The 144,179-nt window shown below is 39.4% G+C and overlaps 6 protein-coding genes across 6 annotated transcripts; 3 read left to right on the top strand and 3 right to left on the bottom strand.

Annotated features, from left to right (window-relative positions):
• Window positions 1-43,689: 43,689 nt before the first annotated feature.
• Window positions 43,690-44,511, bottom strand: LOC149394976 (uncharacterized). Its single transcript, XM_089614169.1, has one exon. The coding sequence runs from the start codon at window positions 44,509-44,511 to the stop codon at window positions 43,690-43,692; it is 822 nt and encodes a 273-aa protein (XP_089470295.1).
• An 8,810-nt stretch (window positions 44,512-53,321) lies between these two features.
• LOC149394975 (protein DETOXIFICATION 16-like) lies at window positions 53,322-66,783 on the top strand. The gene is made up of 7 exons (XM_089615066.1): window positions 53,322-53,667; window positions 64,195-64,739; window positions 65,339-65,425; window positions 65,520-65,576; window positions 65,994-66,351; window positions 66,438-66,524; window positions 66,614-66,783. Exons 1-7 carry the CDS (start codon window positions 53,425-53,427, stop codon window positions 66,641-66,643), a joined length of 1,407 nt encoding a protein of 468 aa, XP_089471192.1. The 5' UTR covers window positions 53,322-53,424; the 3' UTR covers window positions 66,644-66,783.
• A 2,668-nt stretch (window positions 66,784-69,451) lies between these two features.
• On the bottom strand, window positions 69,452-70,993 carry LOC149394974 (uncharacterized). Its single transcript, XM_089614168.1, has 2 exons — window positions 69,764-70,993; window positions 69,452-69,697 (listed from the first exon to the last, which is right to left on the bottom strand). Exons 1-2 carry the CDS (start codon window positions 70,991-70,993, stop codon window positions 69,452-69,454), a joined length of 1,476 nt encoding a protein of 491 aa, XP_089470294.1.
• Window positions 70,994-78,552: 7,559 nt separating this feature from the next.
• On the top strand, window positions 78,553-95,022 carry LOC149394973 (protein DETOXIFICATION 16-like). Its single transcript, XM_089615065.1, has 7 exons — window positions 78,553-78,937; window positions 84,138-84,682; window positions 87,323-87,409; window positions 87,500-87,556; window positions 94,169-94,526; window positions 94,630-94,716; window positions 94,815-95,022. Exons 1-7 carry the CDS (start codon window positions 78,680-78,682, stop codon window positions 94,842-94,844), a joined length of 1,422 nt encoding a protein of 473 aa, XP_089471191.1. The 5' UTR covers window positions 78,553-78,679; the 3' UTR covers window positions 94,845-95,022.
• Window positions 95,023-115,349: 20,327 nt separating this feature from the next.
• Window positions 115,350-134,390, top strand: LOC149394971 (protein DETOXIFICATION 16-like). Its single transcript, XM_089615111.1, has 8 exons — window positions 115,350-115,732; window positions 117,930-118,474; window positions 125,129-125,215; window positions 125,322-125,378; window positions 126,063-126,301; window positions 133,218-133,336; window positions 133,490-133,576; window positions 134,008-134,390. The coding sequence occupies exons 1-8, from the start codon at window positions 115,475-115,477 to the stop codon at window positions 134,050-134,052; spliced, it is 1,437 nt and encodes a 478-aa protein (XP_089471237.1). The 5' UTR covers window positions 115,350-115,474; the 3' UTR covers window positions 134,053-134,390.
• On the bottom strand, window positions 130,527-131,572 carry LOC149394972 (uncharacterized). The gene is made up of 2 exons (XM_089615246.1): window positions 130,844-131,572; window positions 130,527-130,541 (listed from the first exon to the last, which is right to left on the bottom strand). Exons 1-2 carry the CDS (start codon window positions 131,570-131,572, stop codon window positions 130,527-130,529), a joined length of 744 nt encoding a protein of 247 aa, XP_089471372.1.
• Window positions 134,391-144,179: the final 9,789 nt, after the last annotated feature.

The raw sequence follows: 144,179 nt of genomic DNA, 5'->3' as shown, positions 1-144,179 counted from the left end.
ACTGGCCAGTTCATTTATTCACACTCCAAGGAACAAAGCATGAGGTGACATACATTGCATTTCAGCAATCTTGTACATGAATTCCATATCTATGAGAACTTCACAAAGTTACTCATGACATTCTCACAACTTAGTACTTCACCAATACGCCCTGTTCAGAATCACATAGTGAGTCCGAAATCTGACTTTCTCAAATGAGAATACTAAGATGTGAAATGGCATGTCTCATTTCAGGATTAAGGTAAGCATGATGCAATTCATACGTAGTGACTTCGAGACATAAGAGGTTAAATGGTTTGTTCTTATCTTGTCTCTAGAAGTGCACTGGTCAATTCAGTACCTTCGGAAGATACCTAGAAGAACTATAGAGTCTCCAACTCTCAATGCCTCATAACCAGACATCATAGATTCTTCTAACAATCATACTGAGGTCAATAGTCCTTTGACCCTAAGATTGCGAATATATCGTTTTAAGCAAACTACGAAGAGTTTGTTCATGCAAATCTACATTTGTCTCTTCGTAAGTTGTTAAGTTTGTTTATGGACTAAAAGACTAAGGTTTTATCATAAAGCTTCAAACAAAGAAAGAATGAACGAACATTTAAACTTTATTATTAAATGAATAGGCAATTACAAGCAAGAGTCTTCATGAGACTTTATTACATCAAATGTACAAAATAAATACTACAACTCTTCTTGTGGGCACTATTGACAACACTGTCTTCGTTGATGCCAGATCCGAGGCGAGCAAGTGTGTCGGCCTCTGAATTTTGTTCTCTCGGGATTTGGTGAATCTCGAACCAAGAGAAGGCATCGAGTTTGGAGTTTGTCTTAGCCAGGTACGCAACCATATTAGGTTCCTTGGCGGTGTAATCTCTTTTTACTTGGTTTACGATCAACTGCGAGTCGCAGTGTATTTGCAAGTTATGGGAGCCGAGCTTCTGAGCTAGCTCTATCCCTACAATGAGCGCCTCGTATTCGGCTTCATTGTTGGAGGCTTGGAAGCCGTAGTGGAGGGCGTATCGCAGCCTTTCCCCGTCGGTGTTAATCAAGACTATTCCGGCGCCAGCCCCCCGAGCATTAGATGCTCCGTCTACGTATAACTCCCAAATGGGACCCGTCGGGTCTACCTTCCTTTTCCGAGTTAACGCATCATCGTTTAGGTCAGTTTCTGCTCTTCCCATGTCGGGAGTATAAGAGAATTCTGCCACGAAGTCGGCTAGGGCCTGCCCCTTTATAGCCGTTCTTGGGTGGAACTCAATCCCGTACTCGCTCAATTCTTGGGACCAGATCGCCATGCGAGTTGATGTTCCCTTTTGAAGAGCTTTACCGATCGGATGCTCGATTCGCACCGCGATTGGGTGAGCTTAGAAGTACGGCCGTAGCTTCTTAGCTGCCGTTACGAGAGCCAGAGAAAGTTTCTCTATCTCGGTGTAGCGCGTTTCCGCGTCGAGTAAGGCTTTGCTCACGTAGTAGACCGGCCATTGGACCTTGTCTTCTTCGCGGACAAGAACAACACTTCAGCTCTTTCTGAGACGGTGAGATATACGTATAACATCTCGCCCTCTCTTGGTTTAGAGAGGAATGGTGGGGACCAAAAGTAAGCCTTCATTTCCTGGAAGGCACTTTCGCATTCGTCCGTCCACTCATAGCCGTCCGTCTTCTTTAGAGCTTTAAAGAACGGTTGACACTTGTTGGTGGCTTTAGACACGAAGCGTGTCAGAGCGGCAATCCGACCGGTCAGGCTTTGCACCTCTTTGACTCGTCTTGACAACTTCATTTCAAGGAGTTCCTTGATTTTTTCGGGATTCGCTTCTACCCCTCGTCGGCTGACGATGTATCCGAGGAATTTCCCGGATTCAACCCGAAAAACGCATTTGTTGGGATTGAGCTTCATTTTATATCAGCGGAGGATCACGAACATCTCCCTTAGGTCGTGTACATGATTGGTTGCCAGTAGGCTTTTAACGAGCATGTCGTCCACGTACACTTCCATTGTCTTGCCGATTTGATCGGTGAAGATCCGATTTACCAAGCGTTGGTACGTTGCTCTCGCGTTCTTAAGGCCGAAAGGCATGACCTTGTAACAATAGAGACCTCGATCGGTGACAAAGGTCGTCTTAATTTGATCGGGCTCGTGCATTCGAATTTGGTTGTAGCCCGAATAGGCGTCCATGAAGCTTAGAAGTTCATGGCCGGCCGTGGCGTCCACCAGTTGTTCGATACGCGGGAGTGGAAAGCAGTCCTTAGGGCAGGCTTTGTTAAGATCTTTGTAGTCTATACAGATTCGCCACTTCCCATTGGGCTTTTTCACCATTACCACGTTGGCGACCCACTTGGGGTACTTAGCCTCTCGAATGAAGTTTGCGGTGAGGAGTTTCTCGACCTCTTCATTTATGGTCAGGTATCGTTCTGGGTTGAACGTTCGTCTAGCCTGCACTTTTTCGGCGACCTTTGGGTCGTCGTTCAATCGGTGCACTATTACCTCGGGATCAATTCCGGGCATGTCCGCATGAGTCCATGCAAAAACATCCTTGAACTCCCTGAGGAAGGCAGTAAGCTAAGTTTTGATGGCGAGTGGAAGTCGGGTGCCGACCTTTACAACCTGATCAGGCTTAGATTCGTCCAGGACGATTGGCACAAGATCATCAGAGGTTTCCACCTTGAGTCTTTCAACTTCATCCCGGGGGTCAAGTTCTCCGAACTTCCTTGCGTCCCTTGGGTCGCATGGGTAATCGTCTTCCAGTTGGAAGATTGTGTTGACTGTTTTTCCCGCGGATTTACCATCAACTCCTTGCACGTAGCATATTCTGGCTTGGGATTGGTCTTCGGCCATAATGCCAATTCCCTCTTCGGTCGGGAATTTCACCAGCAAGTGATACGTGGAAGTGATCGCCCTTAGCCGGTTCAACGTGGGTCGCCCGATGATTAAGTTATAGGGCGACTCCTGATCGACCACTAGGAATGGGACCATGTGAACAACCTCAATTCCTCCAGGGGTCCCAAAGGTGACCGGTAGGTCGATGATGCCCTCGGTCATAACCTTTTCCCCAGCGAACCCAAACAGAGGTGTTTGGGTCGGAGTCGGGCGCAGCCCCCCGAGCTTCATGCGCTCTAGGGTGGACTTGAAAATTATGTCGGCAGCGCTGCCGTTATCGATAAGAACCCTTTTTACCAAGTTATTGGCCACTTGGGCCTTGAGCACGATTGCGTCATTGTGTGGGTGCACAACTCGCTTGGCCTCCTCATTAGTGAAATACATCGTTTCGTGAGGTACGGACGAAGGTTCTTCATACGTGAAGTTAACGTGCATAGCAGCGTCTTCCTGAGTTACGGCCCTAAGGAATTTCTTCCGTTGTCGGGCCGAATCTCCATCTTGTGGCCCTCCCAATATGGTGGTCACCACGTGGAGCTGTGGATTGCCGTTGGCAGTAGCCGTCCGTGGTTCGGTCGGCAGAAGCGGCTGTTCCTCCTCCCTGACCAGACTGTTGTCTGTTCGTGGTGGGGCCCGCAGCGCTAATCATGCGTAACACGAACTCTTTCAGCTCACCCCGTTGAATCAAAGCCTCGATTTGCTTTTTGAGGTTGTAGCATTTCGAGGTCAAATGACCGTATTCCCGATGGAACTCACAATATCTGGATCGATCGCGAGTTGCGGGATCCTTTTTCATTGGAGCCGGGGGCGTGAACTTGTCACGTGCCAGAGCCAGGATCCGTTCCGGCGCCGTGTTCAATGGCGTGAACGACGAGTACCCTTTGAAGTTTTCCGCAAGTCGCGGCTTCTGGGGTACAGGGGGTTGGTTATTAGAAACCTGATTTCCCTTGTTTCGCCTTTTACGAGGCTCGCCTTGCTCGTGGCTAGGTTCTTCCCGACGACGAGAGCTTTGATTGTTGCTCTTGCGGCCGTCGAGGTAATCTTCAACTCCCATGAAGGTCTTAGCTCGAGTCATTAACTCGGCCATGGTAGAAGGGACACGGCTGACGACTGACTTGAGGAAGTCACTTGTGCGTAGGCCTTCTGTGATAGCGGCAATTGCGTCACCGTCGTCAAAGCGGTCGACCTTGTTCGACTCTTCAGTGAATCGGGCGAGGTAACGTCTAAGAGACTCGCCACTCTCTTGCCTGATTGACCACAGGTACATCTTGGTCTTCTTTTGGACCATAGACGTAGCGAATCGTGCCAGGAACATGTCCTTCAGGTCTTTGAATGAATGGATGCTTCCTGGCCTTAAGTTTTTGAACCACTCAAAACCGGGTCCGGCGAGGGTTAAACTAAAAGCTTGGCACATGGCGTCAGGAGAAACACCTTGCATTGTCATCCACTTTTCATACTGCTGGATGTGGTAAGCATGGTCTGCTTTCCTATCATAGGGAGTGAGGTTCGGGAGTTTGAAATTCCCCGTACAAACCTCAGCCAGTATCTGAGCCGTGAAAGGCGATGAATTCTCCTCAGCGACCCCATAGGCGCTTCCACCTATTTCGTATTCTCAGAGATCTCGTACCTCATTTCGAAGGTTGTGGATCATAGTGACCACATCGAGACCGGTCATTGGAGTAACCCCTTGTTTGGGATGAGTCACCTGTAGCCTCTCGTTAGACCCTTGACCTGCGCGGCGGTTCCCGTTAGTTGGGGCTGCCAGCGGGATGTTGGGTCTAGAGCTTAGCCGTTCTCTCAGATCATTGCCACGCCCAATGCGCTGAGCAGTGAGGCGGTCCCTAAGGTCAGGGCTGGTCGTATAGAGGCGCAGACTTCGTCTGCGATGGCGCGCTCTCCGCGTGCCCTAACTTTCCGCAACATTCTCCCTCGGACCTAGCCGGTCGAGGGCTGAACGTCGGGAATTCCCCTCTTGAGAAGCTGCCAGCGCGTCGCCTGTTCGGGGTAAGGGATTCGATAGACCGGCTTCAAACACGGCGGGGAGTCCCCCGTCCTTCGTGAGAGAAGTCTCGATATCCTCCGACTCACCAGTACCCTCGTAATCAGGGTCGCGGTCGCGGCTTTCCTCGTTGAGGTTCTCAGGATCCCCGTTGGGGATCACCGTGTCACGCACAGGTTGCTTCGCAGCCAGTCGGCTGTGGTACCTTGCGTTCCTCGCCTTTAGTCGGCGGATACTCTCCTCCAACTCCATGATGACTCGACGAGCGAGGCTCGACTCGAGGAACCGACTCAAGTCTCAACTCGAGGGGCTAAGCTCGACTCAAGGAGTCAAGAGTTTGGACGAGGGTTTGGAGGCTTGCCGCTCTTCAGGATCTCCGGCCTGACCATCGGCCCATTGAGCGACGTACCTTCTCGGTATCTCGGGTTTTCCGAAAACGACCGACAACAGGCGGCTCGAGACAGATGGCAAAGTTGACTCGGCGGTGAAGATCTTGTAGGGGTATAAAAAATAAATAATTTTTTTTATTATTTGAGTTCGCTGGTCGAACTGAGAACGAAAAATAGCCGAAGTCTAAACAAATTCAAAGAACTTAGAGAGAGAACTCGAGTTCGAAGTAGGTGAGAAAAAGAAAGAATTACCTTTTTTTTTACTACAAATGACGAGAATATAAATGAAAGGAAGTGTCTCTTCGGCGCACTTATTTATACACCTTTATATTTAACCGAATTCTGTGAAAATCTAATGATTTCGAATGAAATCAAATCAAATCGAGAATATTCTCTCGATATCTTCAAAGATATCAATAGACACTCGTGACTCTTCGACTCCGACTTCTTAAATACGATCAGATCGCGCCACGTGTTACGGAACGCGTCTTCACGGGAAGCCACGTGTCAAAAAATATTCAAGTTTCCTCTTTAAATTTGAGACAGTTCGAATTCTTCACGCTAAATATTTTCAAATTATTTAAAATATTTTGGAAATATTTGGGGGCTAATTATCGGGGTATAAAAAATAAATAATTTTTTTTTATTATTGACTGGGCTTTAGTTCGATAAAAGCCCAATAAGTGATTCGGCCAGGCTCTAAGCAAGAAGTTAAAGCCCAACTCACTGAGGAGAACAGATCGCCCGCGTTGACCCGATCAAGGAGCGAAGTTGTGGTCAAGCTGGAACCTCGCCGAGAAGACCGGATCTAAGACTTGGCAAACCTGCGACGTGGCGAGGACGAGCTGATTAACACGTGTCCAAGAGATGATTCTTTCTTCGCCTATAAATAACGAATGTTGTATTCATTTTCGTATACATAAGCTTCAACTCAGTCTTTCATTTTAATTCAAATTCTCTCAGTCTTTGTTGAGTTCGCCCTCTTGATCTCGGCACTTCGCCCCTTCTGTAAACGCTTATTATTAATAAAGCTCACTCCTTTCATATTTTGTATCAGTATTTCTCTTAAATTAAATCGGGATTTTATTATTGATTCTTATACGAAGTCTTCTGAGACCTATTTATAAATAAAACAAATATATCGCATATTTATTTGTGATTGTTGACGATCCCGAAATCGACATCAACAATTTGACGCCGTCTGTGGGAAACTTCAGAAAGACCAACATCGAAAGAAACAACTCTCCAAAAAAAAGAAATATCATGTCTTCTACTCTGACTCATTATGAATCAGGAGAGGAAATCCCTCTGGGGATCAGGGCGATCCTGGATATGCTGAACAAAAAGTTGGAAAATCAAGAAGAAACCAACCGAGCTCTTAATGCTAGGTTGGACTCCCTCATGACCCCTCTAAACACTCCGGATCCGCGATCTAGATCTGGCGAAATGACTGCCTCTGAGTCGGCTCGAAATGCGGCGTCAGCTACACAGACGGGCCGAACTCTCCCTCCAGGCATCCAACTGGATTACCGAAATTCAGGTCTCCCGAGGATTAGACCAGACCCCCTTTCCAAGCTTCCAGATCGACAGGACTTCAGATGAGGCCATTCCGAAGGCTCGAAATGATCTGATCGGGCTGCCCCCGACCCCGCCGGTAGGAGCGCCCTTCTGGTCCTTCCTAGCGAACTCCGAACCTCCACCGTCGGTGACGTCGCAAACATTCGCAGCCCAAATCTCGGGCGAACTAAATCAGACCATAACTACTTCGGTCGAAGGCACAACCATCACGCCACTGCGCACATGACTTCGTTGTTCTCAGAATGACGAACCCAGCATGACAGATTTTGAAAAATTCAAAGAGTCTATGGCAACCGAACAGAGCGCTGTCTATTCGAAGTTCCATAGTGCGACCAGTTCGGCCCCTAAAATAGACCGATTTGACGCCGAAACAGGAAGGACTCCGTTCGCTAAAAACATAACCGATGTGTTCATTGGCGACGCCGAAAAAGTTCGCCCCCCGCGCTACAATGGCACCTCGAACCCGAACTCATATATTCTATCTTTTAGAATAGCTATGGGATGAGCCATGCTGACAGAGAGAGAGAGAGAGAGCGAGAAGCAGGTTACTGCCAATTGTTCGCAGAAAGCCTATATGGATCCGTTCTAGAGTGGTTTTTCAGACTAGAGCCCAACTCTATTGATAGTTTCTCGAAGCTATCTGCAGCATTCCAGAAACATTACTGGATGTTCGTCGAGGAAAAACTAACGATGGCAAATCTATGGGGGGGTCCAAAAAAACACAAATGAACCTTTGAAGTACTTTACGGTCCATTACAAGGAGGTAGTGTAAAAATATTAAACGTAGACCATGAATCTTCCATGACCGCTCTTAAGAACGGACTATGGCACGAATTGAGATTCAGACTAGAGATGACCATCAACCGACCCCCCAGTTTAGAAGATGTCATCCATATGGTCGCAAACTATGCTAGAGCAGAAGAGGAAATCGCCTCTTTGGCCAAACAGCATACGGTCGAAAAGAAACTACACTCGAACACCTGGGTATGACCTGGAAACGGTGGAAATAACCCTCGAAAGGTCAGTCCCCAAGACGACACACCGTAAGCTAGGAAGCAACACGCTCCTCCTGATTTCGCTTTCAACATCAGAGATGAAAGCAACGAGCCAAACAAAAAAATGGATGAGGGATCTTAATGCGTATTGTGAATTCCATCAAACTATTTTCCATGCGACGGTATATTGTGAGAATATGCGTAAAGTCTTGGCCGGAAAATACGCAAAATGGGAACTAAAGAATGTCGACTTCGGTCCCCTACCTAAAAAGAAGGTCTTTAACAATATTGGGAGAGGTAATCCCTGGCCTAAAAGGTCAAGGCCAATAGTAGAAGGGGAACCTGACTCCCCGCCAATCGTAGTAAAACATCGAGTAGACTTCATAATGAGTGGCTCAAAATTTTGATGCACCTTCGTAAACTCGATCAAAGCTCATCAGTGATGGCTGATGAATAAGATCACCCGGCTTGGAGTAGACCAGGATGCCTAAATCTCATTCTCAGAAAGCGAAGCCTCCGAGACAACAGACCCACACGATGACGCGCTCGTTATCACGATCGACGTGTCCAACTGTGAAGTCGCCAGAGTCCTGATCGACGGAAGAAGTTCTGTGGATCCTATCTTCAAGGTCATCCTAATGAGAATGGGGATAAAAGAGTCGGAGATTGAAAGGGAACGAACCCAACTCACAGGCTTCAACGGGGTAACCACTCATTCGATAGAAACCATTAAGCTATCCGTAAAGAGGAATGAATAAACAAAATAATAGAGTTCTAGGTTCTGGAATGTCCCTCTCCCTGCAACATTATACTGGGAAGACCATGGATACACATGATGAGGGCAGTGCCTTCAACATTCCATCAGTGCATTCGTTTTCCTACACCTGGAGGGGTAAAAGAGATCAGAGGGAACCAAGCAACCGCTCGTAGTTTCTACCTCACAAGCCACAAGATAAAAACTGAGACACTGGTGAGAAACAATAGCAATTAATGAACATTGAGCTGACTCACGGAGAAGACCCAAAAATCGAAGAGTCGGACTCCAACGACAGTGCAAGTGCAGCTCGATGGCCTCAATCCCGCCAAGTGTGCAGGGATCAGAGCCAAGCTCAAAGGGAATATATGGCGGGAGTTGATTTTTTTTTAAAATGAAATAGATCCACATTCACCTGGACGACGGAAGATATGCCAGGAATTAGCATCGACGTTATATCTCACCAGCTCAACGTTGATCTAATTTTCAAGCCCGTAAAACAAAAAAGATGCAAGCTCGGCTCCGATAGGGCGCGAGTAGTCAATGACGAGGTAGACAGGCTCCTAGCCGCAGGCTTCATCCGTGAAGTAAAATATCTGGATTGGTTGGCCAACACCGTCGTCGTCAAAAAGAAAAACGGAAAATTGAGGATATGCATCGATTTCACCGATCTAAACAAGGCATGCCAGTTTCCTCCTGCCACACATCGACAGACTAGTAAAGGCAACAACATGACATAAAATCTTCTCGTTCATGGACGCGTTCTCAGGATATAACCAAATTTTGATGCATCCCGACAACCAAGAAAAAACGGCATTTATAATAGACCGAGACATACACTGCTACAAGGTCATGCCATTTGGGCTAAAAAACACTGGAGTCACTTATCAAATGCTAGTCAATGAAATGTTTACCAAAAAAACAGGAAAACTATGGAAGTGTATATCGATGATATGCTCGTAAAATCCCTAAGGGAAAATGACCACATCGAGCATCTGGAAGAATGTTTCAAAGTACTGAACAAGTATCACATGAACCTTAACCCAACCAAATGTTCATTCGGAGTCTCATCCGGCAAGTTCCTCGGGTACTTAGTAACCCAGTGAGGAATCGAGGCAAATCTGGATCAATTGCATGCCCTAAGAGAAATGCCCTTACTTCGCAACAGGTGCGAGGTCCAAATATTGACAAGCCGGATCGCCGCTCTCAATCGCTTCATTTCTCGATCTACGGACAAATGCTTCCCATTCTATCAACTCCTTAAAGGATATAAAAAGCTCGAATGGGATGAAAAATGTGAAGAAGCATTTAAAGAATTGAAAACATACTTGTCGACACCCATATTCTCACAAAACCCATTGAGGGAGAACCACTCTACCTATACGTCGCCGTATCCCAAGTAGCAGTTATCGGAGTGCTCGTCAGAGAAGAGCAAGGGGACCAACGACCAATATTTTACGTAAGTAAATCGTTAGTCGACGCAGAAACACGATACCCTAGTATGGAAAAATTGGCATTGGCCGTTGTTTCCGCTACACGGAAACTCCGACCATACTTCCAATACCACACCATAATGGTAATGACAACCCAACCGCTTAGAAGCTTTTTGCATAGTAACCAATCGGGGAGACTGACCAAATGGATCGTCGAACTAAACGAATACAACATCGAGTATCGAATTAGGACATGCGCCGAATCACAAATTTTGGAAAATTTCCTAGTCAAACTCCCTAGAGAAAATCCCACCGATACAGAAGTTGACGGCGCTTGGATACTGAAGGTAGACGGGGCGTCATCAAAACAAGGGGTAGGGGTAGGAATCCACCTAACATCCCCCCACGGCGAAATAATTGAACAATCATTTAGACTCGACTTCGTCACGTCTAACAACGAAGCCGAGTACGAAGCGCTAATAGCTGCGATACGATTAGTCACACCCGTCGGAGCAAAGCAAGTCCAAGATTTTTGCGATTCGCAACTCGTAGCTAATCCATATTCCGGTGGATACGAAACGCGAGACAAGCGAATTGAAGCCTATCTGAAGGTCGTAAAAGACCTCACGGCGCAGTTCAAACAATTCACTCTGACACAAATCCCTCAGAGAGAAAATACCTCCGCAGACGCTTTAGCCACATTGGCATCCACTTCGGATCCAGATCTGAAAAGAGTTATACCAGTCGAAACAATCAAACGACCTTCTATAGCTACTACCGTTACGGCAATAATAACTATAGAAGTGGGGATTGGGGATATGATATCATACACTACATAACCACTGGTACAACCCCGACTTAAAAATGGCCAAACGCAAACTCGTACTACGAAGTGCAAGATTTTGCATTATAAGCAAAAGCTTGTTCAAAAGAAGCTTCGCAGGATCATACCTCAGATGTGTCGGATTGGCCGAATCTAAAAGAATCCTCGAAAAACGTACATGAGGGGAAATGCGGAAACCATGCAGGCGGGATAACACTCACCATAAAAATAAAACGACAATGCTATTTTTGGCCCATAATGTTAGCCGATTGTGAGGCACACTCACGTCACTGTGACCGATGTCAACGACACGCCCCTAACATAAAACGACCTTCCGAAGAGATGTCCTCTATTTCGGCTCCATACCCATTCATGAAGTTGCCTATGGACATTCTGGGACCAATGCTAGCCGCCCCAGGCGGACTAAGATTTCTCTTAATCTTGACAGATTATTTTTCCAAATGGGTGGAAGCAGGCGCCTTCGTCTTAGTGAAACACGTCGAAATGGAGGCCTTCATCTGGCAACATATAATTTGTCGGCATGGGACACCTCTCGAAATCGCGGTAGACAATGGCTCATAGTTCATATCCAAGAGACTAAGGAAGTTTTGCTACAACACCAACGTTGAACTGAGGATGTCTACACCACGATATCCTCAGGGAAACGGACACGCTGAAGCAACAAATAAGACTATCGTGAACTCCATCAAGAAAAAGGCTGACAGCTAAAAAAGGATGATGGGCGTAAGAATTACCAGGCGTGCTCTGGGCCTATCGGACTAGCCCACGGAGGCTAACCGGGGAAACTCCGTTTCCCTAACACATGGAGTCGAATCAGTCATCCCGATCGAACACCAGGTGCAGACTCTTAGAACGATGTACACCCATGAAAATGAACAAAAGAACGAACGATCATTATGTGACGCGTTGGATTTCGTACACAAAAAATGGGAGCTAGCATTAACACGACTATCCCAGTACAAACAGTATATCCCTAGGTTTTATAACAAGAACGTCAATCCAAGAAAGTTCGAGGTAGGAGACCTAGTTCTCCGAAAACTCTTCCAAAACACTATCGAGGCAAACACTGGAAAACTAGGTGCGAACTGGAAAGGCCCTTATAAGGTCACCAAAGTAGAAAACCCTGAGGTCTACGAACTCGAAACGCTCAATGGAGTCCCCGTTCCGAGATCATGGAATGTGATAAACTTAAAAAAATACTACTGCTAACCCAGTAATAATTGAACTACGTCCGACTTGATCCCTACATAAAGGTACGTAGGCAGCCTTTCTTTACAAAGGCACAGTCTCCAACCTCTTAGAATTCCTAACCCTCCTTTTTGACGAGAAAAGTCGAAAGCAAATAAAAATCAGAGCTTCGGAGCTCGCACCTCGGCCAACAGTCTCGATCTCGGACTAGGCCAGCAGTGCAAATACCTCACGATGCATGTGGCAAGATTCGACATCTCACAGCGTCATCTCTATAAAACATATGAATTAGAGGTCCCGACAAGCTCGACCTCGTCCAAGAGCCTTAAGAGAAACTTTTTAGGTCCCCAACGATCTAAATAACTTAGCAAAATCTTGGTAACATTCATTTGTTAATTTCCGCTTTAAATATTAAGGGAAACGTTTCGGTTCACCGGCGATCCGAAAGACTTGACAGATTTTGAATAAAATTTAAGCCACTCAAAGACTTTGCGAATTCAGAAATATCTCTAAGACTTCGGCCTAAGGGAAACATTTTAGATTTTCGACAATCTAAACGACTTAGCGAATTTTTTTCTTAAAAAAAAAGTTTCACACAACTTCAACATAAAATCTTAAGGGAAACATTTTGGATCTCGGCGATCTAAAAGACTTAACAGATTTTGCAAGTCTAAGTTGTTAAAAACTCCGATTAAAAAATTCTCAGATCGATTGGACGACCTTAATGACTTAGACAAATCCATAAATATTCATGCATTCATAAAAGAGTTTGGTGAGCTAAAAGACTTTGCAAAAATTTAGAAATAAATAGCATACAATAATAATAACAAGAATTCAAATAAAATAAGGGTACCAAAGCCCCCTCTGGGAACGAGTTAAGGACCTCGTTATTTCGATCGAGCATTGAGCCGTGCTCATCGATGACTGTGGTCTCAACTTCGGCCGCGGGGGTGTCGACAGGAGAACGATCAGAATAGGAAGTGAATGGGATGTCCTTGACCTCAGGGATGGCGATGGACGCGTAATCGGCCTCATACTGAGCGATGTCATCCTCAGTGTCCTTCATTTTATCCGCCCAATCCGAGATCTCGCCCTTCATGGCCTCTGAGATCAATTCCTTGTTCCCTCGGCATTATTCAAGCTTTTTCAGGACGAGGATAGCCTCGTCCGTCTTCTCTTTCTACGCACGATACCTAAGTATCTACTCCCAATATCGCAGCGAAGTCAACTTCTTCGCCGCATGCACAGCCCGGTCCCGGTCCGCCTTTGCCGCCCTCTTCGTATGGGCAAGCTCCTCCAGAGCATCTTTTAGCTCTTTGTCTCGAGCCGCCAGGTCGACTGCCAGCTTCTCTTTCTCCCTTCGCAGGCCATCAGCATGAGCCCCTGACCCTTTTATTTTCTCCTTCTTGTCAATTAGGTCGACGGATAGAAATTGAACCTTGCCGGCGAGGTCTTCAATCGTATCATTCAACCTCTCCAAGAGTGCGTCCCTGGCGAGGAGGTTATATTGAAGGATGACGAACTTGTCGTTCATCTCCTTAATCTCGACCTGAAGGGACTCCGTCCCCTTCTGAACCTCGGCCAGCTGGTCCCGCTCGACTTTAGCATAGCGGATGCGTTTCTCATAACGAAACACACCCCGGTTCAGTTAGGTAGAAAGCTGAAACACAATAAAACTTCTGTTAGCTCGACTACTAGACAATCCCAAAGTTTAAATTTCACCAAGTATCAGAGTTCGACAACATAAAAAAAATCCAGTTCGACCTCGACAAATTTCTTAAATTTTTTTACAAGTATAACAGATCGACTATTCAAAAATAATATACAAAAATATGCTTACTCCGGTGATGGCCGAAGCCATCATCGTGTACCAGTCCGCTTCGGCGAGCTCCGGTACCTTCGGGAGGCCCATATCAGGGCAGGTCAGCTGACGAAGGAATCCTGCCGAAGAATAAATATCACGCACAACATGTGATCATGCGCGTAGTGAAAGTTGATGATATATTTCTTCTTCCGGGATGAAGACGTGGCGGAGTCAGCTCGGCCTCCAGACCTCAACTTCGACGAAGCCCTGCTCCCTTTGCCAACTGCCTCTCCTTTGTTGGCCCGAGCCACTGCGGCCGCGGGGGCTTTGTTGGTGGGCTCGTCGTCCTTTTCGACGGGATCCGGGACTTGGTCCTTCTTTTTCTTCTTCCTCTTCTTCTTGTTCCCTTCATCGGGTACTCCGCCCTCAGCAATTTGGTCCGCCGGTGTCTTCCTTTTTTTAGGTACCGCCACGACCTCGGCATCCTCAGCGGCGCACCCCTCCTCGACCTCGCGGGCTTCGGCTCCCTAGACGGCCACCTGCGTAGTCTCGGCCGCTTCGGGCACCTCGTCCGAAGGCACCGGGATGATCAAGATCGAGGATGTCAGCCGGACCCTGGTCACTTTGACCTCGGGGTCAGTAGCGGGTGCTGACGGAGCCGGAGTCGAAGTCGAGGCAGCATCCCACTTCTTGTTCTTCCTCTTCTCGCAAGCGCTGATCGAGGTGTTCATATTGTCCCCTACGTCTAAAAAAGAGGGGGAGACTTAGCAAAAAAAAAGAAAAAAAATATATATATATATATATATATATGACAGTAAGAAAAAGGAAGGACGAACTCGATCTATGTTGAACTAATCTTCTTCGAGGTCTCCGAAAACGGGTGGATATGGTCAAAGTTTGGCCGAGATGAACCTGTACGGGTTGAAGCTCGACCACTCACCAGAACCTTCCTGAAGCTTAGAAATTTTCTAGGCGAACTCGTCTTCTGGAGAGGGTGCCCTGATCTTTCTTGAGAAATAAATAAAATGAAAACTTAGTACATTTTCGCTAACTACATTAAAAACATGACGTCTAATCTAAGCATACTCGGTAAGCTTGTCCATTTACATAAGAAAGATCGAGCTCGGCTTCCGAGAGAATATAGTTAACGGCGAAGTTAAAGTATCGCCTCCCCCAATACTTATCCTTCGAAGGGATGCCCGAGATCACTCCCTTGTGCGCAACCTTCGAAACATAGAAACACTTAGGATCGTGTTTCGAGTTCTCCTTGACAACACAAAGACGGACTAAATCCATCACTGTGAGCTCGACCTTTTGTTCTTGGGCCACAACGATCAGACCCAGTACCATCCTTACGAAGTTCGAACACATCTTAGGTAGGGTCAGCCCGAGAGCCTCGATGAAGTCGCACAAAAATGGATGTATCGGAAACCTTAGCCCACACTTCTCTAACCAAATCTCGTATATACAACAGAAACCCTCTACAATGGTGTCGGCAGTAGCTCTAGGATGGGGAAGAAGGGTTTTGATTTCTTAGGGTATTTGGTATCTCTCATGAATTCCCCTCAAATCGAGAGAGGTCACAATAGAAGGTAAAAGAATATCATCATTCCCTAGAGGTTGAGACCCCGACGGACAAACTCCTGAAAGTGTGAACTTGTTTGAGTTCGCTGGTCGAACTGAGAACGAAAAATAGCCGAAGTCTAAACAAATTGAAAGAACTTAGAGAGAGAACTCGAGTTCGAAGTAGGTGAGAAAAATAAAGAATTACCTTTTTACTGCAAATGACGAGAATATAAATGAAAGGAAGTGTCTCTTCGGCGTACTTATTTATACACCTTTATATTTAACCGAGTTCCGTGAAAATCTAATGATTTCGAATGAAATCAAATCAAATCGAGAATATATCTCGATATCTTCAAAGATATTAACAGACGCTCGCGACTCTTCGACTCCGACTTCTTAAATACGATCAGATCGCGCCACGTGTTAAAGAACGCATCTTCACGCAAAGCCACATGTCAAAAAATATTTAAATTCCCTCTTTAAATTCGAGACAGTTCGAATTCTTCGCGCTAAATATTTTCAAAATATTCGAAATATTTTGGAAATATTTGGGGGCTAATTGTGGGGGTATAAAAAATAAATAATTTTTTTATTATTATTTATTAGGCTTTAGTTCGATAAAAGCCCAATACGTGATTCAGCCCGGCTCTAAGCAAGAAGCACAAGCCCAGCTCAGTGAGGAGAACAGATCGCCCGTGTTGACCCGATCAAGGAGCTAAGTCGTGGTCAAACTGGAACCTCGCCGAGAAGACCGGATCTAAGACTTGGCAAACCTGCGACGTGGGCGGATGAGCTGATCAACACGTGTCCAAGAGATGATTCTTTCTTCGCCTATAAATAACGATTGTTGTATTCATTTTCGTATACATAAGCTTCGACTCAGTCTTTCATTTTAATTCAAATTCTCTCGGTCTTTATTAAGTTGGCCCTCTTGATCTCGGTACTTCGCCCCCGTTGTAAACGCTTAATATTAATAAAGCTCATTCCTTTCATATTTCGTATCAGTATTTCTCTTAAATTAAATCGGGATTTTATATTTGTGTCTTATACGAAATCTTCTGAGACCTATTATTAAATAAAACAAATATATCGCACATTTATTTGTGATTGTTGACGATCCCGAAATCGACATCAACAGATCTCGTAATATTTTTAGAGAATTTTTTAATATATTAATAAAAGAGTTGTTTATTGCAATGTTTTTCATTTATTTATTTTAGTTTTCTTAATTAATTTATATTTGATAACCCTTTATTTTAATGAAGAGTATTTTTGTCCGAATCAGTTTGTCAATGTGATTTATTGGTTATGTCGCAAAATAAACTAAACATTGACTATTTTGAAAATTTTGTGTTTTTGATTTAGCTAGTCATCTCAAGCTCCCTATTAAATTTTTTTTTTCTTAGTTTTTAAAAATAATGTGTAATTTTTTTAACATAATTTTAAATTTTTTAAAAGTTGAAAGTAAATTATACACATATTACTCTTATTTGTGTCCCCGCTGGATCAAATCTCTGGATCCCTCCATTCATTTATGGTTTCGGTAATTTTATCACTACTTACAGTTACGTCAATTGTTTTATTTAGCGCGGTATTGAATTGTCGTAACATGCAGATTTATAAAATTCATTTACTAATCATGACTGATTTTTCTTTCGGTTACACATCATTATCTCTTTTAGTGAGAGAGAATCATTGGTACACGATTCTTCATTTCGAAAGTGAAATTATTAAACACGTTTTAACGTGATTGTTCAAATAGTGGGTGCAATAACTTGTTGAATAACTGATTGTTGTTTAGGACGATTAAATAAATCAACAATCAAACAAGAAATCAAACAAAGCAATAAATAGCACAAAGATTTGGTAACGATATTAAGTGATAAACCACTTACTCAGAGGAACTGACACGTTTGGTGGTGAAAAGAAATTCATTATCTCAATAATTAAAGGTACAAGATTTAAGTTTTTGCACACTTGTTTTCAAACACCTTCTTCTTTGATTTCTCCAATTGATAACAATCTAAGATCCCCTTAGATCATAGACACCCTATCTCTTTCACTCAATGAATGCAAAATGAGAGAAGCAAAATGAGGGACATGAGATTTTCCTAAATCAGAAGCCAAAAACCATGTAACAACAAATGCAAAACACGCACTCACAAATTATGGACAAATAAAATACAGAAGTAGCAAGTACCGAGAACCACTTGTCGATTATGATCTCCAAAGCAGAGAGATTGGTTCAAGGCTAAGATCGACGTGAATTGACCAAACATAAAAAGTAGTTAACCTAATTCGACCCATAAGGAGCTTTATTACGTTAATACTAAATATCTCAAGAATCTGTTATTCTCAGAAACCAAATATCCGAGAATATCTCCCCATAATATTCAAAACTGAAAACAAGATATTTTCAATTATATTCGCGCTTGAGGACATGTAACTTTAAGTAACTCAGGTCTTGAACAACTTCTTGTAGCTTGTCTTGAACAACTTTATCAAAATTGTTTTGACAAACTAAATTATGCCACATAGGATCCAACATAAAGCAATTTTTTCATGCACGTGTATATATATATATATATATATATATATATATGTTAAAATTACAGAGAGTGATCAACATCATTTCTGTTCTTTTTTGAGGAATCCTTCCTTTTTTTTGTGTCGTAAAATTGGAGTTATTTATAAGTTGACGAATCTAATCATGTCTTAAAAGACATAAATATTTAAATGTGGATGATAAAAATTGAACCATCTTCCTAAGCTCTTCTCACCCTAAGATCGTGTTGACTGAGTAAGTCTAGGGACTCCATTATTATTTTGTACTTATAGTCCCATAGACATCAATAAAAAAATATAATATTATAATGATTATTTCAATAACACAAGTATTTGAGATCATTTCCAAACAAAATTGCCATCTCTAATCATCCATAAATGAGTCATATATATAGTAAAGATTGACAATAAAAAATTCTTAGTTTATTTAGTCAGGTGGAGTACGAAAGTCTTTGAAGTGAGTATATTATTGAGTAATAGATAATATAATAATACACTACTACAAAATTGGTTTTCTGATGCAACTAGTCACATCTAAATAACTTTAGATGCGACTAGTCCCATCGGATAGTCAATCAGAAGCCGAAAAAATTCGCTCAAATTGTCTTTTGATTTTGACAATCTGATGCGACTTTGTAGCACCTGAAAATATGTTGAAACTTTCAGGTGCGACTTTGTCGCATCAGATAGTTTTAAATTTTTAGGCGGGCCTCATCTCCCCCTCTTTTATTTCATTAATCTGACGTGGCGAATGAAATTTTTATTTTTTTTAATTATAATCTGGTGCGACTAGTCGCATCGGTAGAGGTATCAGGTGCGACTAGTCGCACCTGAAGATTTATCAGGTGCGATAAAGTCGCACTTGATTATTAGGGGTTGTTTAAAAACGCAGGTCGACCCTTTCTTCTCAGCAGCCGCTCAAACCCAGTCTTTTTCTCTATCCCTCTCTGCTAACTTCCTTTCTCCGGTTTCAAACCGACTCCGACCACCCTCTCCTCCGTCCCTCTCTTCTCGGCCTCTTCCTTCGCCGACCACCACAAGCTACCGCGCGTCTCAGGTCCTCCGCCTCGTACCCGGCCACCGGACCTCCGCCTCATCCGGCCACCGGACCTCGCCTCAGGTCCGACATCCTCAGTCACCACTGCCACCGTCCCTGCTCCGGCCACCAGGTTATCTCTTTATCTCTTTCTCTCACTCTATCTCTGGCTCTCTCTTTCTCTCACTGCTATTTTTCTCTATTTCGTCCAGCTCCGCCACGACCTCACCATCTCCGCCGTCCCTGCTCCATCTCCGACAGCGCCTCAGCCACCGGACCTCACCATCTCCGCCGTCCCTGCTGAATCTCCGACGCAAGGTTAGTGTTTTTATTTTTTTTCCTGCTTCAGTATATATATGTATATATGTTACTAATATATGTATATATGTGTAATAATATATGTATATATATATATATATATATATATATATATGTGTGTGTGTGTGTTTGTATATTGCATATATGTTTAGTTTATATGTGTTACTAATTATAGTATTGTATATTGTGTTAAGTAATTTTAACTGGATTAGTTTAATTTAATGTGTAACTTAATTAGTATTAATTTGATAATTTAACATGTTTAGTAATTTGGTTAAGTTTAATAATTCTATTAGTTTAGGTTAAAAGTTTAAATTGATTGTAAATTAGTTAGTATTAATATGATAATTTCACATGTTTAATAATGTGATTAATTTATATTAGGTTAAAATTAAGTTTTAATTGTTTTTTGACATGTTTTGATATATAGTTTGTGACATTTTTAAATTTTTTGCTTTTAATTAATTTAGATTAATTGTAAGTAAATTATGACCTAGAAATTGTAATTAGTTTAATAATTACATTTATGTTGCTTAGTTTATAATTAGTTAATTAATTTGTGATAAGTTTGTGTAGTTGATTTAACATGTAATGAAATTGTAATTTAAATAAGAAAAATAGTTTTGTGACATGCTTTGATAGTTTGTGACATGTTTTGATAGTTTGTGATATTTTGTTTATTTCGGTTTTTCATTTATAAATGTTGTGACCGAACCACGGAGGTTCGGTTTAGGGCTGAGCTAATTTGTAGGATAGTTCTGGATGGTTTGTATATGTTTTTAAATAATTTTACAGGTTTTTGGTTTGTCAGTATAATAGGGGAAACTCTGCCGAAATTTCGGTAGAGTTTCGAATCAATTAGTCTAAAAACTCCCAACTTATTCAATCCGACTTCAAAATAACATACAATTCATAATCTCTCTTTCATTTTGTTCTCCGTAGTCCTTTATCAATAACTCTTCAAAACTTTCATTTCTCGCTCTCATTCAGCGAAATATCCAATCCAAGTAGAGATTGGATCACGGAGACTAATCGGGTGACATTTCAGTACAAAACCGGTGTTAACGCGTTTATTCGCGCTGCAAGAAGATTCACTAACGAAAATGACAAATATCGGTGTCCTTGCAAACCTTGCAACAACGTGAGATGGAACGACATCGGGGTTGTCAGGAATCATTTGCTGAACAAGGGGTTTACCCCAGGCTACACAAAATAGTATCATCACGGCGAGCTCGAGCGTGTCGTCCTTCCTCATGAAGAAGATTCCATCGGAGGAACAGATCATAGAGGAATAGGAGGATTGCACGGTGCTGTGGAGGATATTAGGGATCACGAGGATTTAGACGATGCTACGGAGCTGACCCAGAGCGAGGTGCGTACAGAGGAGCAAGTGGAAGACCTCTTCGCCGAGTTGGAAGCAGAATTGTACCCTGGATGCAAAGAGTTTTCTTCTTTGTCCTTCTTGGTTTTGTTGATGCACCTCAAAGTCACGAACCATTGGACGAACAAGTCGTTCACAGAACTCTTGCAGCTCTTGAAGAAGTCTCATCCAGCTGGTAATCGAATTCCGGAGAAGCATTACGAGGCAAAGGCGAAGCTGAAGCGTTTTGGCATGGGATACGATATGATCGATGCATGTATTAACGACTGTGTCCTATTTCAAAAAGATCTCGCGGAAGCCGACGTGTGCCCAGTATGCAACGAGAGCAGATGAAAGCCAACTGGGAAAATGATACCGCAAAAGATTTTGCGATATTTTACCCTGAAAGATCGATCGAAGCAGTTGTACGCGTCTCGAGACACGTCGCTTCTGATGCAGTGGCACGAAAGAGATCGCGTCAGGGAAGTTGGTGTTCTACGACATCCTGCGGATGGTACGACGTGGAAAAACCTGGATGAGAGATACCTGAACAACCGTGTCGGGGCTTTGGTGAAAGTCCATATCCCGGTCACAGTTCGTGATTGGAACGAAGTGACGCCCCAAATGTTGGGCAATATTCTGAGCGCACTTCATTCCGAGTACACTTTCGTGTACAAGGATGATGAGACCGAGGAGCTACTTTCGGCGGATTGCTTTCGTCATCAGATTGACCAGACTATCATTCGCGATGCAAAGCGAATGAGGCGCAACCAAAAGTCTAGATTATCAGGGACTTTCTTAGGCAAATGTTGCGGGCAAATAAATGTCGCCAAGAAAGAAATCCCAAAATGATATCAAAAAGACGATTGGGAGAAGGTGATAGAGGAGTTCGCAACTGAGGATTGGAAGGTAATGTATAATTCAAAAAAATTATGTTATCTTCTATGAAATCGAATTATAACGCAATTTAATATGTGCAGAAAAAGTCTAATCGCAACAGGGACAATTCAAAGAACAAGAAAACGAAGTCCACACAAGGGTCGATTTCTTTATTGGCTCATCGACATTTGAACGTAAGTTTATTCTAATTTTGTAATATTTTTTTTGCAATAAATACATTACTCATATTTTCATAAGAACTACAAAGTAGGGAAGATGGGACTTTGGCCTCGGCGTTAAACACGTGGGAGAAAAAACATCAAGATGATCAAGGCAACTGGACGACAGATTGGGCGAAACAAGCATTTGTAAGTTACTTTTATTAATTACTTAATAATCAATATTCGATAATCTTAATAATTTTTTTAACATATGTTTGAAGGCGCGAATTATGACTCAAGTCGAGGATATTCAGCGACAAGCAGCGGAGTCAGGCCAAACGTTTGACATAGACCAGGCAGAGCTGTACGCGATGGATACTGTTCTCGGGCAACGTCGAGATTGGTATGTCGGGATAGGTCCCTCGATCCCTCGATCCTCGTATCTCTTGGCTCAGGCTCAGGACGACAGCTCGTCATCAGGTTCTTCATCGAGGTGCGTTCGAGATCCAGTGGTTAGCGAGCTACAAGCAACGTTGGCCGTACAACAGGTCGCAATAGAAGAGATGAGGCGTGAGCAACGAGCTCAGATGGAGGCCTTTCAGCGACAGTTCTTTGCCTACACACAACAGCATCCGTCTCCCATGCAGACATCCCTTGCGATGCTGCACCCTGGGACGACGCCGCCATCAGCTTCAATGCCGAATGTTCAGACGCCGCCATCCGCTTCAATGCCGAATGCTCAGACGCCGCCACCAGCTTCAATGCCGAATGCTCAGACGCCAGGTTCGGTAGAATTTCAGCGACATCGTTCGAGCGGCAGCGCACCAGGATGCCAAGGCGCATGAGGAAGATCTGGCGGAAGAGGAGGCCGTGCATTCAAGAATTGGAACACTTCGAGTGAAAAAGGGAAACAAAAGGAATAGATTGTAATTTTTTTAATTTATTGAACGTAAATTATCAAATTTTATGAATTTAATATTAGAATTTCTATTAAATTATTTATATAACTATTCTAATTAATATTATATAATAATTATTATTAAAATTATTTAATTAATTTATCAAAAAATATTGATTCTAATAGAATTTTTTATATGCTGATTCTATTAGAATCGGCATTTAAAAAAAACTACAGATAATCAGATGCGACTAGTCGCATCTGATACTATATATCCCACTTTAATATATTGTTTTGGAGTATATTTAGGTGCGACTTTTGGTGCGAGAAGTCGCACCTAAAAAGTCGCACCTGATATTGATGACTTCAGTTGCGAAAAGTCGCACCTAAAATCATCAGGTGCGAACTTTCCGATGCGACTTTGTCGCATCTAAAGTCGCACCGGAAAAAGTCATCAGGTGCGAAAAAAGTCGCACCTGATGCTATATTTTGTACTAGTGATAATAATAATCATAATTATAATAATAATACACAAGACATTACAAAGACAGATTTATTCCATACACGTACCCGCAATAGAGTGAAAGACAGAAAAAATTGCGCAGAAGATAGCAAGCATATAGAAACATACATGTTTATTTAACATCGACATATTATAGAGGAGAAAATTTCTTTAAGTGGGCTTAAAAATTGATTAAATATCAAGATTAGACCCTAACCTTTTAAAATATCTAGAAATGGACTTTTGGACCTAAAACGGACAAATATACCCCTTAAACATTTTGAATAAGCTTTCCCTCCTCCTGTCTCACTCGATATCTCTCTCTCTCTCTCTTTCTCTCAACAAAAAAAATCAAAAAAATTCCGGTCCGATTCAGTACGACCTTGTACGACCGTGTACGACGTGATACCATCTGGTACTAGTGAATACGATGGCGTACGATGGAAAAGGTTCGATCTCGTGCGGCGGTGGAGATCAGAAATCCCGAGCTTCAAAACCAAGTAAAAAGGTAGGTTTTCATGTAATTTCTTGTTAAACTTCATTGAAAATAGTTATAATAGGGTTTAGGACTTAGTTATTCTCTGATTTGAGTTAATTTGAGGTGATTTGGGTCGGATTTAGTATATTAGGGTTTGAAATTAGGGCCAGTGTACGATGAGATTGATGCATCGTACGATGTCGTACGATGTTGTACGATGTCGTACGATGAAATTCATAGAGCTGTACGATGCGATACGATGGTGTACGATAGGTTTATGTTTTCTCAAAAAATTGTCGTACGATTCTGTACGATGTCGTACGATTCGGTACGATGCTATACGATGATTTTTTTAAAAAAATTACTTTCTTGTTTTACGATGATATACGATTCTGTACGATGCTATACGATGATTTTTTAAAAAAAATTAATTTCTCATTTTACGATGATATACGATGCTGTACGATGCTATACGATGAGTTTTTTAAAAAATTTAATTTCTTGTTTTACGATGATATACGATGCTGTACGATGCTATACGATGAGTTTTTAAAAAAAATTAATTTCTTGTTTTACGATGATATACGATGCTGTACGATACTATACGATGATGTTTTTAAAAAATTTAATTTCTTGAATTGTGATTTTGATTTAATTTTGTTGTTTTTTTAGGACAATTTGAAGTACATGTACAACGTCTCATTCCCGGGGCGTATCACCTACGGTGGGACCGGGATCTTGAAGCTTGTACGGAGTAGATTCGATGAGCTCGGGATAAAAGAACGAATCCTCGGGACTCCGTTCGAGCAATTTTTTACGGAGAGCGAGCTTGGTTTCTCACCGGTGCTCGTACATACTCTCCTTCAGAAGAAGATCGAGGCGACGGTACGGGGGGAAATACATTTTGGTATCGGAGGCAAACGAGTACGATTTGGACGCCTCGAGTACGCACTCGTCTCGGGGATGACCTATGAAGACGGTCCGACCAAAGCCGAACAAGACGAGCGAAACAATGATGGATTGATCACGGATCACTTGAACGGCGTTGCCGGAAGCAAGTTGAGCGCGTTGATCAACGCGTTCACCATATGTCGAAGCCCTGACGCTGCGTTCAAGCTCGGGCTGCTCGTATTCGTCTATGGGTATCTTCTGGGGCAGCCGGCCAACAAAGCCATCGAAGAAAGGTGGCAGAAATTTCTATACATCGTTCAAGACCTCCCCTTCTTCTTTAAGATGCCTTGGGGAAATTTGAGTTGGGCAGAGACGTATTCCAGCCTGTCGGTGAACCTACGGCGTTATCACGAGACGCTGCAAAAGAAGTTGAAGGACAAGCCGGATGTGGCACAGAAAGAGGCCAAGTACACATTGACGGGTAATCTCCATACCCTTCATTACTGGGCGTACGAGGCTATCCCAGAGATCGGGATGAGGTTCGGGTCGAACCAGGGGATTCGGGTGCCCAGGATGCACTCGTGGTCTAGTAATGTGCTCATAATGGGCAAAGACATCGAGGCGGTCTTGAATAAAAAACGGTAACTTTTTATTATTTATCGTTTATTAATGTATTTTACATTATTTTGGAATATTGGTAACGTTTATTAATGTATTGTAGGTGGGTGTTCTTCAAATGCTAAGACCAAGGGCACCAGAGAAAGAAATGTTCACTCTCCTCGAGACACAGATGAGCAAATGTCTGTATCCCATAGACGTCGAGGGAGAAGATGCGACAGAGCCGCGAAACATCGAAGAAGAAATAGATCGAGTCGCGACTGTTGCAGAAGATGCCATCGTCGGAGACTCCGACGACGAACACGTGTCAGACACTCCACGTGTTCGTCTTGCTAGTCCGACCACTCCCGCAATGGGATCGAGGCCCACAGCGACCTCTCGCGCCGACATTCCCGAGGCCTTTGTCATAGCACGGGAAATGTGGGAAGAAATGCGAGCTTCCCAAGAACAACTGCGAGCATCTCAAGAACAACTGCTAGCATCCCAAAAACGAATGATTCAGTCACAAGGGATAGTCTTCGTCGTTGTCGGGTCTCCTCTTGTTGTTCACGTTGTCGAGGTCGTGAAACTTGACTTCGAGGTTGAGGTGGTGGTGGTGGTGGTGGTAGGTCTTCTTCTTCTTCTTCCTCCTCCTCCTCCTCCTCCTCCTCCTCCTCTTCTTGATTTGGATTTTGGGTTTCATCGTCATCTTCTTCTTCATTTGGATTTTGGGATTCACGATAATGTTGCTCGAATACTTGAAATTCTTGAAAAGCCACTTCGGATGGCGGAATTTGAGCTTGATAGGCTTGCTCGGGATCCATTTGAGGGTAGTATGGCACTTGGGTTTTTGGAATTTCGGTAAATTCCGAATGGTTGAAAGTATGAGCAACATAATTTGGATCGAAGGAGTATTGGGTGTTTGGGTCGGGGGCGTTTTGAGATAAGTACAACCAATTTTATTCAAAACGGTGCATTTGTTGACCTCGGGAAGCTCTTCCCCTTCGACCTCCTCGGTTGTGGGATGAGGATGCCATGAAAAATTGAAAGCGTTAGAGAGAATTTGAGATTAAAATCGAGAGAGATTGAGAGTATTTGAGATTGAAATTGAGAGAGTTTGAGAGAGAGTGAATGAAAGGTGTGAAGAAAATGAATGAATTGGGGGGGTATTTATAGATTTTAGAAATAAATGGGTAAAAAAAAAAATTAAAATTTCGGCCGAAATGTCCAACGGCTATAAAAACAAACGGGAAAAAAATTCAACGACTCTTTTTTTTGGGCCGATCAACGGCCGAGATTTAAAAAAAAAAAAAAAAAAAAAAAACGGGACTACCGGGACTCCCGTTACCGTTCGCCAACTTAACAGGACGGGAGTCCCGTCCGTCAACAGTAACGGGAGTCCCGCTCCCGTTACTGTGCCTAACGGTAGCGGGGATTCCGTCCCGTCCCGCTACCGTTAAGCCAGGATTAACCGTGACATTATCTATCGTGAAACATAGCTTTTTAAGTATATTATATAGCTGACTCACTTAAGCTTTATTTCCAGACTTCTTAATAACATTTCGCAAGATCGGATCTACGACGAATTACGTAGCATGGTTTTGGTAATGATTAAGCTTCGGACGCATTAGCTAGAGGCAAGGGAACCAAGTTACGATATTCACCTAGAGCCCAAATAGGAAATATATTTCTATAAGCTGCATAGTGCAACTTGCAGTTTCTGAAGAAAACGCCCACAATTTCCTGCATTAAATAACCCAGAATATTAGTATACATGACTCTATATATTTGATTTCTCACATTGATTTTTCTTTCCTATATTATTTTACAAAAATTACATATTAACTTCCTATAAAAAAACACTATATTTGAAATACGACACGACTTAAATATTTTTAATGTTTGAGACTTCTTTTTGGTTTAATTTAACGTATTTTACTTGTTTTTTTATATACATAATTTTGTAATTTTGTTATATCATACTTTGTATGTAGGTAGGGAAACAACCGTATTAAATACTTTTTTATTTTAAAAAATATTATCATTTTATTATAGTTTATTTGTATGATTTAGAATATCTACTTTGATCATACAAGTTAAAACTCGATGATAAATTTGACTTTCCGAATAAAATAAGAGATAAACGAATAAGTATCGAATTGATACTAAGTATAATGCACACATTATTTACTTAATTAATAATAAGCATACACTTAATAAATAATAAAAAAATAATAATCATACGACATGATTATTATGATCAACGTAAAAAGATATAATTATAGACAATATCTGCATCTGTTTCATGTTTTATTGTTATGTATTTCAGATTGGATATTGCGAAAGTAAAATGAAAGCCACTAAATCATAAAAGGCTAGATAGATGAAACTATAAAATAAGAGAAATTGCCATCAATAATCATTTCCTTGGCAATTACCAAAAATCAACCAAAACCCAAATATTAATATATCTAGTACTAAATCGATCAAGAACGGGTTGATTTCGTGACACATTTGATATTAGATGTGTCAATATTTGAGTTTTGGTTCATTTTTGGTAAGTGACAAACGATTGGTATTATTGCTGTCAATTTCACATAAAATAACTGAATATAATTAAATATAGGTGAAAGTCCAGATCTACTATATAACATGTATTGTTAGATGTTGTTAAGAACAATTGCAAGAACAACAAGCAACAAATAATAAAAGCAAGTAAATGACACCCAAAGTGGTAACCCAATTCGGCCTCAAATGCCTACTTTGGGGGATATGTATCCCGATGAAAAGAGTAACTCCACTAAACAATAAAATGAGTAACGACGGAATACAATGGATGATCACCTTCCACTATTCCTAACTCCAAGTTGTTCTATGGTGTTACTAACCTAGGCTCCCCCTAGATTTAAGCTCCCCTCAGTTTTCACTCTTACAATATCCCAGTGTATCAGTGTATAACAATAACAACAATAACAGCTACAACTGAAGTGGAGGATGTTGGAATTGATAGGGTTTAAGAAAATATTTAACGCTTCGGGTAAGCGGCGGAATATTAAAAATTTTCTTTTTGACAAGTAAAACGATTTTACTAACCTAGACATAAAGCAAGTACACGTAAATAAAAACTATTATGAGCATAAACAATTTACTAACCTTTTTAGAAGCTTGAACGTTGATGAGCCTTCGGAAGGTTGAAACGTTCGTCTCCCCTCGCAGCACGTCTCTCTTCTTTCCTCGGGAACTCGAGCTACCACGAAAGTTTCTATCACAAGAATCACTCGAGAAAGAAAGGAATTAGTGAGTGGGCACTTTTAAACACGACGACTCAAGAACAAGTCTTAGAGTCGAAGAGCTAAAACACTAGGTCAAATGTGGACCTAAGTGCCAAAACAAAAACGTAAAGAACTTAGAGAGAGAGGAGTGGGCGGCCACAATGTCTAGAGAGAGAGAGTCTCTCAATCTCTAACTTATGTGGGATGAATCAAATGAGAGGAATGAGGTGGGGTATTTATAGGAGGAGGATTACCTTCAAAAAGTAGTTTCCTCTTTTCTATAGAATATCACATATTCATGAGCAAATCTTATTTCCTCTTTTCTACCCTCTTTGGACGTCCAACATGAGCTTCTAGAAGCCCTTGGATTTGTTTCCTCATTTTTTTCTCTCTTAGTTGGCCGAAAATGCACTTTCCTTCTAGAGAAAATTGGTTTCCTTTTTTTCTTTTGACAAGTATCTTCATACATCAATGCACAAAATAAACCCTCTTTCACACTATGGCATGAACGAAATTCAGCCTTCTTTTCCTAGGGTTGGACGTGCAAGGCTTCTAGAATGGGTTTCTAGATTTTTCTTCATTTGTTCATGACAACATAAGAAAAGCCCATTAAGAATTTTCAAGTAAAATTCCATGAAATGAAATTAATCCTCAAGGCCCAATAAACTCTTTATGGCCGAGTGTTTTAAATTTCATTTGTCATCATATGACAATGATAAAAAATTTATTGACATTCATTTCGTCCTATGTCTAAAAAGACAAAAATACCCTTTAGACAATTTTCGTAAAACTTGTCTCGTTCTTGTTTTGACTTAGCTTCAAGTTTAACTATTCCTACTCGATATAATTTGTGACACTGACCTCATGGATGAAAATGAACAAAGCTTGAGCTAAATACTTGGACTCAAAAGTTCACAAACCTTTTCCAAGTTTATCTTAATGTCAACTGATTCCACTAAAGACTTGACACTGAAAATCTCTCAGTTCAAATGAATTTATTTTCTACTCAAGAATTCAACCTAATTGTGATGAGTGGATCCACTGAATATTATCTATGTTTACCCTTCATGAATATCATCAACGAGTCGGGATTTACAAAATTACCATTTTACCATTCTAGTTGTTATTTCCTCAACTCCTTTGTCGTTTGTGAATAAGTTAGAAACAATGTATTGACGAGGAGCTAACAAGTCACATTGTTTCATGAAAAAGAGTCAAGACTCAATTTGGACACTGGCCAGTTCATTTATTCACATTCCAAGGAACAAATCATGAAGTGATATACGTTGAATGTCAGCAATCTTGTACATGAATTCCATATCTATGAGAACTTTACAAAGTTACTCATGACATCTTCATAACTTAGTACTTCACCAATAGGTCCTGTTCGGAATCACATAGTGAGTCCGAACTCTGACTTTCTCAAATGAGAATACGTAAGCTATGAAATGGCATGTCTCATTTCAGGATTGAGGTAAGCATGATGCAATTCATACGTAGTGACTTCGAGACATAAGAGGTTAAATAGTTTGTTCTAATTTTGTCTCTAGAAGTGCACTGGTCAATTCAGTACCTTCAGAAGATACCTAGAAGAACTATAGAGTCTCTAACTCTCAATGTCCCATTACAAGAAAGAGTCTTTGTGAGACTTTATTACATCAAATGTACAAAAGTAAAGACAGCAACTCTTCTTGTGGGCACCATTGACAACATTGGCCTCAAGTATATATTATTTTCGAAATGAAAATGGTTGCGAACATGCCATGAAACCCAGAACCGTTTTTATAAAATGTGGTGGAACTTCAACTCGGGATATCCGAGTATGAAGTTGAGAATATTTTTGATATTATACATATATCCCGTATTTACGAAAGAAAAGTTTTGTATATCCTTGATAAGCCGGTTTCACACACACATATATACGGTGCGGAGAGTGCACCTTGCCCTGATCAGGGGACTACCACGGGTTAAGTTGGTAGGACGGCTCAGGAGATAATACACGTTTAGATGTATCTAGAGATACAATTTAAATTTCTGTGATTTAAATTTTTGCAATTTACATTTCTGCTAGGTATACTTGTACGTGTATGATGATTTACACGTGACAAGAATATCATTATTATGAAATAAGTATTAATTTTGAAAATCTTTTAAAAAAATCAAACCATTACTATAGCACATACTGGGCCTCAGGTTCACCCTTATTTTCCTCTGTGGTCGAGAGTTTGAAGGTTTTCGCTGGATAGACTATCAAGTGTCGAAGGTTTGTTTTATTTTCGTTTTATTTCTTTTATCTTTGGATTTGTGAAGTAAATAATTGAATATGCACCGTGGGATAGTTATGTAAAGTTTATTAGTGTTTAATCTTATTCAATAATCACACCCCATTTCTCCGGGGCATGACAAAAGCACTTTTGACGTCCATCTGGAATAATTTAAAGTGAAGTTGACATTAAATACCAGGATGTAATTTGATGGCTTCAAGACGAGCCACATGAGTAAATGTTTCATCAGAATGCACTCCTTCTACTGAGTATATTACCATGTTCATCTGACTTGTTTTTGAAGATCCATTTTATTCCAATAACATTCACATTATCTGGCCTCGGAACCAGTTTCCAAACCTCATTTCTTTCGAATTGAACAAGTTCCACTTCCGTGGCATTAGTCCAGAACTCATCATCAATGGCTTCACTAACATTCTTAGGCTCAATCTTAGATGTAAAGTAGATGTTACCAATCATCTTTCTGTAGTTGATAGGCTCTTTGTTCCGCGTTCGAAAACCTTCTTCAACATCACCAATAACTTCCTTTACATGGTGGTTTTTCTGAACTCTTCTGGAGGGAACACTGATTTTAGGAATATCCTCATCAGTTGTGTCTGAACTGGGTTGATTAGAAGGGGATCCATCTTTAGTGTTGATGTCGTAAGTATTGTCAGAGACATCTTTCATGCCATTTGTAGTCCCAGGAACACTATCATCCTCATCAACAGAGAAGTCTCAAGAACATAAGGATTATCATCAATCACGACATTTATAGACTCCATCGTAGATTCAGTTCGCTTATTAAAAACACGATATGCCCGACTATTTCTGGAATAACCAAGAAAAATAAGTTTATCACTCTTGGGATCAAATTTTTTGCGTTGTTCACGATCAGTGAGAATATAGCATACCGAGCCAAAAATATGAAAGTATTTAACATTGGGCTTTCTCCCCCTCCAGATTTCATAATGAGTTATAGTAGTAACCGGTCGAACTGTGACTCGATTATGAATAAGACAAGCAGTGTTTAACTCTTCAACCCAAAAATACATAGGAATAATTTTAGCAAGCATCATTACCCGTGCCATTCCTTGAAGAGTTCGATTCTTTCTTTCGACAATTCCATTTTGTTAGGGTGTGATGGGAGCAGAAAATTCGTGAGAGATGCCTTCTGCAATGCAAAAGTTAGAGAAACTAGTTTGAAACTCTTTTCCATGATCACTTCTTATTCTGATAACTTTCCCAATGCTATCACCTTTTTCTCTTTCCACTTTGTTGCATAAGGCTTCAAAAACAGCAAAGGTGTTAGATTTTTCATGAATAAACTCAACCCAAGTGTACCTTGAGAAATCATCTACACAGACAAACACATATTTCTTCCCACCAAGACTTTCATCTTGCATAGGGCCCATAAGATCCATGTGTAGGAGTTCCAGAACACGAGATGTGGTAACATGTTGTACCATCTTCTGCGATGACTTGACCTGTTTGCCGACCAAAGACATCCTTCTCATAAGTAATCTTCTGCATGCTTCTTAGATTTAAATGCCCAAGCTTTTGGTGTTACAACTTGGTTTCTTCAACTTGAGAGATGAGACAAGTTTGTGCTTATGTATCTTTGCTGGGGGACTACATATAGCAGTTGTCTGAAGACCTGGTTCCTCTCATAAGCCTGTCCTGTTTCTCATTAGTTACACTACACTCATCACGAGTAAAGCTGACAACTAAGTTTGATCACATAGTTGATTGATGCTTATAAGATTAGTAGTAAGAACTTCTAATAATAAAGCTTCTTTCATGCAAGGAAGACGTATAATTTAGCTGACCTTTACCGATAATTTTGGCTTTAACCCCATCATTTTAACATGACAGTTTGAGTAAGGTTTAAGGTTGGAGAGGTAGCTCTTTACAAATGTCATGTGACGAGAACATCCACTATTGAAATACTAGTCCTCAGTAGTAGAAGCACGAAGAAAAGTGTAGGCTATGTTGGCTCTATAATTGGATTTGACTCTCTAGACTTTGAGAGGATTAGGAGCCTGATAATTTTGAGACTGACGAGGGGACTGATGTAGGCGGAGATCCCTTCCATAAAGACGATAGCAAAAAGGACCAATATGACCACGACGACCACAGTAATGATGGATCCAACGAGGACAGTTGACAAGAGACTTCGCGGGTTTCAAAATATTTGTGATGATTGTCTGATCCAGATGTCAGAGACATCTTCTGATTCATCTTGACATATTTCTTCTTTGACATCTTCTGATTCATCTTGACATCTTTCTTCTTTGAAACGAAAAAGTTTTTAATATGGATTCGCCATGAGTATAACCAAGACCCTTCATATTTTTGACAAGTTTTCCAATAGTGAGAATCTTGTCCAGACTATCAGTCCCAGAATTCAGCTTTCTAACAGATTTTGTCATCTTCTCAAGTTCACCATTCAGACGATTCACTTCATGCTTTAGCTCGACAATAGTCTCTAGAATTCTGGTTTTGTCTCCTATGAGAGCAAGAGTCATATTATTCTACTTGTCCAACATCTGCGATTCCTCAACCCACTTAGTATGAAGAACATTATAGGTATCATTAACAACATGATCAGGCAGCTCATCATCATTATCAATGGAGTGATGATCAACTTTAGAAGATGAAGAGCTAGAGGCACCAATATGAATATCATAATTAAAGTTAGTAACAGAAGCAGTAAATGCGGCAAAGTTACCTATCTATTCGGAGTCATCCTTATCTGTATCGTCATCGGAGAATGTGGCATGATATCTTTTCTTCTGCTTCTTTTAGAAGTTAGGACATTCCTTCTAAATATTCCTGAACCCTTCTGATATCATTGTTGGAGTTGAATCTGTCACCCGTCCTGCTATTCCTTTGATTACTTACACCTTTCTGATATCTTTGTTGAGGAAAGTTGTCCTTAACATCTTATGCGACATTCTCCCAAGTCATCTGGTTGAATCTCTTCATGACCTTGTTGTAGTTCTTGGCAAGCATAACAATGGCTTCATCTATATTATCATCAGATTCAGAAAGTACCTGCTCTCTTTGATCAGAGACGGAGCTTTTGAGAGCCACTCCCTTATTTCTTTTCTCAGTCTTGGGGAGAGACAACTAATAGGAATTTAGAGAGATCGTGAACTTCTTCAATAGCAGTAATCTTCATCTTGAATTTAGGAGTAAGCACCCTTAGAATTTTTCTAACAAGCATCTCATCACTCATGGGAGCTCCAAGAGAAATAGATTCATTGGTAAGATCACAGATGCGAACATTGACTTCAGTGATAGACTCATTTTCATGCATAGATAACGCTTCAAAATTTGTAGTTATCAGCTGGATCTTTTTATCGCGAACTTTAGCAGTCCATTCATGAGCAACATCAAGAATCTCCCAAGCTTCGCACTCGTGAATGTGTTTATTATCTTGAATTTTTTTTGTTAAAACCATGAAAATAGCACTAAGAGCACGAGAGTTACCCAGTGCGGCTTCATGCTTAGTGGGATCCCAATCCTTCTCGGGTTTAATGCAAATAATAACACCTTTATCATCCTAGATTGTGAGTGGAGACCAACCATTTATAACAGCTTTCCAAGTCTTGTTGTCCAGGGGTTTCATGAAAGCGCACATCCGTGCTTTTAATATCCATAGTTTGTGTAGTCGAGCATATGAGGACGGTTGATGGACCCTCATTCCTTGGAACTATCCATCTCAAATAGAATTGATTAAAAACAGGAAAAATCACCCTAAGATTTAGGTGCCTGATCTGATACCGATTGAAATTATGTTTAGGTAGAAGAAAGATGTCGCACATAATGTAGAATCAATGTGTTCGAAAACTTGATTTGACACAGGCAATGGATAATAAAAAATGGTGCGATAAAGAAATGACGCAAGCATTGGTAACCCAATTCTGTGCAACGTCACCTACTCTGGGGGGCTCTCAGGTTAGTGGAAAGGGTTTCACTAAAGCAATAAGTAGTCAATAATATAATCAAGGACTTACATGAACAACATCAGACTCAAAGACTATTTCCTATTACTACATGGGAATAACTAAAGAGGACTCCCCCTTAATATGAGACCACTCTCAATTCCACTCTTCAAACATACTCTCAATGTTTGGTCACCTTGAATGTTAATTTTCGTGAGGACTTCAATCACGCAATCTTAAACCCAAACTCTCTCAAACACTCAAATATCTGGAAAAGTGTTTAGAGATTTACACCACACGAATCAAACAATTAACATCTTAGTCCGTCAGTCTTGCACGTCTAAGAACCCTAAAAGTTTGATGTGTGCGTCAAGAGCTACTATAGAGAAGTGCACGGCTTTTGTAGTAGTCAAACAAGGCCAGAGAATAATCTAGGGTTTCCTTGCCCATACACGCATGAAGATCCATTGAGTAAAGATTCCCGCAAATTATTCCGATAAACCAAGAAACTTTCCTGAAATAAAAACTGCGTGTTTAGTGAGCAAGATGTCTCAACATATCTAAAAGCATGTTGACGATATCTTTCCGAAACAACTTGCATAAGAAAATAATTCCAACACAAAAGTAACAACAGCTTACATGGGTGAAGTGGAATGATGGAAGGGTAAAACCAAAATTTCGGAGGCATATGATTGCATCCATCCCAATCGTACACTCCAAGTATCGCCATCCAAACCTTTCCCCAAGAAGCAGAGTAAGTCGCGCCACCATTTTGGTGAATCCATTTGCGAGCTCTGGCACACGTATTGTCAAGGCCTCCATCGGGGCCTTCCCCGAGAATGCGCATTGCAAGGTAGTTGAAAACCGTGCACATCATCATACTAGAACCTTCGATTTGTAATCCCCATCCATCATCTTCATTTTGATGGCAATACATCTGCCTCAACATTTCTTTCTTGTGATGGTTTTTGAATACCAGATCGTGTACCAGTTATATACATACAAAACACCTGAAGAATTCTTTGTTAGTCGATTGAATTAATCACATATTTGGATCTTAATATCATAACAAGGTTCAAAATGTGCACCATCATTGGAGTGAAGAACATAACACCAGAATTTTCAGCAGGCCAATGGCCATGAGGTGATTGCAAGGCCGACCAAAAGCTTATTGATAGTCTAATTGCACCATCAGCCTTTTCGTATGTGCAAGCTTCGTCTTTTTCTAATCTTACAAGTGGAAGTTTTTTGTTTGTAATTTTTCTCTCTTAGCATCTGTAATGTACATAGAAGTGTAAGAACTTTCTTACACAATACCAGAAGGGAGGAAATATAAATTAGAATCCTCAATTTTACCCACGTTTGGCTTGAACAAACTAGGAATGATTTGTAATGTCATCTCAAGAATTGTTAAATAGAAAGAAATATGCAAGGTTTAAGAATAATTTTTTTTAATTAAAAGAAAATGCGAACAAAGATTATTCCCATACGTTTGTTTGAATACGTGTATTTGATTGATTGTTTGTCTATGTTTTAATGTATTGGACAAAAATTTCCTAATGACGGTGAAAATCTTAGATCTAATATTGAATTTGCTTCCCCTCTAACATTGAAAATTTTAGAAAAAAATTAATCGTTTTGGCCTCTAAATGACGCCTTTTCGTTTTTGAGAGTTTAGTATTTCCCGTATTTATATTTTAGTTTTTTTTGTAAGCGATATATTTTAGTTTTAGTATTTATACTAGTTTTCCTTATAAAAGGACTATATAAAAGTCTGATTTCAAGAGGTGTATTTAATATGAATTGTGTACCTGAAGACGCCATATGAGGTCACTGCATGGCTTCATGTTGTTGCAGTTCTTGTAAACGCTTTGCCTAGCCTCTTCCACCTCTGCTCATTCTTCCCCGCGCTCGGATCGAACTCGAATGTATGTCTTACCAATAACTTGTTTGTGCTGAACAAGTACGGATCTTCCTCACCCTTTCCAAACGTAATCTTCCAAATATTTTTTTTGGGTCAAAGTTATCTAGTTTGAACTGTCAATCGTTGGTATGCGTAGGTACATTCGTTAAGGGCCAAAAGAAGAACTAGAAATCGGAAAGGCGAACTCATATTGAATAAGAGATATAAATATCCCAACCACAACCGCTTTTATTTCCCTGCTAAAGCTTATGATTGTATTAAACTCGAAAACTCCGATGAAAGTGATGTTTTTGTTTCATAATTAAATAATATAAATTATCAGAAACATATACAACTTACTTTATTGAGTGGAGTTCGAATTTTTTTTCGGACGAAGGCTTATTAAATAGTTGTAGCTACTACTCTGTTGATATACTTATTGTTAACCTGAAAAATTGGTTACACCTATCTAACGAAGTAATCTGTGTTCCGAGTACGTAGCCTCGGGGGTTCTCAGGGTCTAGGCAAGAATTTCTCTAAATAAAGACGAATCTATTACAAGAGAGCAATGTAAATGAGAGTAATCTTCAGAGCTATATCTAGTTCTTCCTCTTTCCAGAAATGTGAGTCCTCTTTGGTCTTGTCGAAGTCCCTATTTATAGAAGCCCGGGGGCTTTTGTATTTGTTAGTGGGTGTCGTGAGAGGGTGCTAAGAATCGTGGGGTGATCAGCCTCACATTCTCTGGTAGTTATTTGATCCCCACTCTCTTTTATGAAGATTGGGTGGTTATTTGTGCTATCCTCGGTGTTAACTGTTGAAGTGAGTGTTTCGATTAAATATTACACATGTTTTATTGTGCGACTAGCCTTTTTAGACCTATTGTCTTCTCTTCTCTTCGAAGTTCTGAGTAATAGGGTCCGTTCTTTGTTAGTATGAATGTTTGCTCCTTAACTATCATGAGTACTCGGACCTTTGGGTATGACCTCTGGATATCTCTATTTTTGGAATGCCGACTAGATCGTTTGATCTCGGCAAATTCTATGAGTAACAGCAGCCTTCCAGTTTCTTAGTATTTAGTAAAAATGGTAAGGAACTTGAATAAGTCTAATCTTCGACTGAATTAAACCGTTACACTTTTACAAACTTTTCTTCTGTTCGGATTTATGTCGACTAGAAGTTCGACTTATCTTTGTTGAGCGTGTTTTCATTTCTAAACGCGGTCGTTTTGCTATGGGGGTCGCGACCGTTCGCATCTATTGTTGGATCGTTGTGGCTTCCTTGACACGCTTGATCCTAACCATTCTTTCGACCGATCGGCGCCATGTATAAAAGGAGGAGAATTTGTCGGTCCTGTTCATTTTCTTCTTCGATTTTGAAGTTTTCTCCTTCCTTTTCTTTCACTCCGTGCTTCAAGACATTTTGGTGACATTTTTGGCGAGGATATCTGTTTTGATCATCTGTTTTTCAACGTCTTTGTCATTATAAATCTTTGGGTAAGTCTTCCCTTACTTGTTTCCTTTGTTTTACTGCAATGGGTGTTAATTTTTTTTATTGATTTGCAAATATTTGGGCGCCGAGATTTCTTGATTATTCGGAGTTTCGAGGTGTGCACTCATTTTGCCTTAGGATGTTTAGTTTTCCCTTATTTATAGGATATGGGAAGGTCATTTCGACCTGATTTGAGGATTGACCGCCGAATAGTCAGAAGGACCGAGCCCGATCCTAAGGAAGTGATTCTTATTTCTAGGTCGAGTATTCCATTTTTCCGGGATCGTGAGTGGTACTACATTCTTGAAGTCGGTTGGGACCTGGCTATTTTACTATAGAGTTCTCCTGGGTGTTCTACCGTCCACCCTTTCATCATGCGCTCATGGGTCGGGAACTAAAAGATCTGATTTTTTTTATCCTTCCCAGTTTGATTGCAGGAAAGAAATGTCTTTGGAGACGACCGTGTCGGAGTCTCGCAAATGGGACAAGAGACTTGAGAACGACTCTGACCGAGCACGTTTTCCCGAGCTCGAGGCAATGAGTACTAGCCCTCCGCTGGAAAGTGATTCTCCTGGTCTGAGCAGCCGGATCCCTAAGGACGAGGAGGAAGATGGGATGTCCAAGGCCCGTGAACGGACAGAGGGGCAGTTTTCTACCGAACAATGAACTTCTCGGGTCAGCGATAGTTATATCAATGGCCTTTATGAAGAATTTAAGATCCCTAAGGGGATTAGGATTTCTGTTCCTCGGGACGACGAGCATGCGTGTAGCCCTCCTCCGGGAAAGGTGGCCTTCAATGCTTCGATTCTGAGGGCGATCGAAGGTCTGCCAGTTCACCCCATGGTGGCGGAGCTTTTATCGGAGATAGGACTGGCTCCTACTCATCTCCTGCCATCCGTCTACAAAATCTTTGTAGGCCTTATCGCCATTTGGTCGAAGCATTACAAGTGCACTCCTCTCCTAGAGGATTTTACTCAATTTTACAGTTTCAAGACTTCCCCGAGCCAGTATGGATTCTATTATGCTCGTGCTCGAAAAAATTCTGAAAAAATTGTTACCTTCCTTCCGACCAGCCAGACGAACTAGAAGGATTATTTTTTTTCTGGGTGGGGGGGGGGGGGATTTTTTTTAGGGGACAAGGTTGTCCCTACCATGTTTTCTGAGCTCGGTGCGGCTTTGATTAGAAAACATTTTGCTTATAGCTACATACATCCATAGCTCTACTAATTCGTCCTTGTATGTATTTCAGGTAAGCTACCCGTATACGGTCCAAACGAGCTCGAGGATCGTTCTACTATTTTTGATCTATCCGAGCAGGACCGCTCTCAATTTACCGTTCTCGATCCCGATTTCCTAGACAAGTTTTATGGCCGCCCTTACCGGCGTAAGTAACCTTGTATTTTATGCGTTTTTATTACTATTTCCTTATTAGTGAGGTTTCTCGGTCTCTTTCAGAAATAGGAAGGCGGGCTGCTCCCGAGGAGGTTACGACGAACCCCAAAAGAAAAATTCTTCCTTCAAGGGTAGGGAACTTCCCGAGAAAAAGACGAGGATTCTTGCTTCCAGCCCCTCAAAGCCCTCTGAGCCTCCCGTGGTAGTCATCTCGCCCGACGTCCCGGAGCCTTCCGGCGCCCAAATGCACCTGGCCCCAGCTTTCTCGTTCCTTCAGGAGTGAATTCATGCCGAGGAGGTGGAATCTCAGCGCGAGAAGACCACTGAGGAGGCTATGACCCTCTACGCTGAGCTCTCCGCCAAGGTAAATGAACTTTGTTTTTATTAAATTGTTGTGCATTTTTCTAATTGCCTTTCTCTTATTGCAAGCTTTTGTCAGTATGGTTCGGCTAGCCGGCACGGTCGGATCCGAGCTTGCTTCCATCCGTTCTCGCAATGAGCTGCATCTTAAAGAAAAAGAGGCAGCCAAGGCAGAGGCGAGGAAGGTTAAGGCTGAGCTTCGGTCCAAGAGCGCCGAGCTTGAGTCCATCCGAGCAGAGGTCCAAAGAATCCAAGACGCTGCGGCTTCCGAGGCTGTGGAGGCTTATAAAGCCTCCCGTGAGTACAAGGATGTGAGGGATGACCTCTATTCGGCCGGGATGGACTATGGGCTGGAGCTCATTCGGAAGCGGAATCCTAATCTGGTTACCACAGATTTTGATGCCGACATGGAGTCGACCGAGACTGCTCCGGAGGAGGCGGCAAAGGATACAGAGGTAGGGTCGCAACTATGAAGATATTGATGTTCTATTTCTTTTTTTTCTTTTTTTTTATCTAGCCCAAATGGCTTTTGAACTGATAGTCCGTGGTCGGACTGGTTTGTAATATATTTTGAATGGCCTGGTCGGGCCTTATTTTAACTTGTTGCTATCTTTAGAGAATTCTAAATGATTTTTGTATTCGCCATCTGTATTGATTTATGAAATTATCTAATTTTCTTAATCGGCCAAGAGCCGACTACAAATTAATAAACTTTGTGAAATATGGAGATGTTTGTGTACCTGGTTTGGGATGCCTTGTCTAAAATAAATTAGACTGGGATTTCGAATTATTCTGCTCTTCCCTTGTTTTACTTTTGTTAGTAAATAGTAAAAGAACTAATATGATTGGAAATACATTTTCATTAATCTAGGCGGCCAAGCCGCTTTTCGGAATTACAAGCATTACGGCCAAGCCATTTTTTTAATGTTTAATTGCATGTAGTGCGACCAAGCCGCTTTTTGAAATAAAAATTAAACATAAAATCTTCTTAGGTGCTCGGAGTTCCAGGGATTTTTTTCCATCTTCCCGTCTAGCTTCTCGATCTTGTATGCCCTGTTTTCGCAATCTTCTTTGAGCAAATACGGTCCTTCCCTGTTAGCTCCGAGAACTCTATCTTGCAGGTTCTTCGTGTGGAGGAAAACGTTTTTGAGGAATTTATCACCGATGTTGAAGTTTCGGGGTCGGACTTTCCTGTTAAAATGTCGAGCAACCCTTTGCTGATTAGTTAAGTTTTTGAGTCGTGCCCTTTTCTCGTCTATCTTCTAATTGATTGAGACTTAGGTTTAGATTCGAAGTGTTTACCTCCGTGGAGAAGTGTTTCCCCTTTATTGTTGTCCAGCTTTGTCTTCAGACCATGTTTGATGGTTTTGTTGACTGCTTCTACTAATCCGTTGGACTGTGGTCGGATTGGAGTAGAGAATACTTTGTTAATTTCATATTTCTCACAAAAATCTCGGAAATTCTCGTTGTCAAATTGTGTTCCATGGTCGGAAATTATATTTGACCGGGATTCTGAATCTTGTGATGATATTTTTCCGAATGAATTTTTCAATATTTTAGGTAGTTATTTTATTTAATGTTTCAACTTCAATCCATTTTGAAAAATAATCTATAGCTACGACTGCGTACCTACATCCGCCCTTCTCTGTTGGTAATGCTCCGATTAGGTCGATTCCTCATTCTGCGAATAGTATCGGGCATTTAAATGTGGTGAGGATGTTCGGAGGGAGTCGTGGGATGTTTGAGAACTTCTGACACTTTACGCATTTTCGAACTTTATCTTGGGCATCGTTTTTTAAATTCGACCAAATTGTCCGATTATTTTTTGAGCCAGGGCGTCTGCCTCTATGTGACTTCCGCATATTCCCTCGTGGATTTCCTGAAGCGTACTCGGCTTCATCTTCATCTAAACATCTCAGCAATGGGCTGGTGAAGCCTCTTTTGTACAAATTTTCTCTGTCTATGAAGTAGCATGTTGCTCGGGACTTTAAGTTCTGAGCTTCTGCTCTGTCCTGTGGGAGAATTCCATGTTTCAGGAAGAGTCGGATTGGCGTTTGCCATGATTTTGACTTCGTACTTGGAAGATAAAACTACCTTCTGCGATGCTTTACTGTTAGACTTGTATCACCGGTATGCGCTCGGAGGCTGATCCTTGAGTGGTCAGCTTCACCAATGCATCTGCTACTTCATTTAAGCTTCTCGGAATCTGCTTGATTTCGCAGAGCTCAAACTCGTTCGCGAGATTTTTAGCTTTCTCGGCATAGAGCGACATCTTTTTGCCTTTAACCTAAAATTCATTTTTCATTTGATTGATTATTAATTGAGAACCCAAATAGACTTTTAGCTTTTTTTTCAAAATCCCTGGCCATTTGTAGGCAATGTATCATGGCTTCGTACTCGGCCTCATTGTTTGAAGTGCGAAATAAGAATTTTAAAGCTATCTTTACCTTGTAGCCATCGGGCCCTGTGAGTTCTATTCCGACTCCAGCCCCTTTGTCGTTTACCGCTCTGTCTACATGCATGTCCCATATGAGATGTTCTATTGGTCGGTCGGTGAACTCATCAATGAAATCCACCACAGCCTGGCCTTTGACAGCTGTTCGGGGTTTAAATTGGATATCATACTGAGTGAGCTCGATTGACCACTTCATGAGCCTTCCGGACACGTCTAGCTTCTGCAGGACTTTTCGGAGAAGGAAGTTGGTTAAGATCGTGATCGGGTGTGTCAGGAAGTAGTGCTTCATCTTCCTGGAGGCTGTCACCAACGCGTATGCCAGCTTCTCTAACTCTGGATATCTTCCTTCGGCATCGTTCAGACTCCAAGAAGTATATTAGACGGGGAGTTGATGATTTCCCTCATTTTTTTGTGAGAGCCGAGCTGACCGCGTGTTCCGATACCGCTAAGTAGATATCTAGGGCCTCTCCATCTTCTACTTTTCTTAAATTTGGAGGCCATGCGAGGTGCTCCTTCAAGGATTCAAAGTCTTTGTTGCATTGTTCTGTCAATTCGAACTCATTAGATCCTCTCACTGCATTGAAAAAGTTTACGCTTCTATCTGTGGACCTTGAGATAAAGCGGCTTAGGGCCGCGATGCATCCGGTGAGCTTTTGTACTTCTTTGATATTCTTGGGCGGCTTCATCTCGAGTAGTGCCGTGATTTTCTCAGGATTTACTTCAATTCCTCTTTTGTGGACGATATATCCGAGAAATTTCCATGCAGAAACACCAAAAGTTCATTTCAAAGGGTTAAGCTTCATGCGGTATTTTCTTAAAATCTTGAAGGATTCGTTTAGATCTTCGGTGTATTCGCTTGTTTTACAACTTTATACTAGCAGATCGTCGATGTACACCTCCATCGTACTACCGAGTAGGTCTGCGAACATGCTATTTACCAATCTTTGGTACGTAGCACCCGTATTTTTTAGACCAAAGGGCATTACTGTATAACAGTAGAGTCCTCGATCAGTAATGAAGCCAGTATGATCCTAGTCTGAATCATACACTGGGATTTGGTTGTAGCCTGAATACGTATCCATGAAATTTAAATTTCATGTCTTGCTGTTGCATCGACATTAACTTGGTCTCTCTAATCGTTTTGTTCGAGATTAACTTGTCTACTTCTTCTTTAAAAGCAGTGTATCTCTCGTTATTTAGAGCCCTTCTATTTTGTCTAATCGGTCTTTCTTTGAGATCTATATTCAGCTTATGACATGCTAGCTCGGGATCTATTCATATCATATCGGCTTGAGACCATGCAAAAATATCCAAGTTTTTAGACAACAGATTAGAAAGTTTGGATTTCGTACCTGACTCGAGATATTTCCCGATTCTGAGCTTCTTCAGTGGCTGATTTTGGATCAGGTGTGATTTCTTCAATCTCGTCTCCGGGTTTAATCGCGTCTAGGCTCGGCAGACGTTGATCGAAATCAGAGACGATTGTCATCACCTTCTATGTGGCTTTGTTCTCGTTGTTCTTTAGATATTCCGCGTAGCAACTCCTTGCTAACGCTTGGGTTCCCTGAACCTCACCAATTCCCTCGCTAATGGGGAATTTCATTTTTAGGTATTCCACGGATGTTATGGCTCCGAGTGCCTGTAATGTGGGCCTACCGATGATCGCATTGAAGGAGGACGAACTGGGGACTACTACCCATAATGGATTGGTAATCTTAGATTTCGGGACCTCTCCCACAGTTATTGGGACTGGGATAATACCCCGGGGCCGAATAGAATCACCAATGAATCCGTATAGATTTTTCGGAGAAGGGGCTAATGAGTCTTCCTTGAGTCCTATCCTTATGAAGATCTCTTCATAGAGGACGTCCACCGCACTTCCTGTATCGACTAGGATCCTGTGAACAAGTCGGTTACCTATTAGGGCCGAGATTAGCAGTGGGTCGTTGTGCGGGTACATCACATTCCGAGCATCTTCGATCGTGAAAGTGATAGGTTCCACGCTCGACTTGATGATCTTGTTCAGCCTTTGAGTGGTAGCGAAAAGGATTTGTCGATGGCTGGCTTGGGCTTCGCGGACGTAATTCTTTTGGGCATTTCGTGTATTACCTCCTACGTGGGGTCCTCCGACTATTAGAGAGATTTCTACATAGACTTCTCTTTTTTCTTGATCTTCAGGTTGATCCGATCTGAATTTCTTTAACGATCCTCTTCGGATCAAAGCTTCTATAGCTTCTTTCAGGTTGAAACAGTTGGTTGTCTGGTGTCGCACGTCGTTGTGAAACGCATTACTTGGTTTTATCTCTTTTTGAGACATCCTTCCTAATCCGACTAGGTTTCCCAAAATCCTCTTTTTTCTCGAGTAAGTGCAAATATTTCCTCTATTGGATTATTAAGAGGGTGATATCTATCAAAATTACTTGCGAAAGACTTTTTGGGGCCGGCTTCCGACTTGCTCTTCTTTGATGGATGGGAGTCTTATGTACATCGTCCTCGATGTTCCTCATGCCGAGGCCTTGGGGCCTCAGACTTCTGTGCTACCCGCTTGGCCTCCTCGGCATTGATGTATATCTAAGCGTTTTTCAAAAAATCATTATAGTCTTTAGGACTAGTTTTTTGAAGTTACCACCAGAATTCTGATTCTAATCGGATTTCCGATGTGATCCCAAAGAGTTTGAAATCTTCGTTGAGCAAGTACCACGTGCTAGGTTCACTGTTGTCGAACCGTACATGTTAGACACTCGGTAGTTTGATTCTCCAGCCAAATACGCAATATTCTATGCGTTCATAACCTTATTTTTCTTGTCGGAGATAAAGGTCCAATGCTGGCCATTGTTTATGTTGACATCATCTTTCAGTAAATTCAAGAACCACATCAACGATGACTTTCCTTAAGTCTAACTATAGCGTAGGCAATAAGGAACATGGAGTTTTTCATGTTGATTTTGATTGCCTAACAACCGTTAGAAGTTGATCGAGGTGGTGTCCTTTGATATGACAACCATCCATGCCAATAACTGGCCTACAATGTACAAACCTGACTTGCAACCGTGAAAGCATATATAAATACGTTTGAATACTAGCTTAGCATCAAGGCCTGCCTAATTTTCTATTTCAACTGTTGATTTGGGGTTCGATCTTTTTAGCTAAAGCAGTATAATTCCATAATGCACCATATTGTTCTTTGAACGACCCTCCAATTGTAATGTTAGCAAGCTTCCTCGCCCGGTATGCCTTGATCCGATCACATTCAAGGAAAAAATCCTTCTAGATGCGATTCATAAAGTCAGCTACGCTCCACAAGTCATTATCTTTAAACTGTTTCAGATACGTCTTCGTCGACAACTTTAATGTAGCGAACCTGTTCTTGCTGACCCGGGCCCAGCTCAAAATCTGTGTGGCCTACCCTAGTGGGTTAGGCCTTGCGTTGAGGCTCATGGGATCCGCTCGGAGCTCGGGTGACATGGTCTGTTCATTCGGGCCTCGTTGGAAACCTGCCTCGTGCAAGCTAGGCATTGCGTATGGCTCGCAAAGTCCATTGGTGTCGTGTCTTGGGTCCTGCCAGACTGGGGATAGGATTCGTAGTAATGATGTCTTTTTTCGGGAGTCGATTTCGACACTATAATAGGCATATTGAGGTCAAACCCTCGAGTTACCCCATCCATGAACTTCTTATCAAGTGTATCTTTCATCACATGAGAAATCAATCGTGTGGTGTCTGTGCGCTTTGTGGTGAGCACATAAGGCCATTTGGTCTTTTTCCCACACATCACTTCTCTTAGGAAAGTTTTTCCCTTGCTTCCAGCCTTTTCCTCTATCGTTGACGTTAAAAGTGAATTGAGGAGTGGGTAGCGGGTCATTGTCTTGCTTGTTTGGCCTTGGCTTTTTTTATTGAATGTTTATTTTCCTCTTTGGTAGGGCGTCAAATTTCTTTTGTACGAGATGTTTTGATTCCGAAAAGTCAAGGTCGGCTTTCTTGACTCCTTCGTGTTTCTTCCTCGGCTTTCGCAAATTTTGTTGCACGGTGCAGTGCATCCTCAATCGTTGTAGAATTTTTAACCACTAGCTGTTTTAACACCAGGAATCATGCCAAAGTCCGTACTTAAGTGTCGCTAAAGTCATGGAATTACTAACTCTAGCTGCTATAGACAAGATAGTTTTGAGTCTCATTATATACGCGCTAATAGGTTTTTTAAACTATTGGCCACAAGTCCCTAGGTTTGCATCTGACACTTCAGCTTTGATGAACATCGAATAATGTTTCAGAAAAGCTGCAAAAAACATGTTGAAGTTATCTAGTGAACCTTCAGCCAGCTTTGAAAACCATTCGAGGGCGAGACTTGCTAGGTTCTCGGAAATAGAAGAAAGTGACCGGTCGCGTTCATCTAAATATGCCCGACCATCAACAATCTTTAATGTCGTAATATGGGAATATGGATCTCTGAGACCATTATACGTTGAGAGTCGTATTTTGTTAGCGTCCTGTATTCGGACGTTGGAGATTCATTGAGTGAACAGAGTTCTCCTCGTCTCCTCAATCAAATGATCGATCTTTGGCACTGCACTCGTTACATAATGCACACGAGAGGTCATCGCGCGGAGTCCGGCTTTGGTCGTCAGGAGGTAGCTCGGATCTGCTCCAATTTGTAATTTCTCTCGCGAACCTTAGCCTGAACCGACCTGTTAGCGATTTTACCGAACTAGGCTAAGCATTCCCTTTACCTGACATGCTCAGGTACCATGCAGTTACGAACCTCGAACGGTGGTCCAGAATCCAAAGATCCTAGACCTCGCATCCTATCTTGGGGAGTTGGTTGCACTACCTATCCACGGAGATCGGTGTAGTGGGAACTTCATTGAAATCCAAGCGGATTCCTCCATGGACGTTTCTTTCCCCAGGGGTAGGTAATCCTAGGTGGGTTCTCGTCGACCCTGTGGAACTAATTCCCATCGCAATGAGGCAGTAATCAAGCTCGTTCTGTCATGAAGTCACCTTGTCCAATTTCTCCGAAATGATTCGGTTGGTTTGGGCCTGCTTTTTTATTTTAACCGAGAACGCTCGGTTCGATTTATCTTTCTCAGATTATCTCATAATGAAGACGTCCAACATGATCTTAAGTTCAGAGGAGGCTTCCGAAGTCATCTCGGGCGAAGCTTTGTTTATTCGTCATTACTAATATGCTCGATTTGTCGGATATAATAAAAATTGAAATCCTAAACATCAAAGATTCGATTGACTGTTCCCATAGACGACACCAAACTGATGAAGCGGGATGCACTTCACTAGTCAAGGGGTTAAAATCGTAATTTATGTCCTATTTATATTTGTTGGTGGAGAAAAAGTGCGGGTCTCGAGTCTCGTCAATGTATTTGAATAAAACGACTTGTGAGAAGAAAGAATAGACAAAAAAAAAGCGCGGAGCTTTATTTATAATAATGAAAAAAATACAAAAAGAACGTATGGACTAACAAGGGAAACATGAAGGAACAAGTAATTGAGAATCAGATAGTGAGCTAATAAGTTTCTTGGAAAAATTTTGCATGCGATTTCTAGAAGTTGAGGCTCTATGTATTGCCTTTTTCACATCTCATGTTCCCCCCAATCAGTGGTGCCACGTCTCCACGATCGCAGTGGCCCTTGTTCGACTATTCTAACTAAACATTATGGAGCCGATCAAGGATTGGTATAAAGTAAAATTGGTTGCCGTAAACGGCTTTCATACATTCCCGTACTTCTTCTTCTTTCAGAAGTAGTAGAAATCGATGTCCATATGCTACGGAAATGAAAATAAACCTACTAAACTTTGTTTAAAGCTAACACTTTTAGTGACTAACATTACTGATTGAAGTTACACTATTTCGTGACAACAATGTCCTGAATTCACAGAAATCAGTGACAATGTTGTCAAGATTCCAATGGTGTGACAATGTGCTCAAGAAATTAGTTATTTTCTGACATTATTGACACAAAATTTAAGAGTTGAGAGTATAAATAACAAACAACAAACACCAAACACAGTTTTACATTCACTTCAAAAATCCAAGTCAATTCGGAAAACCAAGGAGCCATTGTCATGAAATACATAAATTTAATAAAAGCATGGATATTATTTTCTTACATCGAGTTCATAAAATCAAGGAACCATTGTCATGAAATAACAATGACATGAAACGTAGTCACGAAAAAACAAGTTTTTTTTTCTCTCATTATTTTATATACACAAAGATTATTTTATATACACAAAGAACATAAAACATGGAGAAATCGGTGTTTGTCATCCTTGGCGCAAAAAAAACTAGGTCTTGTGGACATATCTTTCCACCAGCCACTCAACCGGGGTCCATAACGTGTAAAACCAGGTTTTTCCAGTAATTTATGCCCCCGTAAAATTGAACGAGGGAGATAATTCCTCTTCGCCTTTCTCTCCACCCTGTAAAAAAAATTAGGTATGGAAATTAAATTTAAAAAGAACAATATTTAAGTTAATTTATTGTCAAGATATTACGTTAACGTCATAAAATCTAGTCATTACATTACAAACAAGAAATATATGAATTTTGTGATTTCATTGTCACGAAAACACTGTATTTCGTGATGATCATGATATCGCTTAATATTGTGATAACATAGTCACAAAACGCTATAATGTATTGACGACATTGTTACATAACTATTGGATTTAGTGGAATTATTGTACGATGGAGAAAGATAGAGAGAGATAGATACTTACGCAGTTTTGTAAGAACTTTTAAGCCCAAGTTTAATCCATTTTGCATGGGGTTCAAGTCACCCTCGGAGGCCTCGTCCATTGAGTCGGATAGTGGATCGGCCGATGGCTCCCGAAGTGGTCTTGTGAACCTCATAAACACAACCGGCATATGTGTCGGCATGTAAACCATTTGAGGCCTCATTGGAAGAGAAAGCTTTTCAGGTGAACAAGAAATCATAATGACTCGTTCAATTATCGCAGTAGTCATAAAAAGGGAACTGACATCATCAACCACCTCGGGTCGTGAATTGGGTGTTTTAGATTCCTTGGTGGCTTTGGCTCGTGTCTAGTCTTCACAATCTTCATCTCAAGTCTGGTCCTCGGCTTCTTTTGCCCCTTCATCTTCAGGACTTCTGCCACCATCTTCATCATATTCATTATCATCTTTATTCCTTTTTAGATCGTCCTCTTTAAATTTTCCTTTTTTTTATTTCTTCTCTTCTTCCTCCATGTTCTCATATTTGTGTTCCTTGTTCTCCACTTCATTGGACTCCTCTTTCTTTTCTTTAGATTTTGACTTGTTCTCCACTTCATTGCACTCCTTGTTCTCTACTTCATCTGACTTGTTCTCGTCTACTTGTTCGTTCTTTTTCTCGACCTTCTCGTCGTTCTCGTCCTCTTTTGCCTTATTCTCCTATTCTATTTTGTTCCTTCTTCTTCTTTGTCCTATTATACTTTCTTGCCATGTTCTTCCTTATTCTGGTCATCTTCGCATGCTCTTTAATATTTTTCTTTCTCCTTCACCTCTTCTTGAGGGATCTAGTTGCTGTTAATTGATGGATCTGGTCCTGAAACTGGTGGTTGTTGATTGAGGGATCTTTCTTGAGAATCTCTCTCAGGACTCTCCTAAAACTTCAACTACTTAACCTGACTGTCCATAACATCTTTTAAGTTCTCTGACATGGCTCGCATTTCCTTGACAACTCCTTCCTCCACTTGAAAAACTCAAATCTAAAATCATTCAGATCTGTTTCTACGGAAGACATCTGAATCTGCAATGCATGTACACAAATAGGAGAGAATTAGATTTAGGAGACAAATAGATCAATTCAACTCAGAGACAACAAAATCATGAAATCAATTGGCTTAGTGACAACAAAGTCACGTAACCGATTGATTTCGTGACTTTATTGTCACAAATTATTTCCTAAGTGAGAAAAAGTCACGATAACAAGTGGTTTCGTGACAACAAAGTCACGTAACCACTGGATTCTGTGACTTTGTTGTCACAAAATTATTTCAACTAAGTGAGAATAAAGTTTATTCAATTTTTTTGTATCAAGAACATGCACGTTTAAACAACTTTGAGGTTTATTCTAATTTTTTTTTGTTTTCCTACATCGATTTCAAGCCCGTAGGTGGTGAGGTTGAATCTGCGTAGGCTGTGGTGATTAGCTTCAAATCTCTGAGAAGAAAGGGAGGAAAAAATAATATGGAGGCTTCCTGTCAAATCACGAGGTAATCTTCGTTTCATTGACTTAATTTCGTGACACTCGCAGAATCCAGTGGTTTCGTGACTTTATTGTCACCAAATGACTGGATTTTCATGACCTTTTTTGCAACGAAACTATTTGTTGTCATAAAGTTTAATTGATTTTGTGACGACAAAGTCACGAAATCCAGTGGTTAAGTGACTTTTATTGATTTTGTGACTTTGTTTTCACTTAGTTGAATTAATTTCATGACGACCAAAAACAAATTCTAGTGGTTACATGAATTTTTTGTAACAAAACCACTAGATTTTGTGAGTTTGTTGTCACAAAGTTGAATTGATTTTGTGACGACAGAGTCACAAAGTTAAGTGGTTACATGACTTTGTTCAAAGACCAGCCTTTGTGACGTAGTCCATCTCCACATCAATGATGTTGCATGTTCATTGAGTACATGAGAAAATTCAAGGGCAACGAACCTGGGAATACACTCGTAGCTCCAAACCTGGAGCAGGAGTAGAAAACCCGACTAGTGAAGTTTAGGATTCTTTTCGGCTACTATGGTATCCTTGATGACAAATCCCTTCACAACTTTGAAGAAGAAGTCCCACATGACGTTGCCTCACAGATAGTTGTTGAACACCTCGGATGTAGCTATAGGATGGAAACTTGACAGTCTTCTCGGATACGAAGATGACGTTGTACAGAAAGTGTATGAGAAGTAGTGTCACTCTCCTCTCGTCCGACCAACTCTTGCTGGTCTTAATGACGGCATCAATGTTGCCCTTTTTTTTACCCAACGCGCCATCGCGGAATGTGTCTTCATACATCCCGTTCTCAACCACATTTTCGTACAGTGGCTGCTCTCCGTAGTCCTCATCAAACCTTAATCATGTGATCAACGCGAAATGGTCCTTTGTGAACTCCATCAGTCACCCACCACACTCCATTACCAAAGACTCATTTGACGGACCAACCCCATCAAAATACCCATATCTTAAAACAAGGTGACTTATAATCTTGGATGATTTGTGATACAAGGCATGTCAATGAACTAAGGACGTCCTACCAAAATAAAAAATAAATAAAAGAATGTGACAATACGTTAGCTTATTAATTATTAGGCGAAGTATAGAAACCACATTTAACTTATCAAACTAAGCTGACTCCATCACATGGGACTAATTTGACTATCCAACCACTTGTCCTAACAGTAGATAACTTATCAACAAATAGTCAACATAAATGATTCGCACGATCACGAAATCGCTTGAGGTCTAGACAAGGTTGTTAGGAAAAACACAAAATCCTTTGAGTTTGTGATGATATTATCACAAAACTCAATGAGTTTGTGACAATACTATCAAGAAACCCATTGGTTGTCGTGACAATAATTCCACGAAACGCATTGAGTTCGTGACATTACTATTACGAAACCCATTAAGTTCGTGACAATATTGTCACGAAACCCACTAAGTTCGTGACAATCTTGTCTCGAAATCACTTGATACCTGAACAATGTTTGTCACGAAATACCTTGATACGTCTACAATTTTAGGTCCATTTTAAATAATATCATCAGAAAACATGTTTGAAATCTAAAGAAACCATTGAAACCTGATTTGAGACAAACCTAAACAAATCAACCATAAAGAAAACATGTTTGAAAGCTAAAGAAACAATTGAAACCTAATATGAGACAAACCTATACAAATCAATGATAAAATAAACATTTTTAAAACCTAGAACATTATCTAGATTCGTTGCCGTCGGCTCTAAAGAAATCCACAAAATCCAGTAAACATCAAACTAACACTTTTATATTGTCACGAAAATACACAAAATCCACATTAAACTTCAAAATAACAGCTCATCAAGCACAAAATCTATAATAACACCAACCGTTTTCATTGGTGTCAAGAAAATACACAATAACCATTCAAATAACCAAAAAAAAAAATCAAACAAATGAAACATAATGGTTTAAATACGATGGGTGGGTATTAAAAAAAATCACCTTGAGAGGTTTCTCTATTTTGCACGGCGCCATGACGAAGGCATTCATGGCGAGATCAAACGAGTAAGACGCACCAGGTTCCTCGATTTTCTGGCGTTTCCTAGAAGTCTGCTTCGGCGCGGAAACCTTTCGCTTCTTCGTCGCCACCGTTTTCAGGCTCTTTGTTGGTCACCCAACATTCTCGGCCAACGCATAGGCATCATAATCCACCACGTGTTGACCCCGGAGCAGGGGTGCATGCGTCTCTGGCTTATTTGTGGATGTTTGAGGAAGAGTCTACTTTTTAGGGGTTTGGCTTTGGAGGACATTTGGACGGGTTAGATTTGGTCTTCATCTGTAATCGGCGAAGAAATGAGAGTGAAAAAGAAGAAGAGAAGTTTGATGATTTTTATTTTATTTTTGATCTCTCTGTCTCTCTCTCTCTTGCCGAGTGAAGAGTAAATGTCGGGAAAAGAAAAGAAGAAAGGGTAAGACATAAATGACATGGCGAATGGAGGTAAAGGAAAGAGAGAGAGTGGAAATTAAGTGGGCCGGGTTGAAACGATTTTGTGGGCCAGAGTTTGAATTTTAAATAATTTGTTTTATGTTTAAATTTAATTTTATCTAAGATAAAATGATAATTGCATACATCAATTTACATTCAAAGGTCCTATTCCTACCTTTTAAAAAAATATATCTAAAGAAATCCATTGGTCTCTTTTTACTCCTACTCTTTACAATTTCCCAAAAAATATCTTTCTAAAAGCCAAATTGTGGTAGTGAAAAATATCATTTCTAAAAAGCCCAATATATGCTAGTTTACGTGGGTTATTTTAATTCTTGGATCAAACTCCGCCAACTATGACACATGGTCCACACTGATTTATAAAAAAGGAACAGCCATCACACACGACTTTTCTCCTTTAATACTTCAGCCATTATTATAAATTAAAGACTTAACGTGATATCTTTGAAATCGCCAAAAACAGCATAATACAAGAAGCGGAAGAAAAGGAAAAGGAAGTAAAGGGATCATGGATGATGTTGAAGAGAAAAAAGTTGGCCTCTTATCAAAACAAGCAAGTTGGGGGAGAGAGGAGATCTTAGGAGAAGCAAAGAAACAGCTCAAATTAGCCGGTCCTCTAGTCAGTGTGAGTCTATTGACATACTTAGTGCAAGTGATTTCAGTGATGTTTGTGGGTCATCTTGGAGAGCTTCCTTTGGCCGGAGCTTCCATGGCCACTTCGTTTGCTTCCGTTACCGGTTTCAGTTTGCTCGTAAGTTTATTCATCTTCTCATTATACGAGTTTTAATTAAGTTCATTCGGTTTCATTATTGCATTACGTGGAACAGTTGAAAATTTGTTTGCATCTTGTGTCAAATGGATTATAACTTAGATTTGATCTCTTTCTTCATCGGAAATATGGATGTACAAAACTAGATTGGGTAGGTTGTAAATTTGTATTTGAATTATTAAATACTATTTCAAGATTTTTTATTTATTTATTAGGCACGCTCTCTAATAAATTAAAATAATATATAATATAGAGAGAGTTATTCAATCGTGTGATAGGTCAACGTAACAATTAATGGTATTGTTCTTCTTCCATAATGCGAGAGAAAAACCCTTGAAAAATGTTATATATAAATAAAAGAAAAAGATCAAACAAATGTTATTTTTTTTTTTTTTAACCCACGACCTCCACACAGGAACTGGTGTGGAATTACCACTAGGCTATCTTAGGTACCACAAAAGTAAACAACAAACAAATGTTATTTGAGAGGTGTACTTATCTCCTAGTCACTTTCAACAGAACAAATATGTTCTTAAATTTTTTGTATAAAAACATAAGATGGTTTTCTTATGCTGAAACTTAAATTTGCCGAGTATTCAAGCACAATTCACTATAAATGTTTAATCTTGCTTCGTACTCTTTGAATTATTAAAGTTTCTTGGACTTGTGTAAGTTTTCAAATGTCACGTCATTTGCTGAATCTCATTCATGCATTATTAATACATCGAGAAGAGATTATTCAAAAAAAAAAAAAAAAAACATCGAGAAGAGTGTTCGGAGAAAAGTTGAATTCTCATTCGGCTGAATCAATCAAATGTACAAAGCTCAAAGAAAATAAGGAAAGGAAAAAGAGCGGGGAAAAGTAATTACAAAGGAAATACGCTAGTACATGTGAACTGTGACTAGGATAAAGAGAAAATAAATAGACCAATGGCTGGAAGCCAGGTCATAAGCTCGAAAACACCCTCTCAAGGTGGACATAAAATATCTTTGAGGGACATCTTGCGTATAAGATAGTTGAGGAGCGGAGCTGGAAGAGGCTTCGTGAATACCTTAGTGAGTTTGAGTCCAAATTGGGAGCAACTTTAGAGCACTAGAAGGAATGTAATCGCGAACAAAATGGAAATCGATTTCGATGTGTTTGGTACATTCATGAAAGGCTAGGTGAGACGCGATATCCACAGCAGCTTGATTGTCACAAACAACATCGCCGGAGAAATAGCCGAAAAATCGAAGTCAATGCTGCTAAAGCAACACGAGCTCGCTGGAAGCCTAAGAGCCCAATATTCTGATTCCGCAAAGGAGCATGAAATAGTTTTCTGCTTCTTGGACTTCCAAGCAAAGAGAGACTCGCCAAGAAAAACACAAAGACCGGTGATCGATCGACGAGTTGTGGGACAAGTGGCCCAATCCGCAAACTACGGAGTGGGGTGGAAGAAGAAGCAGGGTAAAAAAGCCTAGACCTAGATGACCTTTAATGAAGCAAAGAAAATGATTGGCAGCTTGTAGATGACAGTCACGCAGAGAGGAAAGAAACTGATTCAAATGATGAACAAAGAAAGTAATTGATGGTCGCGTACTAGTCAAGTAAAGTAGCTTCCCAATCAAACGCTTGTAATGACTAACATCCGTGAGCTCAGTCCCACTGTCAGCATATAAGGTGATAAGTGGGTTCATCGGAGTGGCCACTGGATTTGCATCCAAAAAACTAAAATCATTCAAAAACTGTAAGGCATATTGGCATTTTGAAACAATAATACCAAACTCTGAGCGAGCAGTTTCAATGCCAAGAAAGAATTTGAGAGAACCCAAGTCTTTCAACTTGAGGTGAGAATTATGCAAAGTCTTGATCTGAGTGGTAAGTGCAAAATTTGGCCTGGTCACGATGATCTCATCAACGTACAAAGGCATAGCAACGAACGAAGAGCCAGAACCACAGTGAATATGGAGTAATTAGTCTTGGGTTGAGTGAATCCATGCTGAAGAATTTCTTGAGTAAATTTGATATTCCACTCACGTGAGACCTTCAATCCATAGATCGATTTGTGAAGCTTGCATACCAATTTTCTAGAACCCAATACCCCCTGATGTTTATATCCCAGTGGAAATTCTATGAATACGTCCTTAAAAAGATCACCAATTACAAATACATTATTAATGTCAAGCTGAGAGAGTTACCAATTGTGAGAAGAAGCGAGTGCAATAAGCAATAGCTTAACGGTCACAAGCTTAGCCACTAGGGAAAATATGTCGAGATCATCAATCCCCTCTGGTTGATTATACTCCTTAGCCACTAATCTGGCTTTGTGCCTCTCCAAGCTACCATCGGAATTGAGTTTGTTTTGAAAAACCCATCGACATCCTATGGATTTCTTGTTGGACGACAAAGAAACCACATACCAAGGTCCATTCTCATGCATGGAATTAATCTCCTCATCCATAGCATGTCTCCAATGAGCATGTTTAACAGCTTGGTGAAAAAAATCAGGCTCAGATTCTAGACAGACCGCGAGAGCGAAGGCTCTATAGGAGAACGACAAAGTAGCATTGCTCATGAACTTTGAGAGAGAGTGTGGAGAGGTGATGATAGGTTGTGTAGTGTTGGAGGATGAACAAGTCTTATTTCTTTCCATGATGGAGTAAGTTGTTAGGATTCGACACACAAATCCGACCTAAAACCAGAAAAAATAATTTACAAAGAACGAAATTAGCACACACAGATTTATAATGATTCACTTTCAATGCGAAAGCTACTTCCACTTTGACGTTGCAGATTCTCGATAAAACTCAAATCGAGAGAGAATATGTTTACAACTCTCTTGTGCTCTACAAAGTACATCGACATATATGGTATTTATAGGGAAACATTAGGGCTAACATATAGGTCTGAAATTCCCAAAATACCCTAAACTAATAACCCTTACGATCCGCAAATCATCATCGTAAGGTCTTCAGTCATCACCTCGACGTTGATTAGGCTCTACACCTCTAACAATCTTCCACTTGGAGACTAATATCGTCAAATGTCTCTATCTGTAGTGGCGACTCTGATATTCAAGCAAGGGGTCCAACTAAAGTCAAACACAACTTCAGTTTGTCATATGGCACTGACTTCGTCAAAATGTCAGCTGGATTCTGAGTTCATGCGATATTCTCAAGCACTAGCACTCCATCTTCCTATACCGATATGAAGAAGTGGTATCGCAACTATATATGCTTTGGCTGAGCGTGATACACCGGGTTCTTTGCCAACTGAATGACACTCTGCCTATCACTGTATAGCACATTCCCGTCGTGGTCTTGATCCAGCTCACGTAGAAATGTCTGCAGCCATATCATCTTTTTCGTGACCTCGGTGATGGCCACGTACACCGCCTTGCAGATCGAGAAGGCAATAATCTTCTGCAACCTCGACACCCAGCAGACTGCCGTCCCTCCAGACGTATTCGAACGTGCCCTTCCTGCTGTCAACATCGCTTCCATTGTCTGCATCAACGTAGCCTTGAAGTCCTAGTTTAGACTTCCTGAATATCAATGCTGAACTCGAGTTGGCTCTCAGATATCGAAGGATCCACTTCACAGCCTCCCAATGCTCTATCCCCGGGTTACTCATAAACTTGCTCACAACTCCCACTACACGAGCAATATCCGGCCTCGTACACATTATTGCATACATCAAGTTTCTGATGGCCGAAGCATATGGAATCTTGTCCATGTGTTCCAGCTCGTCCTCCATCACCGGTGATTGCTCATTGGACAGTTTGTAGTGGCTAGCCAGCGGCGTGCTGACTGACCTCGTGTCTTCCATGTTAAAGCGATAAAGTACCTTCTTCACGTACTCCTCATGTGAGAGTTCGATACCTTATTTGGTCCGCTTGATCCTCATCTCGAGGATCTGCTTCGCGGCTCCCAAATCCTTCATCTCAAACTCTTTGGACAGTCTCTTATTCAGCTTGTCCATCTTGTGTACGTCGGAACCTACGATTAGCATATCGTTGACGTAGAGAAGAAGAATCACGTAGGAGTCTTCAAGTCTCTTAAAGTAGCATTAGTGGTCGGTCTCATATATGCCGTACTCAACTCGCTTCATGATGTTGTCGAACTTCTTGTACCACTGTCTTGGGGCTTGTTTCAGCCCGTAGAGACTCTTTTGGAGCTTGCACAAGAGCTTCTATTTGCCCTTCACTTTGAAGACTTCGAGCTGCCTCGTGTATATCTCTTCATCGAGATCGCCGTGAAAAATGGCCGTCTTCACATCCATCTGATGTAGATGCAGATTCTCCTTGGCCACGAGCCCGAGTAAAGTTTTGATCGTCACGAGCTTGACTACGGGAGAGAAGATTTGGTGAAATCGATTCTCTCCTTCTATTGAAAGCCTTTCACCACTAACCTTGCTTTGAATCATTGGCGTCCGTAACTTTTCTCTTTAATCTGGTACACCCACTTGTTGTGCATGGCTTTCTTTCATCTTGGAAGCTTGGCTAGCTCCCAAGTGTCGTTCGTCAGCAACGAATCCATTTCGTCCCTCATGGTGAGCTCCTACTTGATCGAGGCATCGATCTATATTGTCTCTTCGTAACGCTCCGACTCTCCGCTGTCGGTCCGAAGGATGTAGTTCAGAGTGGGAGAGAACATGTGCACCAATTTACTGACTCTGGTCGATCTCCACAGCTCGGTGACTGGAGTCCGCTGATTCACCTCGAGCGGTGTCCACATCAGCCTCGTCTTTACCTTCACAACCACATTCAGCTCGGGCTGATCTTTCCTCGGTCGTCGAAGTGTCTTCATTAAGCTCGGTCGGCGAGAGGTCTTTCAGGTCAATCGTCACATTCTCGCACTCGAGACTCTTGCTCTCCTAACTCCCCTTCTGCTCGTCTTTGTACATCGTCTACCCATTGAAGACAATGTTCTACTCCTTACAATCTTCCTTGCATCGGCATCCCAGAAAAGATAGCCGAGATTCGTGTCACTATAGCCTATGAAATAACACTTCTTAGATTTTGGATCAAGTTTATTTCGAGCATAGTCATCAATATGAATGTACTTTAAACAATCAAACACTTTCAGATAAGAAAGGTTTACCTTTTTCCCATTCCACGCCTCTTCTGGAATTCTGAAACTCAAGGGAACGCTCATGTTGATCAGTTATGGCCAGAACGTCTTGGGCAACCCGGATTGAATCCCCATACTCCAAGCTCGCTCATTCAAGGTTATGTTCATCTTATGCACTACTCCGTTCTATTTGGGAGTCCTTACGATCATCCTCATCATCTTGATCTCATTCTCAGCACAATACTACTTGAAGTCGGGGTCGACATATCCCCTCCGTTGTCTGACTTCAAATACTTCACCTTAGAGCTCTTCTCCAGCTCGACCATTGCCTTCCACTTCTTGAAGGTAGCGAATTCATCATATTTATTCTTCAAGAAATAAACTCATACATTTCTTATGGATTCATCAATGAAGGTCACGAAGTAGCGGGAACCTTCGAGAGAAGCGACGGGAGATGCCCCCCATACGTCTGTGTGCACGAGCTCAAGCTTGTCCACCTTTAGCTCTCTGCTCACTCTTGAAAAACTCACTCGCTTCTGGTTTTCAAGGATGCAGCTCTCACACGTGTAGTGCTCAACAGACTTCGGCTCCGGAATCATGTCGTCGTTTACCAGCATCTTCATCCCATTCTTCCTCATGTCTCTGACCCTGCAGTGCCACAGCTCGATCTTCTTGGTGTTGTCAACGAAAGCTACCATGTCATGGAAACTCGATGTCATGTAGAGTGTGCCCGTCTTCTGACCACGCTACCACCATAACTCTCTTCGACACCTTCCAGGAGCTGCTCTCAAAGGTTGTGGTGTGACCTTCGTTGTCGAGCTGACCCATCGAGATCAGGTTCTTCATCAACTTCAGCACATGTCTGACTTTCGTGATCTTCTAGACTTGCATGTTTCCCATATTCATCTTGACGTCACCGATATCTGCAATGTCTAAAGGCTCGCCATCAGTCAAATAGACTTTCCCATGATTTTTCGCGACGTAGTTCTCCATGATGTCGCTATGAGGAGTGATGTGGAAGGACGCTCCTGAGTCGAGTACCCAAGAGTCGATTGAGCTATTCTCTATTAGCAGTAAAGCATATGCTTAATCTTCAGTGACGGCATGGGCATCGCCTTTCTCCTCCTTTGCTGATGCTTTACTGTACCTCTTGATGTGACCCGTCTTTCCACAGTTCCAAAATTCGACAGGTCATCCGAACTTGGACTAGCTTCTCCCATTTCGTGACTACGATCTGCCTTTGGAATTTTGATTATGGTTTCTGTCGTGGTTCATGCCTCTGTTTTCCACGTTTAAGGCCGAGTTCGTCGCGACCTCTCCAGAATCTATCATACGTACCTCTTCAACTAGGATGCGATCTCATACGTCATTGAAATTCAGCTTCACACTCCCAACCCAATTGATCACTATCGGCATCATGGGTTCCAAGCTATTCGGTAAGGATGTGAGAATAATTAGAGCTCGCACTTCGTCGTCGAAATCGATTTTAACCGATGACAATTGATTGACAATCGTGTTAAATTCGTTCACGTGGGTCGCTATTCCGGTGCCTTCATCCATCTTCAGGTGGAATAACTTCTTCATGAGAAACACCTTGTTGTTCGCCGAAAGTTTCTCGTACATGTCGGACAACACCTTCATCATCCCTCTGTGGTCTTTTCATTCGCAACGTTGTGAGCAACTTCTTCGACAACGTCAGTTGAATGATTCTCGAAACCTGTCTGTCAAGAAGGTTCCATTCTTCCTCGTCCATCTTTTCTGGCTTCGCGCTCAATGGCAGATGAAACTTTCTTCCATACAGGTAATCCTCGATCTACATCATCTAGAATGCATAATCGATACCATTAAATTTACTAATTCCTTGTGCTCCACCTTCTTCGCCTCCCATCGTTTTCTGAATCGCAACTCAACCTAGAGCTTTGATACCAGTTGTTAGGATTCGACACACAAATCCGACCTAAACTCAGAAAACAAAATTTGCAAAGAACAAAATTAGCACACACGTGCCAATCATTTTCATGGTGTTTGTATCCTAAATCACAAGTCGACTATTGGTAAAATGCATAACAAAATTCGAGTGAACTTGAGCTCACTGACAGCAGATTATACTTGAATCCAGACACATAAAGCACATCATGTAGAATAAGTTGTGTATTCACTTTGACATCTCCACAATGGTGAACTGGAATCACTGTGTAATTTGATAAAATGACTAATGATCTCTGCAATAATCTCAAAGAAATGAACATAGACTTGTGAGCACAGATATGGCATAAAGCACATGAGTCCACAATCCATAGCTTGCTATAAAAGGAAAGGTTATCAAGATAATCAGTTGAGCAAAATGCACATGCGCTGTATGAAGTCTGGTTCACTTCCGTGTTTGAAGTTGACATCGTGAAGGTATTGAGGTTACTGGATAACATGTTGATGAGTTGTTGGCATCTGAGCTCATATTTGGTTTTGAAGATATCTGATTGTTTTGACTTCCAGCTTCATTGCTTCCTTAGCAAGATTGCTTTGGCCTCGAACACATGGCTTGTACCCTGGCGGAGAGCCATGAAGCTTGTATCATTTTTTCACTATGTGTCCAAGCACCTTGCAATGAGTGCAGATTGGCCTCTCCTTCTTGTTGACCTTCTTATGTGACTCATCTCTAACCGCCATGGCTAAAGCATTTGAAGAGTCTGATCCTTTGCGCTCCACCCCAATGGAACGTTGTATCTCTTCTTGAGTTACCAAGGAGAAGACCTTGCTGATTCGTGGAATTTGATCCATCAGCAACACTTGACTGCGCGCATTGTTGAAGTTGTCGTTCAATCCCATCAAAAAAGCCATAACATACTCGCTTTGAAGAAATTCAGTCATTTCCTTCATGCCTCCACAAGAGCAATGACGAGCAAACTGGTCGGAAATTGTTCAATTCCTCCCATAGTGACTTGAGACGAGTGAAGTAAATCGCCACAGACTTTTGATCTTAAGCAGTTTTGGCAATTTCTCGTCGGATCTGAAAAATTCTAGGATCGTTGTTTTGTTCGAATTTCTCCCGTAGATCACTCCATATCTCAGCAACATAATCACCAAACAATACGCTAGAAGAGATTTCTTTCACCACTTAATTAAGGATCCACGAAATCGCATTATTGTTGTCGCGTTTCCATGAATTATACAAATGAACATCAGAGATCGGAGGTTTAGGAATTGTACCGTCGACAAGCCTGAACTTATTCTTCACTGAAAGTGCGATCACCATCGATCTGCTCCAGGAGGAGTATGTGTCTCCATCTAGAAGTTGCGACACGAGAATTGTGCCAAGATTGTCTGAATGATGGGAAAAACGAACTCAGATGATCGTCAATCGCCGATTTCGGTGGAGCTACTTCAGAGGTCATCGTCTCCGTCTGATCTTCCATGGCTCTTAACATGATGAAAAGCCTCTGAGATAAAAGGAGAATTCGATGAAGAGCTTCAAGCAAAAGGAAAGGAAAGAACAAATGAGGAATCACTCTGATACCATAATATAGCGAAGAGAGTGTTTGGAGAAAAAGATGAATCCTCATTAGACTGTATCAATCAAATACATAGAGCATATATAGCTCAAAGAAAATGAGGAAGGGAAAAAGTGCGGCAAAAATTAATTACAAAGGAAAATCGCTAGTACATGTGGACTATGACAAGGATAAAGAGAAAATAAATAGACCAATGGCTGGAAGCCAGGTCATAAGCTCTAATAATTATTGCTATATTACCACCAAACATTTTACACGAACAATTTACCCTATAACTTTATTTTTATTGATGAGTCGAATTATTAAAGTTTTGCAATATCACACGAGGGGCTGAATTCCATTCAAAATATTGATGCAATTTAGCACTCAAAACTATTTGTTCTGAATAACATACCCTTAAACTTTCTATACATGCTAAGTACTATTAAAAATATTGATGCTATTTTATAACTCAATTTTTAATTATGATTAATACCCTCGACCTTCTTACACACGATTTTGTTTTTTTTTTTTTAGACGATTCCAATTGCTGAAGTGTTGCAACTTGCAATATCACCTCGTGCACTGAATAATATCCCACGAATAATGCAATTTTTTCCACTCAATTTTTAATTATGATTAATACCCTCGACCATCTTACACACGATTTTGTTTTTTTAGACGATTCCAATTGCTGAAGCGTTGCAACTTGCAATATCACCTCGTGCCCTGAATAATATCCCACGAATAATGCAATTTTTTCCACTCAATTTTTTTTTATTATTATTATAAATAGTCTACTCTTTATAACTTTTTATTGATAAAAACATATCGAGAACTTAACTTTTTATATAAAAAAAGGTAATTTCATTGATTATTCAATATTTTAAAAGTTATAGACACTAAATTGAAATGGCCTTGTAAAAAAAGGGAAAATTTTAAAGATAACTGATTTTAAGTGTAATATTTCAAAACTAATTTTTAAATTAAATTTTAAACAGTAAATAAAGTTAAGTAGAACCCCCAAAAAATAAAAGTAAAATACATTAAAAACATTGTAAACACACAACGTAAAAACAGTTATTTTCGAAGTTAAACTTTTAATACAATATTCTCGTAATAATAAAAAAAAAATTGAAGTTGCGTAAATTTGGTCCCGTTTCAATGCTTCCAAAAAAGAAGTATAAAAACAAGGGAAAATATCACATTTATACCCTGTGTTTTAGTGAAATGTCGAGTTTAACCCTCGGTTTTCAAAAATGTCGAGTCCATACCCTCTGTTTAACTAAAATGACGAAATTATACCCTGAAATGAATAACAGCGTCACAAATCTCCCTTTCATTGATATTAACTCTTATATAAGAAAAACCAAATCAAATCTAAATCAGTGCCCTAACTTCCAAATTCTCAATTTTGAAATAAAAATAGCCTTAAATTGAAATTAAATAATAAAACTCATACCTCCTAAGAAATGACTTCATTCCGTGTTCGAATTGTAACTCTAAATTCTGGATTCTCTGTTCGAATATGCGATTTTGATGACTATCAACTATCGATGTTTACCCATTTGTCTCTTTCTGTGTTCTTCACGATTAAGAGACCGTTGTTTATTTTTTAGTTTTTAAATAAATTACATATATGGCGCGAATGAATAAAGATAATTGATGTTTATATATACATATTATAGTCAACGTCAATGAAAAGTCAATAAAAAGAATATTCGTGACACTGTTGTCTATTTCAGGGTATAATTTCGCCATTTTAGTTAAACATGGGGTATAATTTCGTCATTTTAGTTAAACAGATGGTATGAACTCGACATTTTTGAAAACCGAGGGTTAAACTCGACATTTCAGTAAAACACAGGGTATAAATGTGTTATTTTCCCTAAAAACAATTCCAAAACTAACTTCAATGACGGCATACAAAAACTACCCCTAAATACAAATTTATTTATTAATGAAACAGAAAGGACTATGTAGCGCGTTGGAAACATTTTGTGGGCAATCATACGGAGGTAAGCAATATCACCTTCTTGGCATCCATGCCCAAAGAGCAATGTTGGTCCTTCTATTCGTCAGTGTTCCACTTGCGATCATTTGGGCCAACACAGGCCCAATCTTACTGCTATTGGGCCAAGACCCAGAAATCTCCGCTGAGGCTGGTCGGTACGCTCGGCTCATGATCCCAGGCATCTTCGCATTTTCCATCATCCAATGCGCCACCAAGTTCTTGCAGGCGCAGAACAACGTCGTCCCGATGATGGTGGCCGCGGGAATCACAACATTAATCCACGTGGCGATCTGCTGGGCGTTTGTGTTCGGCTTCGGGCTCGGGAGTCGCGGTGCCGCGCTGGCAAATGTGACGTCTTATTGGATCAATGCGTTGTTGCTTGTGGTTTATATTAAAGCCTCGCCCAATTGTAAGGCCACGTGGACTGGGTTCTCCAAGGAGGCGTTCCGGGGTATACCTGACTTTCTCAAGCTCTCAATTCCTTCGGCAGTTATGTTAACGTAAGTAATTATTACTTTAAGTGATGATTTTAGTAGCACTTTTTTAAAGTAATGTTCTTCCTAATCAAACATAAACTCACGGAAAGTAATAGTATATTAAAGGAGGTCACATCATTTTCTTACATAAAGTAAAATTATTTTAAGATCCAGGAAGTAGAAGTCCCCCAATTATTGATTTTTTGCCCAAAAATTATATATTTACTGTCCCCCTACTTTTAGTTGTTTATTTTAGCACCTTTTAATTTTTTTTTTATGTATCAGTAATTAAATTAGAAACATAGATCAAGATTTAAACTTTTTTTTTTATCATTTCAATTGAGAACTATACTTATTTATTTTAGAGTTATTTAAAAAGCCACTTCAAGTTACTTTTGGATCTCTCTTCTTTTGGGTTTTAAGTTTAATTTTCGGCTCAGTGCATGTACTGAACTGTCCGAACCAATAACATCAGTCATAACTTGTGTTTTTATAGTCAGCTCTAGCTCAAATGTATCATTTTGTCAAGTATAATTATTAAGAGCTCTAACTAAGAAGAATTATTTTCTGTACAAGAGTTAATAATAGACCTAATCAGAGTTCCAACATTTGTTCGGTAATAGTTTGGAAATCTGGTCATTCGAGCTGATGGTCCTCTTGTCCGGTTTTCTTCCAAATCCGAAACTCGAAACATCGGTTATGTCAATCAGGTTAGATTGTACGTATAATTTCCTTTTTATGAAAATGCCGGCAATCCTTGAAATTGAAGCGAGCTATTACTAACGAATTCCCAAATGATTTCAGCCTTAACACTTGCGCAGCAGTATACATGATATCCAGTGGTCTCAGCAGCGTAATTAGGTAAGCCTTGTGTGAGCTGAATTTAATTTATAATGAAATAAATTTGCTTTATTTGTAGGCTTTGTAATCGGTATCCCCTAAATTTGTAGGATATTTGTACTTTAGTTCTTAATTTGTTTTATAATTCACTTGCCTGAACTTTTAACTATGAGTATTTATAGCCCCTCTAATAAAAAAGATGGTTGATATTCTCAACAAAAAATTGCATCTTTCAAGCTAGTAAGTACTTTTAATGTATATTAGTAATACAACTAGCTCTTTTTATATGAGAATTTTACTAGTAATTCTTTTACGGAGATGTTTAATGAAATAATTCTTGATTCATCATTAAAAAAATTATGTAATTTTCATTGAAAACCGAAATTTTTAGCTGGGCTTTGTAGGATAATACTTGGGATTTTATTTTTCGTTTCGCAGTGTTAGAGTTTCGAACGAATTGGGTGCTGGGAGACCACAATCGGCTCGATTGGCGATATGTATTTCGATGACCATGGTTCTCATAGAGAGTTTTTTTGTTGCCACGGCCATGGTCCTCGGACGCAACGTTTGGGGTTACAGTTACAGCAATGAAAGAATCATTGTGAAATACGTGGGACAATTGTTGATTCTTCTTGCCATTCTTCATGTCCTTGATGGAATTCAAGCTGTGCTTTCAGGTGTGGTAAGAGGCTCAGGGCTCCAAAAGATTGGTGCAGTTCTTATTGTGGCAGCTTATTATATTGTGGGCTTACCAATCGCTATAATCCTAGCCTTCGTTTACCATATGGGTGGAAAGGTACACATTTTTTAGGTTTAATATTTATGTATCTCTCTTTCGACTAAATATTATATGGTGGCTTTAAAATTGAATCCAATTTTTAGGGGCTTTGGATGGGAATAATAGCGGCGTTGCTTGTTCAGACACTCCTTCTATCTATCCTAACGATTTACACTGATTGGGAAAAAGAGGTATGGTAATATTTCTATTTTTTTTTTCTGTTTCAACTTTATTAATTATTTGATAATGATGTCGTTATATTATCTGTTTCTTTTTGTAGGTGGAAAAAGCCTCTGAGAGATTACATTAACAGATGTAGTTTTGAATTTTGATCTTGAATATTTTTTCCTATAAGGATATAATTGACATAAAGTCAGTGTAACAACTATCTACTTTTTTAGTAACCTACTTTAGTGATGAAAATATAGAAGAAGAAATAGATTTTCTAAACGTTTTTTTCTGTTGGTTTCAATGATTCCCATGATTCAATCTGCATTCTGCACAAAAAAAAAAATTAATTAAATTAAATTAAAGAATTAATGACATTTTTAGTCCCTCAACTATGTAGCTTTTAACGGCTTGCACCCCAAACAAAAAAAACGGCGAAATCAATCACCTGTGTGAGTTATTACTATGACTTTGGTCCTTCTGTTAATGTGGGCATAAAAAATGCCGGAATTGGACCACGTGTATTTCACGTGTTGGGCATGAAATGGGTAATTATTGTTTTGCCCTTCGTAGTTATCAAATAAAATCCCCAAAACGAGTAAGTTAGGGCTGGAACGAATAAAATCCCCAAATCGAGTAAGTTAGGGCTGAAACGAAGATGGCGATTTGAAGTTTCTTTTGTTCGTTGAGGGCTGAAGACAAAGATAGCCAAGTAGAAGATAGATGGAATCTAGTAACATATCACGAAGAAAATCGCGCACACAAGTGAGCTACGTCGGCGAGTCAACAAGTGTGCGGCAACGAGCTCCGGAATGTCGCTGCGGGCTTAGTGGGGTGGAACGCACGTCATGGACGATAGATAATCCGGGTCGAAGATTTTTTGGATGCCCTGAGTTTAAGGTACGTCTAATTTTTCAAATAAGAAGTTAAATTTTTTTAAAATAATCGGTTAAGAAAATCCTGGTTTTACCAAAACAAGGACATGCCAGGATTAGATTTCATGAGTGGCTGGACGCCCCAATGTGCTCAAGATCTAAGGCGATAATACCTGGACTATTGAAGAGGATTAATGCGTTTGATGGAACGATGTCGGAGTCGATCACTGAAGAAATTCGCGACACCGAACGCAGGGCAATAAACGAGTCAACCGATCTGAAACATATAAAATTGATGCTATGTGTTGTATTAGTTATTGTTTTTGTACTGTTGGTCAGGTAGAAGATGATGTGATTTACAAAGAATGAACAATCATGGTTTGGTGATTGACTGTAGAACCTTGATAGTAGTTGTAGAACCTTGATTGTAGTTTTTGTTGTGTGTTATTGTATTAGGTATTGTTTTTGTACTTTTGGTCAGGTAGAAGATGGTGTTGATTTACAAATTGTTGTAAACTCTTTTTGTGAACCTTGATTGTGAACTAAATGAACAAATTGCAGTGTAGTTTATTGGACTTGTGTGAACTTTGTTTTTGTTGTGAATTTGTGAAAATGATAATGACAATGACATTACAAAATTGGACGTTGACACTTGACACACCAAAAATGAGAATATGATCCAATATTCAGATTGCAATATGGTCCAATGCATACATACAAAATAAACTGTGCAAAACCATGGCTACAGGTGAACTGAGCAAAATATTCTACATATTACTGTGCAAAGTATAGAATACCTAATAGTTACAATGCATTAGCCTTTTGTACAAAAGAACCTTGTCCATAAGCAAAGCATTAAACCAAAAGAGTTACAAAACAAAGACGTCAGACAGGCTTGATCTTAGTCCATTCGATCGTGTCTAAGTGTTTCTGAATAAAACCCGGGGTTGCATCACTTCCTTCCTTGTGCTTTGAGTCCTAAACCTAGGGCTTCTCTGTACAAAACAAAATAAGTATGTTATCTTCTACAATTCTATCTTCTAACTTGTCTATAAATTAAGTGTACCAATTTATACCCTTAATGGCTGCATAGGCTGCGATGGTTGTGTAGGCTGCGATGGTTGTGTAGGCTGTGATGCTCGAGGTGGTTGTGTAGACTGTGATGCTTGAGGTGGTTGTGTAGACTGTGATGCTCGAGGTGGGTGTGTAGACTGTGATGCTCGAGGTGGTTGTGTAGAGTGCGCAGCTCGAGGTGGTTGTGTGTTTTGTAATGCTCGAGATGGCCTTCCATGCCTCTGTTTGACTCAACAAACGTATACCATTTAGAATACATTATATGAGAATGTGTTATACATAATAAACTTAAATGAACCTTACCTGGTTTTCTTGCTCCCGTCTGAAACATGTTTTGATATTGTGCCTGTCTTGACCACACTTAGAGCACTTTGAGATGACATATTTTCTTGTCATTTTTGTTGCTCGCCTAGGAACAATTTCATCATGTTGGAGTCGTCTGAGCTTCTTTGGACGTCCAGGTTTGACTCTGTTTGGTGGAATGGACATAGGTGCCAAACCAGTTCGTGGCCATTGTTCTAACGGGTTAATTGGAATAATCTTGTGAGCATACGTGTTCTGGTAAGCTGGCTTCTTGTACCAATCAGACACATAACTCATAGGGTCGGCCTTATTGAACCAAATGCAACTAATTGCATGAGAACATGGTATGCCTATACATAATTTAAACTTAAACATATTACTTGAAAGCTATATAATGTATTGTACAAACAAACTTTATCAAAGCTAAACAGATTACCTGAAAGATCCCATCTATTGCAAGAGCATGTCTGCCTTGTCAAATTGACTGCGTACTGCGATCCATACATGTTGGAGACTTGGAAACCAGCGTCACCGGCCCACGTAGGTATATTTTGTGCACTTAGCACTTTGTTCACTTCCAGGATCTTGTAAATGCGTGGTCCTATATCAGCTTTCCATTTATCTCCAGCCAGTCTTTGTTTGGTGAATCTCTGAAGGAGATACATCCGTATGCGCTCCAACATGGACAAGGTCGGTTTCTATCTTGCCATTAGCATTGCCCTAGTACCATTGAAGCTTTCGTAGAGATTATTCAGAAGAATCTCAAACTTTGGTCCCGTCCTAAAATTACACCTCGCCCAATGTTGAGGACGTTTTTCAATTAGCCATTTATAAGCGTCTTCGTCTTCAGCCTTGATAAGCTCTAGTTCTGCCTCACACCGAGGTCTTGAGAACACCATAGCCGCGGCCATCATTTTAGTCTTCAAAAATTGGCCTTTAAAAACCTGTTACATTTCAGTGACATTACTTAATCATTCCACTGACATTTTAGAATACATGAGTTTACTTACCTTGGTGAAATTTCCTTGAAGATGGCGTGCGCAATGCCGGTGTTCACCTTGAACTGAACCCTCATCCCAGATATCATTCAAAGCCTCTTGCAAACCCTTTTGTTTATCGGAGATGAAGGTCCAATCGTGTCCGTTGTTGATTTTCAGATCTTCCTTCAAGAACTTGAAAAACCAATTCCAGGATGACTTTCCTTCTGACTCGACCACATCATAGGCAATAGGGAACATAGAGTTGTTAGCATCTATCCCTATTGCCGAAAGTAACTGCCCGGTATGGTGACCTTTGATATGGCAACCATCAACACCAATCACTAGTCGGCAGTGTGCAAACCCTTGTTTGCAAGCCTCAAAACAGATGTATATCCTCTTAAAAACCGGTTTACCTTCGGGGCCTGCTTCTGTTTCTATTTCAACTGTTGAACCCGGGTTCGACCGCTTCAGTTCCGCTGCGTAGTCCCATAGAGCCGCATACTGCTCTTTGTTAGACCCTTCAATAGCCTTAGTAGCAATCCTTTTTGCCCTGTATGCTTTCACGACATTACACTCTAGGACATAGTCCTTTAGTACACGATTCATGAAATCCGGTGCTGACCAAGATTCTTGGTCTTTGAATGACTGCATATAAGTCTTGGCCAGCCATGCCGATGTAGCAAATCTATTGCGATTCACTCTGGGACAAGAGTGGACAGGATTGTACGTCTTGATAATGAATACACCACTGGTTCCCAAAGTAGACGCATAACAAACCCACGAGCATGCTCTATCCTTACACTCAGCCCTTACACGTCTCTTCTCATTTTTCTTAAAGTAGATGTCTTTGCCCTCTCGAATAGCGTATTCTCTTATTGCGTCTTTAAAAGCTTTAGAACTAGGGTAAGATAACCCTAATTTAAAGCTCAAAAGTCTCATATCCGTGTCTGGTCTAAACTCTTGAAACCGGGGAAGCTTTTTCTTTGGGTTTCTCTTGTTCCTATACTTTTCATCTTCAGCTTCAATTTCATCGTCTGTTTCTGTGTCAAAACCTCCAACGTCTTGTTCGATGTCGTAGTCACCATCACTGTCATCTTCAGAATCATCGTTATTGAGAATACGCTTGCCCTTATCACGAAGCCCTGCAAGCGCATCTTCAACACCTGGCATGTCCACGTCGATTTCCTCGTCACTCAACTCGAACCCAAAATCTTCCTTAGTTGGTTGACTTTGGTACACTGCCAATGTATCAGAATCCATGTCTGATATGTTTTGCTCATCATCATGTTGATCGAGCTCAATAGGTTGTTCTTGCTCACTAGGCTGCCGAAGCTATTGTTTCTCACTCGGCTCTTCATGTTGTTCTTGCTCACTCAGCTCTTCATGTTATTCTTGCTCACTCGGCTCTTCATGTTGTTCTTGCTCACTAGGTTTCCCATGCTGCTGCTCATCACTAGGCTCTTCACACTGATGTAGCTCACTCTGCTCTCCATTTCGTTGTTGCTCACTAGGCTCATCACTAGGCTCTTCATGCTGTTGTTGCTGACTATGTTCATCACTAGGCTCTCCATGATGATGTTGCTCACTGCCAACTGGATACTCATCTTGTGCACCATCAACAAGAACGATGCGTTCATTGCTATAATATTCTCTACTTCTCGGACAACCAAGCGGATGATTACAGAAGACATCTACCTCCCACTTTGTCTTCAGAATCTCAGCAATGTCTTCAATCAAATCCTTGTCACTTTCAACAAATGACAGCTTCATCGGGCCAGTACCCGATTTCAAGAAGTAGCTAGCATCACTTGAATATCCCAGTTGCTTGGTCAACAACTTGTTTAAAACCACAATAGACATCTTGTCGACGTCCACAAACTGAAAATGGCTAACAGTACCACCAACGTATTCGACTCTGTCACCATCAAAATCCAAACATCCACCGTGGTGCATATTGATTTTGAAAGAGTTAAGCAACTCCTCTGAAAAATCAAAAAGAATATACACCATAAAAACATATTAAATACAGTCACAACCACCGACCTAAACACATTAATAAACATCGAGACCCCACACATTAATAAACATCGAGACAAAAAAAAAAGACGGGACCACAAAACCCATTAACAAACACTACCCTCGACAAATCCAAAACTCAGTGGTCTCAAGTCCAACCCATTCACTCTTTTATTCTTTCTTTTGTTCGACAAAACCAAAACTCAGTGGTCCCAAGTCCAACCCATTCACTCTTTTATTCTTTCTTTTGTTCGACAAAAACAAAACTCAGTGGTCCCAAGTCCAACCCATTCACTCTTTTATTCTTTCTTTTGTTCGACAAAAACAAAATATTGAAAACTCGCCATATCTCCCAGTTTGCATCGGTGTTTGATTACTTTTGGAAGCAGATTTCTTTTTCGCCACCGATTTCCTCGCTCCCACGGACTGAACTGATCTACGCGGCGCCTTTTTCGCCGGCGATTTTCCCTTCCTTTTCGCCATTATGAAATTAGGGTTTTTTTTCCCTCCATGGCACGGTCGATTTTTTTTCCGTGAATTTAAACTTTGTTTTCCTTTCTATTAGTTTAGAATTTTATCAGAGCATTTCATTCAAGATTACCAAATTACCCATTTCATGCCCAACACGTGAAATACACGTGGTCCATTTCCGGCATTTTTGACGCCCACATTAACAGAAGGACCAAAGTCATAGTAATGACTCACACGGAGGACTGATTTCGTCGTTTTTTTTGTTCGGGGTGCAAGTCATTAAAAGCTACATAATTGAGGGACTAAAAATGTCATTAATTTTAAATTAAATAAGTAACTCATGGACATACAAATTATTAATTCTCATCCTTTTTTTAGTGAGGGATTCCTAATATTTTTTTAGTTCTGTTTTAATATAATTATGTTATGTTCTAACTTTTTTTTTGTATTTTTTAATTTAAGATTAACTAAAATAGCAAAATAACATTTCATTCATTTACTAAAACGAAACACATACACAACATGATAACAAAATGAGTCATAAATATTGTTGTTACGTGAAATTGGTTGTTTTTTTTTTTGGCAACGCTCACTAGGACAAAAATAGTCATCCGGTGCGACGTTTGTCGCACCAAATACGTCAAAAGTGACACCTAATAGTTTATTAGGTGCGACAAAGTCGCACCTAAAAGCCCGTCGCTAAAGGTATTAGGTGCGACAGTTTCAGGTGCGACATATCGCACCGAATGCCCAAGCTATTTTCTTGTCAAATTTATAAAAATTGGCGGGTAAGTTCATATTGGGTGCGACACTGTCGCACCTAATATCCTTCCCGCCATCATATTCGGTGCGACAGTCGCACCGAATATGTTATTTTAATTAAAAAAAATTACAAAATCAGAAATTAGAAAATTAAATCAAAATTCATTTAAAATTAAATAAAAATTAATTAACAAAGTTCTAAATTAGAAATAATATTCTGAAAAGTGAATTGTTAATTAAAAATAAAAATTCATTCTAAAAAAACGAAAAAATTAATTCCTAATTTTTTTCCGATACAACTTATCGATAGTAGAATTCCATCTACCGAATAAGTTTCCAAAACTTCGGGAACCGCTTTCGCGTCCTCGTCCACTGTTGCCTAATGCGCTGCCGCTCGTTCCGCCACTTCCGTAAGGACGGTCTCGCAAGAAATCCATAGAACCAGGCGTAGAACCCGGCGTGGAACCTGGCGTCTACTGATCAGTGCCACCTGGTTGTGGTGCAGGCGGAGGTTGGGGGGTCGTGGGAGGCTGGTTGTGCATCATGGTGAGGAAGGCGATTTGTTGCCGCATCTCCTGCAGCTCGGCTTGTTCGGCATCCATCTGAGCTCGCATCTCGGCAACCAATGGATCGGTCTGAGATGACGAACTTGACGAGCCACTATCTAGCGCTTGGGCAACACCCAGCGATGACCTTGGGATCGAAGGCCCTAAACCGACTTCTCAGTCTCTGCGTACTCCCAAAACGTCGCGCATCGCGTACATCTCTGCATCTTCTTGGGAGATCACGGTGTTTTGCACCTCCGCTTGCCGCAATATATCTATCGTCTTGGCGGTGATTTGATCATTCACAAAAAAACAAAAACTTATCAGGGAGGCAGCGGCGGAGCGGGGAGGGACGGCGGTGGGGAGGGACGACGGAGCGGGGAGGTCTGGCTGAGAGAGAGAGACCGTTGAGAGAGAGAGTGAGAGATAATGTGTGAAAAAAGGAGAAAGCTCGGGTTTAAAACCCCAAAAACTATTAAGTGCGACACTATCGCACCTAATAATCATATTGGGTGCGACAATGTCGCACCCAATATGATAAAAAAAACTCGGAGGGATTCGCCAAATACTTTAAATTTAAAACCCTTTGGGTGCGACATCTATCGCACCTAACGGTATTAGGTGCGACAGATGTCGCACCTAAAGGTATTAGGTGCGACAATTTCTTATTAGGTGCGACACTGTCGCACCGAATAACACTAAACATTAGCGAAATTTTTATTCATCTGGATGAGTATCCGGTGCGACATGTCGCACCGAATATGGTCTTAGGTGCGACATTTAAGTGCGACATGTCGCACCTAATACCCTTCCGCACTAGAAATGTAATTTTGTAGTAGTGGTTGTTGTTCCTCACGATATTGGAAACATCAATTTACAACGTGAGACATCTATTTTACAAGTCAGCACTGTTACGTAGATTTCAGCAGACATGTTTTTTTGTCAAATTTGCTTCAATGAGCATTCTCCAAATGCATTGAAAAACCTTAGCCTCACTATGACATATAACACTTTTGGATGCGACTTTTGTCGCATCCAATCGTCAAAATGGATGCGACATTGGATGTGACAAACGCGGGATGCGACTAATGATCCAATAGTCCGCATCGAATGATCCTGGATGTGACTAGTCGCATCCAAAAGTCCACATTTTTTATGCGACTTTTTGGATGCGACTAGTCGCATCCATTATTGCATAAAAAATTATTGCAGGATATTATATTTTGCGGGATATTAGATTATTAGATGCGACAAGTCGCATCCAATTCCTAGCCCGTCATAACGCGGGAACATTTTGGACGCGTTATGGCGGGAAAAGTATTGGATGCGATTTGTCCATCCAATTGTAACTTTATTTTTTTTAAAAAATTTAATTAATATTTATTAAATAAATATTAATTAAAATAAAAAAATTCGAATTAGAAACTAAATTTCTTATAAAGCGTAATAGAAAATATTGTATATATTCGATAACAATAAAACGTAATAGAAAATATCTTATAAAACGTAATATAAAATATCTTATAAAACATAAAAGTAAATTCGGTAATAATAAATAGACAACTATTTCTTTCGCGCTTGATACCGCTTTTCCATTATGGCTGATCCTCTTCCTTGAACTCGATAGAAATTGGTGCCTGGTCATCAGTCCTTGTAGCTTGTGGCGACGTAGTCTGAGGCTGCGGTGTCGATGGCGACGGCTGACTCGGTCTCATGCTCGGTGTGAGCTCGAAGATCTCTCACTGCATCTGCTCCATCATGGCCTGCTGGGCTTGCAGCATTGACTGCAAGTCGCTAATAGCTGGATCGTGCCGAGTGCGAGAGGACGAACTTGATGACGAGCTCGCGTCCTGAGCAACAGCGAGGAACAAAGCTCACCTAGGGATCATGGGACCTATCCCTATTTCCCAATCTCGATGATGCCCGGGAACTAAACGCATCGCTGCCTGCTCTACGTCATCGATGTCCACCTCTGCGCCTTCTTCCTCCGCTTGCCACTGAATATCCGTCATTTGACTCTGGATTTGTTCCTTTACAAATGTGATAAAAAAAACCAATAAAGATTATCAAATATTAATTAATAAGTAATAAACATGATTAAATTAATAAGACATTAAAATGTACATAGAGGCCTTTCGCAGCTTCCATGTCCAGTTGTTTTTGTTGTCTTTGTGGTAGTGTTGTCACGTCTTTAGTGCGGAGCCTAAGGTCCCATCTTTCCTCATCTGCAAGTATTAACGAAAATATGCGCAACGTTTGAATATATAACTATTAAATATTGCAATTACAATTTTACGAATCAACAACTTACTTGCATCCGACGACGAGCCAAGAAAGATATTGACCCTTGTCGAATCTTTGTCTTCTTCTTCTGATTTTCTTTGTTGCGTTCAAACGCTTTCTGCAAAACGTAAATCGAGTTAATTCAAGCTCATAAATGATAACAGTTTCTTTAAAAATATTACCTCAAACTCTTCTGTATCAAACCTCTCTATCGCCTTCTCCCAATCTGCATGACTCACGCCCTTTGGCGTTTCTTGTTCGGCGAGATCTTTTTGGCCGCAGAATTTGATTCTGAACTTCCTCAATAATTTTGACTCCGCGTTACGAAATATTCGCTTTGCATCGCGAATGATAGCAGCATCAATTCCGGCTCGATAGCAATCTGCTGAGCGTATCTCGCCAGTGTTAGGATCTCAGCACACGAAAGTGAACTCATTATGGAGTCCAGTCAAAATAGCGTAGACAGACTGAGGCGAAACGTCTAGCCAGCTAGAGATGTGCATCGGAATCTTGCCGCGGATATAGACTCCGAGGCGCATGGAGAATACTTCAATCTTCTTATTCTTTCCCTAACAGTATGATAGAACGTCTGCTATACTAGATTGTAGCCAACAACCTTTGCACCTTCGACCCCTTTGACAGCTTTTTCAAAAGTGGCGCTAGTCGTTGGTCCCCGTATAGACTTAGAACCGGTGGATCCTGGTGTATGTGGGGGATCCTCGCCTCCACCTGCTCTAGTGGCCATCGACATCCTATAAGATAAAAACAATATAAGTAAAAAGTTATTTGTTTCATCAAAATAAACAATTAAAAAAAGACATCCTACTCATTCATCGTTATCACTCGATATAATGTTAATATCATCTTCTATATCGACATCGACATCTTCTCCATAAAAAACGACGCGCGCCTCATCTTCATCATCATTGCCTTCTTTATGTCGTCAACATCAGTAACGAGCTCAGTTTCAACTATTTCGTGTCGATGATTCAGAAGCTCGATGTCTGACAATTATATTGTCAATGAAACTAAGGCCGATGTGGTAGCGTCAACTTCAGGAATATTGTCCCAAATTCCTCGATAATTGCATTCCTCAACGATTTCCCATTCGCCACCTTTGACAAGATCTTTTATGTAAAAGACTTGCTTCGCTTGAGTCACGAGTATGTACGACTCGTTCTTAAACCACTCTTTTGCGATATAAGCACTTGTCGTTCCATAAAATCGTATCATCGTGCACTCTTCTCCTCGCATCATACTTGTCACCATACCAAACGCATTTGAATAATATGACACAACAATTATGCCTAAAATTCAGCACGATGGCGTCTTCCATTCGACCGTAGAAAACGTACTCATCCACAGGTACACATACACCGCTGCTTTGAGTGATTCGTTGATTATCACGACGACGAGTGATGAACTTGACGCCATTAACCACACAGCTCGGATACTGATGAGCGATTTGAAAGGACCCGGCAGATAACGCGCAGAGTTCTTCAGAGACGTCAGAGCCACTAGTTTTCATATCATAAATCTGGTTTCAAAACAAAGCATTGATAAATACGTGTAAGATATGCTATCTAAAAATGTGTACGCAGTATTTATCTTCTTCACAAACCAAACTCTGAATTCCTTCCTATGCGCATCGTCGATATCATCAACTCCAGTTTCTCTCATCAGTTCCCAATGCTCATTGTTGCTCAAAATGTTACTCAAACAGCAGTAAAACAATGAGATAACTTAGAGAAACAGATAGACCGATAACTTACAGCAAATATGGATCCACTTCAGTATAGTTGATATAGATGTACCACTCCACCATCTCTTTTTGCTTATCGTCTAATACTTTCGGTTTCATCATCCCATAAGACACACACTTCTCAGATCGAAAAACAGAGAGCTCTCGTACTTGATCTTCAGCAACACCTTTTTGATCTTCGAGATACCTTGCAACGCCGTAAGTGTGATAGAATATGGGTTGTAGAACCTAACATTTGTACTAGTGAGCTCACATACGATGCACATTCATCATATTCTAGTTTTGATTCACATTTTTCTTTAGGTCTTATTTTTCAGAATTAAGTTGACGTTTGTACTTTAGGGTGTTACATCTACTATCTATTAGAAAAGTATCGAACTATTATTAGATACAAATATATCATAATTTATAATAAACATTTAAATTAAAATTACAAATAGTAATGTGTAAACTTCAGCATAAATTTGATAGAAATAAACAAATACAAATAGTTCAACATAAAAAAAAGTATTTTCCTAGCGATATCGCTCGAATGAGGTCACCAAAATAGAATAATCACTCATGGACAGTTTACGACTACAAAAATCTGTAGCGAGAACTTTGAAATTTCATAAAACGTGTAGAGTTGCTCCAATGATAACACCAAAACTACGTAAATGGTGTAATTTTTACAACAAATAAATACTTACACAAAATTTAGTCTAACACTATTCATTTGGTGTAAAAATTACATCAAATACTTAAGTAGTATTATTATAATCTAATCAATTTACATTATAATAATAAAAGTGTGTGTATTTTAAATTCGACGTATAAGCAAGTTAGATTAATTAAAGCCGAAATATACTGTTTATTTTCTTTGACATAAAAGTAAAAAATAAAAAAAAAAAAATAAACGTCATACCTAAAAGCTCAGTTTATGCTAGTGTACGTGGGTTATTTTAATCGTTTGGATCAAATCCAACCAACTACGACACAGGGTCCGAAAGGGACAGCCATCACACACGACTTTTCTCCTTTAATACTACAGCTATTATAAAATATACAATTACAATGTCTTTGAACTCGCCAAAAACAGCATAATACGAACAAAAAAGAAAAGAGGTCATGGATGTTGTTGAAGAGCAAAAAGCTGGCCTCTTATCAAAACCAAGCTCAATAAAAGAAGCAAGTTGGGGGAGAGAGGAGATCTTAGGAGAGGCAAAGAAACAGCTCAAATTGGCCGGCCCTCTTGTCAGTGTGAATCTATTGACATTCTTGGTGCAATTAATTTCAGTGATGTTTGTGGGTCATCTTGGAGAGCTTCCTTTGGCCGGAGCTTCCATGGCCACTTCGTTTGCTTCCGTTACCGGTTTCAGTTTGCTTGTAAGTTTATTCATCTTATCATTATACGAATTTCAATTATATTTCTTCTGTTAGGTCATTGAGAGAAGTTTAACTTTAATTATATCTTAGATTTGATCCCTTTCTTCATCTTAAGTATGGATGTAGGAAATTTATATTTGAATTATTAAGTACTATTTCTACATTTTATTTCAGCAAATCAATATAAAATTCTATCACGTTCTCTCAGAAATTAGAATATTATAAATAGAGGAAGATACTTATTGAATCGTGTGATATATTAGGTCAACGTAAAAATGTATGGTATTATTCTTCTTCAGTAATGCGAGAGAAAAGCCCTTAAAAATGTTATATATTGCACCCCTTAGATAACTCTCACACCTTTGAAATACTATAACCAGAAGTAAAAGAAAAAGATTTCACATATACCTCATCGTTATAATACGGTGCTTATAATCCTTTAATCAACTGGACACTCAATATTTTATTAGTTTACTGTATGAAAATATATACCCATTAGAAAAACTATATCCAAATTTTAATTAAGTAACATTTTTTTATGTACAAAATTATTGATATAGCGATTGTTTGACTGTTACTTAGAAACGTTCTTATTACCGTTCAACAATAGCAACAAAAATAATAAATTATTGATATTAGAGTTCGGAATAATTACCAAAAAAAAAAAAAAAAAGTTTCAAAGAAAGTGATTTATTGATAAATAATAAACTAAGTTTTGTATTAGTTAAAAAATAATAAACTAAGTGAATGGTTGTGAATTTATGATAGAGGACGGGGTCATTATGCTACACGTGAAGTACGTTATTTGATAATACATTAAAGAAAAATAAAAAAAATAAATAAAAAAAGAAGAAGAAGAAGTATATTTGATGTTTTCTTGAATGAAAATTTTTCGTAATCAGTTTTTTTTTTTTTTTTTTTTTTAATGTATTCAAACTCAACTCCTTATTTGCATCCCCTTATTTGAGAGGTAGATGTACTCACCTCCTTATGTAAGACAGTAAGAAGTGGATATACTCATAGTTAAACTAGTTCCTCTAGTTTTATTAATATTGTATGATAAACACCTAAATAATATTATCAACAAATACTAGCGGAACAGCAAAAATTTTCTTTTGATAGTTTTACCCTCTTGATTTTGTTTTTCAAATTGGTCCCATAATTCTTGACCCTGTCACTATCAAAAGAACAAATGTGCTGTATTATTGCAATCTCATTCATGCATTATTGCTTTATTACCACCAAACATTTTATCACGAACGATGTACCCTATAACTTTTTTTTTTTTTTTTTTGAAGATTCGAATTATTAAAGTTTGGTATCCCTTAAAGTTTTGAAATATCACACCAGGGGCTGAATTCCATTCAAAATATTGATGCCATTTTGGCACTCAAAACTACTTATTCTGAATATCATATCTCTAAACGTACTGTATATGATATTCGAATTATTAAAGTATACAATATCACATCACATATGCTAAGTTCTATTCAAAATAATGATGGTATTTTTATCACTCAACTTTTTATCGCTAACTTTTTATCATAAATAATACCCTCAAGCTTCTTATACACGATTTTTTTTTAGGACGATTCAAATTGCTAAACTGTATCCAACGAATTATCAAGGCCGGCTTGACCCAAGCAGTTGGTTTAGGCCATATGAAACCTAAATCATATAGAGAATTGCATCAACTACCACATTTGATAAGTTTTTTTTCTCATTTTTCACCAAAAGTTTAATTTGACCAAAAATACTACTAATCCACGTGTACAAAATAAAACTTTACCCTCAACAATTAATGTCAACAATTTATGTCAATTATTGACATAAATGTCGATTGTTGACATCTGTATCAACAAACAGAGAACCCAAAACTCATAGATGTCAATTGTTGACATCTATGTCAACAATAGATGTCAATTGTTGACATCATGTTGAGGGTAAAATTGTATTTGTACGAGTGGCTTACTAATAATTTTTTTTTTGTCAAATTAGGCTTTTGGTAGGATATTGGAATTTTTTTTATCAAACGGTGGTAGTTAAGGCAATTTTTCAATCATATAAGAAGAAAAATGGACGGATCTATTATCATTGATAACTCATTTTCTATAAATCATTTTGGCAATTTTATTAGTGGCCCCAATATATAAATACATTTTTGCCTTTAACTTCATATTTTCTATGGGCAAGTCTGCAACCTCTCTCTCTCTCTCTCTCATTCGCAAAACCCTATCTCTATTACTATTTCAGTAGCCGCAACAAGAAAAAAAAGTGAGATAGTCATGTCGATTCGGGATCCAATCTCTCTCTCTCTCTCTCTCTGAGATTGTCGTAGGCTTGATTTTCACGACATCCAATTCGGCAATTTTCATACGAGCGTTCGTGGCTGGAGATGAGGAGCGACCGATCATCAACGTCCTCGTCGGAGAAGAAATCATCATTTAGGGTTCCGATGCGAGTGAGGTGGAGAATTGATTCCAAGAACTTCGGGGACGATTCGCTAAACCCTAGATCTATAGCGACGAGACTCGACTCCAAGAACTTCGGGAACGATAAGTTAAACCCTAGTTTGATCGCCTCGATCTCACTCATGGACTTTCGCTAAACCCTGGTAATAGGAGAGACGGAACTCTTCCGATTTGGTCCTTACTGCTTTTCTCTGCGCTTTCGAGGCTAATCCGCAGGACTAATAATTGTGCAGTGTTATGTCTTATCTAAGGTTCAATTACCTCATTTGTCTACATTTCTCATAAGGACATAAATTTTTTAAGAATCTTGAAGGAAACATATTTGAATTAACAAGGATCATTTTGGGCTTTTAAAACCTCTCAGCAAGTCTGTTTTCTTGGCTCTTAATGAATTTTTATTGTTGCTAGAGGATCGACATAGTGTGGTTACTCAAGATATATCTTGTATAATAATTTGATGATCAATGAATAATCGTATTTAATTTTTTTTTTCTTTTTTTCTTATAAATCTCGCAGCTGCTTTTTTTTTATAGAGTGACGAGTTTATTTTATCAACGTTGATCCTCTAATAAATTATGAATATTGTACGTAATTTCACATATTTTCTTCTCATGAAAAATATCTTATATTTTGTTCAATGTGTGCGGAGTTTAAAAATTTACACTATTAAGTACCAAAATTGGTGGTGAGATATTCGGCTTCCTAACCAGTTGGATAATATGGATTAGGTCTCAGAGTTTGTGTTAATATTGTAATAGGAATATCAAGAAAATATCAATCTAAATTTCGGCAATGATTTTTTGTTATTTTTTGGGATTTTATAACAACGAATCGTATTATTTATTTATATGTTTGTCAACAAATTATGTCATTTGTTGACATATTTGTCAACAAATTGTGTCGTTTGTTTACATGTATGTCAATATATCATCAAACAAGTCTAGATTTACTAACATATATGTCAACAAATCATGTCAATTGTTGACATACATGTCAACAAATTATGTCATTTGTTGCTATATATATATATATATATATATATATATATGTAGACTCATGTGTGTATTTATTTGTGAATATTACTTTCTAGAGAAAAACTCAAGTGAATATGGACATGAAAATTATATATATATATATATATATATATATATATATATATATATATATATATATATATCTCAACAGATTATGTTATTTGTTTGCATGTAAACAAATTATGTCATTTTTTTACATATATAAGCATAATTTAGACAATCTTAAATAGACAAGAGCACCTACCTCAATCTATGACGAGAACTAGGACGATGGTGGCGCAATCACTGGAATAGACTTGCGAGCTTTTCTTTTGATGGCAGAGGGAAACTATGTAATGGGTTGAGAGAGTACCAATCCATAGGGTTTCTCTTTATATAGACTCGTCGTTACGCTTTTCAGGAAAATTACCTTTATTTTAATTAACCAATAGGATTTTTTATTATATATTGAGCCAACTAATTGGTATTACATTAGGGCCACACATACATGAACTTTATAAGATAAAGTCTAACATTCTCCCACTTGACCCATGTATCATTAGATACCATATGGCTTAATAATAAACGTAATTTTGCATAGTATAAGATAAAAAACTAATAAGGATCATAGTGATTTTACGTCAATTTGTTATCATAGTCCCTTTCATGTATCAAAATAGCAGCTTCATACTTGACATGACTCATACTAAGGTATTAATAACGGTCTGACAATAATTTCTTTGTCAGAGACAAACAGATCTTGTTCACATAATGCATTCATGTATATAGTAATCATAAGAAACAATATTAATTAATTCATAACATAAACAAAATAAACGAGCTCAAAGTGTCAATCACATAAAACATAAATTGCATTAAGGATGACTTCCAAGGATCCCTAGTCTTTCTACATGATCAGTAAAATCCTTAGGGAGCAATCATCTCGTTAATGAATTTGCAGCCATAAGCTTTGTGATAAAGTTCTCGATTGACACCCGTTGTTTCTGAACTTCTTTTTTAACGGCAAAATATTTCAATTTCATATACGTAGTTTCGAATACTTGTCGTTCTTATAAAAGAAGGATGTTGTAGAATTATCACAATATATTTTCAGCGGCTTTGCGATAGTGTCAACAACTCGAAGTCCTGAAATAAAGTTCTGCAACAATAAACCATGAAAGTAGCCTCAAAGTACGCTACGCATACAGCTTCCATAGTGAATGCAGCAATGACAGTCTGCTTTGCAGTTTTCCATGAAATCACTCATTCGGCTAAAAGGAACAAATAGCCGAAAGTGGATATTCTTGAATCCATGCATCCGGAAAAATCTAAAGCTGAATATTCAATCACCTCAAGGTTGTCAGATCTCTTATAAGTGAGCATATGATCTTTTGTTCCTTGCAGATACATCAGCACTTTCTTTGCAGCTTTTCAATGATCTATTTCTAAATTACTTTGATACATCCCCATCATTCTAACGGAAAAACTAAAAATAAAAAAATAAAAAAATCTTAGTGGAGTAAACTTCTTCCCGTTTTAACGCTTCCAAAAAAAATATATAGAATAATTCAAAAACTAACTTCAAAGGTAAATTATCCCCCTAAATAAAACAAAATATTCCTTTTAGTATAGCCTTGCTATTTTTTTCATTTTTTTTCTTTTTAGAAGATAAAAACCGTACTATCTCTTGATGATGTAAAATTGTAAATGTAACAGAGAGGACTATGTAGCGCATTGGAAACATTCTGTGGGCAATCATACGGAGGTAAGCAATACCACCTTCTTGGCGTCCACGCACAAAGAGCAATGCTGGTCCTTCTATTCGTTAGTGTTCCACTTGCGATCATTTGGGCCAACACAGGCCCAATCTTAGTGCTATTACGCCAAGACCCAGAAATCTCCGCCGAGGCTGGCCAGTACGCTCGGCTCATGATCCCAGGCATCTTCGCCTTTTCCATCATCCAATGCGCCACTAAGTTCTTACAAGCCCAGAACGACGTTGTCCCGATGATGGTGGCCGCGGGAATCACAACATCGATCCACGTGGCGATCTGCTGGGCGTTTGTGTTCGGGTTTGGGTTCGGGAGTCGCGGTGCTGCGCTGGCAAATGTGACGTCGTATTGGATCAATGCTTTGTTGCTTGTAGTTTATATCAAAGCCTCGCCCAATTGTAAGGCCACATGGACTGGGTTCTCCAAGGAGGCGTTTCGGGGTATACATGACTTTCTCAAGCTCTCGATTCCTTCTGCAGTAATGTTAACGTAAGTAATTACTACTTTAAGTAACGATTTTAGTAGCATTTTTTAAGGCATTGTAGTTTAATAACCAACAAAAATATTCGTATTTTGAAAATAGTCAACGTTTGCAAATTTTTAGAAAAATAGCCAAACAGTTTAGGTGATATAAATGATAGCTAATAAAAATTACTTTTTTGAACTTAAGTTTTTAAATTCGTCAATTTCTCTCTCCGGATTTTAAATTCGTCACTTTTTCTCTCCTACTTTCTTTTATACATTTTTTCATAAAAATTTCAAAAATTCATATCTATCTCATACGAACTCGAAATTGAGTGATTCCAAATCCTACGTATTCATGGCGTCAAGATCTTCAAAAATAGATCCATTGTAGAGGTATACAAAAATTGGTTAAACCGATAACCGAACCGATCCAAAACCGAAATTCAATGCCACATCATCACACCAAAAGTTCGGTTCGGTTAACCGAAACCGAATTTAAGAACTGGTTTGGTTATCGGCTTTGAATATATAAAAATTCGATTATCGGTTATTTAACCGATTTTTTTTATATAAAACGGATAACCAGTTTTGAAACCGAATAAACATTTTTAAAATCGGATAACCGATTTTAAAGGGTTAATCGATTTGAACCGGATAACCGATTTGGATAATTGTAAGATCTTTAAATTTGGTCATCCAATTCTGAAATCGGTAAACCGATTTTTTCGGTTAACCGGTTTTAGAACTGGTTAACCAGTTTTAAAACGGTTATAAAACTGGTTATCGGTTTTACAGAACTGGTTAACCGAACCGAATTTCGGGTTTGGACCAATTTGGTTCGGTTATTGGTCAAAATTTTTAAAAATCGAAAATTCGGTTTATGTTTTCAAATTGGTCCAAAACCGAACCAAACCGAACTGATTTCACCCCTAATCCATTGTGTTTGATGAAAATTCATATTTAATGCGTCATGTTTATGTGTGTTAATAATACTTTAATTTCCAAAAAAATTCAGTTATTTACATATCTAAGGCAGTAGCGTGATTTTTCTACATCTACGGAATTAAAAATTATTTTTCATCCGACACAATGGGTCTATTTAGAATCACTCAATTTCGAGTTCATATTAGATAGATATTGATTTTTGAAGTTTTTATGAAAAAAAAAATGTTTGAAAAAAAGTAAGAGAGAGAAAGTGACGGATTCAAAATAGAGAGAGAGAAAGAGAGAGAGAGAGAGAGAGAGAGAGAGAGAGAGAGAGAGAGAGAGAGAGAGAGAGTGAGTGATGAATTTAGGAGAAAAAAAACCGTTAAATTGATTTAAGGATATATTTGGAATTTAACCCATTACTCTAACTGCTATCTCATACATTTGACTATTTTTCCATAATTTTCCAAACGTTGACTAAATTTCAAACGTTAAGATTAAGATGACTTATTTAATTACAATTTTTTTTTAAGTAATGTTCTTCCTAATCAAACATAAACTTACGGATATTAATAGTATATTAAAGGAGGTCACGTCATTTTCGTTCATTAGTCAAAATTTATTTTAAGATCCAAGAAGTGGAAGTTCCCTAATTATTGATTTTTTGCCCAAAAATTATATATTCATTGTACCCCTGATTTTAGCTGTTTATTTTAGTACCTTTTAATATATATATATATATATTTTTTTTTTTTTTTGTGTATCTGTACTTAAATTAGAAACATAGATCAAGATTTAATTTGTTTTTTTATTTAGCATTTCAATTGAAAACTATGCTTATTTCTTTTAGAGTTATCTAAAAATCCACTTCAAGTTACTTTTGGATCTCTCTTCATCTGTATTTAAAGTTTAATTTTGGGCTTAGTCCATGTACTGAACTGTAGTCCAAAGTCTCCAAACCAATAGCATCAATCATAACTAATGTTTGTATTATGGGTGTTCATGTAAACCGTCAAACCAAACATAAAGAAGTTTGAGTTGTATTGTAACCAACTCTTTTTTAAACCGCCTCATTAAAACATAAAGAAGTTTGAGTTGTATTGTAACCAACTCAAACCACAAGTGTTTTGGGTTGGTTTGGATTTTCTATATTCGTGAGATTGGCTTGAACCGACAACCCGATGACGTTAATATTTTAATTTTTTTAAGATCATAAATATTTTATAAGAAGTATTGTTAAAAAATATTTTATAAGAAGTATTGTTAAAAAATATTTTCTTTTTAATAATATTATAATTAAATTAAACAATAATCATTATATTTTATCAATTACAAATACATGAAGATTTTAATTATTAATTTTATTTTAATATGTAGCAATTCTTTTGGTAAGACATGGCGTATTAGATATAATATACATACATAATCCGGAAAAACAAACTCAAACCAATTTGATTATTTTTTTGTTCGGTTTGATTTTGTTATACCTTTCAATCAGATTGGTTTGGGTTCTCAAACTAAAAAACTTATTGCATCGGCTAGGGCTAATACATCATAAAAACTTGATTAATCTAACCCGATTACACCCTTAGTTTATATAGTTAGCTCTAGCTCAAATGTATCATTTTGCCACACATAATTATTAAGAGGAATTATTTTATGTACAAGAGTTAATAATAGACCTAATCATATTTTATAGTCAGCTGTAGCTCAAATGTATCATTTGTTTGGTAATAGTTTGGAAATCTGGTCATTCGAGCTGATGGTCCTCTTGTCCGGTTTTCTTCCGAATCCAAAACTCGAAACATTGGTTATGTCAATCAGGTTCGATTATGTAAATTTCCTGTTATGAAAATACCGGCAATCCTTAAAATGGAAGCAAACTATTACTAACGAATTCCATAATGATTTCAGCCTCAACACATGCGCAGCAGTTTACATGATACCCACAGGTCTCGGCAGCGTAATTAGGTAAGCCTTGTGTGAGCTTAATTTAATTTATAGCGAAATAAATTTGCTTTATTTGTAACTGATGTCCCCTGAATTTGTCGGATATTTGTACTTTAGTTCTTAATTTGTTTTCTAATTCGCTTGCTTGAACTTTTAATTTTGAGTTTTTATAGCCCCTTTAATCACTAGTACAATTAATAGCATCAGGTGCGACAAAAGTCGCACTTGAAAGCACCAATGTCGCACCTGAAAGTATCATCAAGTGCGACTTTAGATGCGACAAAGTCGCATCTGAAAGTGCGCACCTGATGATTTTAGGTGCGACTTGTCGCACCTGAAAGTCATCACTATCAGGTGCGACATTTTAGGTGCGACTAGTCGCACCAAACGTCGCACCTAAATATCCTCCAAAATAACATACTAAAGCGTGAATTATAGTATCAGATGCGACTAGTCGCATCTGATAGTAATTCCCTGCCTAATATTTTGGCGGGTGTTAGTACAATCAGATGCGACTAGTCGCATCTGATACTCTTCCCGCGAAGGTATCAGATGCGACTAGTCGCATCTGATTGTCTGTAGTTTTTTTTTTTTAAATGTTGATTCTGATAGAATCAGCCTATTAAATATATAAAAATTATAATTTAAAAAATTATTTAATAATTAATTAAATAATTTTTTTGTTAAATTAAATAAATAATTTGAATAATATTAATTAGAATAATTATATAAATAATTTAATAGAAATTCTAATATTAAATTCATAAAATTTGATAATTTACGTTCAATAAATTAAAAAAATTACAATCTATTCTTTTTGTTTCCCTTTTCATTCGAAGTCTGCCAATTCTGGAATGCACGGCCTCCTCTTCCGCCAGATCTTGCTCGTGCGCCTTGGCGGCCTGGTGCGCTGCCGCTCGAACGATGTCGCTGAAATTCTACCGAACCTGGCGTCTGATCAGCATTTGGCATTGAAGCGGATGGCGGCGTCTGAACATTCGGCATTGAAGCTGATGGCGGCGTCGTCCCAGGGTGCATCATCGCGAGGGATGTCTGCATGGGAGACGGATGTTGTTGTGTGAAGGCAAAGAACTGTCGCTGAAACGCCTCCATCTGAGCTTGTTGTGCGGCCAACGTTGATTGTAGCTCGCTAACCACTGGATCTGGAATGCGACTCGATGAAGAACCTGAGGACGAGCTGTCGTCCTGAGCCTGAGCTAGGAGATACGAGGATCTCGGGATCGAGGGACCTATCCTGACATACCAATCTCGACGTTGCCCGAGAACAGTATCCATCGTGTACTGCTCCGCCTGGTCTATGTCAAACGTTTGGCCTGACTCCGCTGCTTGTCGCTGCATATCCTCGACTTGAGTCATAATTCGCGCCTTCAAACATATGTTAAAAAAATTATTAAAATTATTGAAACTTAATTATTAAGTAATTAACACAAGTAACTTACAAATGCTTGTTGCGCCCAAGCTGTCGTCCAATTGCCTTGATCATCTTGATGTTTTTTCTCCCACATGTTTAACGCCGAGGCCAAAGTCCCATCTTCCCTACTCTGCAGTTCTTATGAAATTATGAGTAATGTATTTATTGCAAAAAAAAATATTACAAAATTAGAATAAACTTACGTTCAAATGTCGATGAGCCAAAAAAGAAATCGACCCTTGTGTGGACTTCGTTTTCTTGTTCTTTGAATTGTCTCTGTTGCGAGTAGACTTTTCTGCACATATTAAATTGCGTTGTAATTCGATTTCATAGAAGATAACATAATTTTTTTGAATTATACATTACCTTCCAATCGTCAGTTGCGAACTCCTCTATCACCTTCTCCCAATCGTCTTTTTGATATCCTTTTGGGATTTCTTTCTTGGCGACATTCATTTGCCCACAACATTTTCCTAAGAAAGTCCCTGATAATCTAGACTTTTGGTTGCGCCTCATTCGCTTTGCATCGCGAATGATAGTCTGGTCAATCTGATGACGATAGCAATCCGCCGGAAGCAGCTCCTCGGTCTCATCATCCTTGTACACGAAAGTGTACTCGGAATGAAGTGCGCTCAGAATATTGCCCAACATCTGGGGCGTCACTTCATTCCAATCACGAAGTGTGACCGGGATATGGACTTTCACCAAAGCGCCGACGCGGTTGTTGAATACTCCTACTTTTTTTTATTGTTTTTCTTACGTCCTGGTAGAAAGTTTGGTTGATTGGGTCATACCTAACAACTTTCGCACCGGGTACCCCAAGCGCTGCTTTTGCCGAAGTAGAGCCGGTTGTTGGTCCCCTTGTTTTCTTAGGACCTTGGGAACCCGGTGTCTCTAGCGGAGACTCATCTCCACCTGTTCCTGAACGGTGTAGCGGAGACTCATCTCCACCTGCATCTGACATCCTGTAAGATGTGAACAATATTAGTAAATAAATATTAGTTTTCTGTTTAAAAAAAACGTGGACGGCACCATGGATTTTATTATTAACAAACCTCACATATGGCGGAGGAAAACCGTGGTTACATTATATAGTAAATAAACATACAAAAAAAATATTACTCATTCATCATCATCTATGCCTATAATGTTAATATCATCTTCTATATCGACATCAACATCTTCTCTCTCAAAAACAACCCGTCTCTCATTTTCATCATCGTCTTCTTCATCATCGTCAACGACAGTCACTAACTCGTCTCTTATTATGATGAGTCAACTTCTCGGGTTTACTGCGTTTCTCGTGGCGATCCTTGTAGTGATCGGTGCTTTTTTCTCAATCGGTGACGCATACGCAAGAATCGACGACGGTCGTAGTAGACGATCCTGTTTCTGACTTTCAAAGACGGCGTGTCAAGGTTGCACGTCGGGCAAGCGAGATACCCTTGGCCACTCCATCCCGATAAATAGGATCAAGCTGGAAAATCGTTAATCGTCCAAAACGCAATCGAAACACTTCATCGTTGGCGCCATCTCGAACGCGGAATCCGGTCTCCCACAGTTCTTTCAGCTCTTCGACAATTGGCTGCAAGAACATGTCCATGTCCTTTCCTGGTGAGTGAGGCCCCGGGATCAAAAGCGTCAGCATCAAGTACTCTTTCTTCATGCATAACCAAGGCGGCAAGTTGTACGCAGTTAGTACCACAGGCCACATGCTGTACGATAAACTCATTTCTCCGAACGGATTGAATCCATCCGCAGCTAGTCCAAGCCGCACGTATCGAGGCTCTGCAGCAAAGCCTGGGTATCTCTCGTCCAGGTTTTTTCACGTCGTACCATCCGCAGGATGTCGTAGAACACCAACTTCCCTGACGCGATCTCTTTTGTGCCACTGCATCAGAAGCGACGTGTGTCGAGACGCGTACAACCGCTTCAATCAATCTTTCAGGGGAAAATATCGCAAAATCTTTTGCGGTATCATTTTCCCAGTTGGCTTCCATCCGCTCTCGTTGCATACTGGGCACACGTCGACTTCCGCGAGATCTTTTCGAAATATGACACAATCGTTAATACACGCATCGATCATCTCGTATCCCATGCCAAAACGCTTCAGCTTCGCCTTTGCCTCGTAATGCTTCTCCGGAATTCGATTACCAGCTGGATGAGACTTCTTCAAGAGCTGCAAGAGTTCTGTAAACGACTTGTTCGTCCAATGGTTCGTGACTTTGAGGTGCATCAACGAAACCAAGAACGACAAAGAAGAAAACTTTTTGCATCCAGGGTACAATTCTGCTTCCAACTCGGCGAAGAGGTCTTCCACTTGCTCCTCTGCACGCACCTCACCCTGGGTCGGCTCCGTAGCATCGTCGAAATCCTCGTGATCCCTGATATCCTCCACATCACCGTGCAATCCTCATATTCCTCTCTGATCTGTTCCTCCGATGGAATCTTCTTCATGAGGAAGGACGACACGCTCAAGCTCGCCGTGATGATACCATTTTGTGTAGTCTGGGGTAAACCCCTTGTTCAGCAAATGATTCCTGACAACCCCGATGTCGTGCCATCTCACGTTGTTGCAAGGTTTGCAAGGACACCGATATTTTCCATTTTCGTTAGGGAATCTTCTTGCAGCGCGAATAAACTCGTTAACACCGGTTTTGTACTGCAATGTCACACGATTATTCTCCGTGATCCAATCTCTACTTGGATTGGACATTTCGCTAAATGAGAGCGAGAAATGAAAGTTTGGAAGAGTTATTGATAAAGGACGACGGAGAACAAAATGAAAGAGAGATTATGAATTCTATGTTATTTTGAGCTCGGATTGAATAAGTTGGGAGTTTTTAAACTAATTAATTCGAAACTCTACCGAAATTTCGACAGAGTTTCCCCTATTATACTGACAAACTAAAAACCTGCAAAAATTATTTAAAAACATACACAAACCATCCAGAACTATCCTATAAATTAGCTCAGCCCTAAACCGAACCTCCGTGGTTCGATCACAACATTTATAAATGAAAAATCGAAATAAACAAAATATCACAAACTATTAAAACATGTCACAAACTATCAAAGCATGTCACAAAACTATTTTTCTTATTTAAATTACAATTTCATTACATGTTAAATCAACTACACAAACTTATCACAAATTAATTAACTAATTATAAACTAAGCAACATAAATGTAATTATTAAACTAATTACAATTTCTAGGTAATAATTTACTTACAATTAATCTAAATTAATTAAAAGCAAAAAATTTAAAAATGTCACAAACTATATATCAAAACATGTCAAAAACAAATTAAAACATAATTTTAACCTAATATAAACAAATCACATTATTAAACATGTGAAATTATCATATTAATACTAACTAATTTACAATCAATTTAAACTTTTAACCTAAACTAATAGAATTATTAAACTTAACCAAATTACTAATTAAACATGTTAAATTAATTATCAAATTAATACTAATTAAGTTACACATTAAATTAAACTAATCCAATTAAAATTACTTAACACAATATATAATACTATAATTAGTAACACATATAAACTAAACATATATGCAATATACAAACACACACACACACACACACACACATATATATATATATACATATATTATTACACATATATTCATATATGAATTAGTAATATATATATATATATATATATATGTATATATACTTAATCAGGAAAAAAAATAAAAACACTAACCTTGCGTCGGAGATTCAGCAGAGACGGTGAGGTCCGGTGGCTGAGGCGCTGTCGGAGATGGAGCAGGGATAGCGGAGATGGTGAGGTCCGGTGGCGGAGCTGAACAAAACAGAGCAAAATTGCCGTGAGAGAAAGAGAGAGCCAGAGATAGAGTGAGAGAGAGAGATAGAGAGATAACCTGGTGACCGGAGCAGGGACGGTGGCAGTGGTGCCTGGCGAGGTCCGGTGGCCGGATGAGGCGTAGGTTCGGTGGCCGGGTACGAGGCAGAGGACCAGAGACGCACGGGTACGTGGCTGTGAGGTGGGTACGGGTACGTGGCTGTGAGAGAGAGCGAGGCAGAGAGGGAGTGAGAGAGAGAAATACCGAGTGAGAGAGAGAGGCAGTGGTGACTCGGAGGAAGCGGGGCCGGGGCTGAGCGCACGGCGAGACGGCGGAGACGGTGGCGGAGCTCCGGCTGATGAAACATAGAAAATTAGTGAGAGAAAGAGAGAGCCAGAGATAGAGTGAGAGAGAGAGAAAGAGAGAGAGAGAGAGAGAGAGAGAGAGAGAGAGATAGATAACCTGAGGATGTCGATCGGAGCGGGAGCTTGTGGTGGTCCGGTGGCCGGCTGAGGCAGCGGAACCTGAGACGGGCGCTTGTGGTGGTCGGCGAAGTGTTCTTAGGCGAAGGAATAGTCGGAGAAGAGAGGGACGGAGGAATAGTCGGCTAATGAGGACGGAGAAGAGAAGTTCGCAGAGAGGGAGAGAGAAAAACGAGTTTACAAAAAAAAAACAAGTTTCAGCGGCTACGAAGAAGAAGAGTCGACCTGGGTTTTTAAACAAAACCCTAATAATCAGGTGCGACATAATCGCACCTGATAATTCTTCAGGTGCGACTAGTCGCATCTGATAATTCTTCAGGTGCGACTAGTCGCACCGGATTATAATTAAAAAAAAATAAAAATTTCATTCGCCACGTCAGATTAATGAAATAAAAGAGGGGGATTTGAGGCCCGCCTAAAATTTAAAACTATCTGATGCGACACAGTCGCACCTGAAAGTTTCATCATAATTTCAGGTGCGACTAGTCGCATCGGATTGTCAAAATCAAGACAATTTGAGCGAATTTTTTCGGCTTCTGATTGACTATCAGATGCGACTAGTCGCATCTAAAAGTTATTTAGATGCGACTAGTCGCATCTGATAGTCTTGCACATCAGAAAATCAATTTTGTAGTAGTGAATAAAAAAAAATTGGTTGATATTCTCAACGAAAAATCGCATCTTTCAAGCTATAGTAATTATTTTTAATGTATATCAGTAATACAACTAGCTCTTTTTATATGAGAATTTTACTAGTATTTCTTTTACAGAAATGTTTAATGAAATAATTATTGATTAATCATTAAGGACTATGCAATTTTCATTGAAAACTGAAATTTTTAGCGGGACTTTGTAGGATAATACTTGGGATTGTTTTTCGATTCGCAGTGTTAGGGTTTCGAACGAATTGGGTGCTCGGAGACCAGAATCGGCTCGATTGGCGATATTGATTTCAATGACCATGGTTCTCATAGAGACTTTTTTTGTTGCCACAGCCATGGTCCTCGGACGCAACGTTTGGGGTTACAGTTACAGCAATGAAAGAATCGTTGTGAAATATGTGGGACAATTGTTGATTCTTCTTGCCATTCTTTATGTCCTTGATGGAATTCAAGCTGTGCTTTCAGGTGTGGTAAGAGGCTCAGGGCTCCAAAAGATTGGTGCAGTTCTTATTGTGGCAGCTTATTATATTGTGGGCTTACCAATTGCTATAATCCTAGCCTTCGTTTACCATATGGGTGGAAAGGTACACATTTTTTAGGTTTAATATTTATGTATCTCTCTTCTGACTAAATATTTTCACCATTGTTTCTGTATATGTCGGCTTTAAAATTGAGTCCAATTTTTAGGGGCTTTGGATGGGAATAATAGCGGCGTTGCTCGTTCAGTCACTCCTTCTATCAATCCTAACGATTTACACTGACTGGGAAAAAGAGGTAGAAAGTAAACCAATGATAATATTTCTAATTCTTTTTTACTGTTTCAACTTCATTAATTATTTGATAATGATGTCATGTTATGTTTCTTTTTGTAGGTGGAAAAAGCCTCTGAGAGATTACATTAACAGATGTAGTTTTGATCTTGAAATTTTTCCTAGAAGGACATAATTGACATAAAGTCTGTGTACGTAACAAGTAACAACCATCTACTTTTTTAGTAACCTACTTTAGTGATGAAAATAGAGAACAATAAAGTGATTTTCTAAACGTTTTATTCTGCTGTTTTCAATCTGCAATCTGCACAAACACAAAAAATAATAAATAAATAAATAAATTAAAAAAATATATTTAAATAAGTAACTCATTAACTTGTACAAATTATTAGTTCTCATCCTTTTTAAGTGAGGGATTCCTAACATTTTTTAGTTCTGTTTTTTTATATAATTATTTTATATATTATTTTTTTGTATTTTTAAATTTAAGATTAACTAAAATAGCAAAATACCATTTCATTCATTTACTAAAACAAAAAAGATGCACAACATGATAAGAAAATGAGTCATAAGTACAAACGTATACATGCTAGTCATAACTACAAAATAAGTCTGAGTCTGAGATCGATTGAGAAAAACCTTATGCCCGCCTAAGCCATTTTCTTCATTAGAAGCTACTATTTGGATGATCCCTTTGGTTTGAGGCTGATGACGATATAGTCGTCTTGGGCCGTGATTGTGCCTCTAGTGCATATTGCGATCCGGAAGCGAAGTTTATTGAAGGCAACTGAATGTTTACTTCAAGATTTATCGTGTGAAAGGCGTTGAAGAGATGCCTCACCGCGTTCTACAACTCGATGATCTTGACTTTCTAATCCTGTGATGATGATGATCCACCTGTTAGGAATTCTTGCCCACAAGAAGATGCTTATGTACATTCACGTTGAAATTATTAATAAAATAAAGTTTTTACATTTATAATTTATTCGAATCGAAAGCGTTGTTTCTTATACATTAAGATTTATCAAACATTCATCAACCCATAGTCTCCGTATCAAACTGAGTCACATGCTCGGCATCTGAGCTTGGGCGGTGAACTAAAACTGGTCGATAATTGATTCATGCTTGGGTAGCTGAATCTGAAATCATATATGTGAAACACAAGTGAAGGTTGATCACTCAGTTGGAGCATTCTACACTTGTGGTAAGTGTACGACCTGGACAGGTCTTGGTTGTAGATGTGTCGTTTAAGGACCGTTACGACACACTAACCGAGGTCGCTAATGATGGTCACAGACTTGATCTAAATCCTGAAGTGATTATGGACACTGGATCATGTTACCGCGCCCTTTGACCCATTCGCTAAAATACCACTATGATGCTAATCACAGTTTATATCTTGGGAGTTTCGGAACATGGTTCGAGTTGGAAGTGATTTACAGATATGGAATCCAACCTTCTTGAAAAAAGGTAAATGTTCTCTCACCTAAGGGTTGATTCCAGAACCGATAGATTGCGCGTACTTCCGAAGTATGAATGTTCGGAAAACTCTTTCGTTGGGGAAGCAACAATGCTTAGGGCTTATAAGTCTCAAGAAAAGTATAACGGAATAATTGACTTTTCTCGACACGGATTGAACTTGGAGGATCTTGATCATGAACTGACTATATAGAAGGGTTTAGTCTTGGCTTACATAGTGGAGTATTTGACCAAGAGTAAACGAATCGATGGAAAAAGAGAAAGGACTATTTCGTCTTTTTCATCGAATTTGTTAAGCTTCTATTACTAGGTCCATAGTCCCCGATTCGGCTCTAATAAGACGGATAAGAACTCTCTGGTAATAATGAATATTATTGTTATTATCTCACAGTTGTAAGTTGTTTAGCAGCATTCATTCGGAAATTTGTCTATTTGTCAAATTAAAATATTTATTGTGGAATTAATTATTTATTGTTGGATCAAGTAAATAATTCATTGAATTTTAAGTTGGGCCTCCTGTACACTGTAAAATTCAAAAATTCATTGGCCCACGACCATGAGGTAGGCGCCTACATTAGGGTATTAATTACCCAATATTCTCTCTTTAATTAGTTGCTAGATTTGTGGTAACTAATTAAATAAGAGAGAGAATAATAATGGTATTGAGATATTATCTCTCCATTAAATAAGGAAATAAGATATTGTCATTTATTCTATCCCATAATTAATTTCGTAATATCTATGAGAATAATAATGGTAGATATATTCTTTCCATTAAATAAGGAAATAAGATATTGTCATCGTTATTCTCAAATATCTAGATTCCTTAAATATAAGAGAAAAATAAGGAAATAAATATCCTAGATTATGATATGATGGATGAAAGAAAAAGTAGGATTTGTAGTCAAGATCCAATGGTTCATGTTTAACTACAAAATATGAAAGAATAAAAGAGAATTAAATATCTCTAGGATCTTCCTAGAATATCTCATTTCTACAACTATAAATAGGGATCTAAGAGAAAGAAAAAATGACACGATTGCTTAAGCAAGAATTTCGACCAACTCACCTAGGTGTTGGAAGAAAATTCTCTCTCTCCCTCTCCCATGGAATTTCATGATTCCATTCCCATAAACACGGTACGATCTGAAGTCATAAATCAGAGTCGTAGTGAGATTTAGAGTGTGTCCACCCTTTCTTCTTATTCGTCTCGGAGATTACGTTTCGGAAGACTATGGTGTCATCTTCTGAGTGCCATACGATGAGAGTACTAAAGCCATCCCCGGAGATCTGACCGTGGAAGATAAAGCTTGAAGAAGGAGTTGGACGAACTCGGAACGAAAGCTTGAAGATTTTGTAGCCAAGGAGAAACCCGTAAGTTTTTCCTAATGACTCTCCTGTTTAAATCGGTTGCTTGATATTGCTCTCGTGCTTATATTAATTAAAGTAAATCTAGATCTTGTTACATATAATCAATATTAATTAGCTCATATTAGTGTAATTAATTTTTCGCATGTTTATATGGGTGCATAATCATCAACAAGTGGTATCAGAGCTAGTTGATTTACTTAATTAATCGATTCGTTCTTGTGATTAAATTTAATATGGTTTGAATGAAATTATGTATGGTTATGTTTTTCATGCAATTCAATATATGATTATGTGAATTGTAATTCAGGGTTAATCGTAGAATATTTGATTCTTGCTTTTCTAGATTTCTGTGTCTGGTGATTTCTTCTCGGCCGATGCTCGGTGGTCGCGCGATGGCTCGCTTCCCCTTGGTCGGAGCGCGCCCGGCTTGGGTCTCGGTCGCTTGTTGTCGGCCGACCTCTTCCTCCGCGAGCTCACCCTCGCCGCTCACTCTCACTCTCTCTCTCTCTCTCTCTCTCTCTCTCTCTCTCTCTCTCTCTCTCTCTCTCTCTCTCTCTCTCTCTCTCTCTCTCTCTCGGTTCTCTTCCCCTTTCTTCTTTCTCTTTTTTTCTTTCTTTCTTCTTCGGTCTTTCTTTCTTTCTTTTCTTTTCTTTCTTCTTTCTTTCTTTCTTTCTTTCCTTTCTTTTCTTTTCTTTTCTTCTTCTTTCTTCTCTTTTTTTTCCTGATTTCATTTGCCTTGGCCGAGTGATACAAATCACCTTGGAGAAGACTCTAGTCATTGATGACGTGGCAAGCTAAAAAATTATCCTCTTATTCGCAATCCAACCTCTTCTCCTTATTTTCTTTCAAATGGGTCCCTTAAAAATTGTTACAACCACGTCCTTCTCATATAATTATTTAATTAAATCCATAACCGAACGGATTATAATTATATGATTCGAACCGAGAATTTTCTCGTTCGTTCTCGATTTATTAAAATATATTTAAGGTTTCTCGGAATTAATTCTCATTCTTGAGAATTTATTTCTTAATTAATTTCCGGAATATTTCCTCGGAATTAATTTATTAATCTAGATAAACTCGATAATTCCTTTATTTATTCCGAGATTTCTCATAACCTTAACATATTTAAAATTAATTCAATAAATCCATTGGACCATAATTAACTCGAGAATTTAGTTGTAACAACGGAAACTAATTATTATTTACAAATCTCCAAATACGAGTGACGCAGAAAAACTTGTCCTTACACATAGTGCCATCCATTGCTCGTAACTCGGTCTTTCATGAACGAACCAAACATATTGAGATTGATTGCAATTACACCCGCCATCATTTACAGCTTGGTATGATCACATTGCTCTATGTTCCCTCTTCTCTTTAGATTGCCGATTTATTCACGAAGGCTCACTCCACTTCGCGCTTCCGCTTCTTAGCTTACAAACTGTAGCGACTCGAAGTTTTAAGATTAATCTTGTAAATTAAGTTAATCAAAAGGACGAGAAAATTCTCGGTTTGAAGCTCTAAATTAAGTGTTCGTTCAGTTACGGTTGAAGTCACAAAGTTTTGTGACTAGGATGTAATCGTCATGTTTTTCTGGGCTGATTTGAAAGAAAACTTGAGTTCTGGACCAGTTTAATGGAAAAGGAAAGTAAAAGGGGTTTATTTGCAAAAAAACAATTTGAAGAATTCTTCTACATTCTTCTTCTCCTTTCCTTTTTCTTCTTCTTCGATTCACTTCTTCTTCTTCTCCTCATTTTCGCTCACGCCACCTGCAAAAGAGAGCAGAGTAAAGAAAAAAAACACCACCGAGAAACCTCATCATCCCGACCACCATCACCCTTCCCTGATCTTCTTATTCACTCTTCTTCCTCAGCTCTTCCTCGCGCGACCCAGCCCCGACACCGAGTATCGCCGCGCGCGCCCCGCCGAGGAAAAGAAATCGCCGCGAGCTCGCCGAGGCCGCCGCCCGAGAAAGAGACGCCGGGAAAGGGAGAGAGCACGCCGAGGAGTCCAAATTCACAGATATTGGGTAATAAATCAAACCCGAGATGGAATTGGAGATCTTGGGTTGAATATCATTTTGGGGATTTTCTTATTCCGAGTTTAATTGATGGAATTAAGTTATTATAGACGTTGATTGAGTTCGGGTTAGATTGTTTATCACTTGGAATCATGAGTTTGAGACTATTATCTTGAGAAATTCTTTGAATTTCGGATGAAAATGAGAAATTAGGGTTTTTGTGAGTTTGAATTTTTGGGGGTTTTGATATATGGCCGTGATTTGGATGTTCTTGAGTTGTTTCTGTGTTTGAATTGTGGTTATGATGTATTGGGTTTGACTTTGGACGTTTGGTTTGGATTTATGAACTTGGCTGTGTGGGTTATCTTCTTTGGCCGTGTGTTGTATAGTTTGGCTGAGAGTTGTATAGTGGCCGTGTGTAATTATTGTCTTTGATCATGTGTTTTTTTTTTATGAAAAGTTTGAGTATGGATAAGTGATGACTTGAGATAAGTTATTGAATCTGGATTTGGAAAAGAAAAGAATGATACTTGTTTCGTTAGAATTATTTTCAAATTTCATTATGGAAATGAAATTAGACTCGTTCAAGAAATGCGAATTTTGGACTTTATAGTTAGAAATGTCTTTGGGTTATACGATTATTAAATCGTACGTTTAAGTTTGAGTATTGTGGATTACTCATAGGATTCTGATTCAGAATCGGTTTGATTGACCGTGATAGGACTCAAGACTGAAAGTCGTTTAGAGGGTTCACGGAGTAAGTGAACGTCTGGATTCTCGGTTTTAGTGAACGTTCAGGTTCACAGGACGAGCGAACGTCTCGTTGAAGAGCGACATAGACGCTTACTCTCGAGGTAGGTTATTATAACCCTTCTCTCCTGATTTTATGGTTTGGCCTCAAGTATATATATTATTTTCGAAATGAAAATGGTTGTGAACGTGCCACGAAACCTAAACCGTTCTTAGAAAATGTGGCGGAACTTCATCTCAGGATATCTGATCATGAAGTTGAGAATATTTTCGATATTATACATATATCCCGTATTTGCGAAATAAAATGTTTTGTATATCCTGATAGAGCTGGAAACGTATATATATGAAGCGGAGAGTGCAATCGTATATATATAAGGGTGTGGAGAGTGCACAATTCTGATCAGAGGACTGTCACGGGTTATGTTGACAGGGGCTCAGGAAATAGTAGACGTTTAAATGGGCGTAGATGCACATTTAAATTCAATTGCATTTCTTGCATTTACATTTCTAGCATCAGCATTCCGTCATTTACATTTCTGTCATTTACATTCATGCAATTTACATTCCTGCAAGTTATACTTGTGCGTGTATGGTGATTTACACGTATAAGACTATTATTATACTTGTACGTGTATGGTGATTTACGCGGGACAAGAATATTATTATTATAAAGTAAGTATTATTTTTGAAAATCTTTTTTTTTTTAAATCAAACCATTACTATAGTACCTACTGAGCCTCAGGCTCACTCCTATTTCCCTCAAATTTTTCTTATAATCAGGATGTGAGAAGGAGAAGGGTTAGGAAGACCCCGGAGTTAAGTGTGGTCGAGAGTTGGAAGGTTTTCGCTGGATAGTCTATCAAGTGTCGAAGGTTGGTTTTATTTTTTCGTTTTCTTTCTTTTATCTTTGGACTTGTAAAGTAAATAACTGAGTATGCACCGTGGGTTAGTTTTGTAAAGTTTATTAGTGTTTCACTTTATACAATAATGACACCTCACTTTTCCCGGGGCGTGACACAAACTCTCAATGCTTATTGTTGTAGCATCATGAGTTTGAGAGGGGATATTAGCGCATCTATATATATATATATATATATATATATATTAGTCATTATTATTATTATTATATTTATTTATGATTATTTCCCTTTTATTTTATTTCCTTTTTTTGTTGTATTAGGGTTATATATACCCAGACTATTGTATTCTCTTCATTGCATTATCATTCCGACTATCTCTTCTATTTCCGTAATCCCTAAATCTTCATATTGAAGTGGGAAAGTCTCACATTGGTTGTGTGTGTGAATGAACATGTGCTTATATATTAGTTAGACCGCTCCACTTGACACCAATTGGTTTTAAGATGGTATTCAACAGTGTATCAAAGTCTTGTCCATTCACACAACTTGAATTTGGTCCGGCCTACACGAAGCGTGAGATGGATTGTTACTCGGCCTGGTCACGCTACGCGTGAGAGGGAGTATTGAAGTGGGAAAGACTCACATTGGTTGTGTGTGTGAATAGACAAGTGTTTATATATTAGTTGAGCCTCTCCACTTGACACCAATTGGTTTTAAGATGGAATTCGACACTTTGCAAGTATTTATATAAAAAAAATATGAAACGAATTAATACGTAATAATAACTCTATTATAAAATATATTAGTTACTGCTTACGTGGAGGTAGCGGTAGTGAGCAAAAAGCGATGTCCCTTACCGGATGATTGAGCTCTTCTTTGACTGGGTGGTTTTGTTTGAAGAGGACATATCTCGAAAAGTATAAAACAAGTGATTTCATGTAAATGAATGTAAAAATATTATTTTTAATTGTCACCTTGAACTTCGGTGTTTCTAGCTTGTCTATTGTTGTTTTCCATTTGTTAATAATCAAACCATTTGGCCTCTTATTCTGCTCTAGTTCTCGTGAGACCCAACATATAATCTTGAAGTGGCAGCTCAATTCCAAATCTTCATAAGAAAAATGTTTCTTTGCGTCATGGTCCATGGATGAGACCAGAATCGAAACAGTCTGCAGGGAATAACCCGACCGTCTCAAGTTTGTGTACACAATCTCGAGCTCAATGTGAATACATCAAAAAATTGGTGCTCGTTGTTGTTGTGTTACTTCCAACCAATAGGGGAAGTGAGGAAGAATGGATTCAAGAAAATAGCCCCTAAACTATTGGTCAATGTGCCAACCTTCTCTCTCTCTCTCTCTCTCTCTCTCTCTCTCTCTCTCTCTCTCTCTCTCTCTCTCGGCTAGGCTGGTAAGAAGCTTGTTGCTTCGAGTCGTAGATGACGATCTCCACAATATACCCCTTCTTATTTGCCTTCTGAAAAGCACCACCCGTCGTACTTCCCCGTTTTTTTGGAGGATGCTAGTGTTGAAGGGGGATCACCGTCTCCTTTACCCACGTTGGTCCACATATTGCAGGTAAAATGAAAACAATGTTAGTTTAGCTTTCTCTGTGTATATGGAAGAATGCAAGGTGGATAAACTCAACAGTGACGAATTTATATTGGAGACTCAACCGATCATCTTTGTAAATACAATCTCTACTTGGGTTAGTCATTTCCAATAATGAAGTGAAAAATAAAAGGAAAGAGTTATATTTTAACATTGAATATGAGTGACCGAGAGAGAGAGAGAGAGAGAGAGAGAGAGAGAGAGAGAGAGAGAGAGAGAGCATCAAACATTAGTCGAAGATAAAAGTAGTCTACAATTTGAAAACAATATAGAATTTGTAACATAAATGTTTCAATTTAATATATATATATATATATATATATATATATATATATATATATATATATATCAACTAAACCTTAAACCGAGCCTTAGTTACGTGGTAACAACAATTCAACAAATTAAAATTGAAACGTATTAACTACTAATTCAAATTTAAAGTAACTACAAACTTTTTTATCATAAAAAAAATAGGCCATCAATATATTAAATTAATCAAAATTAATTAAATTATCGAACTATCACAATGTTTTAATCGAATTTCATTAACTTATTAACACATAAATATAAACTAATTTCAATTTTAATTTCATTATACTAAAATTAGAATAAACTAATTAATTAAATTAATTTCAATTTACTCCAATTATAATAACTAATTAAAAATCTAATGAATTCTACTTACCAAATCGAATTGCCGAGTACGTCAGGGGTGGACAAATAAGTTAATGTGTTACTATATTCAGGTTCATGTGGGTCTTAACCCTTTAGTTCGGGTTATGGTTTGAGTTCATAGAGGGGTCGGGGAAGATGCAGTATGTAATGAGTTAGGATTGGCGGGGGCTTAGGTTGGATGTGGTGGGGCTTTGGTGGGTCATGGTAGGGAAGGGGGTGGTGTGGAAGGGGGCAGACCGTGATCGAGCGGTGGCTCGGGTGGGGTTGGTTCGGCTTTCGGCGAATGTTTAACGGCGCACGACAGACACTAAGAGAGAAAGAGAGACCGAGAAAGAGTGAAGAGAGAGAGTGAGTCGTCATTGCGGAACGATAGGCATGATGGAGCTCTTGACGGGGGAGCGATGTGGGCCACTGTGAGAGCGGGAGTGTTAGTGTGAAAGCAAGATAAAGAGAGACAGATGAAAGGAGAAGGAGGGGCCGGAAGAGAATGACGATAGTCGCGGGGTCTGATAGACCACGAGAGAGAGAGAGAGAGAGAGAGAGAGAGAGAGAGAGAGAGCTGTATACGACCTAACTCTTAGAAGTAACATGTCACTAAAAAGTAAGTCAAAATTAAGAGGAGGAATTTGTACCCGCCCAAATTTTTGAAGTGACATTTCGCTACTAAAAGTTTGACAAAATTGAGAAGCACAATGTTACTTTTAAATTTGAAGAATTCAACTCTAAAACTAAACTTTTTTTCTAAATCTCTGGAATACATTTAGAAGCACATGTATTGTCGTTCCTAATTAAAAGCGACATGTCGGTTCTAAAATCATTCCGCTTCTAAAATTCTATTTTGTAGTAGCACTTTAAGATAACGGTTCTTCGTGTTCGCTCAATTTGTGCAGAATCCAAAATAATTGAACTGAATATTTGTTTGAGATTTACTCGGAGTAATTTGGAACTCTGAACATAATTTATCCTATGTGAAGATCTAAATTAGGACTTGTAATTTTCCCCCTTTTTGGAATTCTGAATAGCTAATGGAAAATTATCAAGCCCATTTTCTTTGTCATTTTTTGTTTGCTATACTTTTTTATCCCCACCCAAATTTTGGAAGACATTGTCATAAAAAATTTCGTGGCCCTCCCCAAGTTCCGCGGATAGGAGTCGAACTTTGTGATCCACCACACGAAGCATGTTCACTTCAACGGCCTCAAGTGCCCGTTAGAAAACCACTTTGCACCATCAGTCGAGGAGTATTAGTAGGGCTGTACAAAACTGAACCGAAAACCGGATAAAACCGATATCCAAACCGAACCGAAACCGAAATCTGGAGCCACGTCAGATAACCGAAATTCGGATTTGGATAACCAATCCGGTTTCAAAAACTGGACCGGATATCGGATTTGATTTTAGGCAAATTTGGATATCGGTTATATAACCGAATTTTTTTTATTTAAAAAATTAAATTAAAAATAATTAAACATAGTTCTTTCACAACCACCTAGACCATGATTTTGAAAAAAAAAACATTCACAACATTTTTTACCTAACTTTTATTTTTTATTTTTTAGACTATGGATTATTATTTTAGAGCTTTATATGACTTTTTTTGTACTCGTATTTAAATCATTTTAATAATTTTAGAACTAGATATGTATTTTAAAAATTGGATAGCCGGTTTGTTTAAACCGGATATAAAACTGGATCCGAAATTTAAAGAATCGGATAATCGAATTTTGAAAAACGGATGTTGGACCGGATATTGGATTTAAGAAACCGGATAACGGAATATTTGGATAACCGAATTTCGGATTTAGACTAAACTGGACCGAATATTGGATCGAATTTTTAAAAACCGAATATTCGGATTCGGATATAAAAAAAAATGTAAGAAACCGAACAGAACCGATCCAGTTTCAGCCCTAAGTATTAGTGTATTCGATCTTATACCAATCTTCTTATACCAACTTTTACCATTTATTTTCTTTGTATTCGAGCTTGCCAATTGTATAATTCGTACGGTCATCCATAACATTATTATTTTTTCCCATTTTTAGGCATTTATATATTTATAATTATATTGCAGCATTCGAGTGATTAATCGGTTTTTGGTCGGGAATTTGAAACCATTAAAATATATTTCTGAAGCTTATAATATACAATTAATTAGGAAAATAGTCAATTTAAACGTTTGACATTGTTAAATAGCCAACATTTGGTAAATCTTAGGTAAATAGTCACTGCCTTTTATTTACATGTGCAGTTTTACAATAATACCCATACATATCATTCCCGCCAAAACTTTGGCTATTTAAATGAATTTGATAAATCGTCCCTCTTAACACGATTAAGTCAACTAAATAATTAATTTCTAAATTTAAACACATAACACAATTCAAATTTAAATGAATGACTCACAAAAATATTCAAATAAAAACGTAGAATAAATGTGTTAATACCTGTTAACATGTGTCAATAATGGTAAATATTATGTAAATATATGTAAATACGTATAAATGTAAACTACGATTTTAAAGAACACAAAATAAGAAAAATAACTGTTGCGTATATTTTGGGCATTGATATGCTATCAGGAATCCACGAAATAATGTAGAAATAACTGCTTTCTATAATTTTGAAAATATAAGAGAGGATTTAAAATACAAATTTTAAATAAAATTGCCTTAAATAAATTGCTGAATTAATAATAAAAATTTAAATGAAAATTCGGAAATAAAAAGGATGGACAAACTTGGAAAGCATAAAATTTTATGATAGGGCCAACCACGTTATCTTTATGGCTATTTACCTAAGATTTACGAAACGTTGGCTATTTAGCAATGTCAAATATTTAAGTTGATTATTTTTCTAATGGACCCTATGATATATGTAGAGGTGAAATGTCAGGACTCAAGTCTAAACGTGGCTTAGCGGGAGATACTGCATCTCCCGCTACCGCCCTCCGTCTCCCTCCCGTTATTTGACCAAACGGGAGCCCCGTCCCGTTAGGTAATGGGACAGGAGCGGGAGACAACCTAACGGGAATTTGGACCCCGTTAGGTTTAAAAAAAATATAAAAAAAATTAAAAAGATTTTAAATAATTATAATTATATAGAAAGATTTAATTGAAAGGATTTTAAACTAAATGAGTAGAAATAAATAATAAAGAAGAATGTCAATTTAAAAATGGGCCTCCTAAAAAACTTCACCGACCCCTAAAAAGGTGCGACGGCGAGGAAAAAGAGCACCCATTACCTCGTTAATTATTTGAAAAATTATCCCAGACAAGGGCCGAGATATCCCTTAGTTATACAAGTTAGACTAACCATTGATGTTTACATTTGCAAAATCAACTTCAAAATCGTCAAGAATATCAAAGCACATGAATGTTTCTTGTGCTCGATTTCTATGTTGAATCCAATCCTTACCACATGTCAATGTTTCGACCATCTCCGGTTTCAAACTACATCTTCTATCGTCGATGATGCTTCCCGCGCTACTAAAAGCCGTCTCAGATGACACAGTTGAAACAGGGATGGTGAGGATGTGTTGGGCCATAGATGACAACACCGGGAACCTCCTTGCATTCTGTCTCCACCAAACCAAGAGGTCGATGGCTTCGTCATCCGGTTTGACCCACTCGTTCCGATTGTACTCTTGTATCTCGTGATGGGAACGTGTGTCGGCTGGGCTCGACCTCGGTTGACTTGTCCCACCTTCATGTTGTTGAGGAGATGGGCTATAAGCAGGCGCTTTGACGAACACATTCGTGTATTGGTGTTTTCTTGGATATTGCGTCTATGATTGACTTGGTTGCGTTCGATATTGCGGTAGGAGTTTCGCTTTGTAAACCCTGAAAAGATCATAAAAAGCTTGCACGATCCTCGCAAGATCAAGTGCAATGTAATCTTGATCCTCGAAATGATTTCTAATGTACTTAAGAAACGTTTTTAATCCACCAATTTTACATCGGCAGTCTAGAATGGCTCCAAAACCGTATAATAATGGAACCTTTCCAGACTCCCAATATTTTAGAAACTTGGCTCTCATTACTTAAATACAATCTTCAAAAATTGTTTCGTATTTATATTTATCAAAATGCACAGCAATTGCGGTCATAGTATGAAGACCGAGAAAAGAAGTAGGAGTGTAAACAGCGGAAAGATAACAGGTTTTTTTTTGTAAAAAAAACGTCAAGAAGAGAAACAAATGATTCAACCATCTTAATATCATATTCGGAAATAGCGTCATCGCCATGTTCACTGTTAATGTAAGAAACAATAACATTGACATAATGCTCGGATAAAAAGTTGGTCAACATAAGAAAGGTAGAATTCCACCTGATTTTGTTATCTAGATGAAATGTGCGCTCTTGGAGACCGTTGTGTCTAAGGCGTCTCTTAGACTATTGATCTAACTAATGTAATTCCTAATTTTGTTGATGGAAGGGTCATAACTAGCGGCTCCAGCTTGAACTATAAGGTTTATGATATGGATAGCACATCGTTGATGCAAAAGAGTATCGTCGCAATGAAGTCTATCATTTGACTCTCTAACCATGGCGTTGTTGCTTGTGACATTATCTTGTGTTGTGAGCGCTGAAGATTTTGTCACAATTGTGACATTTTCCGGCTTTTTCGCCGTTCGCAATCACCTCTTCAAACCACGTCCACACAACGGACCTACTTCGACGTCGTGGTGGTTGTTGTGATTGTTGAGGTGGTTATTGTTGTTGTTGTTGAGGTGGTTGTTGTTGTTGTTGTTATTGTTGTCGTGCTCGTCGTTGTCGTCATTGTTGTGTCTCCTCTTGTTGTTCACGTTGTCGAGGTCGTGGCACTCTAACGGCAGGATCGCTTTGACTTTGACTTCGACGTTGAGGTGGTGGTGGTAGGTCTTCTTCTTCCTCCTCCTCCTCTTCTTCATTTGGATTTTGGGTTTCATCGTCATCTTCTTCTTCATTTGAATTTTGGGATTCACGCATATGTTGCTCGTATTCTTGAAATGCTTCATAAGCCACTTCGGATGGCGGAATTTGAGCTTGATATGCTTGTTCGGGATCCATTTGAGGGTAGTATGGCACTTGGGTGTTTGTAATTTCGGTGAATTCAGAATGGCCGAAAGTAGGAGCAACATAATTTGGATCGAAACTGAATTCGGTGTTTAGGTCGGGGGGTTTTGAGACAAGTGCAACCAATTTTCTTAAAATCGGTGCATTTGTTGACCTCGGGAAGCTCTTCCCCTTCGACCTCCTCGGTTGTGGGATGAAGATGACATGAAAAATGGGGGGGGGAGAGAGAGAGTGGTATTTATAGATTTTAGAAATAAATGGGTTAAACAAAATTAAAATTTTGGCCGAAAATGTGACCAACGGCTATATTAAAAACGGCTCTTTTTTTTTTTTTGCCGTTGGATCTTTGATCCAACGGCCAAAATTTTAAAAAAAAAATTAAAAGGGCGGGATTAACGGGACCACCGCGTCCCGTTAGTCAAATTAACGGTAGTTAATAATATTTACTATGATATTATTTACTAATTTTTTTGTTATGGACGCTATTATTTACTATGATAGTTAATAATATTAACCTAAGGGTAGTATTGGATTATTGGAATGTTGTCATGATAAATTGATTATTTTTCTAAATATGTTAATAGTTGAGCTATAATTTTAAAGTAGGGGTGTTGTTTTGGCACGTTGATATAATGGAAATTAGTTTATTGAAGGCTGCCATGTTGTTAATTATAAACGAACAGCCATTATAAATAACGTAATTACAAGGTCTTTAAAATCGCCAAAAATAGCAAATACAAAGAGGGGAAGAAAAACAAGACTAAATGGATGATGTTGAAGAGCACAAAGCTGGTCACTTTTCAACACCGAGCTCTTTAAGAGAAGCAAGTTGGGGGAGAGAAGAGATTTTAGGGGAGGCAAAGAAACAGCTCAAACTAGCCGGTCCTCTTGTCAGTGTGACTCTATTGACATTCTCGCTGCAAGTGATTTCGGTGATGTTTGTGGGTCATCTTGGAGAGCTTCCCTTAGCCGGAGCTTCCATGGCCACTTCGTTTGCTTCCGTTACTGGCTTCAGTTTGCTGGTAAGGCTGATCTAGGCATTGATAAGGATTTTAACTAGGTTTTTAAATTTTCTTCTGTTTGATAATTGCATTAATTAGAAGTTTGTTTATATTGTATTGTGCCATGCATTATCTTTGATTTCGCTATTCATCTGAAATATGGATGCACTAAAGTACGTGTGATTGTTTATACTTTTTTTTTTTTAATGATCGGGTGGGTACTGATTTGTTGTTTGTATTTTTATATATGTATTATATTTTCGCACGTTATCTCATAATATAAAACAAAACAGTGACAGACTTATTCAAGCGTATGAGAGGTCTACAAGTTTTTTTTTTTTTTTTTTCTTTTAAAAAGATACGATAAGATTTTTTTATTTTTCTTAGGATGCGAAAAGATTTTTTTTTTATTTTATTTGTAAACGATGCGAAAAGATTTTGTTTTTGTTATAGAAAAAAGATATGAAAAGATTTTTGGGTGTTGTATTTCTTCAATTATGACTTAGCAACGCCATATATTTTTGTTTATAATATTTGAAGTCCTTAAATCAAATTCACACGCATAACATAATATACATATAATATAAAAAATAAAATAAAAAGATCACACATACACCTTACTGATCAACGTAACACTCTATCGTTAATATTTTACTAGTTACTGATTCCATTTAAAAAAAAGAGATTTGTAAACAAATAGCCTGTATTTAGGGTGGAAGTTAAAATTTTAGCCAAACTATCAGTTTATTTTAAATAATAGCCAACGGTAATATGAAATCTCAATAATACCCTTTTCCTTCATATTCAACTCTGATACCTCCAAACCTTTCTTCCTCAATCTCTGCTCCCCGAAGCTATCCTTTGATGACCACGCCTTCGTCGACGAAACTAATCTCTGATCCTCTTCTCAGAGCTCTGAATCCGAGTTCAAACCCTAGCTAATCGCTCGCGATCAAGATAGTGCTCGAAAAACTCGATCAAGACCTCCGTCTGTCGCCACCGCTTCTCCACCATCCGCCGGCCACCCAAGCCCGGCGTCTTCTCCGGCGAGCGCCTGATCTCCGTCACCCACAAAGACCAAGTAACCTTCAAGCCCCCCAATCTTTTATCATCAATTCCAAAAAAAATGCTTCTTTTTGTTTTCCCTTGATTAGGGATTTTGATGTTGATCGGCTCGAATTTTTTTTCTGACATATATTCATAGGCCTGCGAAGCGATCAATGTCGATCTGTACGCCGAGATTTTGTGCACCGTGTGCTTCGGCGCAGAGAACGATTACCTGATGCTGCTCTGCGATCTCTGCGATTCGGCTTCTCACTCGTACTGCGTCGGGCTCGGCGCCACCGTGCCCGAAGGAGATTGGTTTTGCCCCGACTGCTCTGTTTGCCAGGCCGAACGGGACTTCGGAGAACCCGAGCCGGGGACCCGAGGGCTGTCTCTTCTCAAGGCCAAGAGGAATCCGCCGAATGAGACGCCGCGTCGCTCGAGGGGCGGCGCGAGAACGCTGAGGCGGTCTCGGAGCGTGCGCGGCCGAGTCAGAGCGATACGAGACAACTGGGATTCTTTGAGAAGCGGAGATCTGAGCTTCCCTTCCTCGAGTTATTCGGCCGTGTAGGATTCAATCTCCGACTCCATTTATGGGAGGAGAAGGGAAGTCTGGTACGTTTGATTGTGCGCTAGATATATCTGATGGTGGTTTGGCTGCAGTGAATAACATGATACGCAAAATCTTTTGTCGATTGCGAAATAGGAAAGAATGCACGCCAAGTGTTTGCGTAATTGTCGTGATCAGGAACAAGTTCGATTTCGAACATCGCTCGCCAAGAGTACATGGCAGCGGTGGGGTCAAGATCATACAACGAGGTATAGGGACACGATTCACTGCCACGATCACGATGAAGATGATGTGGATCCGGTGGTGGTCCAGTCGAACGGAGATCTTGGTTAATATGATTTACTGTCGGATATACTGTCCTCGATTGTTCACGAAATTAATTAGTAAATCGTATTTACTGTCCCAAATAAATACGATTAACTGTTATATCGTAATGCTGTGTATATCGTTCTAAATAAAATCGGATTTACTGTTATATTTACCGTAGACGAGTGATTTACTCAATGGTTAATATGATTTACTGTCGGATTTACTGTCCTCGATTGTTCACGGAATTAATTAGTAAATCGTGTTTACTGTTAGATTAACTAGTCCTCATCTTTGATATTTTTCTTGTTAAATTAACTAAAAAATGTTATGGTTAATCGTATTTACTATTGTTCTTGTTACGGTAAATAAGATTTACTATTGTTCTTGTTACGGTGAATAAGATTGACTATTGTTCTTGTTACGGTAAATAAAATTTACTATTGTTCATGTTACGGTAAATAAGATTTACTTTTGTTCATGTTACGGTAAATAAGATTTACTTTTGTTCTTGTTACAGTAAATAAGATTAACTTTTGTTCTTTTTACGGTAAATAAGATTTAGTTTTGTTCTTGTTACGGTAAATAAGATTTACTGTAGTTTTTGTTATTGTTAATTAGATTTACTAATTTTTTTGTTATGGACGATATTATTTACTATGATAGTTAATAATATTAACCTAAAGGTAGTATTGAAATATTGGAATGTTGTCATGATAAATTGACTATTTTCCTAAATATGTTAATAGTTGAGCTATAATTTTAAAGTAGGGGTGTTGTTTTGGCACGTTGATATAATGGAAATTAGTTTATTGAAGGCTGCCATGTTGTTAATTATAATGGAACAGCCATTATAAATAACGTAATTACAAGGTCTTTAAAATCGCCAAAAATAGCAAATACAAAGAGGGGAAGAAAAACAAGACTAAATGGATGATGTTGAAGAGCACAAAGCTGGTCACTTTTCAGAACCGAGCTCTTTAAGAGAAGCAAGTTGGGGGAGAGAAGAGATTTTAGGGGAGGCAAAGAAACAGCTCAAACTAGCCGGTCCTCTTGTCAGTGTGACTCTATTGACATTCTCGCTGCAAGTGATTTCGGTGATGTTTGTGGGTCATCTTGGAGAGCTTCCCTTAGCCGGAGCTTCCATGGCCACTTCGTTTGCTTCCGTTACTGGCTTCAGTTTGCTGGTAAGGCTGATCTAGGCATTGATAAGGATTTTAACTAGGTTTTTAAATTTTATTCTGTTTGATAATTGCATTAATTAGAAGTTTGTTTATATTGTATTGTGCCATGCATTATCTTTGATTTCGCTATTCATCTGAAATATGGATGCACTAAAGTACGTGTGATTGTTTATACTTTTTTTTTTTTTAATGATCGGGTGGGTACTGATTTGTTGTTTGTATTTTTATATATGTATTATATTTTCGCACGTTATCTCATAATATAAAACAAAACAGTGACAGACTTATTCAAGCGTATGAGAGGTCTACAAGTTTTTTTTTTTTTTTTTCTTTTAAAAAGATACGATAAGATTTTTTTATTTTTCATAGGATGCGAAAAGATTTTTTTTTTATTTTATTTGTAAACGATGCGAAAAGATTTTGTTTTTGTTATAGAAAAGAGATATGAAAAGATTTTTGGGTGTTGTATTTCTTCAATTATGACTTAGCAACGCCATATATTTTTGTTTATAATATTTGAAGTCCTTAAATCAAATTCACACGCATAACATAATATACATATAATATAAAAAATAAAATAAAAAGATCACACATACACCTTACTGATCAACGTAACACTCTATCGTTAATATTTTACTAGTTACTGATTCCATTTAAAAAAAGAGATTTGTAAACAAATAGCCTGTATTTAGGGTGGAAGTTAAAATTTTAGCCAAACTATCAGTTTATTTTAAATAATAGCCAACGGTAATATGAAATCTCAATAATACCCTTTTCCTTCATATTCAACTCTGATACCTCCAAACCTTTCTTCCTCAATCTCTGCTCCCCGAAGCTATCCTTTGATGACCACGCCTTCGTCGACGAAACTAATCTCTGATCCTCTTCTCAGAGCTATGAATCCGAGTTCAAACCCTAGCTAATCGCTCGCGATCAAGATAGTGCTCGAAAAACTCGATCAAGACCTCCGTCTGTCGCCACCGCTTCTCCACCATCCGCCGGCCACCCAAGCCCGGCGTCTTCTCCGGCGAGCGCCTGATCTCCGTCACCCACAAAGACCAAGTAACCTTCAAGCCCCCCAATCTTTTATCATCGATTCCAAAAAAAATGCTTCTTTTTGTTTTCCCTTGATTAGGGATTTTGATGTTGATCGGCTCGAATTTTTTTTCTGACATATATTCATAGGCCTGCGAAGCGATCAATGTCGATCTGTACGCCGAGATTTTGTGCACCGTGTGCTTCGGCGCAGAGAACGATTACCTGATGCTGCTCTGCGATCTCTGCGATTCGGCTTCTCACTCGTACTGCGTCGGGCTCGGCGCCACCGTGCCCGAAGGAGATTGGTTTTGCCCCGACTGCTCTGTTTGCCAGGCCGAACGGGACTTCGGAGAACCCGAGCCGGGGACCCGAGGGCTGTCTCTTCTCAAGGCCAAGAGGAATCCGCCGAATGAGACGCCGCGTCGCTCGAGGGGCGGCGCGAGAACGCTGAGGCGGTCTCGGAGCGTGCGCGGCCGAGTCAGAGCGATACGAGACAACTGGGATTCTTTGAGAAGCGGAGATCTGAGCTTCCCTTCCTCGAGTTATTCGGCCGTGTAGGATTCAATCTCCGACTCCATTTATGGGAGGAGAAGGGAAGTCTGGTACGTTTGATTGTGCGCTAGATATATCTGATGGTGGTTTGGCTGCAGTGAATAACATGATACGCAAAATCTTTTGTCGATTGCGAAATAGGAAAGAATGCACGCCAAGTGTTTGCGTAATTGTCGTGATCAGGAACAAGTTCGATTTCGAACATCGCTCGCCAAGAGTACATGGCAGCGGTGGGGTCAAGATCATACAACGAGGTATAGGGACACGATTCACTGCCACGATCACGATGAAGATGACGTGGATCCGGTGGTGGTCCAGTCGAACGGAGATCTTGGTTAATATGATTTACTGTCGGATATACTGTCCTCGATTGTTCACGAAATTAATTAGCAAATCGTATTTACTGTCCCAAATAAATACGATTAACTGTTATATCGTAATGCTGTGTATATCGTTCTAAATAAAATCGGATTTACTGTTATATTTACCGTAGACGAGTGATTTACTCAATGGTTAATATGATTTACTGTCGGATTTACTGTCCTCGATTGTTCACGGAATTAATTAGTAAATCGTGTTTACTGTTAGATTAACTAGTCCTCATCTTTGATATTTTTCTTGTTAAATTAACTAAAAAATGTTATGGTTAATCGTATTTACTATTGTTCTTGTTACGGTAAATAAGATTTACTATTGTTCTTGTTACGGTGAATAAGATTGACTATTGTTCTTGTTACGGTAAATAAAATTTACTATTGTTCATGTTACGGTAAATAAGATTTACTTTTGTTCATGTTACGGTAAATAAGATTTACTTTTGTTCTTGTTACAGTAAATAAGATTAACTTTTGTTCTTTTTACGGTAAATAAGATTTAGTTTTGTTCTTGTTACGGTAAATAAGATTTACTGTAGTTTTTGTTATTGTTAATTAGATTTACTAATTTTTTTGTTATGGACGATATTATTTACTATGATAGTTAATAATATTAACCTAAAGGTAGTATTGAAATATTGGAATGTTGTCATGATAAATTGACTATTTTCCTAAATATGTTAATAGTTGAGCTATAATTTTAAAGTAGGGGTGTTGTTTTGGCACGTTGATATAATGGAAATTAGTTTATTGAAGGCTGCCATGTTGTTAATTATAATGGGACAGCCATTATAAATAACGTAATTTCAAGGTCTTTAAAATCGCCAAAAATAGCAAATACAAAGAGGGGAAGAAAAACAAGACTAAATGGATGATGTTGAAGAGCACAAAGCTGGTCCCTTATCAGAACCGAGCTCTTTAAGAGAAGCAAGTTGGGGGAGAGAAGAGATTTTAGGGGAGGCAAAGAAACAGCTCAAACTAGCCGGTCCTCTTGTCAGTGTGACTCTATTGACATTCTCGCTGCAAGTGATTTCGGTGATGTTTGTGGGTCATCTTGGAGAGCTTCCCTTAGCCGGAGCTTCCATGGCCACTTCGTTTGCTTCCGTTACTGGCTTCAGTTTGCTGGTAAGGCTGATCTAGGCATTGATAAGGATTTTAACTAGGTTTTTAAATTTTCTTCTGTTTGATAATTGCATTAATTAGAAGTTTGTTTATATTGTATTGTGCCATGCATTATCTTTGATTTCGCTATTCATCTGAAATATGGATGCACTAAAGTACGTGTGACTGTTTATACTTTTTTTTTTTTTAATGATCGGGTGGGTACTGATTTGTTGTTTGTATTTTTATATATGTATTATATTTTCGCACGTTATCTCATAATATAAAACAAAACAGTGACAGACTTATTCAAGCGTATGAGAGGTCTACAAGTTTTTTTTTTTTTTTTTCTTAGGATGCGAAAAGATTTTATTTTATTTTATTTGTAAACGATGCGAAAAGATTTTGTTTTTGTTATAGAAAAGAGATATGAAAAGATTTTTGGGTGTTGTATTTCTTCCATTATGACTTAGCAACGCCATATATTTTTGTTTATAATATTTGAAGTCCTTAAATCAAATTCACACGTATAACATAATATACATATAATATACAAAATAAAATAAAAAGATCACACATACACCTTACTAATCAACGTAACACTCTATCGTTAATATTTTACTAGTTACTGATTCCATTTAAAAAAAATTGAAATATCGTTATCGATACTGTATCGAGACTCAGATTTTGCTGGCATATCTGAAGATATCAATGGTTTATCAGGATATACAATAAGAAAAATAATTAACTATATTGATGAAGTTACTGTTATCAATGTGATAAACTAACAAATATAGGATTTATAAAGATGTATCCAATGATCATATAATTATAAACAAAAATATTTTTATACATACGATAGAAATGTAAATAGTCTACAATATCTTTACTACAATGTATCACGTTTCTAAATTCAACACACTTATTGGAGCAATCAACCCTCTATCATTTAACGTCCACGACCACAAACTTAAAATTTCATAATTTTCAAATTAATTCGGCCAATTACAATCATTGGATGAAATTGTTTAAAATTTTAAAAAATTGGCCTAATTTTTTTTTTAATTTTAAAAAAAATTACTTGATTTTCGGAGTTTCAGTAGCCGATCCAGGTTTTAGTTGAATGGTATACTTACTCCGGGTTCCCAACTATATCACCTGTATCCCCTATATGATTCAAATAAGCTATAAGTTATTTTAATGTCTCAAATGTACATAACACCATATTTTTCACTTTTGGGTTTGCCAATTTTAGATGTTAGGATATATGAACACCAAATCAAGTTTGGTTTATTTATCTTTAGTGGTTATGCTAATTGAAGTGAAGTCTGTGGTTGTAGTCTTAGATGAGTTTATTTTATTTTGTTTTGTTTTATTTTATTTATTTTTACTCAAAAACTGATACAGCTGTGTTTCTATTTTAACAAGCATTTTCATTAATTTATAAATTATTAAGAATGTACCCTGAATTTATAAGTTTTGGAAAATCACACCATGTTCTGAATTCTATTAAAAATATTTTAGCTCTTATTTGATGTTTTATTGAGAATAATACAGTACTCTTATACTTTCTATAGATGAGATCCAAATTATTGAAATTTAGCAATATCACACGTGTTCTGAATTCCACTCAAAATAATGATATGCTATTTTCACCACTCAAATTTGTATAGTGAATTGTTTAACCATTAAATTTTTATTGGTTAAAAAGTCGATAACTGAAACCTTTTTTTTATACATTCTGAATAAAATTAAGCTGAAAGGGGGATTTTATATTGTCATACAATATCAAACCAATTACTTAGTAGTGAAGCCACCAAAATTTGAAAATTTGTTAAATAGCTAATTTTATAAATTAAGTAAATAGTCATTTTGGTCGTATGATATTGTTTGGACGTTTTTAACATTCTATTTATGTTTTTAGTGTCTGATAGTTATTTACAATTATTAACAAATATTGAAAACTATTAATGTGTTTTTAATTTTGTTAACAAAATTTCGTGACAATTTACTTAAAATTTATCAAAAATTGGCTATATTGTAAAACTTGAATTTTCATATGACTATATATCTAGAGAATTCATATACAAAAGTAGTTTATGTCCCGTTTAAGTGTTACAAAACAGCTGTATCAGTCTAAGAATTTACTCTAAATAAACTTCTATTCTTTTAATATTTATTATTCATGGAAGTCTAACAATTTCTTGAAAAAATGTGACAGAAAGGACTAAGTAGCGCATTGGAAACATTTTGTGGGCAGTCATACGGAAGCAAGCAATACCACCTGCTTGGCCTCCACGCACAAAGAGCAATGCTAGTCCTTCTATTTGTCAGTGTTCCTCTTGCGATCATTTGGGCCTACACAGGCCCAATCTTAATGCTGTTGGGTCAAGACCCAGAAATATCCGCCGAGGCGGGCCGTTACGCCCAGCTCATGATCCCGAGCCTCCTCGCCTTTTCTATCATTCAGTGCGCCACCAAGTTCTTGCAATCCCAGAACGACGTCGTCCCGATGATGGTGGCCGCGGCGATCACCATGGGGATCCACGTGGCGATCTGCTGGGCATTCGTGTTTGGGTGTGGGCTCGGGAGTCGCGGTGCGGCGCTGGCAATTGTGACGTCGTATTGGATCAATGCTTTGTTGCTTGTGGTGTACGTCAAAGTATCGCCCAAGTGTAAGGACACGTGGACAGGGTTCTCTAAGAAGGCGTTTCGGGGCATTCCTGACTTTCTAAAGCTCGCCACTCCTTCAGCCGTGATGTTAACGTCAGTGTTTCTTTTTTTTTTTTTGGTTTTTTATAATAAAATTATTAATTTTAGGCACGATTATATCTTTACTTTAAAAAAAAAAAAAAAAAAAAAAAAAACATGGACGGTATCACATAGATTTTAGTAACAAACCCTCACATATGGTGGAGAAAAACAATGATTACACTTATTCATAAAAAAAAAGTAATAAAAAAAAAAACCAAAAAATAGCGTACATTATCAGGTAAATCATTAACACTAAGACATCCTAAATTCACCAAAAAATGACCAAACTTGCTCTAGGAAATCAGCCGCTATATTCTATTCGCGAAACATGAAGAAAATCTATATGTTCTATTATTTGCTTCAAGAAATTTATTTTGCAACGAACAATCCACGACGGTTGAATTTTATCTTTAATCGAGTCAACAAGTAATTTAGAATCAGTTTCAACCACTTTAATTTGCTGCCACATGGTTTTCAAATACTCAAATCTCCAAAATAAACTTTGAAACTCTCCCTCGGAGCTAGATTCATTTACCACAAGACCACCAATAGAACATTAAACATTTATTAATCTTGAAGGAACCATCCACATTAAGTTTAAATCCAATCGTAGGGGCCTTCCATTTAGCCAAATTACAGTTTACAAAATATATATATATATATATATATATATATACACAAAAGGACGTACAATTATGTGTGTATAAATTTATATACAAAAGGACGTACAATTATATACAGAAATAAGTTTATCACATAACAAAATGACATTTCGACCCCCTTAATTTTAAACATTTAACTTAAACTTACCATCTTTACTTTTTCTCATTTCTATATTAGCTAGAAATAGAAATTTGATTACATACATACATATATATATACATACATACATATATATATATATTTGTTGAAATCGAGCTCGTCAGCTCGCCCTTCCGCATCGAGCTCGGTAGCTCGCCCTTCCGCGTCGAGCTCGCCAGCTCGCCCTTCCGCGTCGAGCTTGTCTCGGAAGTCCTCTCCTTGGAACTCATTCCACATGGGAAATTGTCGCATTTATTTCTCATGTTATTTCTTATGTCTTGCTCTCTGTGTATATTTATTATTCTCTTTTTCCTAGAAGTAGTTATTACACATGTATTTATTGCACTCTCTCTTGTACCCACCATATGTATAAATAGGTGATACAAATTAATATCAAATATAAGAAATATTCAAAGTCTCGGAACACTCTCTCTCTTCTCCGATTCTCTCTTTCTTTATCTTCTCTCCATATTCGACTCTCTCTCTCTCTCTAAACTTCAACATGGTATCAGAGCAGGGAAAATCAACCACCATGAACACCACTCAGACCACGCCCACTCAGTCGCAATCTGAATCCTTCTCCCAACATATCACGAGCCACAAACTCAATGGCCACAACTTCCTACAGTGGTCCCAATCTGTGCTCATGTTCATATCGGGACGAGGTAAAGATGACTACCTCACAGGCGTGGCCACATCTCCTGTGATCGAAGATCCGACGTTCAAGAGTTGGAAGGCCGAAAACAGCATGGTGATGTCCTGGCTCATAAACTCTATGCTCCCCGAAATCGGAGAAACCTTCCTCCTGTACCGAACGGCAGCAGAAATCTGGCAAGCAGCTAGAGAAATCTTCTCCAACTCAGAAGATATGTCAGAGCTGTTTGAAACTGAGAACACTCTCCACGACCTACGTCAAGGAGAGATGTCTGTTACTCAGTTCTTCAGCTCGCTCACACATCTATGGCAGAAGATCGACCTCTACCAACAGCACCAGTGGACCAGCTCCGAAGACTCAAAAATCTACCGCAGGATAGTGGAGACCAAACGTGTGTTTAAACTACTATCCGGCCTCAACCAAGACCTTGATGAGGTCAGAGGTCGGATACTTAGTACAAAACCACTACCATCTCTCCGTGAAGCCTTCTCCGCGGTCAGACACGAGGAAAGCAGGAGGAAACTCATGCTGAGAGTTATCAAATCGAGCTCACTTCCGGGCTCATCCTCAAACTCGTCCGCCCTCACCACACATGGAGACGAAGTTCTTGCAGCCCGCGTCTCAACAGAGAAACCTCGCAAACCTCGCCCCTACTGCGATCATTGCAGACGACCTGGACACCTCCGAGAAACCTGCTGGAAACTGCATGGGAAACCACCGAGCTCGAAGTCTACCCAAGATACTAAGGATCCTAACTCAGTCGGAAACTTAGTATCCACCTCGTCCGCTGCCTCGACCTCGACCTCAGACTCCTCTCCCTTCAGCAACGACCAGCTCGCTATTCTCCAGAAGCTTCTACAAGTCCAACTCAGTGGAGAACACTCGGACATTGGCCCTCTAGGTAACTCTCCTAGAGCCCGCAATGTAAGCTCATAGAATCCCACAGCATGGATTGTCGACTCCGGTGCCACTGATCACATGACTGGTAATCGAAATCTATTCACAACTTACTCCGCTTGTAATAAAAGCATATCAGTCACCATCGCCAACGGAGCCAAAACTCAAGTCACTGGTATTGGCACCGTTGTCTTGACGAAGTCCATAAGGCTAGACTCGGTGTTCTTTGTGCCTCAACTACAATGCAATCTCTTATCTGTGCATAAGATCAACCAAGACTCTAAGTGCCGAACTGTTTTTGATGGAAGTTCATGTGTGTTTCAGGAACAGGCCACGAGGAGACAGATTGGTAATGCCGAGCTGAGTACCGGACTCTATGTCATCAAGCCAGATCAGCCCGCCATGTGTCAACTCGCCCAACATTCACCCCAGTACAAAGAGATCATGCTCAATCACCTTAGACTAGGGCATCCAAATTTCATGTATCTCAAAAGAATGTTTCCTTCTTTGTTTATCAATAAAAAAATCAATTCCATTCAGTGTGACATGTGTGAGTTCGCCAAACATTCTCGAAGCTCGTATCACCCCACCTCGTACAAACCATCTCGTCCTTTTGCCACAATTCACAGTGATATATGGGGGCCCTCAAAAGTTCCCAATATCACTGGAGTTCGATGGTTCCTTCTCTTTGTTGACGACCACACTAGACTCAGTTGGATATACATGATGAAACAAAAATCTGAAACATCCAATCTATTCAAAACCTTTCACAAAATGATCCAAACACAGTTCGACACATCCATTCAAATTGTCCACACTGACAACGCTCGAGATTACTTTAATTCTGAGCTCGGCGATTTCTTCAAAACACATGGCATAATTCACTCCAGCTCGTGCGTTCATACCCCGCAACAAAATGGGGTAGCCGAGAGGAAAAATCGACACATTCTCGAAGTCGCCCGAGCCATCATGTTCTCCTCAAACGTCCCATCTCATTTTTGGGGAGAAGCTGTCCTCACAGCCACCTACCTCATAAACAGAATGCCATCTCGTGTCCTTGGCTATAAAATCCCATCTCAAGTCCTTCTAGAGACATACCCTCACTGTCGACTCATCTCAACCCTACCTGCGAAAGTGTTCGCGGCTGTTCAGTCTTCACCCATTCTTATGGCCAAGGTAAACTTGAACCAAAATCGCTCAAATGCATCTTCCTTGGCTATTCAGCAACCCAGAAAGGCTACAAATGCTATGAACCCCGATCACGAAAATTCATAGTCTCAATGGATGCATCTTTTCATGAGTTCAGTCCTTACTTCGCCAATTCAGCTCGTCAGGGGGAGAATGACGAAAATGACTTCCCAAATTGGCTCATCATAAACCCAGAATTCAGCTCGCCTCAAAATCCGACCTCACATGTTCCAGAAATTCCCAGCTCGCCCAGCTCGCCTCAAAATCCGACCTCACTTGTTCCAGAAATTCCCAGCTCGCCGACCTCACCTGGTCAAGAAATTCCCAGCTCGCAAGCCTCTGAACCCTCTCCATACGAACTGAATATCACCCAGAGTCCGGTACAAGCTCGCGACCAAGATGTCTCTCCGAACTTGAACCACGACACTATTGAACAAGGTAACATCGAATCTCCAGACTTACCCATTGCATTGAGAAAACCTCCTCGGTCGTGTGCTCAATACAGGATGGCGGATTACGTGTACTATGGGAATTTATCTACGAGCTACCAAGCCTATGTGGCGAAGTTAGGTGAAGGAAAAGTGCCGAACTCCGTCGAGGAAGCCCTTCAAAGTTCCGAGTGGCGAGACGCAAGTCATGCTGAAATCCAAGCCCTCGAAAAGAATGATACGTGGGATATCGTCGAGCTACCACCAGGCAAGCGAACTGTTGGATGTAGATGGCTCTTCACCATCAAACACAATCCAGATGGGACAGTGGAGAGATACAAAGCCCGACTTGTCGCAAAAGGGTACACGCAGGCGTATGGCATTGACTATCAAGAAACATTCGCTCCAGTTGCAAAGTTCAATACCATCAGAATCCTCCTTTCACTAGCAGCCAACTTAGATTGGCCTCTCATCCAGCTCGATGTAAAGAATGCTTTTCTAAACGGCGAACTGGAAGAGGAAGTCTACATGCAACTCCCACCAGGATTTGACAAAGATCAAGGAGCCAATAAAGTTTGCAAACTCAAGAAGTCACTATATGGACTAAAACAGTCCCCTCGAGCATGGTTCGGAAAATTCACCAACGTGCTCAAACGTTGTGACTACGAGCAGAGTCAAGCAGATCTAACACTCTTCTCAAAAATCTCCACACAAGGCAAGCACACCATTCTTAGTGTGTATGTGGACGATATAGTCATCACCGGAGACGACCTGGAAGAGATCAGGAGGCTGAAGCAAACTTTGTCATCTGAGTTCGAAGTCAAGGACCTCGGCAGCCTACGATACTTCCTCGGCATGGAGGTAGCTCGATCAGAAAAGGGCATCTCTGTTTCTCAGCGCAAGTACACGTTGGATCTCCTCAAAGAAACTGGCATGCTTGGCTGCAAACCAGTTGACACTCCGATGGATGCCAATGTGAAACTTCTAGCTCGCACCAACGAGGCCGCCACCGACAAAGAAAGATTTCAGCAGCTCATAGGAAAACTCATCTACCTAACTCACACGAGACCAGATATTGGATTTGCAGTGAGTATGGTAAGTCGATTCATGAGTAATCCCTTAGAAACTCACATGGACGCAGTCATGAGGATTCTCCAATACCTCAAATCTGCCCCAGGGACTGGTCTCTCCTTCAAGAAAAGACGAAGTCGAGGTGTCGAAGTATTCACAGATGCAGACTGGGCCGGATATGTTCCAGACAGACGATCAACATCAGGCATGTGCACATACGTCTGGGGAAATCTTGTTACCTGGAGAAGCAAGAAGCAGTCCGTTGTCTCAAGAAGTAGTGCTGAAGCCGAGCTCAGGTCCTTAGCAAGTGGAGTATGTGAAGGCATCTGGCTGAAGAGAGTTCTCGACGACCTCAAGATCGTCATCGAAGGTCCAATCAAGCTCTTTTGCGATAATCAAGCTGCTCTCAGCATAGCCAAAAATCCAGTCCATCATGACAGAACAAACATATCGAGATCGACCGATACTTCATCAGTGAAAAGATTGAAGAAAAAATAATCGATATGGAATACATTCCGTCAGGTCATCAGCTCGCCGACATTCTCACCAAAGCCCTTCCGCGAGCAACCTTTTCCGAGCTATGTAGCAAGCTTGACCTCCTAAACATATACAGTCAAGCTTGAGGGGGAGTGTTGAAATCGAGCTCGTCAGCTCGCCCTTCCGCATCGAGCTCGTCAGCTCGCCCTTCCGCGTCGAGCTCGCCAGCTCGCCCTTCCGCGTCGAGCTTGCCTCGGAAGTCCTCTCCTTGGAACTCATTCCACATGGGAAATTGTCGCATTTATTTCTCATGTTATTTCCTATGTCTTGCTCTCTGTGTATATTTATTATTCTCTTTTTCCTAGAATTAGTTATTACACATGTATTCATTACACTCTCTCTTGTACCCACCATATGTATAAATAGGTGATACAAATTAATATCAAATATAAGAAATATTCAAAGTCTCGGAACACTCTCTCTCTTCTCCGATTCTCTCTTTCTTTATCTTCTCTCCAGATTCGACTCTCTCTCTCTCTAAACTTCAACAATATTTGTTTTAGGTAAATAAATTTATCATGTAACAAAATTACATCTTGACCCCCTTACTTTTAAACATTTAACTTACTATCTTTTTGCTTTTTATTTTATTTTTATATTAGCTTGAAATAGAAACTACCACTTCAATTTTTTTTTTTTTTTAATTTTTTTTATTAGGCATTCGATTATATAACAGCATTACATTTCGACCCCCTTACTTTTAAACATTTAACTTACCATCTTTTACTTTTTCTTAGTTTTATATTAGCTTGAAATAGAAACTACCCCTCTAATTTTTATTTTTTTTTCTATAGTCATTCGATTACATAAGTAAAAATCAATATATTCTAATCTTAACTTAAATTGGGTTAATTTATTTTAAGTTTACCCAGCAAGAATTAATTTTATGTTTTGGGTCCAAGGTTGACTATTTCCGGTTAAGTCCCTGTAGTTATCTATTAAAACTAATATGTTCAGTTAACTCTAGTCACACAAAACTATTAAAGGTTTTTTTTTTTTACTAAATATAAATGAATATGTAATATGTACGTATATAAATATATAATAGACCTACTCAGAATCACATTTCCAACATTTGTTTTATAATAGTTTGGAAATTTGGTCTTTCGAGCTGTTGGTTATATTGTCCGGTTTTCTTCCGAATCCAAAACTCGAAACATCGGCCATGTCAATCAGGTTACATCATATACTTCTATCTACTTATTGATTTAGTAATTTATATATGAAATCCTGGACAATCTTTGAAATGAACTATTACTAATGAATTTCAAAATGATTTCAGCCTGAACACTTGCACAGCCTTCTACATGATACCAAATGGTCTCAGCGGCGTCATTAGGTAATAAGGCATATAATTTAGAAGAAATTGTTGCAACAAGCCAATTCTTTATATACGTTTCAGTTTTTAGTCAAAGTTTCATTTTATTAAGAAAATAGTCCATTAGACCGAAGTAAATTAATTAACTATTTAGGTTCATTTAATTTACTTCGGTCTGGTGGACTATTTTCCTAAGTAAATTAAATTAAACTAATCAATTAATTAATTTACTTCGACCTAATACGTTATCTTTTTAACAAAATGAAAATTTGAATACTTTTTTAAAGTAAAGTGGGTTATTGGGCTACTAGTCCAATTATCCCTATAATTTATGGTGAAACGACTTTTGCTTTGTTTATAGGCTTAATTTGTAACTGGTGGCTATTAAATTTGTCCCTACTTTTTAGTTCACTTGGTTGAACTATTAATCTTGAGTTTTAATAATAAGCAATCTAAAAAAAAAATCGATGAAATTTTCAGCGAAATATAGCATATGGTTCAAGCTCATAGGTGTTCTGTTAATATGTATTTCACATAGGAGGATTTTAGCTGTATTATTTTTAGTAAAAATTTTAATGAAATAATTTGCGATCAATCCTTCCTAAATCCACAATACTTAAATGGTTTTGAATGCCAAAAATAAAACAAATATACAACTAATAAGCCTTGTTTACAATAATAATTCAGGTATTTTTCGTTTTGCAGCGTAAGAGTCTCAAATGAATTGGGTGCTCGGAGACCACAAGTGGCTCGATTGGCGATATGGATTTCGATGACAATGGTTCTGATAGAGACTTCTTTTGTGGCCATGGCCATGGTCCTCGGACGCAATGTTTGGGGTTACAGTTACAGCAATGAAAGAACAGTTGTGAGATATGTAGGAGAACTGTTGATTCTTCTTGCCATTCTTCATGTCATTGATGGAATTCAAGCTGTGCTTTCAGGTTTTATTAATCAAACCAATAACTATCGTCATATTTATCCTTCTTTAATTACCCTAACAATAACCTATACTAATTTTTCGATTATTTCCCGCGCGCACACACACACATATATATATATATTATAATATTAACAACAAGTAGCTTATATAATATTGATAGGAAATACAAGACATATGCAAGGAAAATAAAAAGAAAATAAATCGGAAATGGAAAACAGGAAAAACGGCAAGGAAAGGTCGAGGCCCGTTTGACGGTTTCCTTGAAGCTTTTATCGCCCTCCCACGGGTGCTGGAATTCGTGAGCGAAAGCCTCCCAGGATACAACGACTTCAAGACGAGCAATGCACCACAAGACTCGGCTTCGGCGAACTGGAACCTGAGCGAAACTTCGTCTGGTCGAGGTCGTCCAGTCGAGCTCGTCCAGTCGACCTAGAATGACTTCGTCACCACTTCGTCTGGTCGAGCTCGTCCAGTCGAGCTCGTCAAGTCGAGCTGGAATGACTTCGTCACTTCGAGTACGTTGGCCTCGCCCTGTCGAGCTGGAATGACTTCGTCACTTCGTCCAGTCGACCTAGCCCAATCGAGCTGGACCTAGCCCAGTCGAGCTGGAATGACTTCGTCATTTCGTCCAGTCGATCTCGCCCAGTCGAGCTGGAACTACGTCCAGTCGACTTCGCCCAGTCGAGCTGGAACCTGTCGACCTCGTCACTTCGTCCAGACTAGCTCGTCACTTTCTCATTCACCTTAGGTCCGATTTTGGCAAAGTATCACTTGGAATTATCCAATTCCGATGAGTGGATCCCACTCAAATTGTTGCCACAAAATCAACCATCCACTTGTTAATAAATAATATTTATTAACTTTATTTCAACAATCCCCCACATGAATGAAATTGAGACGACAATTATAAAGACATGACTCGATGTGGTGATAGATTCTACGGTCAATACCAGTATATGATAGGTAGGCAATGCCTTTGAACCTTCCCTCGGAAAGATATGCCACCTTTACTGACTACTCAGTAGACACGTTGTCCTTGAACTGTTAGCCGTTTTGTATAAACGATACACATATCCCTCACTGATATTTCCCAGACACAGGTTCAGTTCTCATGGTTATGTTCATTTTGGCCCTGAACATCAGTCTGGAATCGTAAGAGTTTCTAAAGAATTAAGCCCAATTAATTCTCTTTCGAAGCGGCCCCACTTCTCTCTCACATAGGTGACTCTTTTATCAAGAGTAATCCTGCATTACTCATTCGGAATCTCAACAATCCGATTTCACAGAATCATTAAAAGCTCTAAGCTTAACCTCGTACGGGAGTCACTGTTTTAATATAGGAATAGGACTTGGGGTTTTCCCCCACAGTGACCTCACATAGCCTTTGACAATTAGGTTGTCCCTTTGAACCAAGATCTTGGGATCTCCAGTCATCATGGTTGGGTTTCCTTTGCCTTGGCTTTATTTGCCATGGGCTGTAGCCCCATTCCTTTGGATGTCTTCTCTACTTGGTCCCTATTTAACCCTTTGGTTAGCGGATCCGCAATATTCTCTTTGGACCTAACATAGTCAATACTAATGACTCCAGATGAGAGAAGTTGTCTAATGGTATTATGTCTTCGACGGATATGTCTAGACTTACCATTATACATCACATTATGTGCCCTACCAATAGCAGATTGGTTATCACAATATACACATATTGCAGGCATAGGTTTTGTCCAATTAGGAATATCCTCCACAAAGTTCCTTAGCCATTCGGCTTCTTCCCCAAATTTATCCAATGCAACAAACTCAGATTCCATCGTGGATCTCGTTATCACAGTTTGTTTGGAGGATTTCCAAGATATGGCCGCACCTCCCAGAGTGAATACATAACCACTCGTGGCTTTCGAATCTTGAATATCAGATATCCAACTTGCATCAGTGTAACCTTCAATTACTTCGGGATATCTCGTGTAGTGTAGACCATAATCACGAGTGAATCGTAGATACCTTAATACTCTTACGATTGCTTTCCAGTGTTCAGCACTTGGATTACTCGTATATCGAGCTAGTCTACTTACGGTGTAGGCTAAATCCGGTCTCGTGCAACTCATCAAGTACATGAGACTGCCTATCACTCTAGCATATTCAATTTGAGAGATTCTTTCACCTTTATTCTTAGACAAGTGTTGACTAATGTCTATGGGAGTTCTCGAGACTCCAGAATCGTCCTTTCCAAACTTGTCTAGAATTTTATCAACGTAGTGTGTTTGATCCAATACAATCCCATTGGGTGTTCGGGTAATCTTGATCCCCAGAATTACATCAGCAATTCCCAGATCTTTCATATCGAACCTTGAGTTCAATATATCTTTTGTGGATTGGACCATACGATCATTGCTCCCCACTATGAGCATGTCATCTACATATAAACACAGAATCACATATCCATGTTCAGAGGTTTTAATGTACACACATTTGTCACACTCGTTGATCTTAAATCCATTCGACATCATAACGTTGTCGAATTTCTCATGCCATTGCTTTGGGGCTTGTTTAAGGCCATAAAGCGACTTGACTAGTTTACAGACTTTCTTTTCTTGTCCAGGTGCAATACAACCCTCAGGTTGATTCATATATATCTCTTCTTCGAGATCTCCATTAAGAAATGCTGTTTTTACATCCATTTGATGAATTTCAAGATTGCGTAAAGCAATAACTGCACTTATCAATCTAATAGAAGTTATTCTCGTCACAGGAGAATAAGTATCAAAATAATCAACACCCTCTTGTTGTTTATACCCTTTGATTACCAGTTGTGCCTTATATTTATCAATTGAGCCATCGACTTTCATCTTCCTCGTAAAGATCCACTTAGATCCAAGTGTTTTACTTCCAGGAGGAAGATCAACCAACTCCCAAGTATGGTTTTGCATGATAGAGTCTATTTCACTTCTTATGGCTTCTTTCCATAAGTGACTCTCAATAGAGTTCACGGCCTCTTTATAATTTAGAGGTGGAGCCTCCAGCATATAGGTGAAAAAATCAGAACCAAATGATTTTTCTACCCTCGCTCGCTTGCTTCGTCTAAGTCCCTCGGACTCTATCTCTTCTTCGGACTCTTCATCATTATCTTGAGTTATTTCCTCAATATCCTCAAGAAAATGGTTTGATAAACTCGGTTCATCTTCCTTAGACTTATAAGGAAATACATGTTCAAAGAACGAAGCATTTTTAGATTCCATAATCGAATCGTTGTGTATATCGGGGTTTTTCGAGTCATACACAAGGAATCTATATGCATTACTATGGTGTGAGTACCCAATGAAGATACAATCTACAGTTTTTGGTCCTATCTTCATTTTCTTTGGAGCGGGAGCCATTACTTTTGTCAAGCACCCCCACATTCGTAAGTATTTATAGGAAGGTCTATTTCCTATAAATAGCTCAGACGGAGACTTATCCTCCTTCTTTCGGGGTATCTTGTTCAGAAGATAATTTGCAGACAAGATCGCTTCCCCCCACATTTCTTGGGGTGACCCAGAACTTAACAACATCGCATTCATCATCTCCTTGAGAGTGCGATTTTTACGTTCGGCAACGCTTGAGGAGAATAAGGTGGAGTGACTTCGTGAATAATTCCATGTTGTGCACAAAAAATACCAAATGGTTCAACATATTCACCTCCTCGATCACTTCGCACTTTCTTAATCTTCTTATTAAGTTGATTCTCAACTTCCAATTTGTATATGACAAAATTCTCAATTGCTTCATCTTTGCTTTTAAGCAAATATACGTAACAATATTTTGTACAATCATCAATAAAAGTCACAAAATATTTATTACCACCTCTCGTGGGCATGAACTTTAAATCACATAAATCGGTATGGATTAAGTCAAGAGGTTCATTACTTCTTTCAACACTATGCAAGGATGTTCTTGTTAATTTTGCTTCAACACAAATTTCACATTTATGATTTGAGTCAATATTAAACTTTGGAATACACTCCAAATTAATCAATTTTCTCAGTGTGTCATAATTTACATGACCTAGTCTACCATGCCATAAATTAGACGACTCAATCATATAAGCGGAAGAAAAAGCTTTATTCATATCTTTTGCCTTGATGGCCATTACATTCATTTTGACCATGTCATTCTTGACATAGCATTTGCCCACATACATGTCATTCTTAGACAATACAAGTTTTTGAGACTCTAAAACCATCCTAAAACCATGGTTATCCAGCACAATCCTAGAGATAAGATTCTTCCGCATATCAGGCAGGTAGAGAACTTTGGTGAGCTTCATCTCCTTCCTAGAGGTCATCTTCAAAAAGACTTCACATTCCCCCTTGACTTCAGAGGTAGCAGAGTTTCCCATGAACAACTTTTCTCCATCTCCTAGCAGCTCAAGGGTGGAGAAGGAGTTCTTGTCAGCGCAGATGTGGCGGGTTGCTCCAGTGTCCAGCCACCACTCCTTCAGGTTCGAGTCAATCATGTTGACCTCGGAGACCACAGGGACGAGGAGGTCATTATCATCCTCCACGACATTGGCCTCCTTCTTCTTCTTTGGCTTCCTACAATCGGTAGCACGGTGACCTTCTTTAGTACAGTTGAAGCATTTGCCAACGAATTTTTGTTGATGCTTCTTCTTCTTGAAAGTCCCTCCTTTTGGCCCAAGCTTGTGGGCGGGTTTCTTTCCCCTCGAGCTCTCGCCATGTTCAATGACGTTAGCCTTCTCGGAGTGGAACTTAAACCTCTTGTCGGAGCCACGGTTGTCTTCTTCAATTCGGAGACGAACAACCAAGTCTTCAAAACTCATCTCCTTTCGCTTGTGCTTGAGATAGTTTTTGAAGTCCTTCCACCCCGCGGGTAGTTTCTCGATGGCAGAGGCAACTTGGAATGACTCGCTAATGGTCATCCCCTCGGCATGAATCTCGTGGATGATAAGTTGCAGCTCTTGGACTTGACTCACCACGGTCTTCGAATCCACCATTTGAAAATCGAGGAAGCGGCCCACGATATACTTCTTAGAGCCCGCATCTTCGGTTTTGTATTTCCGATCCAGTGATTCCCAAAGCTCTTTGGAGGAGCGGTTGGAGCTATACACATTGTACAGCGAGTCGTTGAGACTATTCATCACGGAATTCCGACACAAGTAGTCGGAATCCTTCCATGTGCTAAACGCCATTAGCACATCACGATCGGTTTCTTCCTTGCGAGGAGTCGGTGGGTCTTCGGTTAGAAAACGTGCAAGACCGAGCGTTGTCAAATAGAACAACATCTTTTGTTGCCAACGTTTGAAATTCAACCCCGTGAACTTCTCGGGCTTCTCAGCCGGTATGACGGCGGGCACGCGTGCCACGGAACCGCTTGAACCGTTCATGGCCATCGAAGCCATTGGTTGGATAAGACCCGCAGGTCCGTTCCCGGCCGTAGCCGCCATCGAGTCTTGACCCATGGTCACAGGAAATTGACCAAACACCATGGTCGTCGGGGTGTTCACCACAGAGGGATTCTCGACGAGGTTCCCATCACCAGTCACATTTGTCGTGTCATTAGCGTTAGCCATATTTCTACAAAAGAAATTCACAGATTAGTAAACTTGAAAACAAATCTGAAAAAAAAAATAAACTGGAAAATAAACTATTTTCCCTTCCTTGCAACCTGTCTTAGGAAGGATAAAAGCTTCAAGATTGTTAGCAATATTACAAATAATATTGATAGGAAATACAAGACATATGCAAGGAAAATAAAAAGAAAATAAACCGGAAATGGAAAACAGGAAAAACGGCAAGGAAAGGTCGAGGCCCGTTTGACGGTTTCCTTGAAGCTTTTATCGCCCTCCCACGGGTGCTGGATTTCATGAGCGAAAGCCTCCCAGGATACAACGACTTCAAGACGAGCAATGCACCACAAGACTCGGCTTCGGCGAACTGGAACCTGAGCGAAACTACCACCACGACAAAGCAAAAGAAAAGAATTTCTGGGAAAAAAGGGAGCTCGGGAACAGTGGGGAAATAATGGAATTTCTCTGTGTATCTCGAATGAGAGAGCTAAGTCTCACTTATATAGGCGACCAAGGCTTAGAGGCTACGTTGATTTGAAGTTCAAAACGTCCAGCCATAAAGTCATTAACGCAGGTTATTACTCCCAGTTAATACAACGTTCTGAATTCAAACCAAGCGAACAGTCCAACGTTTTTCCAGCCTTAATGGCATTATTATACAGCCATAATGCGCATTTAAAGCTCAAAAACCATTGAATTAAAGCACACAAATCGTTGGCTTTAATTCTCAAACGTACAGATCGTCACTTCGTCTGATCGAGCTCGTCCAGTCGAGCTCGTCCAGTCGACCTAGAATGACTTCGTCACCACTTCGTCTGGTCGAGCTCGTTCAGTCGAGCTGGAATGACTTCGTCACTTCGAGTACGTTGGCCTCGCCCTGTCGAGCTGGAATGACTTCGTCACTTCGTCCAGTCGACCTAGCCCAATCGAGCTGGAATGACTTCGTCATTTCGTCCAGTCGACCTAGCCCAGTCGAGCTGGAATGACTTCGTCATTTCGTCCAGTCGACCTCGCCCAGTCGAGCTGGAACCTGTCGACCTCGTCACTTCGTCCAGACCAGCTCGTCACTTTCTCATTCACCTTAGGTCCGATTTTGGCAAAGTATCACTTGGAATTATCCAATTCCGATGAGTGGATCCCACTCAAATTGTTGCCACAAAATCAACCATCCACTTGTTAATAAATAATATTTATTAACTTTATTCCAACAATATACATATATTATTTGCATCTAAGACTATTAATAAGCAGCTTATGTATATGATCCAAATTAAAAAAAAAAAAAAAAATTGTTGAAACGCCATTCTAGAACAGGATTTGTGAAAATATTGCTAAACAAGGTCGAAAATATTGTGGTCAGGTGTGGTTAGAGGTTCGGGGCTCCAAAAGATTGGTGCAATACTTATCGTGGTCGCTTATTATATTGTTGGCATACCAATTTCTGTAATTTTAGCCTTTGTCTTTCACAAGGCTGGAAAGGTAGGCATTTACGTATTCTTAATAATATATATTTATTAATGGTCTCTTTTGACTAAATATGTGCCATATTGAAACTGATCATTGTGGGTTTTTTTTTTTTTTTTTTTTTTTTTTTTTTGTGTGTATATCTTGGTTTTAAATTTGGATCCATAGGGGCTTTGGCTGGGAATAATAGCCGCAGTGGTTGTTCAGGCACTTCTTCTCTCTATTCTAACGATGTACATTAATTGGGAAAGAGAGGTAAAAACGAAACACTCATCTATATATTTAGCGGGGCCTACCAGGAATTCAAATCAGACAGATTCGAAAAAAGAATTCAAAGGAACAAATTTCAAAATATCATATGAATTTGAGCTAAAAAAATAAGAGAGATACTATTTGGCACGGTTCACGACCTGCAACGATCCACTCAGAGATTAACACGTGGCAGTTTAATGCCACGTGTCAATCTTTGAGTGGATCGTTGCAGGTCGTGAACCGTGCCAAAAATGATTAATGATAAAATTTTAGGGTACAAATTATAATTTTTAAAATGTCACAGGAGCCATATGTCCCCTACCCCCTCCAAAGGCCCATGTGCCTCCGCCCATGATATATACAATATATTCTGCTTACAACTTTGTACATTGTTTGATGATGTCATGTGTAATTTTTTTTTTTTGTTTTTGTAGGTGGAAAAAGCATCTGATAGATTACGTTCACAAGATGTCCCATGATCGGTGTACGCAAGGACAGACCCACAGCAATGAGTGAAGTCTACTTATTCCAAGTTTCCAACTTATTAATTTACTCTGACGATGTAAAAAGTAAAAAAGTCTAACAGTAAAATATTTCCTCTCTCTATTTTTCTCTCCGTACAATAGTGAGGCTGGGTCCTTGAGTGTTTCTTTTGAGTTTCTTCTGGGTAGGAGTGTTAGCAAAGTGAGTGGTGGGTCAGGGAAACACTGAGTTTTTTTTTTTTCGTTATGTCTCTGGTTGCTTTGGTTCCTTGTTAGTTGTGGGTGCTAGTCGTGGGTTAGGTCTTGGATCTCTGGGTTTTTTTTAAGCCTTGTGGGCTTTTGGGAATCACTGGAGTTGAGTTGTGAGAAACTCGTTTCTGGTTTTGTTTTTGGTCTGTTCAGTCTTCATGGAGAACGAGGTTGATGAGTTGGAGGTGGAGCAAGCCACTTTTTTCTTGGCCAAGAACCTGGTTCTTTCGGAGAGGATGGATGGAGATGGCGAACTGGAGGGTACTCTGTTTCTGGCGGGCAAGATCTTGGCTAGGTATCCGGCGGGAGCGAAGAGGGTCTTTGACATCTTCTCAGGGATTTGGAGGTGTAAAAAACCATGGAGTGTGAAGGAGATAAAACCGGGAATTCTACAGTTCAAGTTCGGGTGCCGAGAGGATCTGGAACGGGTCTTCGGTGGTAGACCATGAATGGTCAAGGGTTCCTTGATGTTGCTGTATCAATGGCCCCCACTCCTTACGGCGGAGGAGATCGAGTTCAGATGGTCGCCTTTTTGGTTGAGATTAGTCGGACTTCCACCTGGATTCCAGAACTTTGCCAGTGCGAAAAAGCTTGCTGGTATGTTTGGAAGATTCATAAGTTGCTCGGTGAGGCAAGGCCATAACATGAGAATAAGGGTTGAGATTGACACCAGGAAAAAACTTCTCGCCGGTTTTTTTCTTGATCGGAACCCTCATATGCCTTTATGGATTCAAGTAAAATACGAAAATTTGGGATCTATTTGCTTCAAGTGTGGATGTTTTGGGCACGATGAGAACAGCTGCGATCGACGAAGATGGGCAAAAATGGTAGCTGATCATTCTCCGGAGGTGAATATGTATGGTGGTTAGATTCGTGAGGAGTCTGGTTTGTCTTCCCCTCATGATGGCTTGGAGAGGTTTATTGGAAAAGGAAAATTTCCAGAAGCTGTTGAATGGTTGCAGAACCCAGATAATGGTGGAGCTATCCCGGAATCTATGGCGGAGAAGTGGCTATGCTGTATTCACGGCAGGATGGATGTTCATGAAGGGGTTTGCGTGAGTCTGGAATCGTCTCAGACCAGTGACCGTCCGTCGGTCCCACATCAAGGTCTCCCTGACACCCTTATTACTGTTGAGGAAAGGAATGAAGTTGTGGTCCCACGCGGCTCTACGCTCGATGTTGTTCCTTTCTCAGGAATAAAGGGGGAGTTGCTGAAGACTGTCAGGTCTGGCAGAGCTGAGAGAGGGTCTCATGCAACTGATGCAAGTGATCCTTTAGCCAGGACTTATGCTGAGACGGTGGGGACCACTCCAAAGAAGAGGGATTTTAGTGGAAAATGGGTGGTGGAGTGTGATGGGATGCAAAATGAGTTTGAGATCTTCGATTCTCTGAGATGGCCTAATTTGAAAGCCCAACAACAAGTTTTTAAGACCCCAGAGAAGAGATTTTCTCCTTCTTCTAAACCAATAGAGCGCTCAAGCTCAACAAAGGGACAAAATTCTACTACACCGAAAAGGAAATTGAAGTGGGGTCTAGGAGAAAGAATTCACTAATCAGAAGATCCTGGGAGCCATAAAAAACAACATGTGTTGGATAAAGTGACGAAGGAAGGCAATTCAAATGAGGCTAATGACGTGTCTAACCTGGCCAATATATTCCAAGGTGTTTTTGCAGAGGGCCAGTTTAAAGTTCCTATTGAAAAGGGTATAGATTTGTCCAAGATTTTGAAGAGCAGGAAACGAATAGGAGAGGGTAAGCCCAAAATTACTAAAGGCAATCGAGAAAAACATCACCGGTAATGATAACAACAATGCTACGGGAGGAGAAAGTTCCACTATTGCTACAAGCTTCAAGGCCGAGGAGGCGGGTCATCCCCCCCCCCCCCCCCGGTGGTGTGGCTTTCCCGGCCAACGGCCTTGCCGGGGGAGTTAGTTTTTGGTGGTGTCGGGGTATTAAGATGGATATTTGGAAAATCACTAAGAATTTGATTTGGGCTATTGTTCAAGGTGATAATAGAGAAGGTGATTGGGATCTATTCGGGGTCTACGGGCCTCCTTATGCGAAAGAACATCAATCCTTTTGGGATTCGATGCTCGATTCTACTTCTCCCGTGGGGAGGCCGTGGGTGCTGGTGGGTGATCTCAACCAAATTGTGTCGGCAGGTGAGAAAGTCGGAGGGAGAGCGGTTACTTGGAACACTAACGGTATCCTTCGGAATTTTATGGATAAGTCCGCTGGAGTGGATTTGGGAGCTCTGGGTGGGCATTTCACTTGGTCGGATGGGCGGGATCCCTCCGTTCGGATTCGAGAGAGGCTTGATAGAGCCATTGCGAGTCCGGATTGGATGTGCAAATTCAACAAAGCCGGGGTCAAGGTTCACCCCATGCTAGAATCAGATCATGCGCCTTTACTTCTTGATTGTTTTCTCTTTGATGATCGAGGGAGGAGGCCTTTCCGAGTCTTCGAAGCTTGGTCCCTCGTGCCGGAATGCTGTGACATTGTTCGAGATGTGTGGCTTCCTACCGGGACCGGATCCGGTGGTGGGCCTCTTATGGCCAAAGTCTACACCGTAGGAAGAAGGTTAAAACGGTGGCGAGCGATTCATTGGAGGAAGATTCAAAAACAAATCCGGGCAAAGAAGGAGGAGCTCCTTAGGGTTCAAAATGTGCAGATAGGTCATGTTGATGCTTTCCGTGAAGTGGCACTTCAATCGGAGATCATGGAGCTCACAATATCCGAAGAGAAGGTGTGGAGACAACGTTCTAGAGAGACTTGGCTTAAAGATGGAGACGCAAACACACACTTCTTTCACACGGCCACGGTGATTAGGAGAGGGGGCTTCGGCAAGGGGATCCGCTTTCTCATTACTTATTCATCTTGGCATCCGAAGTGCTTAGTCGTTTGATGTTCGCCGACGACACTATTCTCCTTTGCCGAGCCAAAATTGGGGAGATAGAAGCGGTGTGGAGTTGCATAGAGAAGTACCAAAGATGGTCTGGCCAAGAGGTTAATCTTTCTAAATCCAGTCTCATATTTTCTAAAAATTGCTCCCCGGCTTTGAGACGTGTGATAGGAATCCGCCTTGACATGAATGAGTGCCTGAAGAACATTATTTATCTGGGAAATCCTTTGATGGTGGGAAGGAACAAGTCTAAGGCTTTCTCGTTCCTTAAGAAGAAAGTTCATGAGCGCCTCGAAGGATGGATGGCCAAGACCATTTCTAAAGCTGGGAGGACGACCTTGGTGAAGTCTGTCGTCCAAAGCATACCCACTTACACTATGTCGACCTTCAAATTGCCTAATACGTTTTGTAGATCTTTGGACCAAATGGCTAGGAAATTTTGGTGGAATGGGAATTGTGGTGAAGGAAAGTATTTATCGCTCCTCAAATGGGAGAAAGTTTTGTTGGAATTGATCTAGGGTTTAAGAAAAAGTTTAACGCTTCGTTAAGCGGCGGAATTTTAAAAAATTTCTTTTTCAAGTAAAACGGTTTTTACTAACCTAGACAAAGAGCAAGCACATGTAAATAAAAACTACTATGAGCATAGAAGTTTACTAACCTTTCTTGAAGCTTGAACTTTGAGAAGCTTTTGGAAAGTTGCAACGCTCGTCTCCCTCGCAGCACGTCTCTCTTTCTTTCCTCGGCACCTCGAGCAATCATGAAAGTTTCTATCACTAAATCACTCGAAATAAAAGAAATTAGTGAGTGGGGACTTTTAAACACTACGACTTAAGAACAAATCTTGAAGTCGCAGAGCTAAACTCTAGGTCAAATGAGGACCTAGGTGCCAAAACAATAAAACGAAATTGACTAGAGAGAGAGAGGAGAGGGGCGGCCACAAGTTCTAGAGAGAGAGGCTCTCAATCTCTAACTTATGTGGAATGAATGAAAATAGAGGAATGAGGCTCCTATTTATAGGAGAGGTCTCACCTTCAATAATGTAGTTTCCTCTTCTATAGAATATCACATATTCATGAGCCAATTTCCCTTTTCCTTCATAGAGGTGCACGGCCAAGACTTACCAAGTAAGTCCTTGGATTTGTTTCCTCTTTTGTTTGCTTCTCCCTTGACCCATGTGGCCGAAATTCCCTATGCATGTGTGGGAAATTTGTTTCCTCTTTTACTTTTGGCAAGTATCTTGATACATTTATGCACAAAATATTCTTTCTTCCTATGGGTATGTTGGGTGCCTATTTCTCATCTACAAGGAGCTTCTAGAAGCTTCTTCATTTGTTCATGACAACATGAGAAAGGCCCATTAAGAATTTTCAATAAAATTCTTATGAAATGAAATTAATCCACAAGGCCCAATGATCAAGTCATGGCCGAGTATTATTAAGTCATCAAATGACCTTGTCAAAAAATTTATTGACATTCATTTCATGCTATGTCTCAAAAGACAAAAATACCATTTTGACAATTTTCGTTCTTGTTTTGACTTAGCTTCCAGTTTAACTATTCCTAATCGATGTGATTCGTGACAGTGACCTCATGGATCCAAATGAACAAAGCTTGAGCTAAAATACTTGGACTCAAAAGTTCACAAACCTTTTCCAAGTTTAGCTTAATGTCAACTGACTCCACTAAAGAGTTGACATTGAAAATCTCTCGGTTCAAATGAATTTATTTTCTACTCAAGAATTCAACCTAATTGTAATGAGTGGATCCACTGAATATTATCAGTGTTTACCCTTCATGAATATCATCAGCCAGTCGGGATTTACAAAATTACCATTTTACCCTTCTAGCTGTTATTTCCTCAACTCCTTTGTCGCTTGTGAATAAGTTAGAAACAATGTACTGACGAGGAGCTAACAAGTCACATTGTTTCATCCAAAAGAGTCAAGACTCAATTTGGACACTGGCCAGTTCATTTATTCACACTACAAGGAACAAAGCATGAGGTGATATATATTGCATTTCAGCAATCTTGTACATGAATTCCATATCTATGACAACTTCACAAAGTTACTCATGACATTCTCACAACTTAGTACTTCACCAATAGGCCTTGTTCGGAATCACATAGTGAGTCCGAACTCTGACTTTCTCAATGAGAATACTAAGGTGTGAAATGACATGTCTCATTTCAGGATTAAGGTAAGTACGATGCAATTCATACATAGTGACTTCGAGACATAAGAGGTTAAATGGTTTGTTCTTATCTTGTCTCTAGAAGTGCACTGGTCAATTCAGTACCTTCGGAAGATACCTAGAAGAACTATAGAGTCTCCAACTCTCAATGCCTCATAACCAGACATCATAGATTCTTCTAACAATCATACTAAGGTCAATAGTCCTTTGACCCTTCGATTGCGAATATATCGTTTTAAGCAAACTACGAAGAGTTTGTTCATGCAAATCTACATTTGTCTCTTCGTAAGTTGTTTAGTTTGTTTATGGACTAAAGACTAATGTTTTATCATAAAGCTTCAAACAGACACGGAAGAATGAATGAACGTTTCAACTTTTTATTAATGAATAAGCAATTACAAGCAAGAGTCTTCATGAGCTTTATTACATCAAATGTAGAATATAAAGATTACAACTCTTCTTGTGGGCACCATTGACAACAAACTCCCACTTGACTCAAAGAAGATGTGTGTAGTCCTTCATGCCTAATCCCTCTCGATGTTGGTCGAAGACCTTGTTCGCTAGGGCCTTTGTGATTGGATCTGCTAGGTTGTCCACCGTTGAGATCTTCTTCACTTCTACGTCTCCGCGCTGCGCGATCTCTCGAATCAAATGGTATTTCCTCTCAATATTTTTAGAGCGCTTATGGCTTTGAGGTTCCTTTGAGTTAGCGACAGCCCCACTATTATCACAATAAAGGGTCATGTGCTCGTCGATGTTTGGAACAACTTCCAAATACTTAAGGAATTTTCTAAGCCATACAGCCTCTTTGGATGCTTCACAAGCAGCCACATATCCTGCTTCCATTGTGGAGTCAGCAATGCAAGATTGCTTAATACTCCTCCACACAACAGCTCCACCATTAAGGATAAACACAGATCCCGAAGTGGATTTCCTGGAATCCTTATCCGCTTGAAAATCGGAGTCGGTATATCCCGTCATATTCAGGTCAGTACTTGAGTATGTAAGCATCAAGTTCCTAGTTCTTCGAAGATACTTAAGAACATGCTTAACAGCAATCAAGTGCTCGGGTCCAGGGTTGGATTGGAAATGGCTGAGAGAGCGACAGTGTCCGGTTTTTCCTATCTCGAAAGATTTGGATCCCCAGAATGTACGCGGCTTCTCCTAGATCCTTCATATTGAATTGCTTTGTTAACCAGACCTTAACCTCAGATAATTTACCCACGTCATTACCAATGAGTAGTATATCATCGACATATAGTACCAGAAACACAACTTTGCCTTCGTGTATTAACTTGTAAACACAAGGCTCATCTATTGACTGTTCAAAGCCGAAACTCTTTACAGTTTCATCGAATCTAATATTCCATGACCTAGATGCTTGCTTTAATCCATAAATGGACTTAAGTAACTCAAAAACTTTGGTCTCTTGACCTTCTTCCACGAAACCGTGTGGTTGAGCCATGTAAATGAGCTCGTCAAGATTGCCATTCAGGAAGGCTGTCTTGACATCCATTTGTCAGATCTCATAGTCGAGAGCTGCAGCTATGGATAGGAGTATGCGGATGGATTTAAGCATTGCGACTGGCGAGAAGGTTTCTTCATAGTCAATCCCTTCTTGTTGGGTATAACCCTTCGCCACAAGTCGTGCTTTGAACGTCTCGACGTTCCCATCAGGACCCATTTTCTTCTTGTATATCCACTTACACCCTACAGGTTTAATCCCTTCAGGAAGGTCTACAAGTTTCCAGACTTTGTTGACATACATCGAGTGTATTTCAACTTTCATGGCGTCAAGCCAAAGGTTTGATTCAGAACAAGCCATCGCTTGGCTATAGAAAACAGGATTATCCATGTCAGAGACGGCTACGAGAGAGTCTCCATAAGACATGTACCTGTCAGGCTTTTGAGTAGCCCTCCCACTACGTCGAAGTACTACTTGACGAGATTCTGATGAGTTAGGTTGTGTTTCAGTTGGGGTAAGAATAGTTCTTACGGATGAGGTAGAAGCTTCCTCACCCAACTTTTCTTCAAGCACAATTTTTCTTCTAGGTTTTGCATCCTTCATAAAGTCCTCTTCAAGGAAACGAGCATTCGTGCTAACGAAAGTCTTATCGTCCTCGGGACTATAGAAAGTAAAACCCTTGGTTTCCTTTGGATATCCAACGAACAGACATAATTCTGACCTACTAGCCAACTTGCTAGTCTTTTGCCTTAGCACGTGTGCGGGGCAACCCCAAATTTTGATGCGGCCAAGATTCACTTTACGGCCAGTCCATCGTTCATAAGAAGTAGCAGGAACCGTCTTGGACGAAAGTTTGGTTCAGAATATAAGCGGCTGTTTCGAGGGCATATCCCCAAAAGGAAAGAGGGAGTGATGAGTAACTCATCATTAATCTAACCATCTCCATAAGAGTTCGGTTTCTTCTCTCTGACACTCCGTTTTTTTGAGGTGTGCCAGGTGCGGTAAGCTGAGAAGCGATACCTTCTTCTTTAAGAAAGTCATCGAACTCTCCAGACATATACTCACAATCTCGATCAGATCGAAGGGTTTTGATCACTTTGCCAGTTTGCTTTTCCACTAAAGCCGTAAAGACCTTAAATACGTTAAACGTCTCGGATTTGTGTTTGAGCAAATACACAAAACCATATCGTGACTAATCATCGGTGAAGGTAACGAAGTATTTGTATCATCCACGTGCCTGTTGGCTGAACGGACCACATACATCAGAATGTACTAGTTCCAGCAACTCAGTGGCTCTTCGACCCTTATCGGAGAAAGGTCGCTTAGTCATTTTTCCTTCTATGCATGATTCACAAGTAGGTAGTGAACCTATTGCAGAGGCTTGGAGTGGACCATCCCTCACAAGTCTCTTAATCCTATCTAGACTGATATGACCAAGTCTTAAGTGCCATAGATATGTTGATTTTGTTAGATCGGAGGATTCAGAAAGTTTGATCCTTATTGGCTCCCTAATTAGATCATTATCTATTTCGGTGTCTAAGAAGGAAGGCTGAGTGGGATAGATGTAGAAAAGAGCATTCTTCATGCATGCATCAGTGACAAAAGAATTATCAGGGAACGAAATACGAATTCCATTCTTAATAAACTTTAAACAATAATCTTGCTCAAGAAGACGAGCAACAGATATTAAGTTCTTCCCAAAGGTAGGAACAAAATAAACATTATTCAAGTTTAAAGTGCGGTCTTCAAAAGACAGCGTCACGGATCCCACAGCCTTCGCAGACACCAGGCTCTCATCACCCCATTTGAAACAGAACTCGCCTTCTTCTAAGCTTTTGGTTTTCTTGAAACCACTCAAGGAACAGCTAATATGGTTAGTATCAGCGGAGTCAAGAATCCACGTTGATACATTATCAGCTACTAAGCATGCTTCGGTAACTAGTACAATACTATGTTCCTTTGCTTTGAGATAGGTAGGACAATTCTTTTTATCGGCCTTGTGAGGTCTCTTCTTAGTTCCAGAGGCGGAGGCTTTGTGCTCAGTAGCATGTGCATCTCCTTGATTCCTCTTTCTCTTAGTGAGACCTACAGCAGTCTGAAGTTCCTTCATAAGCTTGGTAACAGTGTACTCTAGCTTGTTTATGGAGTAGTTCATCTTGGAGGTATCAAGAGATGCGGGGAGAGTTTCTAAGATCATATCTATGACACGCTTCCCATCAATCTCAGATCCTAGGATTTCCATTTTATTCAGAAAACTAATGATCAGTATCATAAAGTCTCCAACAGGAGTCCTAGCCTTCATGTTCATAAACTGTCGGACTGCTTGTAGCCTTGTTTGATGCCTTTGCCCTCCAAACATCTCAAGGAGATTGTTGAGCATGTCGGCGGTAGTCTCGATGTCACGATGTTGTTGTTGCAACACATTGTTCATTGATGCTAAGATATAGCACCTCACAATCTCATCGGAGCAGAGCCATGCCGCCAAGGCGTCTTTGTCCTCTTGAGTTGAATCATCATTCGTCAGAGGAGGACACGGGGTGGTGAGTACCCATTTGTGCTTGTTAACGGTAACTATTATGTCGAGGTTATGTTTCGAATCTACGTAGTTTTTGTTTTCGAGTTTGTTCGAGGAAAGGATGATTGAGGGATGTTTGCGAGACATGTTGCTTATAAAAGTTGAAACAAGTTTATGATTAGTCTTTGGTTTAGGATTTAAGTTTTATTTAAGACTTTGATAAAATCCAAAGGTGTTATAAACCAAACGATAATTTACTCCCTCAAGAGAAGGCCGCAAAAAATCTCCATTTATAAGTAAATGACACATCATTAATGCTTAGCCAAGATGTCAATACATCAATTTTGACTAGCCACCTTTTAAATTGGTTTGATTACTCACATCCTTTTGCAGAGCCTCAAGGGAGGATTACTAGGGATTGAGCCTAAGTGTGCAACCAACCACTTAGTCCAAAAGATCAACTTTGAAAAACAATCCCCCAAGGGGAGGCCTTGTCATCATCGTCTCACTCTCGGACGTAGCTCATTGAGCAATGATCGAAGCAAAAACGCCTTGGAGTACTCCCATTTAAGAGAGGGTTGCAAGAGCAGCTCTTAGTCCCACGTTAATTGCTTCTTTCATTAGTGTTGGGGATCGTGGGTTACAAACAACAAATATAACCCTCCCACTTAGTTTTTGGAGTTGGTTCATTGACTCTTGTAAGTTCAGAAACTGATTTCCTAGTTAGAGAGCGACAGAGCGGATAACTAGAAGAGAATCCTAGATCATCATGTTCAGAGCAGTGTTAGTGCATAAAGGCA

Source organism: Urtica dioica, chromosome 5 (genome assembly GCF_054948205.1).
Source record: "Urtica dioica subsp. dioica isolate 48M chromosome 5, U.dioica_male_clone48M_v1_H2, whole genome shotgun sequence".
NCBI classification, from domain to species: domain Eukaryota; kingdom Viridiplantae; phylum Streptophyta; class Magnoliopsida; order Rosales; family Urticaceae; genus Urtica; species Urtica dioica.
The sequence above is the reverse complement of the archived record's forward strand: the minus strand, read 5'-3'. Positions and strand labels throughout refer to the sequence as shown.

Excerpts from the sequence above, each read along its gene's own strand:
- LOC149394976 (XM_089614169.1), bottom strand. The coding sequence starts at position 44,511 with ATGTCTCAAAAAGAGATAAAACCAAGTAATGCGTTTCACAACGACGTG.
- LOC149394973 (XM_089615065.1), top strand. The coding sequence starts at position 78,680 with ATGGATGTTGTTGAAGAGCAAAAAGCTGGCCTCTTATCAAAACCAAGC. Across the intron at positions 78,938-84,137 it reads TTACCGGTTTCAGTTTGCTT|AGAGGACTATGTAGCGCATT; the intron begins GTAAGTTTATTC and ends TAAATGTAACAG. Across the intron at positions 94,527-94,629 it reads TTTACCATATGGGTGGAAAG|GGGCTTTGGATGGGAATAAT; the intron begins GTACACATTTTT and ends TCCAATTTTTAG.
- LOC149394975 (XM_089615066.1), top strand. The coding sequence starts at position 53,425 with ATGGATGATGTTGAAGAGAAAAAAGTTGGCCTCTTATCAAAACAAGCA. Across the intron at positions 65,426-65,519 it reads ACATCGGTTATGTCAATCAG|CCTTAACACTTGCGCAGCAG; the intron begins GTTAGATTGTAC and ends AAATGATTTCAG. Across the intron at positions 66,525-66,613 it reads ACACTGATTGGGAAAAAGAG|GTGGAAAAAGCCTCTGAGAG; the intron begins GTATGGTAATAT and ends TTCTTTTTGTAG.
- LOC149394974 (XM_089614168.1), bottom strand. The coding sequence starts at position 70,993 with ATGGATTCTGATACATTGGCAGTGTACCAAAGTCAACCAACTAAGGAA. Across the intron at positions 69,698-69,763 it reads TTCAAGGAAATTTCACCAAG|GTTTTTAAAGGCCAATTTTT; the intron begins GTAAGTAAACTC and ends GAAATGTAACAG.
- LOC149394971 (XM_089615111.1), top strand. The coding sequence starts at position 115,475 with ATGGATGATGTTGAAGAGCACAAAGCTGGTCCCTTATCAGAACCGAGC. Across the intron at positions 118,475-125,128 it reads CCTTCAGCCGTGATGTTAAC|TTTGGAAATTTGGTCTTTCG; the intron begins GTCAGTGTTTCT and ends GTTTTATAATAG. Across the intron at positions 125,379-126,062 it reads GGTCTCAGCGGCGTCATTAG|CGTAAGAGTCTCAAATGAAT; the intron begins GTAATAAGGCAT and ends TTCGTTTTGCAG.
- LOC149394972 (XM_089615246.1), bottom strand. The coding sequence starts at position 131,572 with ATGTTGTTCTATTTGACAACGCTCGGTCTTGCACGTTTTCTAACCGAA.